A 121,907-nucleotide genomic window follows, 5' to 3' on the forward strand; every position below is an offset into this window, starting at 1 on the left:
ATTAAGAAACTGCCTTAACCTGCGCACTTAAACTCTGACCCACTCAAGTTGCCAGACAAAACAGGAGTAGGTTCTCCTGTTCTGCAGTTTGTCACTCTTCTGCATAAACAGCAAACTAGGAGCACAGGGGACTGGAGCTTCGTGATACAATCAAATGAAACGTAAACAAATTACAGTGTTCTCTGCAGAGAGAAGCCAGGGCTTGAAGCCTAGCTTGGTCAATTTGTAGCTGTGTGAGTTTAGGAAAATTATTTAATGTGTCTGGCCACCACTTTCCCGTCTGTGGAATGGGGCTAGTACATACTACACCAGGCTGTTGTGATGACCAAGGCTGAATAATTGGTGGGGAAGTGCCTAGCTCCAAGCAATGCATACATGTGAGGATTTCAAAAAGTTCACGGACAGTGGAATTTAAAAATCAGGTTTGTTTTGATGCAAAAAAGTGCTTTTTAAAAAATATATATGTATACAAGGGGTCTTCAAAAAGTGCCAATTTTTTTGGAAGTCCATGCATATGAGGGATCTTCAAACAATTCATGAAAATGCATATTAGGAAAAAACAATGCAGGGACTTAAAAAAATTTGCACCAAAAATAATTCACCTTTTAAATTGTATTTTCCATAAATTTTGTAGAGTAGCCACGTGCGTAGTTAGCTGAGTTTGCCCTCTTTGAACTTCTCCATCACGGGTGGCTGAGAAGAACTCGGCCTGGCTCCTCTGCTCTCTGAAGGCAGCACTCCTCACATTTTTCCTGCCTTCTCGGAAGAGTGGGGCTAACCAGGCATCTCCAGCTGCCAGATGTGGGAAAGAGCAAAGAGTGAGTCCTGGCTCTTCTGAGAAGTTTCAACGAAACTACTTTGTAAAGTACAAAAAGGAAACTGCAGATGTTGAGAATCACTCACTGGTTCAGCCAAGAGGTATCGGGCCCCTGCTAGATGCCCTTGATATAAAGAAGTGGGAAGAGAAACTAGAAGATAAAAAAAAAGAGGCCCCTGCAACACCGCAGGAGCTGCTGCCTGCTAGCAAGCTGTGTGTTCTGCGAGACCCAGCGCTGTTTGAAAGGCAGGAGCAGGCTCCCGTTTGTTCACAGGTACGTGAGCGGGGAGGAAGCGGGAAAACAACTTGCAAAGAAGCTTCTAGTACAATGTAGAAGGCAGCTACCGTGCGACCAGCTCAGGCTTTGGCAGGAACTCTTGGAAAGGAGGTCACTCCGCAGACTCCAGCTCTGCTTTGAACCGCACCTGTCCAGCTGTCCCAGCCTGGATCAGCAGGGCCGTGCCACTGGACTTGGTACGGCTGCCCTTGCTTCAGGGGACTGCGGAACAGACCGTCTCATGTTCCTGTTTTAGGGATGGGAGAGGACCACAGGCTGCTGTGGGCAAGGCTGGCAAATCTCCAATTGGCAGCTGGGACACTGCAGCCCCAGGAGGAGGTGTGGCTGCACAGGGTGGGTCCCTCTGCCAGGGAAAAAGACCCAGGTCAGGGGCACCAGAGGGGCACCCCGATGCCCGGGAGGCTCTCTGCTCCTCCAGCTCCTTTCTTGAGAACGCTGTGCTGTGCGGTCTTTCCTGCTTGGTGTGTGCAAGCCCTGCTCTGGAACGGGGAGCTGTCGACGGCTGCCTGCTGTTCAAGTGGAGACAGGGGCGGCTGAGGCTGAGGGCTAGGGCAGCGTTTGCGACCAGAGCCTCACCGGGCAGGACAGAAGCTGGAAGGAAGCGCCACACAGGCATGGGCAGTGAAAGGTGTGGATAAATAACATGCTTGTTCACTCCCAGGAGCTGTCTCAGGGGAGAAATCTGTGTGTCCCAAACCCGTCTGATCAGCGACCTGTTCATGTCAGTCTGCATCACCCACAGCCTCTTCCCTGCTGCCAGCCCGGGGACTGGAGAAAGACTGTTCATTGCTCACCTCCTGAACACGAAGCACAGCAGAGCCTGGGTAAATGATGAGAATTAAACCAACTTCTCTGCCACAGACGCTCCCAGGCTGGATGGGGTGAAAAATGACACACACACAATCATCCCCACATGCATGCGGTCAAGTGCTATGAAAAGGCTTTTAACAAGGATTAGGAAACAGAGGAAGAAGCCTGTGCCGCTGCATAGGAACAAAGGGATGGTCCTCTGCGTCTCCCTGTGTGCTCCCGACACAGACGCGACTCTCAGAGCCAGCAGTGACTGATGGTGCATCAAACACACCCTCGTTCTGTGACTTGTTCATTTGAATTCGTGTGCTGTGGTTCCACACCATTGCAGAACATACAGTCTCAAACTTGGCGTGTTAATCCCAGTTACCCAAATCTGCCCACGATGTACATGAAAAAATCTTTCTACCCAGCACAAGCTTTGTGTCACCGCCTGACACATCTTATACAATGTGCCTTTCATTTGTAAAAGCAATTCATTCACATAAAGGTTCCTACAGAGTGTTAACGCCTTACACTCTGCTCTGGTACATAATTGGAGGAGGAATCAAGTGTATGTTTCCAACAATCCCAACGCATATCTATACAACAGTTGAGATTTCTTATTTTCAAAGAAAATAATAAATTACACTCATCCTCTTTTTAAGAAAAGCATGTTAATCTTATATTATTTTTTTCTATTAAATCAGGCATCCAGTGAGTATGCTTTTCAGGGCTGAGGTCTTTGCAAATGATCCCCGTGACTCAACTTTGCCATGGTCAGGTATTTTAGGGGCTTTTAAAAATATGGAGACATTATTGAGATTAGTCAGAACAAGATCTTGAAAGTCATGCAAACTGAGAGTACCAAAAACTCATTCTAGCTTTTGATGGTTTGAAGAAACCTACTCACCGGCTTCCTAATCCATGAGCATCAAAGTGAAGGAAATTGTGGCGACACGATTTTGCAGTCATAATTTCTGAGACTCAGAAATGCATTCAGCTGAATCAAAGGTACTATTTTTCTTTTAATTTAAAATGGGTAACATATAGATTCATGGCTTTAGAGTCAGAACTAGTTCAGCAGAAAGAACCTTCAAGAAAACTTGTTCCGAATGCATCATTTTATGGCTGAATACCCCCAGAATACCACCCACTTAAACTGGGAAAGCCCCTGACTCCCCAGGGCCAAACATTCTGGTCTGTGAAGTGAGGGGTAGAACTCTGCAGACTCCACCTTAAAAAAAAAAATTCTAGGATTCTAATAAATGGTTGTTGAACGAGTGAAGCTACTGCCCAGACTGTTTAATTTGCCTAAGGCCACATGGTTAGGAACAGATACAAGTTCTTTGATTCCCTGCTATTACTTCCTTTGGAATAGATCCTGAATTAAAAAAATAATAATAAATACATAGACGGGCCAGGGCTATGGTATAGTGGGTTAAGCCATAGCCTGCAGTGCTGGCATCCCATAAGGGTGCTGGTTCAAATCCCTGCTGTTCCACTTCTGATTCAGCTCCCTGCTAATGTGCCTGGAAAACTGCACCCATGTGAGAGATCCAGAAGCTCCTGGCCCCTGGCTTTGGCCTGGCGCAACTCTAGCCACTGCAACCATTTGGGGAGTGAACCAGTAGATGGAAGATCTCTTCCTCTCTGTCTCTCCTTTCTCTCTGTAACTTTACCTTTCAAGTAAATAAATAAATCTTAAAAAATACAGTATTAAAAATACAGTATTAAATTGTATTATTTACAATTATTTTATATTATTTACAATTATTTTGTATTTACAATTTAATAATTTATCCCTTTTAGTATTTTTGTTCTACTTAATACTATTGGTTGAACTCTGTAATTAACCCACAATTATTCTTAGGTGTTTAAATTTAACTGAAAAGTGATCCTTGTTAAATGTAAGAGTGGGAATAAGAGAGGGAGGAGATGTACAATTTGGGACATGCTCAATCGGACTTGCCCCAAATGGTGGAGTTAGAAATTTGCCAGGGGATTCCAGTACAATCCCATCAAGGTTGCATGTATCAATGCCATCTCACTAGTCCAAGTGATCAATTTCAGTTCACGATCCAACATGGGAAGTGGGATACACAGCAGACTCATAGAATGGCAGATGTCCTAAACAGCACTCTGGCCTTAGAATCAGCCCTTAAGGCATTCAGATCTGGCTGAAGAGCCCATGAGAGTATTTTAGGCATGGAAAGCCAAGACACTCTGGAAAAAAAAAAAAAAAGGACCTAAATGAAAGATCTCTGTGAGTGAGATCCCAGTAGAAAGAATGGGCCATCAAAGAAGGAAGTACCTTTCTCTGAAGGGAGGAGAGAACTTCCACTTTGACTATGACTTTGTCTAGATAAGATCAAAGTTGACGAACTCAAAAGGCTTCCATAGCCTTGGCAACTCATGACTAGAGCCTAGAAAAGAAAAAAAAATACATAGAGATTAAGGGACAAAACACATTAAGAGGGCGAAAAAATTTTACCTCTATACTAAAACCAAATCAAACTTCTAAGGAGCACATTTAAATTATTTGTTGAATCATAGACATCAGTTTATGTCCCTGGCATAACCAGGCACACACTGAAGGAAAGTCAACCAGTGTCCTGGTTTCTACTGCTTCACAGCAAACTTCTCCAAATGAAGAGACAACAGCTTATTATTCCCTCTCCTTACGAATGGAATTGCATCCTCCAAAACAATAGGCTGAAGCCCTAACTCTCAGTGCCTGTCAGTGTGTCTTTTTTTTTTTTCTTTTTCTTTTCAGCCCTTAAGGCATTCGGGTCTGATTAAAAAGCCCCTGAGAGTTTCTCAGGCATGGAAAGCCAAGACACTGTGGCAAAAAAAAAAAAAAAAAAAAAAAAAAAAACAACAAACAAACAAAAAAAAACCACACACAAAAAACAAAAACAACAACAACAACAACCTACATGAAAGATCTCTATGAGTGAGATCCCAGCAGAAAGAATGGGCCGTCAAAGAAGGAGGTACCTTTCTCTGAAGGAAGGAGAGAACTTCCACTTTGACTACGGCCTTGTCTAAATAAGATCGGAGTTTGTGAACTCAATGGCTTCCACAGCCTTGGCAGCTCATGACAAGAGCTTTGGGTGATTACCGACATCATAAATAAGAGTGTCAATTGTTAAATCAACAACAGGAGTCACTGTGCACTTACTCCCCATGTAGGATCTCTGTCCTTAATGTGTTGTACTTATGTGAATTAACGGTATAACCAGTACTCAAACAGTACTTTATACTTCGTGTATCTGTGTGGGTGCAAACTGTTGAAATCTTTACTTAGTATATATTAAGTTGATCTTGTGTATATAAAGATAATTGAAAATGAATCTTGATAAAGAATGGGATGGGAGAGGGAGTGGGAGATGGGGTGGTTGTGGGTGGGAGGGAAGTTATGAGGGGAAAAGCCACACTATAATCCAAAAGTTATACTTTGGAAATTTATATTTATTAAATAAAAGTTGAAAAAAAGACTACTTGAGAGGCAGAGTTACAGAGAGAGAGAGGGAGGGACAGAGAGAAAGGTCTTCCATCCTCTGGTTCACTCCCAAAATGGCTACAACAGCTGGAGCTGAGTGAATCCAAAGCCAGAAGCCAGGAGCTTTTCCAGGTCTCCCATGCCAGTGCAGAGGCCCAAGCACTTGGGCCATCCTCCACTGCTTTCCTGGGCCATCGGCAGGGAGCTGGATTGGAAATGGAGCAGCCAGGACTCGAACTGGCAACCATATGGGATGTTGGTGCTGCAGGCAGAGACTTAACCTACTATGCCACAACACCGACCCCCTCAATGTGTCTTTACTTGCGGAATCTGGGGGGAGTATTTATGGGAATTCTTCATATTGTTTTGTGAACATTTTTCTCAACCTAAAACTATTTTCAAAATTGAAAAGCAAAACAAAAAAAATGAGTTTGATATGTGCTATCTAACATTTAAAGTGCTAAGGAGGGGTGGTGGTTGTGGTGGTGTGTGTGTGTGTGTGTGTGCGTGTCTGGGCACATGCAGAGGAACTGTTAGAGGAGAGGAGTGTGCCGAAATACTCAGTAACATCAGCTCCAAGGAAATTGGTGGCCATGCAACCTAATTCTGTACAGTTGTCTCAACCTCTCAAGTGTTTGCAGAGACGATCTTTTTGCCTTTTTAGTCACAAAGAGATATGATTGAATAAAGTAGTACAGAAAAATGAAAGAATTCTCTATTTTCTTTTATACTGATTGAGAAATATGCCTAAGTCTTGGCCCAGGAGGAATTAATTTCACTAACGTAGATGTAAAAATCAGAATTAATAGGACTATAATCCCTTGGGGATCTGCATTTGTTCTGAATACTCTTATCAAATGTTCACGGGGACACAGGACACAATATTATTGTTAAGGTCCTGGAGAGGGGAGGGTAGTAAGGCAGATGGAGGAAAGATACTGGATGTCATGTGCTTGCCTTGCTTGGAGAAAACTGATGAAGAGAGACCGAGATACCAGCTGTAGGGCTTGCACTGCCAAGCTGGGAACCTGACCCTGGGGGCCTCTTCTTGCTATGAATACAAGGATTGAGACAGACGTGGCCAGAGCATGTGGTCCTGATCCGTATCAGCGAACTGGAAGCTTGGAGATGATCCCCTGCCTCAAAGGAAACACAGGGTACTCTTAATTAGTCCACGGCTCAGTAATGTCCGGCACCATCTGCTCCAGCGTGTGGGCCTCACCAGCAAGACAGCTAGGCAGTGGAAGGCTATCGATGCAACAAGTGTTTAGTAAGTGCCCTTTAGTAAGAGGCCCAGTGCAAAATGATGACAACAGAATGGAAACTAAAAGAAATAGGATCGATTCCACCAAGCAACATACAAGCCAGAGACATCTGACCAAGGGTTCTCCGTAGAACTCAGTTTCTCCATCTATAAACAGGGAAACCTACCTCTCTCATACACTAGAACGGTTTGTGGAAAATGGAATTAAACGATTATTTTGGTGCAAAACATTTTTGAAACCTGTACATAACTTTTTCATAATACACATTCTCCATGAACATTTTGAAGTCCCCTTCATACCTAAAGCAAGTGGTTAGCGCTTAGCATATGTTAGGCTCTCCCCTCTTTTTCTGCGGAGGCCTCTCCTGCCTGAACCAATCTTTGGCTGCTCTGACGCCTCACCACTTTGGTCTGTCTTTTCAGAATGGCTCCATGTTGTCAGCTCTTGACCTGTGCTGTTGTCTGAACCGGAGATGTCCTAAGCGCATGCTGACCTGTGTACCACACCCTTGCACCGATACTGCTCTCTCTAGGGCAAACACTGATTTGGGGATGGCCGCCATCAGGTTTCCAGATGTGAATAAATTTGGGCAGTAACAGTGATTTCAATTTGTAGACCTCATCGTGGTTGTGCTATCAAGCAGGGTTGGGGTTTATTAATTTTATATGCATTGGAGTCTTTGAAATTGTTAGTTCATATATATGGAAATAAATTTTCATGAAAGGAACCACAAGTTCTCTTAGATAGGCCATCTTTAATACTAGAGTAAAATAGCTTTTAGATGACTAGAATGGCAGGTTGCCGCTATAAATTTATGAGGAAAAGGGGAAAAAAAGGAGCAGAGATGGAACAATAACACAGAAATGAAGACATTTCTTCAATTACTAGCGAATATGTTCAGGGAGAAAATTTCACCCTCTCTTCTCCTGACTCACACCTGTGACATTTGAGTTTATTTATCTCAATTCTGCTGGTGCTCAGGAATCTTGGGACAGCTGGAGGCGCGGTGCGGACTGACCGAGAGGGAAATGATAAGGCCGAGTAGTAAGGGTTGCCATTGCAGGCAGCCTCCAACAAGCACACACTTTAGATAACTGGACTCAGCCAAGGAGAAAAGAGGGTTTTGCAGCTACTGGGCTGGCAGCTTCGCCCAGACCCTCCTGCAGTGGAAATCGGGCTCTGCTTGTTGATAGGCCCGGCTGCTCTGTGGAGCAAGGGCGGGAGCCTCGTTGTGTGTCAGCTCCACGGCTTGTGGCCTGGGGAGACTGCTGAGGATGCCCACTGCTCTTGTGAGTTAATTCCTGCGTCTGCCCCGACCACAGCCTGATGGAGCATATTTCATAGCTGCTCACAGGATGATTCAGGTCTTCACTAAGACAAAACTCATGCCAAGTTCAGAATCCTGCAGAAGCCAAGAGAAGGAGTCACACGGGCAATGTTTGTTGTTAGAGAAGAAATATGATGTGTTGAACCAGAAGCTTAGATTTTTAAAAAAGCATAAAGCTGGGGCCAGTCTTTGTGGTGCCAGATGTTAAGCTGCCACCTGCAAGCCTGACATCCCATATGAATGCCTGTTCCACTTCTGAGCCGGCTGAAGATGGCCCAAGTGCTTGGGCCTCTGCCACCCACATGGAAGTTCTGGGTGGAGTTCTTGGCTCTGGGAGTCAGCCTGGCTCAGCCCCAGTAGTTGTGGCCATTTAGAGAGTGAACCAGTGGATGGAAGACCTCTCTGTCTCTCTCTGTCTCTCTCTCTCCTTCTGTCTCTTCATATCTCTCTGTAATTCTGCCTTTCACATAAATAAGTATTTTAAGAAATAGAAAAAGTAGCATAAAGTTACACACAATACTGATTTACTAGACTGATAAAGAAGGAAATAAAATTGAAAAACAAATTCTCCCAATCCAGGGAAAAGAAAGAAGAAAATTATCTTTACACTTTCTTCACAATTCTTATTCTATGTTCTTTATTTGCTTTTTCTCTACCTACTAATGAATTGAATTTTAAAAAGATTTATTGATTGATTGATTTGAAAGGAAGAGTGATGGAGAGAAAGGGAGAGAGAGAGACAGATAGACAGACACACACACAGAGAAAGAGGTCTTTCATCTGCTGGTTCACTCTCCAGATGGCCACAACAGTCAGAGCTGGGCCAGGCGGAAGCCAGGAGCCAGGAGCTCATCCAGGTCTCCCATGTAGGGAGCAGAGGCCCAAGTATTTGGGCCGTTATCCACCTCCTTCCCAAGCACATTAGCAGGCAACTGGATTGGAAGTAGAACAGGGACTCGAACAAATATGGGATGCTGCCATCACAAGTGGCACTTTCACCCTCTATGTCACAATGCAAACTCTCCAGAATGAATTTTCAGTCATCATTCTATTACCAGAAATTTGTTTCACATAATTACTGGGTGTGGTTGCGAAGTAGGGATCCTGATTTCTGCATCTCATGATGAAAAATAAATGTTGTTATTTCACAAAGCATATGCAATATTCTGTTCAGCAGATGCGACTTGAGACATTATTAGCAATCTCTGATTTTACTTGCTATAATATGGAGCTTGGACTTAACTGATTTTGTATATTCATATAGTGACATTATCTGATTCCCCCCACTCCCATTTGATGACTCAAAATGAGATTATTGCCAGATTATCCCAGGTTGTAAATTCTTAGTCAGCAGGAGCTAGTCCTGCGCAGTTTCCTCTGTATAATATTTTGCAATGCGATGTTTGACTTTGATAATACTTTGAAATAGAAACTCAGTTTTTAACTGTTGGCCTTTTTGTTTTCAACATGATGACACAGGAAACAGTGAAAATTCCACTTGTTAAATTTTGTCAAGTTCCTTGATGGCAAACTCAATTACAGAGGGCAGGAAAAGACTCAACAACCAACAGACCCACAACGTACCCAGCTTGAAAAAGCAAAACAGAGCCCAGAAGCTATATATGTTAGAGGATCAGCTTGAAAAACTGAGTTGACTTTAGGTAGGACTGCATCTTATAAAATTTCTTAATTTATTTGAAAGGCAGAAAGAAAATGAGAGTGAGAAAGTGAGCATCCCTCCACTAGTTCACTCCTCAAATGCCTGGAACTTCCTGAATTGGGCCACGCTGAAGCTAGGAGCTAAGATCCTAATCTGGGTCTCCCACAGGGGTGGCTCGCAGGGTGCGGATTAGCAGGAAGCTGGGAGGAGAATGGAGCTGGGACTTAAACTCGAGCACTCTGGTATGGGATGTGGGTGTCTCCAGCAGTGGCTTGAATCCCGTGCCAAGTGCTCGCACGTAGGTGGACCACTCTCAATGCAGTCATCCGGTGCTGACTTTCAGGAGCTCGGGGCACTCTCCCAAATTCCCTGTGTGGATATCCTGGGGGAAGGGTTGTATCTGCTGCTTGCTTAACTGTTCAAAAAAATTTCCTAACCCTGCTCCTGCTCCGCCCCCAAAATGGTAACATCACAATTCCATGTTTTCTGTTTTCCTGTTCCCATTAGGATGACTAAACAGGTATTTAAGGGCAGCTTAGGCAACACGAAGATGATGTTTGGCTACCCCAGACTCATTTCCTCTCATTTCTGCTAAAAGAAGCTTGGTTTTGCTCAGGGTGATAGTGTGCCCAGCCTGAGGAGATGATTCATATTTTACCCTAGTCACCCTCTTTCCGTGGGTAAGTGCTTTCTCAGCCACTCCTTCAGCGAGGAGTATTTGTGGGCGTGTGGTGCATTTCTTGCCTGTGAGATGCCGGATGAAGTCTGCAGGGGGGCTTGTGGACAGCGTTTGCTTTCCTGATAATGTGAGAAAGCGGCGGCTGCCTTGGGCCCTTGCCCCTTCTTTCTGCCTCGGATCTTCATGTGATACTTGGAACTACAGCACCCATCCTGTAGCCATGAAGTGACATGCATGGGGATGATAAGCCCATGTGCAACGTGAAACAACAGAACGTCCGAGTCCTTAATGACATTACGAAGTGGGCAGATCAATCCTGACCTGGGTTATCCCTGAGTTTTTTGGAAAGTAAACAGTAAATATCCATGTAGCTTGAGCTCCAGTTAGTAGAGGGGTTCTGCTCTTTGCAGCCAAACTGCTACCAGTTGTGGAGGGGACGGCAGTTGCTGGAGCAAGGAGTTCGCGGGTTCTTTTCCTCAGCTTAGTATAGAAATAAAAAGCCGAGAAACAATTCGCAAAGAGGCAGAAACTTTTATTAGACAGAAGAAAACCTTTTATTTGGCAAGCGACAGAGAAAGCGTCTGGTCTGAGAGGAGATAGGCGGCGTGCCTGCAGGGAACACTGGCTTTGAGGAAGTGTCCGGGTTTTTAAGGCATTACTGTGTTTTTCATTGAGTCATTCTGTGGGGGTGCCCATTGGATGGGGATTCCACATACGGTATGTTGATTGGCTTGGGGCTCATGAAGATAGTGGGGGTCTCCTGGAGACTGTCCATCTCTCTAGAGGCTCAGCCCCTCTTCTCTGCTAGCTCTGGGTGAAAGGTGCAGCCACCCTGGAGGTGTGGTTTAAAGCCTAAGGTCACAGAAGATAGCCTGGATCTCCTGGAACCAGTCTGACTCTCCCCAGGGACCCAGCCCCTTCTCCTGCCAGCTCTGAGTGAAAGATTGCCCCCACCCTGAAGGTGTGGTTTAAAGCCACAAGGTCACACATGCAGCACAAGAAGGTCTTAGTGGGGGAGATGCCAGTTGGTCTGGAAACAGGCTTTCCAGCAGGGGCCCACAGACTCCCAGCCCCACTGGATGGCCTCAGTTAGCTGCATGGATACAGTGAATAATCTTTTAGAGGTTAAAACATAAGCACTGATTGTTAGTTCAAAATAGAACTAGACGGTGGCTAGATGGTGCCTTTTTTTTAACATTTTTATTATTTATTTGAGAGAGAGAGAGAGAGAGAGAGAGTTACAGAGAGAAAGAGAGAGAATTACAGAGAGAAAGAGAGAAACAGAGAGAGAGAGACAGAGAAAGGTCGTCCACCTGCTAGTTCACTCCCCAAATGGCTGCAACGGCCTGAGCTGAGCTGATCTGCAGCCAGGAGCCAGGAGCTTCTTCCAGGTCTTCCATCCTCCACTGTTTTCCCAGGCTGGAGCAGAGAGCTGGATCAGAAGAGAAGCAGCCGGGACTTGAACCGCCGTCCATATGAGATACTAGGCAGAGGCCTAGCACACTACAACACAGCATCGGGCCCTTGATGGTGCTTTTGATAGATGGTGCTAACCCTGTTATTTCATCAACCTTTGGAATTTGCCTGCAGGACAGGTATGGAAAACATCCAGTGTGAAAAGGCTGATTATTTGCATTTAAACATTATTCTTCCTCATAGAAGAGATAGTAGGTTTTACCTTACATCTGGTGAATAATAATTAATCTGAAGAATGTAAATAATTATATAGGCCAGCAGACCACCTCTCACTTCCCGCTGAAGTGGATACTATCTTTTTAAAAAAGATTTATTTATTTTATTTATTTTTTAAACTTTTATTTAATAAATATAAATTTTGAAAGTACAACTTTTGGATTATAGTGGCTTTGCCCCCCCCATAACCTCCCTCCCACCCGCAACTATCCCATCTCCCACTCCCTCTCCATTCATATCATATCAATTCCATTCATATCAAGATTCATTTTCAATTATCTTTATATACACAAGATCAACTTAATATATACTAAGTAAAGATTTCAACAGTTTGCACCCACACAGATACACAAAGTAGAAAGTACTGTTTGAGTACTGGTTATACCGTTAATTCACATAGTACAACACATTAAGGACAGAGATCCTACATGGGGAGTAAGTGCACAGTGACTCCTGTTGTTGATTTAACAATTGACACTCTTATTTATGATGTCAGTAATCACCCGAGGCTCTTGTCATGAGCTGCCAAGGCTGTGGAAGCCTCCTGAGTTCGCCAACTCTGATCTTATTTAGACTAGGCCATAGTCAAAGTGGAAGTTCTCTCCTTCCTTCAGAGAAAGGTACCTCCTTATTTGATGGCCCATTTATTTATTTTATTTGAAAGGCAGAGCTACACTAAGAGAGAAGGAGAAGCAGAGAGAGAGAGAGAGGGAGAGAGAGAGAGAGGTCTTCAATCAGCTGGTTCACTCCCTAATTGGCCGCAACGCCCAGAGCTGTGCCAATCCGAAGCCAGGAGCCAGGAGCTTCTTCCTGGTCTGGCAGGGGCCTAAGGACTTGGGCCATCTTCCACTGCTTTCCCAGGCCACAGCAGAGAGCTGGATTGGAAGAGGAGCAGCCGGCACTACAACCGTTGCCCATATGGGATGCCAGCGCTGCAGGCAGCGGCTTTACCTGCTACGCCACAGCGCTGGCCCCAGTGGATATTATCTGTAAGGTTTTCCTGCCTTTCTGCTCTGAACTTTTATTTTTTTTTTAAAGAATTCATTTTTTAATTAATTAATTTGCAAAACAGAGTTACAGTGAGGGAAAGATATTTTCCATTGGCTTGTTCACTCCCCAAATGGCCTCAATGGCTAAATAGGGCTGGGCCAGGCCAAAGCCAGGGGCCTGGAATTCCATCCAGGTCTCTCAAGTGGGTGGCAAGGGCCAAGGACTTGGCTATCTTCCACTGCTTTCCCAGGCACATTAGCAGGGAGCTGGGTCAGAATTGGAGCAGCTGGGCCTTAAACCGATGTCCATACAGGATGCTGGTGTCACAGGCGGCAGCTTAACCAGCTACACCACAACATCAGCACCTCTGAACATTTCTATTTTGATATTATTTTTAGCCTGTTTCATCATATTGCTTCCATACTGACAAAAAGAAACACATCATTAATCAAGGTTCAAATTTCTTTTTTTTTTTGCTTTATATTTTTGTACACTAAAAAAGTCCATTTTGACATAAAGATCACTTAAAAGTTTTGAGGAAAGAAAAGACCACTGAATTGTTAGTGTATTTCTATGCTATTATGCAATTTCTGTATTATATAATTTATATATGGGTCATAATATAATTTATATATTATTTTATAATTATATAATCCATATATCACTTCACTTATACTTCAGTATATTTTTTGCATTATTATTATTATTATTTAAGAACAGCTTTATCTATAGTACACCAAAGTGACAGGGTTGGAAGTTTATCAGTTAGCCCTTGCTGTGTAACAGATCCCTTCCAAATTTGGGGGTTTAAACAGCAAAGGTGCCATCCCTCCGTGTCTGACAGCTCCTCCGTCTCACCTGGACCTAACAGGATGTGGCTGCACACTGCAGGTCGGCTCCAGGTTGCCTTAATCCCTGAGAATGTGTCTTCCTCATGGCAATGGCAGCAGTGCGAGAGCGGCAGGGGGACTGGCCAGTTGCAGACACATTCAAGCCTTTGCTTGTATCACAGCCGCCGACATGCCGCTGGTCAGGCTGAGTCATATGGCCAAGCCCTGCCTGCATGCACAGGGTGAGGAAATACCCACACGAGGGGCTGGGCCGGACTGCAAGGTCACACAGCCAAAGGGAGGAGAGAAGTGAGAACAATGATACAGTGTAGTAACAGGCCCAGCTTCTGACGTCTTTCAGAGTCATTCTCAGAACTAAAAATTAAAGAAATTATCTTAGGAAAGAGAGATGCCTGATCCTCCTACCACAAAAGATGAAATTCTGGAACATGTTTAGGCAATGCTTAGAAGAATTATCTTGACAATGTTTTTAAAAAGGTCACCACTCACCGCTGCTGTTTGTGTGCCTTTTTAGAGAGAGCCTTGTATGGGATGAAGACAGTTTGTTGAGTCTCTGTTATTGCCTATGTGATGCCAGATTGACAACAATCTCTGGTTGTCCAGAGATTGCATTTCCAAATCCATAATATGTTAGTGACCAATATCTTTACCAATAATACCTTTACAAAAACCATGTTCTTCACATGTATCATGTTAATCTCAGAACAACTCCACAAAGTAGGAATTATTTATTATTCCTATTTTACAGATGAGAAGATCGAGGTTCAGTAGGTTTCTGCTAATAGAGCTAGGAGTTGAATGTGGTTAATCACACTGAGAACTCATATGCTTATAGTAGACAAATGCTTCTTGCGTCTACTATGTGTCAACAATGACATGGTGTTGTTGCTCTGGCCCAACGGGGCACTTGAAACCACTGCAGCCAAACTGGTACCATGAAATACATGTAAGAGAAAATAAATTATGCTTCTTTATAACATTTTTTTTGCAGTGTGATGATATAGAAAACAGCCTATCTAGATTGTTTTTGAGCACTGTACCCTGGGCTTGGGGTTGACTGTTAGTAGAAGAATGCATTTATAAAGCACACGCCAATTTTCTAATACTCTGGGCTCTCATGTTTATAGGGGCCATCAATATCCTGGGCCTCACAGGCCTCATAAACCAGCCTGGCCCTGTGTGATGTGTGCCCACGGTGGACTGACAGCCACAAATCTTGGCCTGAGTGGCCTCCTCTCTCCCTGTTTTGGCAGATCCAAGCTCCCAGGCTCCTTCCCTCTGTGTTCTGAATGATGGTTCAGGAGCCGGTGGGCAGCTCTCATGCCCCCACTGCCCCTGAAAGCTTGTTTTCTTCCTCCTTGATTCCCCACCATGTTCTGCACATTTTTCTCAAGTCTGGTGCTAACTTTGCACATGAAGTGATACATATTTTTTAAAAAATTTATTTATTTATTTGAAAGTCAGAGTTACAAAGGGAGAGGAGAGGCAGAGAGAGAGGTCTTCCATCTGATGGTTCACTCCCCAATTGGCCGCAATGGACGGAGCTGCGCTGATCCAAAGCAAGGAGCCAGGAGCTTCTTCTGGGTCTCCCATGCAGGTGCAGGGGCCTACAGACTTGGGCCATCTTCTATTGCTATTCCAGGCCATAGCAGAGAGCTGGATTGGAAGTGGAGCAGCTAGGTCTCAAACCGGCGGCCATATGGGATGCCGGCGCTTCAGGCCTGGGTGTTAACCTGCTGTGCCACAGCGCTGGCCCCATGAAGTAATATTTTTTAAAGAAACTTCCCAGAATTGAACCTCAGAAGGAGCCTCTTTCTAGACCTGAATTTAGCCCTTCAGCCTTCAGTCACCTTTCCCTCATTAATCTGAACAAAAGTATTCTCTGGACTTTAAAATGTTTTCAACCATCATTTATGACTGTCCTCTTCATTCGTTTTCAGTGTTTTTTTTTTTTTTTTGACAGGCAGAGTGGACAGTGAGAGAGACAGAGAGAAAGGTCTTCCTTTTTTGCCATTCGTTTACCCTCCAATGGCCGCCGCGGCCGGCGCACCGCGCTGATCCGATGGCAGGAGCCAGGTGCTTCTCCTGGTCTCCCATGGGGTGCAGGACCCAAGCACTTGGGCCATCCTCCACTGCACTCCCAGGCCACAGCAGAGAGCTGGCCTGGAAGAGGGGCAACCGGGACAGAATCCGGCACCCCCACCGGGACTAGAACCCGGTGTGCCGGTGCCGCTAGGTGGAGGATTAGCCTAGTGAAGCCACGGCGCCGGCCTTCGTTTTCAGTTTTTAAAATCCATTCCTTTCAAAAGAGTAGTCTTCTGAAGAATGGAATTTTGGGTATGAACTGGAAACAGTGGAGCACATCCTTTAAACCTTAGGAGAGTGGAGCCAGCATTGTGGCACAGCAGTTAGAGCAGTTGCCTGCAGCACCTGCATCCCATATGAGCTCTGGTTCAAGTTCACCTGCTTCACTGCTGATCCAGCTCCCTGCTAAATCGTCAGAGAAAGCAATGGAAGATGACCCAAGTCCTTGGGCTCCTGCCACCCACATGGGAGACCCAGATGAAACTCCTGGCTTCTGGCTCCTGGCTCCCACCTGGTCCAGCCCTGGTGGTTGGGCAGTTGTGGCCATCTGGGGAGTGAATCAGTGGATGGAAAATCTCTGTCTCTCCCTTTCTGTAACTCTGCCTTTCAAATAAGTAAATATATCTTAAAGGAGAGAGAGCGAGCTTTCATGTGAATCACAAGTGGACAGTTACTTGTTCAACTTGCAAGTGCGTTTTGGCTGTTTAACAAGAGTGGCCTAATTTGGGGGGAGGGAGCTTTGGGAACAGCTAATGGAAGTGGGGTGGTCAAGCCCCCTAAGAGAGGTGGAATTAAGATTATTTTTATAACTGATATGGCACAAGCACTGGTCAATTGAAATGAACACAGCCACTCAGAATGGACATTGGTCATAAACAGCGTGTATGGCCATGTTCGTGGCACCCCAACATCAGAGGGAACAAGCTCCCTTTGTTGCCAGCACTGGTACACAGCTCCACCACTACAGCTCTGGCTTCAAACACCTGTTGGGTACTTTCTAAATAAAATCTACTGAAAGGAAAAAAAGAGTGACTATTTAGGAGATTCCGTAGCTGAGTGCAATTACATTTTTTTTAAAGATTTATTTGAAAGTCAGAGTTTCACAGAGAGAGAAGGAGAGGTAGAGGTAGAGGTAGAGGTAGAGGTAGAGGTAGAGAGAGGTCTTCCATCTGTTGGTTCACTCCCTAATTGGCTGCAATGGCTGGAGTTGTGCTGATCCAAAGCCAGGAGCAAGGAGGCTTCTTCTGGGTCTCCCACATGGGTGTAGGGGCCCAAGGACTTGGGCCATCTTCTACTGCTTTCCCAGGTCATAGCAGAGAGCTGGATCGGAAGTGGAGCAGCCGGGACTTGAACCAGCGCCCATATGGGATGCCGGCACTGCAGGCGGTGCTTTACAGCGCTGGCCCCTGAGAGCAATTTCAAAAGGAGGTTTTCAGAGAGATTTTGAGCCCTTAGGGGTGTGAAGAGAACATATAAATTCTGGTATATTTATTCAAGGAAGCACATCGTTACTTTGTCATATTTCCTGGTAATTGGTGTGCTTAGTGGTGTCTTCCGTGAAGTGACTATGGTTTTAATGAAATGTCATCAGGTGACAGATGTCTGACTTAGCAGGAGAACCTTAAGCCCAGAGAGAAAAGGAGGTAATTGTTAGGTCAGAGCCTAGGTAGAGAAGTGTCACACTGTAAAGGAGGCCCCATTGGGTTTGGAAGGAGCACCCAGATATCCCGGTTTGACAGCCAGTGGCGAGGGAACAACCTGTGCTGTCTGGGGTCAGATGTAGTCTGCAAGATGGATGGAGCCCACAGGGACCGCAACAAGTATCCCCAGCAGAACTGTAGGAGCTCGGCCACAGCCCCGTGCTGCTTTCATTCCCCATGCCCATAAATAGTTTTAAAATTTTTATTTAAGGTATACAAATTTCATATACACAGATTTAGGAACATAGTGATACTTCCCACCCTACCCTTGCTCTTGCCCACACTCCCACCGTTCTTCCTCCTTCCTCTCCTATTCCCACTCAATATTTACAAAGCTCTGTTTTCAGTTTCCTTTATACTCATAAGATTGACCCTACACTAAGTAAAGAGCTCAACGAATAGTATGAAGAACAAAACACTGTTCCTGAACAGAAGAGACAAGGGCTGTAACAATCATGAAGCTCAAAATGTCCATTTCATTCCAATACGTTACATTTTAGGTACTCTGTTAGTTACCACAGATCAGAGAAAACATATGGTATCTGCCTTTTTGGGACTGGCTTATTTCACTAAGTATAATGGGTTCTAGTTGCATCCATTTTGTTCCATAATTTTTTTTTTTAAGTTTCTGCCTGCAGTGCCAGCATCCCACATGGGCGTCGGTACTAGTCGCAGGTGCTCCTCTTTTGATCCAGCTCTCTGACGTGGTCTGGGAAAGCAGTGGAGGATGGCCCAAGTGTTTGGGCCCCTGCACCCCTGTGGGAGACCCAGAGGAAGCTCCTGGCTCCTGGCTTGGGATCAGCCCAGCTTCAGCCATTGTGGCCACCTGGGGAGTGAACCAGCAGATGGAAAACCTCCCTGTGTCTCTCCTCCTCTCTCTGTGACTCTGCCTCTCAAATAACTAAATACATTTTTTTAAAAAAAATAGTGGATTTGCATATTAGAAGTACTCTATCAGAATAGAGCCCAGTAAAGAGGACCTGGGAAGTGCGAGGTTGGCTCTGGGGTTTGTGGCTGTAATAGAATTACTCCACCAGGGAGAGGAAGAGAGAGGGTCTCTGGTGATGTTTCTTTCTTAATTATACTTTTCTGTAGTAATTAACTTTTTTAGAATAAATGTGCCTATTGTAATATAAAAAGTGGTGCCTTAAAACATGATGGTGTTAACAATTAATGAAGTACATCATAGTTTCACTTTTTAGAATGAAAGAAGTAGTACAGGAATAGACCCTTCTTGTGAGGGCATCAGGGCCAGCGGTGGGAGCTGCCCCCTCACTGTTCTCGCTCTGCCCTTCTCCCTTTGTGGGAACTTTCCCGCCCTTTTGCGTGCTCTGTGTACATATGCACCTTTACCTCTCTTACACTTACCTAACTGTGATGGCACCACAACACGGTTTTACAGCTCCTTTTTCCATTTCATAGCATGCTTTGGAGATGTCTTAATATCAGTACGTGTTGGTTTACCGCCTACTTTTTATTCAGCAACTTAAACAAGCAGCTCATCCTGTAAGCGGCCTCAGGTGGTCCCTGAAAATGGTTCGCTATTCACTTGACCCAGAAATTCCCACAAAATCATGTAAGCCAGCAGGTTGAGATCTTCCTGTTCCCTTTAAGAACAGCCGAGAAACTGCCCAGGCCGTCAATGTGTGTATATCCAAAAAGCCACCAGGTATCTGAAGGATGTCGCGTTAAAGAGTGTGCCATTCCGTTACCATGGTGGAGTTCATAGGTGTGCCAGAAACAAACAGTGAGTCTGGGCACAGGGTCGGTAGCCCCCAAAGAGTGTTGAATTTCTGTTGTGCATATTTATAAAGGCAGAAGGAATGCTGAACTTCAGGGTTTGGATGTAGATTCTCCAGTTATTAACATATACAGATGAACAACGCACCCGAGATATGCTGCCCTTCCTATAGAGCTCACAGCCCAAGTGATCCAGGCACAAGCTTCTCCTGCCCCGCCATCATGATCCTCACTGAAGAGGAAGAAATTCTTCCTAAACCAAAGGAGGGGGCAGCACAAAGGGGAAAGATGTCGCTGGGGCTGGGGCTGGGGCTGGGGCGCAGTGGGTTAAGCTGCTGCCTATGACACCAGCAACCCATATCGGAGCTCCTGTTTCAGTCCTGGCTGCTCTGCTTCTGATCCAGTCGCTTGCTAATGTGCCTGGGAAAGCAGCAAAGATGGCCCAAGTGCTTGGACCCATACCAATCATGTGGGATACCGAGAAGAAGCTCCTGGTTCCTGGCTTTGGCCTCGCCTAGCCCTGGTTGTTGAAGCTATTTAGGGAGTGAACCAGCAGATGGAAGATCTCTCTGTGTCTCTCCTTCTCTGTTGCTATTTCAAATAAACAAATCTTAAAAAAAGAAAGAAAGAAAAGAGAAAAAGATATCCTAGAAGAAACAAAAAGTTATGGCTCAGAAATAAATTCACCAAAAAATAATATAATAATAAAATAAATAATAATAAAAATAATAAAAGAAAAATAATTTAAAAATAAACTTTACTTATTTAATCTCATCCATTTTAATAGCTACATAGTATTTGTTAAATATATGCAACACATAAAATTTCTGCAATACAGCTATACTATTACATTATAATACAATATAATAATATATTATTATATACATCTAATCTATCATTTAACTATGTTCCGAGTGAGGACCTGCAGCCATTTCCTGTTTTTTTCTTTGATAAGCCACATTTCAGTGACCATCCCTATTTTTATGTGCATGTACCAGAACTTTCCTATGAGAAATGTCTAGCAGTGGTTGCAGAGTACACATATTCAGAATGGCAGATGCTGCCGAAATGCTGTTCTCAAAGACCACGTCGCCCAACCTTCCCTCCGTGGCTGAGCCCTGCTTCCTCCACTCCTAGCATTCTGCTGACATTGTTGCTTGAAAAACACAACATGCATGTCTTCCTTTTATAATGAGAAAAATGTTTAAAAATTACATTGAAAAGTCACTTTTTTTTAAAGATTTTTTAAATTTATTTGACAGGTAGAGTTACAGACAGTGAGAGAGAGACAGAGAGAAAGGTCTTCCTTCCGTTGGTTCACCCCCCAAATGGCCACTGCAGCCGGCGCTGTGCCAATCCGAAGGCAGGAGCCAGGTGCCTCCTCCTGGTCTCCCATGAGGGTGCAGGGGCCCAAGCACTTGGGCCATCCTCCACTGCCTTCCCGGGCCACAGCAGAAAGCTGGACTGGAAGAGGAGCAACTGGGACTAGAACCCGGCGCCCATATGGGATGCCGGCGCTGCAGGCAGAGGATTAGCGAAGTGAGCCACGGCACGGGGCCCATGAAATGTCACTTTTTAAGAAGGAAAGCGAAAGGACCAAAATGATAAAAGTGGATCTCCGTGGGAGATGGGACATAGGCAATTTACATTTCCTTTACAATCTGAAAAAAAACTTAATTGAAAACAGGAATGTCAACATTCAAACATAAATGTTATGGAAAAAATAGTGGTTATAGAAAAAGAGGGAGAGTGAAGGGGAAAGACACCTGAGGCCCTTCTCCACTGAGTCACTGAGCTGGTTTGTTTATTACTGTAAAGCAATGCTGACTCGGGTTTGCAGGACCCAAAAACACTTTTTCAGAATAGACATTAGTGTGTTTGAAAATGCTATTACAAGCCGGCGCCGTGGCTCAATAGGCTAATCCTCCACCTTGCGGCGCCGGCACACCGGGTTCTAGTCCCGGTTGGGGCCCCGGATTCTGTCCCGGTTGCCCCTCTTCCAGGCCAGCTCTCTGCTATGGCCAGGGAGTGCAGTGGAGGATGGCCCAGGTGCTTGGGCCCTGCACCCCATGGGAGACCAGGAAAAGCACCTGGATCCTGGCTCCTGCCATCGGATCAGCGCGGTGCGCCGGCTGCAGCGGCGGCCATTGGAGGGTGAACCAACGGCAAAGGAAGACCTTTCTCTCTGTCTCTCTCTCTCACTGTCCACTCTGCCTGTCAAAAAAAAAAAAAAAAAGCTATTACAATATGTATAATTAATGCAATCTGAAAATAGAAATGATTACATCTCTTAGGAAAAAGTTAATAATCTCATTTTATGCTGGAATTCATCTCACATCAGAAGGACGTTGGCTTGTAAAATAATAGAAGTTGTGTTATAGAAAAAATTAGGGGCAAAAAATGAGTAAGTGTGGGGCTGTCGGGTTAAGCTGCCACTTAGCGATGACAGAATCCCATATGCAGCTGCTTCTCTGCTTCCCATCCAGCTCCCTGCTCATGTGCCTGGAAAAGTAGCAAAGGATAGCCTGGGTGCTTGCAACCCACATGGGTCACCTGGATGGAGTTCCTGGATCCTGGCTTTGGCCTGGCCCAGCCCTAGGGAGTGAACCTGTGGATGGAAGATCGATATTTCTCTCTGTCTCTCCCTGTCCCTGTCCCTCTCTGTCACTCTGCCTTTCAAATAAATATATAAATCTTATTTTAAAAAATGAATAAGTTCATATACTGAGAAGGTTTTGCCATTGTTCATTCATTATTACACTCTAGTTTCTTTTGCAGTAAGAAGATATAAACTATCGAGCAACTGATGATGCTTTTAAAAGTCTCCCAGGATAGTCTTTATATGAGGACATTCAAAAGTGAGCTTGTGAGGTCACTTTCAAGTGTGCTAAGGTCAGTGATTTCTTTTATTCAAAGATTTCACAGGTGAGCTATGCATGCATGACAACACTGCAAATGAATAAGTTCTATCACTTGATACACTGCCTTTAGTTTAAAATGACTGCTTTTGAAAACATATGGTCCCCAGCTGAAGTTTTATCACTGCTGCTGTTTCTTTCCCCCAAAGATTATACACCACTTTGATACATCTTATCAGTAGGAAAATATTTTCTCTTCAAGTTAGGAATGAATTTCTGCAATTGGAAACATTTCTTACGTTTGGAATACTGAATCAGAACAGGCTCTTCTGCTGATAGGAAAAGCCTGTAGTCGGGAATCATTAGAATACGGGAGTTTCGAAGCAGCATGTCAGTGGATTGTCATGAACTTTCACAAAGCTGGAGTCACCTTACTCGTCTGTCCAGCTCCGTGTCCTGTGCCAATGGGACACACATGTCAGTGCTGAGTGTGTGCAATGGCACTCTGCCAGGGGCCCACAGGGAAGGAGGACACAGCTGACAGACGACGTCACAGTGCAAACTCAATGAGTACATTGAAGAATTTGAGGTGAGTGGTGGCATTTGATGCAGCGTTAAAGATACTGGGACACACTCATCCCATATTGGAGTGTCTGGGTTCAAGTCTAGCTCGACTGCCTATTCCAGCTAAGGCACACTTTGGGAGGTAGCAGGTGATGGCACAAGTACTTGGGTCCTTGCCGCTCATCTGGGAGACCTGGATTGAATTCTAGGGTTCTGGCTTTGGCCTGGCCTAACCCTGGCTGTCGAGGGCATTTGGGAAGTGAACCAGCAGATAGAAGATCTCTCTTTCTCTCTACCCTTCAAATTAAATAAGTAATAAATAAATACAAGTTAGAATATAATTTGAGGAGGGAGCACTGCCTTGTACTTAGAACAGTGAGGAGATATTCAGGATATTCGTGGCAGAAAGACCTTGATGCCCACCCACCCCCTCCCATAACTCAGGAATTCCTCTGTTAGAAATCTCCCAGAGCCTGGTCCCGATTGCAGGTCCCACCACACCTGCTGCTTCTGAGATTCTACACAATGACGACTCTAGAGGTAAGGGAATCACCACCACTCCCTCCACCCCAGGCTTGGGGATGGGCTGCTCTGCCTCATCTCCGACCTGGCCACCGTCTGATCTTGGCATTGCTAACTAGTCCCTTCTCCAACCCCACACCCCTTTCTCTTTCCCTCCGTTTACTCTTTCTTGAGGAATCCTTCTCTATATCCCTCACTCCCCACTCTCCCATAGTCCTGATCTGGCACAGGCAGGGTCAAAACAAGTGCTAAATAAATAAATAAAGGTCTTAAATGTTCCAGAAATTAATTTTTATTTATTTGAAAGGCAGAGAGACAGAGAGGAGAGAGAGAAAAAGAGAGAAACATCCTACCTACTGGTTCACCCTCCAAATGTTTGCAGCAGCTGGGGCTGGGCCAGCCCAAAGGTAGAAACTGGTAACTCAATCAAAATCTCCTGTATGGGTGGCAGGAACCCAACTGCCTGGACCATCATTTGTTGCCTCCCAGTGTGTGAATGAGCAGGAAGCTGGAATTGGGAGCAGAGCCAGAACTTGAACCCAGGTACTCCAATATGGCTTCCCAAATGGCATTTTAACCACTATGCCAGACAGTTGCTCTGTAAGTTTCTTTTAAATGAATTAATAAAGGGTCAGGTATGGCTCAGATTTTAAACATTTTCTGTTTGCCTGATTATACTGTATTTTTGGTAATGGGCTCTATAAGTTTGTTACTTACCAAATGAAGTAATTCTTTTTTATAAATTGTTTAATTAACAGGCAGAGAGAGACACAGACAGGTAGACAGACAGAGCTCCTATCTGCTGGTTCACTACCAAAATGCCTGCACTGGCCAGGGCTGGGCAGGGTTGCAGCTGGGAGATGGGAACTAAATCCAAGTCTCCCATGTTGATGGGCAGGAGCCCAGTTGAGACATTACTGCTGCTTCCCAGGGTTTGAATTAACATGAAGCTGGAGTCAGGAGCCAGAGCTGGATATAGATCCCATGTACATCAATGTGGGATGCAATCATCTAACTGCTAGGCTACGTGCTCACCCCTACTTTCTTTGTATTGTTGAGTTCTAAGAGTTCTTTAAATATTCTGAAGAAATTTTTATTATTATTTACTTATTTATTTGAACGGCAGAGAAACACAGAGAAAGCAGAACAGAAATCTTCCATCCACTGGGTCACTCCGCAGATGCTCATAGCAACTGGGGCTGAGCCAGGCTGACACCAGTATCCTGGAACTCGAGCTGGGTCTCCCACATGGTGGCAAGGATCTAAGACCTGAGAAATCATCTGCAGCCTCCCATGGTGTGCTTTCACAGGAAGCTAGATTGGAAGTGGAGCCAGGATTTCAACTCAGGCACTACAATTTGTGATCTTGGCATGCCACACAGTGACTTAATTGCTGTGTCAGATGCCCACCCTGTACCTTTCTTTTTTTTTTTTTTTAAAGATTTATTTATTTGAAAGGCAGAGTTACAGAGAGGTAGAGGGAGAGAGAGAGAGAAAGGCAAAGGGAGAGGGGTGAGAGAGAAAGAGAGAGAGAATTTTCCATCTGATGGTTCATTCCCCAAATAGCTGCAAGGGCAGGAGCTGTGCCGATCCGGAGCCAGGAGCCAGGAGCCAGGAGCCAGGAGCTTCTTCCAGGTCTCCCACATGGGTGCAGGGGCCCAAGCACCCGGGCCATCTTCTACTGCTTTCCCAGGCCATAGCAGAGAGCTGGATTGGAAGTGGAGCAGCTGGGACTCAAACCGACGCCCATATGGGATGCCGGCACTGCAGGCTGTGGCTTTACCTGCTATGCTACGGTGCTGTCCCCCCTCCTTCTTATTAACATTTCTATTTCCCTGTGACTTCTAGGAGATTACACTTCAGTTTTCCTCCTTCCTCATTGTTTACCCGTCTTTGTTACTCTTACTCCTTGTTCTCGCACTGATTTTTTTTTTTTACAAGAGAACAAATCCATTTTTATTTACTTACTTTTCAATAGGTTAAATCCTTGAGGGGTACAGCACCACACGGATGCTGTGTCCAGTGGCCTTCGCAGGAAGGTTCTTCAGAATCTGGCCTAAATCCTGCCACTGTTTCCGTGAGCACAGGTTGCCTTTCCCTGATTACTCTGGTTCTGTTAGGTTTGCCCCCAGGAATCACTGTGCTATTCTTTGCTTTGAACACATAAGCACACCTCTTGCCCACGTAGAATTCAGTTTCAGCCAGAGCATAAGCACCTTCAATTTTAAGAAGCACTATGTGCTTCCTTCGGTTCCGGAGACCTTGCTTAAAGCCAGCAAAAATGGCCTTGCACCACAGTCTCCCAGACATAGTTACCTTCTAGAAGTCCTGTTCCCAGCAGGCCTCCACAGGCTCCATGATGGCTGACACCGCCTCTCTGATTTTTTTTTAAACTTCTTGAAATATAATGCACAAATAGAAACGGTATGCATTCTAAGTGTACAGCTCGATTAAGTTTTCATGATTGAAATATATTTGTTTATGTAGCACTCATATCAGTGAGGAATGAAACATTATCACCACTCTCATCACTACCCTCCTCAATTCTGATTCTACCCACTATTGTTTCATCAAGGACCACTTCTGCTTGTCAAGGAACTTTAAATAAATAGTCATATGATACATTTCTTTTTTTATCTTTCTCCATTTAACATTCTGTTTTTTTTTCAATTCTTTCGTATTGTTGTATGTAACTGTAGGTTAATCATGGGCATTGTTGTAGGATATTCCATTATGTAAATGTATCTTAATTTATTCACTCTACTGTTGATGGGCAACTGGATAGTTTCCAGTTTTAGGCTATTAGGAACAGTGCTCTTATGAATATTCTTTTGGTAAATACATATACACACGTACATAGTCACCTGCTATATTTATATTTTATATAGAATTTTTAATTTATAGCATATTTCATACTTAAGTATAGTAAATATTATCTTTGCAATTTTCCAAAGTGCTTATACCAATTTACACCCCTAATCAGCTGTAAGAATTTTGGTTACCTGGGGCTGGTGATGTGGCGCAGTGAGTTAATACCCTGGCCTGAAGCACCAGCATCACATATGGGCGCTGGTTTGAGTCCTGGCTGCTCCACTTCCAATCCAGCTCTCTGCTATGGCCTGGGAAAGCAGTAGAAGATGGTCAGGGTTCTTGGGCCCCTGCACCCATGTGGGATACCTGGAAGAAGCTCCTGGCTCCTGGCTTCAGATCAGCATAGCTCCAGCCATTGCAGCCATCTGGGGAGTGAACCATCAGATGGAAGAACTTTCTCTCTCTCTGCCTCTCCTCTCTCTGTGTAACTATGACTTTCAAATAAATAAAAAATCTTAAAAAAAAGAACTTTGGTTACTTTACATCTTTGTCAACACTTGGTATTTTTTTTTTCATTTTAGCCATTTGGGGTGTAGTGATATTACATTATGATTTTATTTGCATTTTAGGGTAACTAGTGAAACTGAGTATCTTTTATATACTTATTGGGCATATGTATATCCATCTTTTTGGGTGCCAGTTTCTAATGTTTTTTCCCTTTCCTAATGTTTTGTCCTCTTTTTCAAACTGTTTTGTATGATTTTTTTTTTACACAATGCACAGACATCTTTTGTCAGGTAAGTGTATTGTGGTTTTCTTCTATTTTTTGACCTGCTTTTCAGTATTGTTTAAAGTTTTTTAAAAAATTTATTTGAAAGGCAGAGTTACAGAGTGAGGGATAGATAGATACATAGATAGATAGATAGAGGTCTTTCATCCACTGGTTCACTCCCCTAATGGCCACAACAACCGGGGATAGGCCAGGCCAAAGCCAAGAGCTAGGAGCCAGGAGCTTCTTCAAGGTCTTCTACGTGAATGCAGAGGCCCAAACACTTGGGCCATTTTCCGCTGCTATTCAGGTGCATTAACAGGGAGCTGGATCAGAAGTGGAGCAGCTGGTTTGAGACCCACACCCACATGGGATGTTGGCATTACAAGCGAAGGCTTAACCTGCTATGCCACAATGCTGGCTCTGCTTTTCAGTATTTTAGTAGTGTATTTTGGTTAATAGAAGTTCTTAACGTTAATATAGCCTATTTTTTATGAGTCCTTTAAAAAAATCCTGCTTAAAAACTTTTTGTGTACTCCAAGATCTTGATAATGTTTCTCTGTTTTCTTTCACATTTAGATCATCAGCTCATCTGGTGTGGAGATCAAGATTTTCTTCTCTATAGGAATAGCCAATTGACTTACAACCAATTATTCAGAAGATGACCCTCTCCCTATTGCACTGCAAGGTCGCCTTCATCATGAATCAGGTAACCATTTAGGTATGGGCCTGTTTCTGGACTCTTATTTTGTTTCCCATTGGTCTATTTGTCCATCTTTGTGCCAACATCACTGTTTTAATTATTGTGACTTGAAAAAACTAGGTTTCAATATTTGGTAGTCACAGGTTGCCCACCTTCGCTCTTCTTCAATTATCTTGGTTCTTTTAGGTCTTTTGCATTTCACATTATTATTTTAGAATCAAAATCATGTTATCTTGTCAATTCCCTGCTCCCACCCTCCCCACCACATATTCACCCTGCTGGGATGTTTTATCACTTTTTTAAAAAATATTTATTTATTTATTTGAAAGGCAGAGTTACAGAGAAGCAAAGGTAGAGAGAGAAGTCTTCCATCCACTGGTTCACTCCCCAAATGGCTGCAATGGCTAGAGCTGCACCGATATGAAGCCAGGAGCCAGGAGCTTCTTCCAGATCTCCCACAAGGGTGCAGGGGCCCAAGGACTTGGGCCATCTTATTATTTTATTTGTTGATACTCTTTATTGTTATATGCCAGAATAATGGTAAGATTCTTCAGTTCTCCACTTCCCCAAATCCTCAGCGGTCCTTGGTAAAACAGGTGTTGAATCTGGAAAATGCCATTCTGTCCAGGGGTTTATAACCATATTCTGGCTAAGCACCCCTCAGTTTCATGTTGAATTCCTTTAAAACTGTCAGGTAGTTTCTAGATTGTCTAAATGTTTAAATATATTTCGGTCTTCACTTGTTTTGATCAAATTTTTTTTTTTTTAATTTGACAGGTAGAGTTATAGACAGTGAGAGAGAGAGAGACAGAGAGAAAGGTTGATTCACTCCCCTAATGGCCGCCACGGCTGGCACTGCGCCAATCCGAAGCCAGGCACCAGGAGCTTCTTCCTGGTCTCCCATGTGTGTGCAGGGGCCCAAGCATTTAGGCCATCCTCCACTGCCCTCCTGGGCCACAGCAGAGAGCTGTCTGGAAGAGAAGCAACCGGGACTAGAACTGGCACCCATATGGGATGCCAGCGCTGCAGGTGGAGGATCAACCAAGTGAGCCACAGTGCCAGCCAAAATTTCTTAAGACTCTTATAAGATGGTAACATCTTGTTCAGCTTAGTGGGAAAGTGAATAGTACAATGGGGTGGTGGAAGTTTTAGACAAAGCTGAATTCTTATTCCATAGTAAGGAATGAGATAGGGAGAGAGGGGTACGGGAAGGTTACTGTCTTTTTTTTTTTTTTTAAGATTTTATTTATTTGAGAGAGAGGAATACAGAGAGAGAAGAAGAGACAGAGAGAAAGGTCTTCCATCTGCTGGTTCACTCCCCAAATGGCTGCAACTAAAGCCAGGAACCAAGAGCTTCTTTCACGTCTCCCACATGTGTTGAGGGGCCCAAGCACTTGGGCCTCCTTCCACTACTTTCCCAGGCTATTAGCAGAGAGCTGGATCGGAAGAGGAGTAGCCAGGACATGAACTGGTGCCCTTATGGGATGCTGGCACTGCATGTGGAGGCATAGCCTACTAAGCCACAGCCCTGGCCCTGGTTACAGCCTTTTTGTAACATAATTTCCCAAATGATATCCTATTTCTTTCGTGGCCATATTAGAGGCTTGTGGAAAGTCTAGCCCACACTCAAGGGAGAGAATTACAAAATGGTATGAGCACCAAGAGGTGGCAATATTGGGGGCCAGTGTGGTATAGTTGGTTAAGCCAGGACCTGCAACACTAGCATCCCATATGGGCGCTGGTTTGAGTCTTTGCTGCTTCACCTCTGATCCAGCTCCCTGCTAATGCTCCTGGGAAAGGAGTGGGGTGAGGGGGATGGCCCAAGTGCTTGGGCCCCTGCATCCATGTGGGAGATCTGAGAGAAGCTCCTGGCTTCAGCCTGGTCCTTTTGGGGAGTGAGCCAGTGGATTTTTTTTTTTTTTTTTGACAGGCAGAGTGGACAGTGAGCTGGTTTCCCATGGGGTGCAGGGCCCAAGTACTTGGGCCATCCTCCACTGCACTCCCTGGCTACAGCAGAGAGCTGGCCTGGAAGAGGGGCAACTGGGACAGAATCCGGCGCCCCGACCGGGACTAGAACCCGGTGTGCCGGCGCCGCAGGGTGGAGGATTAGCCTAGTGAGCCGCGGCACTGGCCGAGCCAGTGGATTTAAGACTCTCTTTATTTCTCCCTCTCTCTCTGTAACTATGCCTTTCAAATGAATAAAATAAATCTAAAAAACCAAGGAGGTGATTATATTTGGGAGCATTTTAGAGGATGTTTAACACATGTTCCTTTGGCTTTCTGGAGATGACTATCTCAATCTAATTCTGAAAAGGGTCAGTGATGGGTGTTTGGTTCAGCACTTTAGACTCTGCTTGGGATACCTATACCTCATATCAGAGTGTTTAGGTTTGAGTCCTTGGTTCTGCTCCCAGTTCCACCTTCCTGCTAATGTAACCTCGGAGGTAGAAGGTGATAGCCCAAGTACGTTGGTCCCTGCCATCCACCTGGGAGACCTGGATGAGTCCCTGGTTCCTGGCTTTGGCATGGCCAACCCCAGGATATTGAGGGCATTTGGGGATGAACCAGTGGATGGGAGAGCTCTCTGTATCTCTCTTTCAAATGGATAAAATGAATTTATAAAAATCAAAAGTCACAAATTATTTTTTAAATATTCTTTTATTAAGTTTTCTTTGCATGCTACATATTTTCTTGAATCAGCCTAAGGTGTTTTCCAGTCTGTGATATAACACCACTCTTACGTGTTATAAGGGATCATTCCTTCTCAGACCTTTAATTGATACTACTCTGGTAATCTCAAATCTTTTAACCACACTGTATCATATGACTATTTGTTCTCCAAACAGCTTTAGAATTTCCACTTTTGTATTGTATCCTATATCCCTAAAACTAAATTCATCCTTTTTTTTTTTTTAAAGATTTATTTATTTGAAAGTCAGTTACATAGAGAGAAAAGGAGAGGCAGAGAGAGGTCTTCCATCCACTGGTTCACTCCCCAAATGGCCACAATGGCCAGAGCTGTGCCAATCCAAAGCCAGGAGCCGGGAGTTTCTTCTGGGTCTCCCACGTGGGTGCAGGGTCCCAAGGACTTGGGCCATCCTCCACTGCTTTCCCAGGCCATAGCAGAGAGCTGGATTGGAAGTGGAGGAGCCAGGTCTTGAACTGGTGCCCATATGGGATGCCGGCGCTTCAGGCCAGGGCTTTAATCCACTGTGCCACAGCGCCGGCCCCAATTCATCCATTTTATATTTCTGTTGGGACTGAACAATTATTTTAAGGCAAAAATGGGAGGACTGTCATAAATGCAATGACACAACATAATGGTCTAAACAGCTTTTCACCTTAACTCTACATATTCGTTCCAGCACTACCTGCACTTGGTCAGATGGTTACCAATGTGTATCTGTTGCAATCAGACATACATGTTTCTGCATTTGTGCCCATATATTCTATCTTCTCTTCTTTTCTGGCAAAGACCAAATCCTTTACTCATGCATTGGGACCCATTTCCTTGGCTTCCTGTCCAAGATTTGGAATCCACCTCTTCTGACATACTTAAGGATATTGCTCAAGGAATATTCTTTTCCTGAATCACCAATTTTCCTATTTCCTTTGCTCTTCATCAGATACTAACATGGCTATGTTTTTAAAAAAGATCTTCTTTCTCTGGATCCCACTTATTCCTGCAACTGTATTTTCTTTCCTTTCATTCTCAGCAAAAGTCTTGAGAAAATGGTCTACAATTGCTGCCTCCGATTTTCTTCTCAAATTAACTCTGGAATCCAGTCTAACCTGGTTTTTATCCCCGTCAGTGCACTGAGACCAGTCTTATCAAGGGCATCAATGGCCTCCATATTGCTAAATCCACGCAAGAGTCAAGTCTCAGACATCCTACTCCACCTGTTAGCAGCATGCTATGAAACTCGTTACTCTCTCCTTTGAATCACTTTCTTTTCTCAGCTTCCAGGAGACTGTATTTTGTTACCTGCCTCCCATTTCACTGATGCTTCCTTTCTGTCTTCACTGGTTTCTCATCTCCACAACCTTTTCCAGTTGGAGAACCTTGAACTCTTATCTATTTAAATTTACTCCCTTGGTTTTAGATAGCATTTATTTGCTGATGATCCCAAAGTGATGTTTCCAGTCACAACTCTCCACAACCCTGGACTTCCATAAAGCCAAAGATTACTTAAAAACATGTAGAAATCTTATCTGAACTTCCTCTGTGTGACTAAAGTACATCCTTAGGATAATGAGTTCCCACAAGTGCCCCCCCCCAGGACGTCTTAGCTGACCTTGGGCACAAAGACATTTACCCTCTCACCCCAGATTATGTAAACCAGTTTCCTTGGCGCCTTAAAGCACCTCTTTTATTAAGCTGCTACAGAAACCTTTCCTCCTTTTTGGGAGGTGCTGTCACAAGAGTGCAACCACAAACATAATAAACTTTTTTTTTGGTTACTCTGTCATAAATTTACAGGTTTTCAGCCACTGGAACCTAAACTAGTAGGGGAAAGTTTACTTTCAGTAATGACCACATATTTGACATTTCTACTTGGTTGAAACCATGCATCTCAAACTTTGTCTCAAACTATAGTCACCTCCAAATCTCCATCCCATTTTTTTTTTTTTTAAACAGGCAGAGTGGACAGAGAGAAAGGTCTTCCTTTTGCCGTTGGTTCACCCTCCAATGGCCGCCACGGCTGGCATGCTGCGGCCGGCGCACCGCACTGATCCGAAGGCAGGAGCCAGGTGCTTTTCCTGGTCTCCCATGGGGTGCAGGGCCCAAGCACCTGGGCCATCCTCCACTGCACTCCCTGGCCACAGCACAGAGCTGGCCTGGAAGAGGGGCAACTGGGACAGAATCTGGCGCCCTGACCGGGACTAGAACCCGGTGTGCTGGCGCCACAAGGCGGAGGATTAGCCTAGTGAGCCACGGCACTGGCCTCCATCCCATCTTTTGTTTCTGCAGTTTACACTTACATCAATCTCACCGTTTTGCACCACATATCTAGTTCTGTCAGCAAATCCTATTGCCCAGACTTCGAAAATCTACTTCCTACCAGCTTATAGTTCCCACTTTGGTCTTGGCCACAATCATTTATTGCTTGAGTTTCTACAATAGGCTCAGCACCCTGCTCTCTTGATTTGGTCCCTGTTCTGCTTCAGGTTTCTCTCAGTACAGTAGCTAGAATGATCTTAAGTGATCAAATCACCTTTCTGCTCAAAATCCTCTCAATGAAGTCCTAACCATGGCCCACGAGGCCCTAAAAGATCTATTTGTGCCCCCTCAACTCTTTGACATCCACTCCTGGCTGGCTTCTTGATTCTGTCATATAGCACACCAGCCAACCTCCCACTTCAGGCCCTCTCCACTCTGGAGACACAGAATATCTCTTGTTTCCGGAAGTGCACCCTCACCTCTTTCAGCTTTTCCTTCAAATGCCACCTTCACAATGAGAAATTTCCTATTTTTAAATTACAGAACTTTCACCTAATACTTCCCTCCTTCCATGCTTTTCTCTATCACCATGTCATGTGCTGCACATTTTATTTGCTCCTCTGCACTAGAATCGTGACAGTCAGATGGGCTAATAGGCAGTTGAGTTGGTCCTGGGCTGGAATGAGGAAAGGGGAGTCCCTTCACGAGTGTGCAAAATGCTTGTTTCTCCCCAAAAGTTATCTTCAGCAAGATGAAAGTGCTGGATCACACTGCATGCCTCCTTTGAAAAGCTGCCTTTACCAAGACAAGACTGCCGATGCAACCCTTCCGAGTTTCCAGTTTTATCATGAGCAGGCTAGACAGGATTACAGTTCTGGGCCCTCTGATGGGTTTTGTTCCCTGCCCTTTGATTGTTAATTATCCCCCGAATTATGCAAAAGACTCCATTTCCACCAGTTTCTCCTGTCTTCCTTTCTTGGAGCCTCATTCCTGGCAGATTTCTGACTTAAATAAATCTTGCTTTGCTCATTGCTTTGTCCACATGGAAATTCTTCTAGTGAGATAAGAATTGAGGTCCCCTTCCTTTGTCATGTTACCTGTAACAGAATGAGGTTCATGAGGCAGAGGTTTCTGTTTTGCTTCCATTGTATTCCTAGCACCTGGATCATTGTTGAATACTGAGTGAATAAATGAAAAGTGTGGGAAGTAAACCCCATTCATGGGATTGAAAGGAAAGTTCTTTATAGAACTTTATAGTGAAGGGATGTAAAAGGAAATTCAGTGATGCTAACAGCCTGAACTTTGCATTTAACCTTATCCTGCTTCTCCCCAAAAGTTATCTTCAGCAAGATGAAAGTGCTGGATCCCAGGAAAACCTCGAGGGTATAATGGGCACCAGCAGTGCCAAGCCCTAGGGGTACAGCAGTGAATAATGAAGAATTACTTCATTATTCATGAATATTATACTCATGACTTCAGAGTTTTAACTCTCCACTTTTGGTTTCATCCCATAATTTAGTAGCGTATCTTTAACAGAGAACAGAATGACTTACCAATAGTGTTTTAACTGTATTCTGAGTATTTTTAAACAAAAATACTTTGTGACTTTCACATCTCACATCAATCTGTGTAGCATGGCTTTCTGCTTCATTTAGGTCCCTTTGGTAACCAGCATTCAGACATACACACACTCACACATGGTTGGTATTCATTAAGCACATATTCCTATTGAAATGATCACAAAGATTCATAAAAAGGCCTGCATATTTTCTTGATCTCCTACGATGGAAATCTTCAGATAAATCTTTATAAGAAAAACAAAGTATTTCTTCTCACATCTAACTTTCCTCTATTTGCCAACATATTAAAATAGCCGCAAAATATGCTCTCCAAGATACAATGAAGTCCTTTTGCAATGTTTTAAATTCTTTCTCCCGTCCCCACTGTGACCTACATTATGTTGCTTAACTGGGCAATGTCATTGCTGAACTTAGTATCATGATTCACTGGTCTATCTCCTTGATGTTCCAACTTAGCCTTTGTATTACATGGCAGAGGCCTTCAAAAATGTCATGGAATGTGTATTATGAAAAAAAACTGTCCACGTATTTCAAAATTTCTTAACCAAAAATACTTAACTCTATTTTCCATCCATTTTTAAAAAAGGTTTATTTATTTGAAAGGCAGTTTACAGAGCAAGATCTTCCATCCGCTGATTCATTCCCCAAATGGCTGCAATGGCCGGAGCTGAGCTGATCCGAAATCAGGAGCCAGAAGCTTCTTCTGGGTCACCCACGTGGGTGTAGGGGGCCAAGGACTTGGGCTGCATTCCCAGGCACATTAGCAGGGAGCTGGACTGGAAGTGGAGCCCCTGGGAATTGAACCGATATCCATATGGGATGCTGGTGCTGCAGATAAAAGGTTTAACCCACTGCAACACAGTGCAGGCCCCATAATTTTCTCTTTCTCTCTTTCTTTTTAAAAATTTATTTACTTATTTGAATGGCAGAGTTAGAGAGAGAGAGAGAGAGAGAGAGACAGACAGACATAGGAGACAGAAAGATGGAGCTTCCATCCACTGTTTCACTCCCAAATGGCCACAACAGCTGGGGCTGGGCCAGGCCGAAGCCAGGAGCTTCTTCATGGTCTCCCAGGTGGGTGCAGGGGCCCAAGAAGTGGGGCCATCTTTTGCTGCTTTCCCAGGCGCATTAGCAGGAAACTCAATCAGAAGTGGAGCAGCTGGGAGTCCAACTGGCACTCATATGGGATGCCTGCTTTGCAATCCAGTGGCTTAACCTGTAGTGCCATAGTGCCAGCCCTCCCATAAGTTTATTGGAGCATCCCTATATTTATACCTAAATATACATCATAAACTCATTTTCAAAATATTCAGTGCCATTTTAGCTCCCTCTGTTCTTTTTCCCAAGGTGCACTGTCAGCTCTGTACTTTCAGAATCTATGTTCTTGTGCACCTCGAGAGTCCTCACTGTCCCACCATGCTAGATCTTGTGCTTTTGCAGGAGCTAGTTAAAATTTCCTCTTGAGATTTTTTTGGAAACATCTTGATTCAACATCATTCCTTGATTCTAAATGCCTTAACAACTCATATGACATTTTACTCTTTGTTGCATTCATTTATATATTCCTTCGATTTGCTTTCTGATAGTCCCTAATAAAATTTCGATTTTTCTCTGGGAAAAAAAAAAGCTCCCATGTGGGGCTGGTGTCATGGTATGGTTGGTGAAACCACAGCCTGTGACAACCACAGATCTAGCTTCCTGCTGATGTGACTGGGAATGTGGCAGAGGATGGCTGAGTGTTAGGCCCCTATCATCCCATGAAAGACCAGGATGGAGATCCTGGCTCTTGGCTTCTGTCTGGCCCAGACCTGGCTGTTGCAGCCATTTGGGGAGTGAACCAGCAGATGGAAGATCTCTGTCACTCTGGCTTTCAAATAAATGAATGAATAAATATTTAAATAAGGTTCCCACTGTTTTAATACATATTAAAGGAGAGATAAAATCAATAATTTGATAAGCAATCTAGGTAAAAGTAGTTAATTTTTGAGATTTAAATAGTTAAGTCTAGATGGGAACATTTTACCATGGAAAATGATATGTACTGGTGACATTAACAGAGTTCACTACTTTATAGTCACATTGAAGAGGCATAACATCTACTTCTGGACTCTTTCCAACATTTATTTGTAAGGTAATTTGGCTTTTACGGGGGCACATGATTGCTTTTTTTCTCTTTTGGCTTCCTGTCATATATTTTCCAGCACTTAATTGGTTCAGAATATATGAGGAATTAGATGTTGATTTAGCAAAGATGGGAAAATCATGGGCTAACTTACAAAATTAATTCATAAAACATTTTTTTAGGCTTTTTACCCAACAGTCCATAGTTGACCTTTTAAAAATTCCCAGCCTGATCTCCCAATGTGGGATCCCAGTGAAAAAGGGTATTTTGCCCTACAGATGCATCATATGGAAAACAACTTTGGAATACTTTTAACTTCGTCGCCAGATAAGGCACAGGAGAGATTGTACCCTAAGCAGTTTATCTCTGACGCCTTTGAGGCAGGTTAACACCCCCCCCCCCCATCACTTTCTAACCACCCCAAGACGCTGCCATCGCTTTAATACTCTGCAGAGACGTAGCGTGAGGCACGTGAACCGCACGCAGCCTGAATAAACACATTTTAACGCTGGCACGTGCTTGGAACGACAATCACCAGGAAGGGTCCGAGAGGGGCGCTTTCCACGACAAAGGGGCCCTAACCGTCCGGCCTCTCGGCCCCAGGTTTCTACGGGTAGGCACCGCAGGCTCTGCCGGCTTCAGTCCAGCCGAGTGCGGGCGGGAAAGCGGCCGCCTCAGACCGAAGTAAAAGTGACGGCTCTCCCGGGGGGCGGGCGTGCGGGGCACCCGAGACCGAGGCCGCGCGGCAGGTCCGCCCGTAAACTCGGCGCCGCAACCCCGCTCCGCTCCGCGCGCCGCGCGCGGGGAAATCGGCGCGGCAGTTAAAACCGTTACCGCCCCCGAGTTTTGAATTGGTTCAAACTTGGCTCTCGCCGCCCGCCCCTCCCCCGCCGGGAACTCCACGGCGCCGGTTCCCGCCAAGAGCCGCGAGCGCGTAGCCCCGCCCTCCAGCCGGTTCCCGCCACCCCACCCTTCCCGCCTTCTGCCGGCGGCGGCCTCCGGGCCCCCACAGAGTTGCCCCGTCCCCGCCTTCCGTGCCCACCGCTTTCCCGAGAGGCGCCGAGCGTTCAGCCAAAGAACAAAGAGACGGCGGCGGCGGCGGCGGCGGCAGCGCTTCCACACGGTGAGCCGCGTCCCTCAGGCCGGGCCCCGCCGCTCGCGCGCACGCGCACCCGCGCGCCCGCCGGCCCGCGAGTCCCGAGCGCGCTCTGCGTGGGGCTCGCTCGGCGCCTCCGAGCCCGGCAGGCCCTGTGATTGGACGAGCGCCCGCCTCGCATCCCGCCAATCGGGGCGGCGCTTGATTGGACTGGGGGGGCCAAATAAAAGCGATGGCGATTGGGCTGTCGCGTTTGGCGCTCGGTCCGGTCGCGTCCGACACCCAGTGGGACACAGAAGGCAGTGGAGCCCCGGCGGCGGCGGCGGCGGCGGCGCGCGGGGGCGGTGCGCGGGAGCGGTGCGGGTTGGCGCGCGGGACGAAGGTAACGCGCGCTGTCGGCAGCTCGGCCGGCGGGGTTCCGGGAGTGCGACCCAGGGCGGCGGCGACGCGGGGACCTGCCCGCCGCTTCCTTGCCGGTCCCCGGTATCGTCCGAGCGGGGCTTCCCCGGTCGCCGCTCGCGCGGGCGCGGGGGAGGGGAGAGGGGAGACCCCTCTGGGGGGACCGTGTGAGGGGCGGGCCGGCCCGCGCGACCCCGCGAGCGGGGCAGCGCGGACCCTCCCCGGAGATGCGAGGAGGGAGCCGAGGCGTGCGCGGGGCGGGGGGTTCCCGGCGCCGGGGCTGCCCGCGCCGGGGCGCCGGGGCCGGGGGCGTTCCGGTGCCCGGTCCGGGTGGTCGCCCCGAGCTTCAGGTCTCCTTTGTGTGGCGGGGCCGCGGGAGCGCCCGGGTGGGACGGGACACACACAAGTTGGTGGGAGCGAGCCGCGAGTCCGCACTCAGACAAAGGACGGACTGTGTCTCCGGAGAGCTCGGCGTGAGGGCAGGGCAGGACGCGGGGGTCCCCGGCCGCGGGCGCGTGGGGGCGCGGGGCGCCGCGGGCGCGGGTGGGCAGGGCTCGGTCCCGCCCCGCGCCGGCTCCGGGCAGCGGCCGCGACGTGGGAACTCCGGAGGAGCTGGGCGTCTGACGTCTCCCGGAGACCCCGCGTCCGCCGCAGACCCGGGCTGGGGGCGCCTCCCCGCCGGGCTGCGCGTGAAGTTTGAGGGCAGCGCGGAGCTGGCGTCCGCCCCGCGGGTTTTGTTCGCCCCGAGGCCGTTCTGTGGAGTTCCCGCTTCATTGTGCGACCCCCTCCACTCAGCAGCACGGCTCTGCCGCGGGGTGACTTTTTGGAAATAGGAGGACGCACGAAGCGCGAGATTTCGGAAAACTTGGTGAACGCATAGTGAGTTCCCAGTTTTTAAAGAATCATACTCTTTTTTTTTTTTCCTAAGAAATTACAAGCTGTTTTGACTAACTTGTGTGGTACATCTGGGACTGGCGACAGGTGCTAACGAAGTCAACTGTCATTTAGTCGGCGATTATTTCCCAATCCCGAGGGGTTGAATGAAGATTTGATGGTAGAAATAGGTGATCCAGATAAAATGCCCATTCCGAATATGTGTTTAGGCTCTAGGGTTAGCAGTTTCTTACTAGTTGGTCTTGCTTTCCCTGAACAATAGCTTTGGTGAGTCTGAAAAGACTGGATGCAGAAGTGTTCGTTGCTTGAAAAATTGAATGTATGCTGCCCACAGTTAACCTAAAATTCCTTTGTTTTTCACCCAGGATCTGTGAAATTTAGATTCATTTGGAAATAAGAATCTTTATTTAAAGTGTTTTACTATGAGGTTTACTTTCTAGGTTTCAAGAAGTTAGGTTTAATTTTATGATGTTTTAATGTCACATAACATAGCACTTAAACCTTTAAAAATGACTAATTCTGGAATAGTGGAGTGTTGTCAATACGTGGGTTTTGGAGTTTATTTTCTATTACTCTTTGTTATTGAGCACTTAGAAGAATGCAGAACAAGTATATAGTCTTAACTGGTTTATTTAATTTTATTTGCAAGAAAATAAAAAATATTTAGGGCATATTTTAATTTCCTGTACATAATCCCCTTAAAATTAGGCATACAGGATTCTAGTCTGTTCTACTCTAGATATAAAGAATTCTATTCTCCATTTTTGGAGGTGTGTTGGGGAATGTAATGTTTAGAGAAAATTGCTCTTTTAAATTCTGACTTTTGTAGAAAGTGAATATGTTCCAAGAAAGGAAGTTAGAAAAACATAGGCTATCTTCTGATCACATAGTGTTCTATCTGAAGGTCAAATAAGCATCTACTAACTTGTGGTTTTAGAGACATGGAGACAAATACAGTCTAAAATTTTGTGTTACATCTATTTTGCAGCGTTTTGGACATCACTGAGCAACACATTCCAGGTGCTACTCTAAGGGTTGACATTATGAAATCACATTTACGTCCATGTTATTTGCTGACAATTATGTATTTAAAAATAGTAGTAACCTTGGGTATTTTGTTATGAGCTAGTTGTGCAGATTTTTGGCAGAAATTTTGGTATTTTAGGATAAGAAATTCTAATTTTGCCCTTGTGTATTCTGTATTTGATAATCACTATCTGTACTTGCCATAGATATTTTTTAAAAAAGTCTGAGAAATTGGTTTAAACTTTGTTTTAAATTATTTTTGAAAGCTTTATGAATCTTTTAATTTAGAATTACTTAGTTTAAGTAGCAATATAAAAAGCACTTGTTGATTTAGTGTAGTTAGATAAAACAAAAATACTTTAATATTGGCTTTGCTTGCACGTGTACATATAAATGATGGTCTGTTTTGGCCATTTAAAAATTTTAAGGCAGATTTCTCTAGGTCACACTGGAGTTTTTCCAGGATATCTTTTATCCTTTGAAGTGGCATTCTCAAGGGATGTAAATTTAATTTATTATTAACCTTTAAATGAGCCATGAGTAAGAAAGTTGGCCTGCTTCTTTTAAAAAACTGACAACTCGGTTGATCATACAATGAATTTGGGGGTCACTGAGAAATGATATATGAGTTATCCTTGAAGTCTTTATGCGTGTATTGTTGATGAATACATTTTTTGTAAATGATGACGAATTCTCTATGGATTGGTGAAACCATTAGTTTGAATGAGAGCATAAGTGGAGACAAGCAATTTGTTAAATTCAGAGAATGGTTCCTGATCAGATGATGAACTTTACCTTCCAGAGGCCCTCCCGCAATTTCCAGGCACTCTTGTGTTCTCAGAAGTCTTTGTTCATACTGTTATTACAGTATGTATCAAATTGTATTGTAATCACTTGTTTATGCATTGGGCTCCTTCACTGCATTCTAACTGCCTGGAGGCAGAGGCTCTCTTATTTTTCTTAATATATACCTAGCACTTACGTTGGCAGTTGCTAGAAAACACGGACTTTAATAATTGAACGAATTAAGAGAATATGGAAAATATAGGGAAATCATTTGACAGAGGAACTTGCAAAGCAATCAGGATATATTTGTGTTATAGAGAACTTTGGAAAATATTTTTCCTCCATTTCTGAGAAGCAGTGATTATAAAGAAAAATAATTGTCAAGATAAATTAGTCTTTAAGGTTCTTCCTAGTTATAATTTATGATATTGAAAATTAGAAGTCCTTTAGGTACAATTATTAGTATTCATGTTTGGTGTTTCAGGGAACTAGAGAGAAGCTTGATAAATCATCTGGATGTTTAGCATATAGTAGCTGTTTAATTTGATTTATGTTGATGTTGATGATCCTTGGACAAAAATATAAGGAAGGGAGAGGGTAAGAGAGGGTAGCACATCTTTTAATTCAGAGATGTCTGGTTAGAATTAATGAGTTCTTTATTGAAATAATTTGAGGTAAGTTTTTAAAAAAATTACCAGTTTAAAAGAATTTGAAAGGCAGAGAGGCAGAGACAGAGAGCTCCCATTCTGTTTCACTCCCCAAATGCCTGCAAATAGCTGGGGGTGGGCCAGGCCAGAGCCAGGAGCCCAGAACTTAATCTGAGTCTTCAGTGTGAGTGGTAGGGACTCAAGTACTGGAGCCATCTTCTTCTGTGCCTCCTAGGATATACATTAGGAAGAAGCAGGAGGAGGGCTGGGAGTTGAACCCAGGTACTCTGATATGAAAGATGGCCAGACCAAGGGACATCCTAACTGCTGTGCGAAATGCCTACCCCTGAGGTAGATGTTGGAGCTAAAACTGAAGGGAATAGTGACACTAATTGTGAATCATTATTGGGACACTATTCATTCTTTTAAAATGATACAGATATGGGGCCGGGCATTGTGGTGTAGCAAGTTAAGCCTCTGCCTAGGATGCCAGCATTCTGTGTGGCTGCCATTTCAAGTCTTGGCTGCTCCATTGACTCAGTTCCCTGCTAATGCACCTGGGAAAGCAGCGGAAGATGGCCTAAGCTCTTGGGCCCTTGCACCAACATGGGAGACCTTGAAGAAGCTCCTGGCTTCAGATCAGCCCAGCTCTGGCTGTTGTGGCCATTTGGGGGATGAACCAGCAGATGGAAGATCTGTCTCTCTCTAACTCTGCCTTTCATGTAAATCTTTTTTAAAGAAAACATAGATATGTAAGTCTAGTAATATCTCAACACTGTACCACTACTTGGTACAAAAGTATGACAAGAATGAAATGAAAAAGGAATTAAAATGCCTGCTATTTGCCAGATGTGTTTTCTTTTTTGTTTTTTGCTTTAGTTTTCGTGAAAGTCACTCTGCCTCTATCAACAGATGAATGAATGAAAATATGGTATATACATATAATGAAATATTATTCAGACATAAAAGGAATGGAATTCTGATTCGTGCTGTGTAACATGTATGGACTTTGAAGACATGCAAAGTGAAATAAGTCTTTTGTACAGAAGTCATAAAAACAGTGATTTCATTTACATGCAATAGATATAATAGGCAGTTTTATGGACAATAGAATAAGGGTTACTAGGGGCTGAGGAGAAGGGGAGTGGGGAGTTAATTGTCTAATGAGCACAGAGTGTCTGGAATGATGGAAAAGTTCAAGAGAGGGATGGTGCTAGTGTTTGAGCAATATTTTAAGTATACATAATGTTGCTGAATTATACACTTAAAAAGTGAAACTGGTAAATTTTATGTGTATCTTATCAGAATACAGAACATAGCAACATTCTGGAAACCTTTATGGATAAAGAAATTGTCGTCTAAAGGGGTTAACAATTTGCACAGGATTATTCAGTTGGGGATTTGCTGTCATGATCGACACAAATTCTGTTTGATTCCATATTATCTACTGGCTTCCTTCAAGAAGAATGAGTAAGTCAATCAGAGAATTATATTTAACAGTAGATAATTATAGTTTTATGGGCGGTACAATCTGATATTCTACCCCAGACTAAAAGATGTGTTTGAAGATTTCTTTCACAGCTAGAGCTGTAATAGTACACATTTGAGGGAAAGTATTGTATAGAGTTTTAAGGGTGTATGGTCTTGGGAGGTACATTATTGAGGTCTAATTCTTAAGCTGTCAGTTTGTGCCTCGGATCTAGGGGTTTGCCTATTTGTAAGTTGGTGATGATCATGGTAACATCTGATAAGATGGTTATAGCCCTTAGATTTATACTTGGTACAAAGCGTTTGATAAATGATTTTTAGTTACTTATTGTGCCAGTATTGTTAAGGGTATACTTTCTCATTATTGGGACCTAACACTTCTCAAGTTTAGATATGTGCTTAAGACTTGCAAGTAATGAAAGTGGTGCTACATATGTTTTATCTATTTCTATTTGGAAATGTCTGTTGTTACATAAAAATAAATATAAAATAAAAATAATATGTGCTCAGTTAAAATACTAAATAATTTAGACATTTATAAAATGAAGGCTTTCTTGATTCCTGTAATCTCATTCCTTACCTTAATAGTTTAACTTTTCCCATTGTATTCATAGATGAAAGTCTATTTTCAGATTTATCTCATTACAGTAAGACCAAGTTATTGAGTTCCAACACACCTTTTTAAAAGATCAGTCTAAGATCTGTTTCATTTAAAAGTATTGGGGCTGGCACCATGGCTCACTTGGTTGGTCCTCCGCCTTGCAGCGCCAGCATCCCATATGGGCGCTGGGTTCTGGTCCTGGTTGCTCCTCTTCCAGTCCAGCTCTCTGCTGTAGCCCGGGAAGGCAGTGGAGGATGGCCCAAGTGCTTGGGCCCCTGTGCCTCCTCATTGATTTATTTGAAAGGCAGAGCGACAGAGGAAGGGAAAGAAAGAGATCTTCCATCCACTGGTTCATTCTCCAGATGGCTAACCCTCACTGAAACAAGGAGCCCGAAACTGTCTTGTTGCCGTCATGGGTTCCAGGCACCAAGTACTTAGGGTCGTTTTCCACTGCCTTCCTAGGCACATTAGCAGGGAGCTAGATCTGAAATGGAGCAGCCAAGACTTGAACTGGTACTTGAAAATGGGATGCTGGTGTTGCAAGGAGCAACTTAACCCATTGAGCAACAAAGCCAGCTCCATTCTGCCTTCTCTGGCACATTAGCAAGCAGCTGGTCTAGAAGCGGAGTAGCCAGGATTCAAAACTGCACTCCCGTTTGGAATGCACATGTCAACTCACCTGCTTTGGCACAAGCCTGTTCCCCTACTTTAAATGGAATGTGTAATATTGCAGTTTATGAATGTATCATAATACAGCATATCAATTCTCTGATAAGACACTTTTCTCAAAAGTAGTGAACATCTTTATGTGTCTTTGAACATTTATGTGATAACATTCTATAATGAGAGTTGCCATTTCAAGATTATGCACATTTCAGATTTAATAGGTATTGTCAAATTGCTTTCTAAAAAGTGTTTTTTTAGTTAAAAACAACTTTATTGAAGTATAATTTATGCACAGTAAAATGCACATGTTTGAAAGATACAGTTTGAAGAGTTTTGACATTTGTATACACCTGTAACACCACCTCTATCAAGATAGATGACATTGCCATCATCTTAGTTCTTTCATGCTCCATTATAAGCATTTCCTCTCTACTGCTGATCAGATTTCTCCTGTTCAAGAATTTCATGTAAATGGAATAATAAAATATATATTCTTTTGTGACTGTTTTTTTTTAAAAGATGTACTTATTTATTTGAAAGAGCAACAGAGACGGGGAGAGACAAATCTTCCATCCACTGGTCACTCCCCAAATGACTGCAATGGTTGGGGTGGTCCATACTGAAGTCAGGAAACTGGAATTCCATCTAGATCTACCACACCGGTGGCAGGGACCCAAGCGCTTGGGCCTTTTTGCTGCTTTCCCAAGCGTAGTATCAGGGAGCTGAATCAGAAGTGGAGCAGCCAGGACCTGAACTGGCACTGCGATATGTGATGCCAGCATTGCAAGTGCTGGCTTAACCTGCTGTGCCACAATGCTGGATCCTATGGTAACTAGTTTTTTAAAGTGATATGTAGTAATTTTTTGGAGTATGAGAGAGAGAGAGAACTCCTATCTACTGGTTCACTACACGAATGCCTGCAATGCCTTGTTGGGGGGCGGCGGCCAGGAGCCAGGAACTCAATCTGGGTCTCGTGTGGGTTGCAGGAGCCTAATTACTTGGGCTATCACTGCTGCCTTGTAGCGTGTGCATCAGCAGGAAGCTGGAATCAGGTGCCAGAGCTGGAAATTGCACCCAGGTACTCTGATAAGGGATGAGCTGTTATAGCTGCTAGCCTAACTGCATACGCTTATGTTCTTTAACTTTTCATTTTGAATATTTCAGGCCCTTTCATTTTTTAGTGAGCTAAACCTTAAGTTTTTTTCTTCAAAGGATAGGTGAGAATATTAATGCTAATTTTTAAAGTTAAATTGAAGATAAACTTGATCTTACAATGATAATGTGGTATGTAGATAAGATTGCCAAGCTTGGTCTATATTCTGACAAGTAAATTCTATTATAGACACGGATGGTTTTTCATTATAGTCAAGTATATATACTTGATTTTATGTATTTTATTTCTGCAAAGTACCAATTCTTTTGCTGAATGCTTTGTTTGCACCCATACTAATTTTTAGTTTTTCTTCATTATACAAATTATATAAACTTTCATTCTCCTGCTTTAATTAGGACAAATGAAAGCAAGGCTTTGGGCTTTTCTTGGGTGTCATATACCACTCTAGTTGATCGTGTCATTGCTCAGCTCTGTTGTCCCATGGCTGTGGATTTAAGAAAGAAGCCCCTCAAATGCATTCTAGGTGGTCCGTAGAACAGCAGGAGGTGTCTTTAGTCTTTGTATGTTTCCCTTTCCCCTGCTGATCTCATTCGGTCTTACCAGAACACAGGATGTTTCTTGTGTCTGTGCTTTGTCCTCTTTCTGGAATATTTTTCCTATCATTTTAGCTTCTCATACTGTTTAGCTTGTGTCTCAAAACACTCCCCCTATACCATCAATAGTAGACAGCTTCTCTCCTGCTTAGAAAGTAGTACTGTAAATACATATATTAGTGGTTTTCCTTTCTTCCTCTTATCTTTATTTTTTAAAGGACTTAGTTATTTGAAAGGCAGAATTACTGGTTCACTCCCCAAATAACTGCAACAGGGGTTGTGCTGGGAGAAGTCAGGAGACAGGTGCTTCTGCCAGGTCTCTCTTGTGGATACAGGAACCCAAGGGCCATCTTCTGCTTTCCTAGACCATTAGCAGGGAACTGGATTAGAAGAGCAGCTGGGACTCAAACCTGTGCCCATATAGCATACCAGTATTTCAGGCTGTGGCTTAATCTGTGCCACAATGCTGGCCCCTCACCTTCATTTAAGTTCTTTTGTTACCATCTGTACAGTAAACCTTAGAAAAGGGTCTTTTTTTTTTTTTTTTTTTTTTTTTTTTTTTTTTTTTGGACAGGCAGAGTGGACAGTGAGAGAGAGAGACAGAGAGAAAGGTCTTCCTTTGCCGTTGGTTCACCCTCCAATGGCCGCCGCGGCCGGCGCGCTGCGGCCGGCGCACCGCGCTGATCCGATGGCAGGAGCCAGGAGCCAGGTGCTTTTCCTGGTCTCCCATGGGGTGCAGGGCCCAAGCACCTGGGCCATCCTCCACTGCACTCCCTGGCCACAGCAGAGAGCTGGCCTGGAAGAGGGGCAACCGGGACAGAATCCGGCGCCCCGACCGGGACTAGAACCCGGTGTGCCGGCGCCGCTAGGCGGAGGATTAGGCTAGTGAGCCGCGGTGCCAGCCTAGAAAAGGGTTTTGAATATTGTAGGTACTAATAAAATATTTGTGACATTGTTTTGGGTCAGAACCCTGAAAATCTGGAAGACCTAGCAGCAACTCAATAAATATTTAAATATCTCTACTTACCCTACCTCAATCTGTCAAGTGAGTTTTGTGTGGCTGTACCCTACCATCCAGTGCACTTTGCTAACTGCTGTCATAATACTGATTATTGTAAAAATTTAATTTATTGTGGGGAGCCATTGCACGGCGCCCTAAAGATGGCGCCGGCTCCTTTCCCCCGGAAGGACTGGCGAGAAACAAACATCTCCTAATAAGGAGATGGCTGAGCTCCCTTCCGGCTTCCGCATTGCTGTACCAATCAATGCTTGCCACTTGGCTGCTTTTGATTGGTGCACTGATGGCTATAAGAGGGAGGGGAGAGGAAAGGAGGCGGTAGTAGAAGTTTGAAAGAGGTTCCTGAATAAACTGCTGGAAGAAGAGTTCGGGTCGTGTCTTCCTTGCTGGTCGAGGGACGCGACAATTTATATCCTTAATAGACTTGATTAAAGTCAGAAAGCTGGAGAAACTGATTTAAAAAATTGAATGAGGAGCATGAAATAATTTACAAATTTATACCACCATACTTTCATCCCTTAGGTACGTTCATAGGAGCTAATTTTATTCAAAGTATATCAAGGTGTCTCCAGTAAATTGAAAAGATGTCAAAAAGATACAGCAGTAGGATTATTTTACCCATTTTATTGCTTGTTTATGTGATTGTGAACTCCCATCCACTGGTTTACTGCCACATGCCTAGGATGTTGGAATTGGGCTGAGTTGAGAGTTGGGGCTGGGAACTCAATTCAAGTCTCATTTGTGGTTGTCAGGGACCCTATTACTTGGGTCATTTCTGCTGCCTCCCAGGATCTGTGTTAGCTAGAAGCTAGAGTCAGGAGCTGGAGCCAGTTATTTTATTTTTAAAGATTTATTCTATTTATTTGAAAGGCGAAGGTACAGGAGGGGGAAGGAAGGAGAGAGAGAGGTCTTCCACCCACTAGTTCACTTCCCAAATGGCTGCAGTGGCAGGGTCTGGACCAGGCTGAAGCCAGGAGCCAGGGCCTTCTTCCAGTTCTTCCACGTGGGTTCAGGGGCCCAAGTACTTGGGCCATCTTCCACTGCTTTCTCACGCACATTAGCATGGGAGCTGGATTGGAAGTGGAGCAGCTGGGACTCATGGAGCAATCAGCACCCCCTTGGGCTGTTGACACGGCAAGGCAGAGGCTTAACCTGTGCCACAACGCTGGCCCCTGGAGCCAGTTAGTTAGTAAACCCAAGTTCTCTTGATATGGGACACCGGCAAAGTAACTGATCTTTTAACTGCTAAGCTAAATACTCACCCCAGTGCCTTGGTTTTTGATATTTAAAGACCACTTGTAAGCAGCCCAAAAATCTTAAGAAAATTATGCAGTTGAATTTCTTTAAACAGTGGAAGAGTTCTAGTCATTAAAGCAACTTTCATGTTTTCTGATGTCATAACCTGTTGTAAAATTCTACTATATTTTATTTGTAGGTGTATGAGTATTAATAAATAATGGAATCTTGCCATGTGCCTAATGTATGTGTAGTCCCTAAGTCAAATATTTTCTTTTTTATTGTGTTAAAAACCTGTAACATTAAATTTATTGTCATCACTGTTTTTTAAATGTGTAGTTCAGTAGTGTTAAGTATATTCACATTATTGTGTGATAGATCTCTTTTTATCTTGCAAAAGTGAAATTTTATATTCACTAATCACTAATTCTCACTTTCCCCTCCCACAGTCCTTGGCAAGTACCTTTCTTTTTTCTGTTTCTAAGATTTTGACTACTTAGAGATGCTTAATGTGAGTGGAATCATATGGTGTTTGCCCTTTTGTGATTGGCTTATTTTACTTAACATAATGTCATTGAGATTCATCTGTGTTGCAGCATGTGACAGAATTTCTTTTTTTTTTTTTAAGGCTGTTTACTATTCCATTGTATGTATATACCACATTTTAAAAATCCATCTGGTGATAGGCATTTGGGTTGCTTCTTCCTCATGGTTATTTTGAACAGACTGCAGTGAATGTTGCTGTACAAATATCTTAGATTCCTGCTTTGAAGTGTTTTGTGATTTTTTTTTTTTTCTGACAATTTATTTGAGAGGCAAAATGACAGAGAGAGGAAGAGATAGAAGGAGATCTTCTGCTTGCCAGTTTACTCTCCAAATAACTGCAACAGCCAGGGCTAGACCAGGCCAAAATCAGGAGCCTGAACTCTATCGGGGACTTCAATGTGTTCTTGGTCATCCTCTGATGCTTTCCCAGGAGGGAGCTGCATCAGAAGTGGAGCATTGTGCATCACAGGTGGTGGCTTAATTGACTGTACTGTAACTGTGGCCCCAGTTGTTTTGAACATATGCCCAGAAGTGAAATTTGGGTATCATAATATAGTCCTGTTTTTAATATTTTGAGGAACCTGCATAGTGTTTTCCATGACTGCCCTATTTTATATTTGTACCAACACTTCAGAAAATTTCCAGGGGCCAGTGTTAAGCTGCCACCTGCGAAGCTGGCATCCCATATGAGTGCTGGTTCAAGTCCTGGTCATTCTGCTCTCTGCTAATGTGCTTGGGAGTGCAGTGAAGGATGGCCCAAGTGCTTGGGCCCCTGCACACATGTGGGAGACCTGGAGGAAGCTCCTGGTTTCCACCTGTTTCAGTCCTGGCCATTGTGGCCATTTGGGGAGTGAACTAGTGGATGTCTTGCTCTCTCTCTCTCTCTCTCCCTGTAACTCTGCATTTTAAACAGACAAATGAATCTTTAAAAAAAAAAAATCCAGCTTTTCCATGTCTTTGCTGGTCCCTTGTCGCTCCCCCTCTTCATGGAGGAACGACACAGGACCCTGCGCTGTTCTTTCGTCTGCTCGGCCCTCCCTGGGTTTGCTGCTGGTTCTTCCCGGGTTGGCTACTGTCCCTTCCACCTCCGTGGAAGGGCGGTTCCCCCTGGCCACTTTCCCCACTTCCGCAGGGGAGCGGCACACCGCCGGCCGGCTCTCTCGGGGGCTGCACAGGTGTTCCCCTTAGATGTTCCCCTTAGGTGTTCCTGGTGCATGCCGTCTCTCTCCTCCTTTATAGTCCTCCTCCGCCAATCCTAACTCGGCTGCCCACACGCCGAGTACGCTGCTCTCCTCCAATCAGGAGCAAGTCCTACAGTTTATTGGCTGAACTGGAGGCAGCTGTGTAGAAGCTGTTTTCTTCTCTCCCAGCGCCATATTGTGGGAGAGCAGATGCATAGAATAAGTCTTAATTCCAGTAACTTAGTCTAGTCCGAGTTGCTCCCCACAGTCCCTATTTTCTGTTCTTTTGATAGTGGCCATCCTAGTGGGTATGAAATGCTATCTCATTGTGATTTTGATTGGCGTTAGTGATGTTGAATATCTTTTCATATATATATATATATATATTTATATAGGCTACAAACATTTTACTCTTGAGTTTGTTAAAAAATCTTGCATTTTAATTATTTGAAAGTAAATACCATGCATTATTTGTTAGGAGGAAAGTAGACTCTGTCCTTATGAATATTATAAAAGGTTTTATTGGGGGTCAGTACTGTGGCTCACTTGGTTAATCCTCCACCTGTGGTGCCGGCATCCCATATGGGCGCCGGGTTCTAGTCCCGGCTGCTCCTCTTCCAGTCCAGCCCTCTGCTGCAGTGGAGGAGATGGCCCAAGTGCTTGGGCCCCTGCATCTGTATGGGAGACCAGGAGGAAGCACTTGGCTCCTGGCTTCAGATCGGCGCAGCTCTGGCCGTAGTGGCCATTTGGGGGGTGAACCAACAGGAAGAAGACCTTTCTCTCTGTCTCTCTCTCTCACTGTCTAACTCTGTCAAAGAAATAAAAAAAAAAAAAAGCTTCTATTAAGATGAACTTTGTTAGGGCTGGTGCTGTAGTGGGTAAAGTCGCTATCTGCAGTATGGCATCCTGTATGGGCGCTGGTTCAAGTCCTAGCTGCTCCACTTCTGATCCAGCTCCCTGCTAATGCACCTGGGAAAGCAGCGGAAGGTGGCCCAAGTACTTGGGCCCCTACACCCACGTGTGAGATGAGGATGACGCTCCTTGCTTCAACCTTGCACCACTCTGGCTGTTGTAGCTATTTGAGGAGTCAATCAGCGGATGGAAGATCTTCTTCCCTTCCTCTGTCTCTGCCTTCCAGGTACATAAATTTTTTAAAATTAATCAATTTAGACTTGTAGATGACAGGCATAGAGGGAGGAATTATTGACTTGTCTCATTTCTCCCCTTAAATCATTTTGCCTCTTTGGAAAGCCTTTGAGAGCTAAGGTTGTAAAGATATTTTTGAAGTGCTACTTCCCACCAGTAGCTTGATGTTATGCAAAGAGTGATAGGTTCTAGGTGAGACTCTGCCAAGGCAAGTACCTTTTGTGAATGGAACAACTTTTGGACAGCTTGTTTTTATCTCATATTCACCATATTCCAACAGAGCATTTTGCAGATGAAGAATTGAGGCTTGGTGAAAGTAACTTGCTCAGGTTCTCAAAGCTGGTAAGACCAAAGTCTCTTAAAGAATAGGCTTTTGCTGCCTCTAGAGTTTTTTTTTAAAGGATGCTTTTTAGCTCAAAAATTGTGATTATAGGTATTTGGTTTTTGTTTGCACACTTAGAATTATTTTTCTGGAAAACTGGTGAAACAGTGGTCTTAAATTCACATTACTGTCACATGTGATTGTGATTCTCCTTAGCTTGCATTTAATTGAGTATATAATATAACCATTGCTCCCAAATTCTTTATCAAATTATCAATTCATAAAACATCTATTGATTATAAGCCTATTTTCTCTATTATGTCCCTGCATTTTGGGTGTAATAGCAACTGAAAGGTTTTGCCATAATGGACTATGCTGAATCTGACTAAACTAGCTTTGTAAAGAACAATGAAATCTGAATTGGCAAGTTCATATTAGTTCTCAATTCTTAGTAAAATTTAGCTTTGTAGTTAAAGAAGTAAATTAATTTTAGGGGGCCGACGCCGTGGTGCAGTGGGTTAATCCTCTGCCTGCGGTGCCAGCATCCCATATGGGCGCCGGTTCTAGTCCTGGCTGCCCCTCTTCCAGTCCAGCTCTCTGCTATGGCCTGGGAGGGCAGTAGAAGATGGCCCAAGTGTTTGGGCCCCTGCACCCACGTGGGAGACCAGGAAGAAGCACCTGGCTCCTGGCTTCGGATAGGAGCAGCTCCGGCCATTGAGGCCATTTGGGGAGTGAACCAACGGAGGAAAGACCTTTCTCTGTCTCTGCCTCTCACTGTCTCTCTCAAATAAGTAAAAATCTTTTTTTAAAAAAAAAAGTAAACTAATTTTTTAACAAATTATCTGGTGACATTTGTCTTTTTTTTTTTTTTTTTTTAAAGATTTATTTCTTTTACTTGAAAGTCACAGTTACGCAGAGAGAGGGAGAGAGAGAGAGGTCTTCCATCTGCTGGTTCACTCCCCAGATGGCTGCAATGGCCGGAGCTGTGCTGATCTGAAGCTAGGAGCTTCTTCCGGGTCTCCCATGTGGGTGCAGGGGCCCAAGGACTTGGACCATCTTCTACTAGTTTCCCAGGCCATAGCAGAGAGCTGGATGGGAAGTGGAGCAGCCAGGTCTCTAACCAGCGCCCATATGGGATGCTGGCACTGCAGGCCGCGGCTTTACCCGCTACTCTTCAGTGCCAGCCCCAACATTTGTCTTGTACTCTCATCCTTGTCCTCATTTTCTTTTTTCCCCATATGGAAGTGCTGGGATTGAAAATCTTACTGTTAGTCTGGATATTGCAGGGAGAAAACTGCAGGAGTTAAATAACTAGTTTCCCTGTGGGTGGTCAGTCCCTTATAACTATAGTTTCTGTAGGTATTTGGGGACTCAAAAAATATTTTCTCTGGGCTTCATTATTTTTGAAAAGTGATGTTATAGTAATAAAGTCATTCAACACCAAATATTGTTGTATTTCATTTTGTGCTGCTATGACAGTAGCTGAGGTTGAGTAACTTAAGAAGAATAGAAACTTGTTTCTCATAGTTCTGGAGACTGTGAAGTAGAAGTTCAAGGCACTAACGTTTGGGGCCTCTCACTGTGCTCTTACATGCTGTAAAGTGGAAGGGCAAGTGGAGGGGCCATGAGGGGTGGGATTTCCCTGCCACTCACATAGAAGTCCCACACTGAGTTCTTGGCTACCAGTTTCAGCCTGGCCCAGCTCTGTCTTTTGGCGGGCATTTGCAGTTAACTAGTGGATGGGCGATCTCTCTATGTCTTTCTGCCTCTCAAATAAATAAAATAAAAAATTTCTTAGAGATACATAATTTGAATATCCTGTTCTAGGTTTTCTGCTAGTCAAATGTGAGAGCAGGGTGTTTTGATTGCTGCTGATTCATATGATTTCTGGGTACTTTTATGTCAGCTGTTCTCAAAGCATAGACCCTAAGAGATCTGTGAGATCAAAGTTATTTTTACAATAATACTAAGATGTGATTTGCCTTTTTAAAAAATTTACCATGTTGACATTTGTACCCATGGTGTGAAAACAACTGTGAGTAAAAACAATTGGCATATTAACACTTGAAGTGAAAACAGGTTTTGTTTGAGAATGTCCTTGATGAAGTAGTAAGAATGATTAGTTTTATTAAATCTTGATCCTTGAATACAAGCATTTTTAACATTCTGTGGGGCAAGATGAGAATGTAAAAGTGCTTTTGATGCATATCAAAGTATGATTTTGAGGAAAGGCACTTATGTGAGTTGCAAGCTGCACTAGCTACTTTTTTGACTTAACAGAGGGGCTGATAAACTGTGATTATTCAGAGTTGGGTTTTTGGCAGACATTTTCTCAACAAAGTGAGCCTACTACTAAGGAAAATAGCTGATCCTATTTTTATGGCAAAGAGAACGGTGAACTTTCAAGCAAAAGTTAGAATTTTTGGATAACATATCCTGTGAACTTGAAAGCTTCTCGGTACTTAAATACTTTCTGATGCAATTAATGGATTAGGGGCCAGCACTATTGTGAAGACAAAGTCCTCTCCTGCATCTCATGGGCACTGGTTCAAGTCCTGGCAGCTCCACATCTGATCTAGTTCCCTGCTGATGGCACCTGAAAAAGCAGCAGAGGATGGCCCAAGTGCTTGGGCCCCTATACTCACTTGGGAGACCTGGGGATTAATGGATTTAACAACTATCTTTTTTTTTTTTCCTTTTCTCTAAAAATCAACTCTGGAAAGTGCATACCTAATTGGATCAGTAGTTTTCTTTCCCTTTTTTCTTTTTAAAGATTTATTTATTTGAAACTCAGAGTTATAAGAGAGAGAGAAGAGAGGGAGGGAGGGAGGGAGGAAGGTAGGTGGAGGGGAGAGGTCTTCTGTCTGCTGGTTCACTCCCCAACTGGCTGCAAGATCGGCTGTGCTGATCTGAAGCCAGGAGCTTCCTCTGGGTCTTCCCACGTAGGTGCAGGGGCCCAAGAACTTGGGCCAACTTCCACTGCTTTCCCAGGCCATAGCAGAGAGCAGGATTGGAAGTAGAGCGGCTGGGACTCGAACCGGCCCATATGGGATGCCGGCATTGCAGGCAGTGGCTTTACCTGCTACACCACAGCGCCGGCCTTTGGATCAGTCGTTTTCAAAACGAAGGATGATGAGATAGTATCGTGTAAGTTATATATTTAGAGTGAATAGTCCTATGAATGTTAATATAGGAGAGTAGGAAAAGTTCATTGATACCACTTCAGATTCTACCTTTTAAGTAATAGTATAAGAAAGTACTAATGCTTGCTGAATTGTAGTGTTTGTTTTGAGGAAAAGCCGCTAAAGTTGAAGGAGCCACTGAACTGGTTGAACTAGCGATTTTTTTCGTGGAACAGTTACCTCAAAAGTTCTTCAGGTATTCTTTCTTTGTCTAGCTAAATATCTGAGTTGGAATTTTCTTATTACACTTTAGCCAAAACAACCATTGGAACAGGCTGAATGAAGCAGCAGATTTGAGAATGCAGCCTTCTTCTATTAGAAAGATATTGAAGAAATCGGAAAATGTTGCCATTCACTAATTTTGAAAAAGAAAATGCTTTTTTAAAAAGTAAAGTATGTTATTTTAAAGCATTTACTTTAAAATATTTTATTTTAAAGTAAAACGTACACTCCTGGTTCATTCCCTGAATGCTCACAAGAGCCAAAGCTGAAATTGGGAGCTGGGAACTCAGTTTAGATCTCCCAGGTGAGTAGTAGGAACCCAAATACTTTTTTTTTTTTTTTTTTTTTTTTGACAGGCAGAGTGGACAGTGAGACAGAGAGAAAGGTCTTCCTTTGCCGTTGGTTCAACCTCCAATGGCCGCTGCGGCCGGCGCACTGCGCTCATCCGATGGCAAGAGCCAGGTACTTATCCTGGTCTCCCATGGGGTGCAGGGCCCAAGGGCTTGGGCCATCCTCCACTGCACTCCCTGGCCACAGCAGAGAGCTGGCCTGGAAGAGGGGCAACCGGGACAGAATCCGGCGCCCCGGTATGCCGGCGCTGCAAGGCGGAGGATTAGCCTAGTGAGCTGTGGCGCCGGCCAAGGAACCCAAATACTTGATTCATCATCTCTGCCTCCCAGGGTCTGCATTGGTAGGAAGCTGGAGTGAGGTGCTGGAGCTGAGAATCAAACCCAGGTACTCCAATGTGGGATTTAGGTATCTTAACCACTAGGCTAAATGCCGTCTCCTCTTTCTCATTTTTGATCAATTTTTCTTATATATGGCATTTGGATTTTAATTTTAGGATGTCTCTTGCCATTGATTTTTTTTTTTTTTTGGTCCCATTCCCTCAGCTGTCAATCCAGTTTGGGGCTCTTACTGTTTTTTTTTTTTTTTTTTTCCTGAATTCATTCAACACTTTAGTTTCTTTATAATATGATTTTCAAATAAGGGTTTTGCATGGAGTCTCAGCATTGACTTGACTTTATTTTTATTAATAAAATAAAAATGTACAGATACAAACTCCTTATGTTAAAACCAAAGCAGCTGACACTGAAGCTCACTAGGCTAATCCTCTGCCTGTGGCACCGGCACTCCGGGTTCTAGTCCCGGTGGGGCGCTGGGTTCTCACGGCTGCTCCTCTTCCAGTCCAGCTCTCTGCTGTGGCCCGGGAAGGCAGTGGAGGATGGCCCAAGTGCTTGGGCCCTGTACCGGCATGGGAGACCAGGAGGAAGCACCTAGCTCTTGGCTTTGGATCGGCACAGCGTGCCGGCCGTGGCAGCCATTTGAGGGGTGAACCAATGGAAGGAAGACCTTTCTCTCTCTCACTGTCTAACTCTGCTTGTCAAAAAAAAGAAGGGGTGGGGGCAGATTTACAAGTTAAATATACTTTCCAATTAGCCACAGTGGCCAGAGAGCTGGGCTGATCTGAAGCCAAGAGCCAGGATCTTCTAGGTCTCTCACGTAGGGGTCAGGGCCCAAGCACTTGGGCCATCTTACACTGCTTTCCCAGGCCATAAGCAAAGAGCTGGATTTTTTTTAGAAAATTTGTTTATTTATTTGAAAGAGTTACACAGAGAAGGGAAGGCAGAAAGAGAGAGGTCTTCCATCTGCTGGTTCACTTCCCAGTTGGCTGCAAAGGCTGGAGCTGTGCTGAGCTGAAGCCAGGAGTCAGGAGCTTCTTCTGGGTCTCCCACACGGGTACAGGACCCAGGGATTTGGGTCATCTATGCGTTCCCAGCCCACAGCAGAGAGCTGGATCAGAAGAGGAGCAGCCGGGACTAGAACCGGCACTCACATGGGATGCCGGCACTGCAGGCAGTGGCTTTAACCCGCTGTGGCACAGCGCCGGACCCCGAGAGCTGGATTTTAAGAGGAGCAGGCAGGACACGAACTGGCGATCATAGGCACAGCAGGTGGAGGCTTAGCCTACTATGCCACAATGCCCCTCCATAAATCTTAAAAACAAAAACAAAAACTGTCTCAATTACTGTTTCTTTTCTTTTGTTTTTATTTACCTATTTGAAAGGTAGAATGACAGAGACGAGAAATCCACCTTCCATCTTCTAGTTCACTCCCCAAATGGCAGCGACAGCCAGGGTTGTTGGGCCAGAATGAAGGCAGGAGTCAGGAACTCCAACCAGGTTTCCCACTTGAGCCACAAGTACCTGAGCCATCTTGAGCCATCACCTGCTGCCTTCCAGTAGCCTTAGCAGAAAGCTGGATTGTAAGTAGAATAGGAGGACTTATATGTAGCACTCTGATTGGGTGTGGTGTCCTAAGCAGAGTCTTAACCCACTATGCTAAAATCAATGCTGGCCCCTCTGTTTCTTTTTTTTTTTTTTTAATAAAGATTCCTTTATTTGAAAGCTAGAGTTACACAGAGAGAGGAGGAGAGGCAAAGAGAGAGGAGGAGAGGCAAAGAGAAAGAGAGAGAGGTCTTCCATCCTCTGGTTCACTCTAGTTTGCTACAATAGCCAGAGCTGCACCGATCTGAGACCTCCGGGTCTCCCTCATGGGTGCAGGGGCCCAAAGGCTTGGGCCGTCTTCCACTGCTTTCCCAGGTGATAGCAGAGAGCTGGATCAGAAGTGGAGCAGTCGGATCTCGAACCAGCGCCCAAATGGGATGTTGACACCACTGGTGCGGTGGCTTTATTGGCTACGCCACAGTGCTGGCCCCGACCTCGAGAGTTTCAAAGAGTATTGGTTAGGCATTTTCTAAGAATGTCTTTCAGTTTGGGTTTAACAGATATTCTTATAATTGGAGTGAGATTATTGGTTAGGAAGTTTTAGAGAAGGATGTCACTGAAGGGACGTTCATGTCTCATTACATCACATGAAGAGATACTTGTTAGCAAGATGACTTAATCACTGGTGATCTAAATTTTGATCATCTAGTTATGTTGGTATCTTCTAGGTTTTTCCATTGAAACTCTCGTTTCCCTTTCCAGACTTTATTCTTGGAAATGAGTCACTGAATATAGCTTACGCTCAAGGGAAGGAAACAGTTCTGCCTCCCACAAAGGGGAAGTGTGTACACAGATTATTTGGAATTCCTTGTAAGGAAGATTTATCTCTTTTCCATTTATTTATTTAGTCAATCATTGGCTTATGGATGCTTATTAATTTGGTTATTATATATATATATATATTTGGCTGCTGAAATGATTCCTGCTGTGGTCATTGGGAAGTTCTTCAATTTGGCTTCTGTCTCTTATCCTCTATTTTTTTTTTTTTTTTAAAGATTTTTCCATTCATCTTTTGAGCATTGCTTTTCCTGCTGCTCTAGGCTTACCTTGTATTTCTCCAGTTCTAGCCCCAGGATTAATCGTTTTTGTATTGCCATTTTCCCTTGTATTGGAGAATTAGACAGAAGTTACGGGTTCTGGGTATGCTCTTTGATAATGGAGTGTTGCTACTTCCAGGAACCCTGTGGATAGAGCTTGGAAATACAGGTGTGTCAGCTAATCCATATGTATATTCCTATCTGTTTCTCTTTCTACATATGTTTTAAAAATAAATATGCCTGCAGCGCCGGCATCCTATATGGGTGCTGGGTTGTTGTCCCGGCTGTTCGTCTTCCAGTCCAGCTCTCTGCTGTGGCCCAAGAGGGCAGTGGAGGATGGCCCAAGTGCTTGGGCCCTGCATCCACATGGGAGACCAGGCAGAGGCACCTGGCTCCTGGCTTCGGATCGGTGCAGCACTGGCCGTGGCGGCCATTTGGGGAGTGAACCAATGGAAGGAAGACCTTTCTCTCTGTCTCTCATTGTCTATAACTCTACCTGTCGATAAAAAAAAATCAGTTCATATTGATATTTCTGACTAATCTAGCACCACTTTTTGCTTATTTGTAACTTCTTTTTTCTCTGACATTAAGGAACCTGGCTCATATTAACTACAATTTATTTTGTTTACCCCTAGTAAATATAGAGTACTTTCAGAATTACCAACTGGTAACTGTGTGAGAAACAAATTGACCAACTAGAATATACTGTTTATGTATCACTCTTTTTGTCTTTAGCCTTCCTATATACCAAGGGGTGGGGAACGTCTGTAAAAGGTCTGTGACATGATTTGGTCTGTCCCCTGCCAAGGCAAACCACATTTGGAACTCAAAATTCTTTCAGTCTATAGCAGGCTAATTAGGTTGACAATTTTGTATGGCCTGCCAATGATGTTATAAATATCCAAATGGCCCTTGGCAGGAAGAAGGTTCTCCACCCCTGCATATACAGTTGAAACAGATATTTCAAAGTTAAGTAAGTTAGCTCCTACCCCTGTGCTCTGCACTTCCAATGAGGTTACCTTATAAAATTATAATGCTAAGTTAGATTCATTGTAGTTTGGGTTCTATCCTTATAGCCTCTGACATCTTTTGTTTTATTTTCATATAGTTTATTATTTTTTTAAAGATTTATTTATTTGAAAGAGTTACACAGAGAGAGGAGAGGTAGAGAGAGAGAGAGGTCTTCTATCCGACGGTTCACTCCCCAGTTGGCCACAACGGCCAGAGCTGTGCCAGTCCGAAGCCAGGAGCCAGGAGCTTTTTCCGGGTGTCCCATGTGGGTGCAGGAGCCCAAGGATTTGGGCCATCTTCCTCTACTTTCCCAGGCCATAGCAGAGAGCTGGATTGGAAGTGAAGTGGCCAGGTCTCAAACTGGCGCCCATATGGGATGTTGGTGCTTCAGGCCAGGGCGTTAACCCACTGCGCCACAGCACTGGCCCCTAGTTTATTTTATTTTATTTTATTTTTAAAAAAAACACCTTTTGTTAGGTTGTTATCTATTTAACTTTTTCATAAGATTGTTGTAATTTCTGATCTACTCATCGGTCACTATGTAGTTGATAGTGATTATAGTGTTTATCAACTCTCAGGCTCTGTGTACCTTAACATAAATTTATTTCTCATCACAAGGCTATAAGATAGATTTTCTACACAAGTTAACCTCTTTTGTGAGGTGAGTAAGGCATGAAGCTAGCCTATTTCACATACAGCTGGTTAGTGATAGATTTGGGATATGAACCCAGATAGTCTCAGCTTTGGAGTCTGTGCTCTTGACCTTTTGTTAAAGACTGCATAGGCCTTAGAATTATAGGACTAGGACCAACATTGTGGCATAGCAGGTTAAGCCTCTGCTTGGGCACTGCTTTGAGACCTGGCTGCTCCACTTCTGATCCAGCTTCCCCCTAAAGTGCCTAGGAAAGCAGTGGAGGATGCCAGCACCTATGTGGGAGACTTGGAAGAAGCGACTAGCTCCTGGCTTTGGCCTGGCCCAGCCTCAGCCATTGCGGCCATTTGGGGAGTGAACCAGAGAATGGAAGATGTCTTGTGCTTTCTCTCTCCCCGTCTCTCCTCTCCTTGTAACTCTGCCTTTCAAATAAATAGAAAATAAATTTTAAAAATTACTGCCTTTGAGCTCTCTTCTTCTGTCCTGGCCTCTAGCTAGGAGGGGGCTGGCTGGAGCCCTGCACCTCTAGGGCGCGTGGCCTCTTCCATGTGGCTGGTGCCTGGCACTCGGTATGAACCCAGATTTACCTCTCTCTCTTAAATAAAGCTCTCACTTTCCTATGCGACTTTCTCACTAAATAAAAGCCTAAAATGTAAAAAAAAAAAAATACTGTCTTTGAAACAAAAGAATTAATGACTAAATGCTGTCTTGTTTTTTGTTTGAGCTTAGGTTGGAATGGAATGCAGATAACCCTAGTTTTGCCTCATATATATATATATATATATATATATAATATTTGAAAGTCAGAGTTACACAGAGAGAGGAGAAATAGAGAGAGAGAGGTCTTCCATCCACTGGTTCACTCCCCATATGGCCGCAACGGCCGGAACTGTGCTGATCCGAAGCCAGGAGCCAGGAGCTTCTTCCAGGTATCCCATGTGGGCGCAGAGGCCCAAGGACTTGGGCCATCTTCTACTGCTTTCCCAGGCCATAGCAGAGAGCTGGATTGGAAGTGGAGCAGCCTGGTCTCGAACCGGCGCCTATATGGGATGCCGGCACTTTAGGCCAGGGCATTAGCCCACAGTGCCGGCCCCTCCCTTCCTTCTTTCACCTTTCCCTTCCTCCCTTCCTTCCTGTTTCCTGCTCTTCTCTCCTTCACCCTCTCCTCCACTCTCTGCTTCTCAAATAACTGAAAATTTTAAGAAAATGGAATTGTTAAGTGAGACTAATAGCTGCCATCAAGGCATTTGAACATAAGAGCACTGTTGAAGACTAGTGCTTTTTCAAAATATGCAATTTTATGTCAGACTTGCTGTGAAGTAAAATTTTCTTAGTGAAGAACATAGGGCATTTTACAAATCATATTACTTAAATTATGTTGGGTTTGAATTTTATCTTATTTAGCTTGGTAATCAGTGAAGACATAAAGTTAATGCTATATGTATTTTACTATTAAAGATTTATTTTACTTTCTGACTTTCAAATAGTCAGAATTAGAAAGGGAGAGAGCTTCCATCTGCTGGTTCACTTCCCAGATGGCCGCAGCAGGAGCCAAGAACTTCATCAGGATCTCCCACACACATGCAGGGGCCCAAGGACTTAGGCCATCTTCTACCGCTTTCCCAGGAGCATAAGGAGGGAGCTGGATTGGAAGTGGAGCAGCCAGGACTTGAACCGACACCCATATGGGATGCTAGCACTATGTATGGAAGGTGGCTTAATCTGCTGTGCTACAACGCCAGCCCCACTTGATGCTGTTTTAATGTTAAGAAGGATAAATACTACATGTAGTTTATTATTTCATTTTTCTTCAGGCAAGTAGAAACAAATATTTGGAAAGACTAAATAGATGGTTATTGTCTTGATTTAACAAATTTTAGGACGATGAACTTTTTAAAAAGTATCAAGAGTACTGATGGAGCCTGTGGCACTCCCCTTGCTCCCCTTCAGTTATTAGCAGCTAAGTGAGGAGGGGAAGGAATGTAGTTTGTTTTGTTTTATTCTAAATTGAGAGGTGGAGAGAGCAGAGAACTCCCCATCTGCTGGGTCACTCCTGGGCTGGGCCAGGCTGAAGCTGGAAGCCTCAGTTGAAGTCTCCCATAGTGGGTAGCAGGAATCCAACTACCTGAACCATCACTTGCTGTCTCCCATGTCAGAATTAGCAAGAAGCTGGAATCAGGAGTTAGAGCTGGGATTGAAACGCTCCAGGTTGGGCCAGCGCCATGGCTCACTTGGCTAATCCTCTGCCTGTGGCGCCGGAATCCCATATGGGCGCCAGGTTCTAGCTCCTCTTTCATTCCAGCTCTCTGCTGTGGCCCGGGAAGGCAGTGGAGGATGGCCCAAGTGCTTGGGCTTTGCTAGGAGGAGGCGCCTGGCTCCTGGCTTCGGATCGGTGCAGTGCGCCGGCCGTGGCGGTCATTTGGGGGGTGAACCAACGGAAGGAAGACCTTTCTCTCTCTGTTTCTTCCTCTCTCACTGTCTGTAACTCTACTTGTCAAATAATAATAAAAAAAAACTTAAAAAAAAAAAAAAAAGAGAGAAACCCTCCAGGTTATTATTCGGGATGCAAGCATCTCACCCAGTGACTTAACTGTTAAGAGATCCACCCCAGGAATGGAATGTCTTTTTTCAGGTAAAGACTCCTGACAAGTGGAGTAGGATTGCATCTAACAGAGGAGAAGGCTGATTTCTTCAGCTTTTGTGAGCTGGTCACCTTACAGCTAGAAAGGGCATCATGGCTACTTAATTGGTGCTGCTGCAAAACTTAGAAGTGGAGAAATAGCCTTACTTGATACAGAAGACAATATGACTGTAGTTATCCCCAGCCCCATTGATGATAGTGAAATAGGCTATGAGAACCCATCTTCCACTAATTCACAGATTCTTGTGTATATAATCTCTATTAATTATGTATCCCTGGTACCTTACATATATATATTTTTTAGGATTTATTTATTTATTTGAAAGAGTTACACAGAGAAGGAGAGGCAGAGAGAGAGAGAGAGGTCTTCCATTCCCTGGTTCACTCCCCAATTGGCCACACCGGCCAGAGCTGTGCCGATCCGGAGCCAGGAGCTAGGAGCTTCCTATGGGTCTTCCCATGTGGGTGCAGGGGCCTGAGGACTTGAGCCACCTTCTGCCGCTTTCCCAGGCCATAGCAGAGAGCTGGTTCGGAAGTGGAGCAGCTGGGTCTCAAACCGGTGCCCATATGGGATGCTGGCATTGCAGACAGTGGCTTTACTCACTATGCCACAGCGTCGGCCCTTGTATTTCATATGTTAGAAAACTTTAAATAGCTTAAGAAAAAAGTGGGGAGGGTAATTTTTTACTCACATAACTAAGTAATTCTGGAATTAGTTTGGTGAGGTCTGATTGAGTATTCAAGTGGTGTGACTAGAATCCATTTCTTGGCTTTGAAGTTTATTCCGTTTTTCCTGTTGATGGTAGTCTTTGCAGACTCTTTTCACAGTTAGTTGCAGGATATCTTTCAACAAGTCCTCGGGTACCATTGCCCCAGGTTGAAATTGGAATGGAGAAGAATGAGCCTTGACTGATTCTGGTCATATATCCAACTCTGTGCTGGTCACTGTCCCCAGGGAGATAAGTGATACATTGGTTCTAAGGGTCACAAGCAGCTTGATTCAGCTCTCTGCAGAGTAGGTGGTAGTTCTCAGAGAAGAGTGGGTATGCAGTTCCCAGGGAAGGGTGACTTGATGCCGGAGGATGGGGTGGGAGGGCTGAGGGAAGCATAGTATCTACTTAAGAGGAACAAATATGATTTCAATTTTTTGGACCAGAATGAACTTTTTATTCATGTTTTCCATGAAACTTTTGAAATACCTTCATAACGGCTGATGTTAAAGATTTTTTTGAGTTTGATTTGATTCATAAAATAAACTGGACAATGTGATTTATCTTAATTTTACATGAATGTAAATCTGTGATGTGTCAATACATTTTGTTGAGGTTTTGATGGTCCCTGCCACGTCCTGGCTTGACTTTTGAATTAACAGATTTTGATCTCACTGTTTATAAATAGAATCTTATCTTTTTTTTAAAAAAAGATTTATTTATTTGAAAGCGTTCCAGAGAGAGGTAGAGACAGAGAGAGAGGTCTTCCATCCGATGGTTCACTCCCCAGATGGCCGCAACAGCTGGAGCTGCACTGATCCAAAGCCAGGAGCCAGCAGCTTCTTCCAGGTCTCCCACGTGGGTGCAGGGGCCCAAGGACTTGGGCTATCTTCTACTTTTCCAGGCCATAGCAGAGAGCTGCATTGGAAGAGGAGCAGCCGGGACTCAAACCGGTGCCCATATGGAATGCCAGCGATTCAGGCCAGGGCTTTAACCCGCTGCACCACAGTGTCAACCCCAGATAGAATCTTATCTTAATGAGAGCCATAATCTGTTTTGAATTATAGAAGCTTCATATCCTGAATAAAAATCATACTAGTGAAATTTCACCTATGAAATTAAAAAGTCTTTTGAATGAAAATTTTAAAAACCAGATGTATTCACAGTGTCCCCATCCATTTGGTAGCAAGTCATTTTATTAAAGGTTTCCTTCTGCTAATGCAGAGTGTGAACATTTGGAGTTATATTTTAATACTTAGCAGAGAAGGCATTCCTGAATACTAGTCAAGGAGGGTTCTAGAACTGAGACATGAAATGCTAATTAATGAAGTATCTCTTTACCAAGACATAAAATGTGCATTTTAGAAAGTGAGTAGTAATATAACCATACAGCACATAACTAAAAATTAAATGTTCCTTTCACAGGCTTTATTGCATAGGGTTGCACCACCAAGGACTAAGAATTTGTCAGCTGGCGCCGCGGCTCACTAGGCTAATCCTCTGCCTGCGGCACTGGCACCCCGGGTTCTAGTCCCGGTTGGGGTGCCGGATTCTGTCCCGGTTGCCCCTCTTCCAGGCCAGCTCTCTACTGTGGCCAGGGAGTGCAGTGGAGGATGGCCCAAGTGCTTGGGCCCTGCACCCCATGGGAGACCAGGATAAGTGCCTGGCTCCTGCCTTCGGATGAGCGCGGTGCGCTGGCCACTGCACGCCATCCACGGTGGCCATTGGAGGGTGAACCAACGGCAAAGGAAGACCTTTCTTTCTGTCTCTCACTGTCCACTCTGCCTGTCAAAAAAAACGAAACAAAACAAAAAAAAAAACAAACAAAAAAAAGAATTTGTCAAGGCAGATGGACTAGTTGTGATTAGCCTGAAAGCTAATGAGACTACAGATAATCCCTTTTTTTCCCCCTAGTTTGTAGGCCTTTGAAGTGTTAAGTGATCTGAAAATAATTTGCATGGAATTACTGGAGCTCATCAATTAGCTGACTAGCAGATATGGAAGCAAACAGTTGCCACAAAGTTATTTTTAAAATTGATGCTCTAATTTCTTCCTAACTTTGGTGTTCTTTGGCCTCACTTCACCATCTTCCTTGTACATTTTCTGCTTTACCTCGGAGGCGGGTCCTCTTGTATTTACTTTTCACAATTCTGGTGACTCTCAGCTTTGCTCCTGTAGCAGCCCACAGACAAGGTCACACTGAGAACACTTCTGCTTGAACTGGTTCTATTTCATTCAGCCTTCCAGTTCTGAAATTCTGGCATTCTTACTCTTGACCTTCACGTGTGCTCTGTCCTTTTTTGGACAGGCAGTTAGACAGTGAGAGAAAGAGAGACAGAGAGAAAGGTCTTCCTTCCGTTGGTCCACTCCCCAAGTGGCCGCTATGGCTGGTGTGCTGCGCTGATCCGAAGCCAGGAGCCAGGTGCTTCCTCCTGGTCTCCCATGCGGGTGCAGGGCCCAATGCCTCCCTGGGCCACAGCAGAGAGCTGGCCTGGAAGAGGGGCAACCGGGACAGAATCCGGTGCCCCGACCAGGACTAGAACCCGGGGTTGCTGGCGCCGCAGGCAGAGAATTAGCCTAGTGAGCCGCGGCGCTGTCCTCTTTTGCTTTTTGAAATCCAGCTTAACCTTTTTTTTTTTTTTTTTTTTAAGATTTATTCATTTATTAGAAAGCGTTACACAGAGAGAGAAGGAAGGGCAGAGAGAGAGAGAGAGAGAGAGAGAGTGTCTTCCATTTGGTGGTTCACTCCCTAATTGGCTGCAACGGCCGGGGCTGTGCTGATCCAAAACCAGGAGCCAGGAGCTTCTTCCGGGTCTTCCACATGGGTGCAGGGGCCCAAGTACTCAGGCCATCATGTACTGGTTTCCCAGGCCATAGCAGAGAGCTGGATAGGAAGTGGAGCAGCCGGGACTCGAACTGGTGCCCATATGGGATGCTAGCAGTGCAGGTAGCGGCTTTACCCGCTATGCCACAGCACCAGCCCCACCAGTGTAACCTTTAAGGCTGTTTGTCATCTCTGCTGCCTTCTTTCTGTAGTCCTGCTGTCTTTTTCTTTCTCCAGTCACCTGTCCTTTTTTGTGTGCATGTATTTATCTTTTAATCTGTTTATTCTTCGTTTTTTAGTAGGACATAAAGCTCCATCAGAGCAGTTTTACTCATCTTTGTATGTTCATTTAACTTTGTCCACTCACTGCCTGGTCTATAATGTTTATTGTTCTTGAGAAAATGAATTGCTTTGCCCCTTTCAGCTCTGAATCAGGACCTGTTTTCTGTGCTGTACGTGGTGGTTGAGTGTCCTATAGAAAGGGACCCACTGACTCAGGACTCTTATTCTTCCTCTGAATCTTTTCCTCGGTAGTTTTCTCTATGCCTGAGAGCTTTATGTAAATAGGTAAATGCTACTTAAGAGATTTAGTTATTCAAGCCAGAAAGTTGCCTTCTCCTTCCACTTCCTATATATATTTTTAAAAAGTTTGTATTTATTTGAAAGGTAGAGACGGAGTCAGATATCTTTCATCCATTGCTTCACTCCCTAGATACCCACAACTGCTGGGGCTGGGCCAGTCTGAAGCCATGAACCTGCAACTCAATGCAAGTCTCCTGTTTGACATGGACTCAAGTGTTTGAACTGTCGTCACGTGCTTCCTTCCAGAATGCATTAGCAGGAAGCTTGAATCACAAGCAGCTGGGACTAGAACCCAGGCATCCCATTGTGGATGCAGGTGTCCCAGGAGATCTATAAACTGCTGCACCAAACATCAGTCTTCATTTGCCATATTTAGAGCGTCATTTGGTTAAAGAATTTCCTCAGTAACTCCTGAATTCATTTTCTTTTTCTTCACCAGAGCAGTTTAAAAAGCTGGTCATCTCTTTAGAGAATACACTTCTGTGGATCTAACCTGGTGGCACAGTTGTTATTTTACTCTCCCCACCTCAGCTCTTGTTTCTTTATTGCTCTCAGCTTGGTTTTTTAGAATTGTGAACTGTCTCTCCTTTACTTGAAACACTTAGTGGCTTACCATTACTCCTAAAGAAATGGAAGCAAATTCCTTAGTGTGAGCTATATAGCACTGCATGACCTAACAGAGAAGTGGCCTTTTGAAGAGTATTTTGGGGGCTAACATTGTGATGAAGCAGGTAAAGCTGCTGTCTGTGATGCTGGCATCCCATGTGGGCGCCAGTTCATGTCCTGGCTGCCCCACTATTGATCCAGCTCCCTGCTAATGGCCTGGGAAAAGCAGAGGAAGATGTCCCAAGTGTTAGGCCCCTGCCACTCCCGTGGGAGACCCATATGAAGCCTTTGGCTCCTAGCTTCGGCCTGGCTTAGCTGTCCTTGTTGATGGCCATCTGGGGAGCAAACCAGCAGCTGGAAGATCTCTGTCTCTGTGTGTATATGTGTCTCCTTCTCTCTTTATAGCTCTTAAATAAAAATAAATCTTTTTTTTTTTTTTAAAGTATTCTTTAAGAAGAGGGGCTTGCTGTGGCATGATGGGTAAAGCCGCTGCCTGCAGTGGATGCCGGTTTGAGTCCTGGCTGCTCCACTTCCAATCCAGCTCTCTGTCATGGCCTGGGAAAGCAGTAGAAGATGGCCCAAGTCCTTGGGCCCCTGCACCAGTGTGGGAGACCCTGAAGAAGCTCCACTGTGGCTATGTGGAGACTGAACCAGTGGATGGAAGACCTTTCTCTCCTCCTCACTCCTGCTTCTGCCTCTGTAACTGCCTTTCAAATAAATAAAATAAGTCTTAAAAAAATAATTTAAGAAGAAAGTATTCTAGAAAAGAACTTGTTTAGATAGACTTAGGGTAGAGAATCAGTAGTATGAGCTAGATAACCTGGTAACCTGTAGGCTGTTCCCACATTAAAAAATAATTGGTTCTTAGAGCCTACAACTAAAGATGAGGCAAAAGAATTTACTTTGCATTTGTGGCATTTTTAAAAAAGATTTATTTATTTATTTGAAAGGCAGAGTTTACAGAAATCTTCCATCCACTGGCTCACTTACCCAACTGGCTGCAATGGCCAGAAGGGTTAGTGTGAAGCCAGGAGCTTCTTCCTGATCTCATTTGGGTACAGGGGCCTAAATAATTTGGGCCTTTTTCCTCTGTTTCCCTGGGTACATTAGCAGGGAGCTGGATCGGAAGTGGAGCAGCCAGGACTTTAGCTGGCACCCAAAGAGGATACCAACGCTGCAGGTGGAAGCTTTACCAGCTATACCACAATGCCGGTCCCAGCATTTGTTTTTTGTTAGTAGATACCTGTAATATAAGGAAAGGTGGCACAAAAGGCAAAAATACATTTGTCACAGTGTTCAGTGAGGAGCATGTATAGGGGAGAGTAATTTATAAATTTATTTATGTTGTCTCATGTTTTTTACCTTTAGGACTGAATGCAAATTTTACTTTTATGGATTTACCTTTTTAAATTATAGTTGTCCCTTTATATGTTCTCCCCATCATGGATGCTCTAGTTCCTGATATCAAATGGTGTGTATTTGCATATAACCTACACACATCCTCCTGTATTCTTTAAATCATCTTTAGATTACATATAATACCTAACATAATATAAATGCTATCTAAATAGTTGTTTAGGGAATATGACAAGAAGTCTGCATCTTCAGTACAGAGGCAACCATTATAAGACTGTATAGTTGGCCGGCACCGCGGCTCAATAGGCTAATCCTCCACCTTGCGGCGCCGGCACGCCATGTTCTAGTCCCGGTCGGGGCACCGGATTCTTTCCCAGTCGCCCCTCTTCCAGGTCAGCTCTTTGCTGTGGCCTGGGAAGGCAGTGGAGGATGGCCCAAGTGCTTGGGCCCTGCACCCCATGGGAGACCAGGAGAAGCACCTGGCTCCTGCCTTTGGATCAGCGCGGTGCGCCGGCTGCAGGGCGCCGGCTGTGGCAGCCATTGGAGGGTGAACCAACGGCAAAAGGAAGACCTTTCTCTCTGTCTCTCTCACTATCTACTCTGCCTGTCAAAAAAAAAAAAAAAAAAAGTATAATACATGATATAGGTGCAAGGCAAACAATGCTCCAACAGTAAGTGCTGGGGAAAGGCAGTAAATGCAGAAGGCTACAGCAAGTTGTGCCTATACATTACTTCATTTGAGTGCAATCATTGAAGTGTTTGACATGCAGCAAATTCTAGTCTTGCTTTTTTGATTATTTTTCTGAATATTTTCAATCTGTGAATGGGCCACAACCTGGAGATGTGGAGTACCAACGCTGTATGTCAGATACGTCTTGGTTTCATAACAGCTAATTTAATGCTGAAAAATAGAGAGGGGCCGGCGCTGTGTCGTAGTGGGTAAAGCCACTGCCTGCAGTGGCAGCATCCCATATGGGTGCTGGTTCGAGTCCTGGCTGTTCCACTTCCAATCCAGCTCTCTGCTATGGCCTGGGAAAGCAGTAGAAGATGGCCCAAGTCCTTGGGCCCCTGCACCTCCATGGAAGACCTGGAAGAAGCTCCTGGTTCCTGGCTCCGGATCGGCACGCTGTTTTGGCCAACTGGGGAGTGAGCCAGCGGATGGAAGACCTTTCTCTTTCTCTCTCTGCCTCTCCTCTCTGTGTAACTCTGACTTTCAAATAAATAAATCTTAAAAAAAAAAAAAAAAAGAAAAAAAAGAAAAAAACCAGAGAATGCCTCTACATTTGTTTCCCTACAAATGTTTATCCTGTGGTGTAAAAACTAGCTAGTGGTGAGGAATAATTTAATACCTGCAATGAGATCACATTTCTGTAAGATAGATGTTATTTAGGAATGTAGAGAGAGTTTTTGTAAATAAATTTTTTTTAAAAGAACTTTTTATTTGAAAGGCAGAGTAAAAGAGAGAGAGATCTTAAATCTGCTGGTTCACTCTGCAAATAGCCACAGCAGCTGGAGCTGGGCTGATCTGAAGGCAGGAGCCAGGAGCTTCTTCCTAGTCTTGCCTGTGGGTGCACGGGCCCAAGTGTTTGGGCCATGTTCTGCTGCTTTCCCAGGTGCATTAGCAGGGAAGTGGATTGGAAGTGGAGCAGCTGGGACACAGACTAGTGCCCATATGGGATGCTAACACCATAGGTGCTGACTTTACCCACTATACCACAGTGCTGACCTCTGTAAATAAAAATCTTTCAAAGGTTGTGTTATATAAAAACATATTTTAAACTAAATGCTTTGAGGATTTAACCACATATGGAACACCTTTTTGCAAATATCCAACAGTATAATGTGCAATTTTTTTGTTGTTAGTTTGTTTGCTGGGGATTAAAACTTAGGCAATCATACCTGGACCGATTAGATTAGTGATTTTAATGTGGATCCATTGCTTTTAGAATAAACATGGGCCAGACTGGGAAGAAATCTGACAAGGGACCAGTTTGTTGGCGGAAGCGTGTAAAATCAGAGTACATGCGACTGAGGCAGCTCAAGAGGTTCAGACGAGCTGATGAAGTAAAGGTATAGTTTGTCTTTTGTGCAAATGCATATACAATTAAAGATCTTTTTTTTTTCCTGTAAAGTTAAATATATTTTATTTTGAAATAGTACATTTTCACCCAAGGTTAGATTATAATAAGATCAATGAGGACTTGGAAGCCAAGGTAATTGATCTGTCTTAATTAACATGTAGCATGCACATTAATGATAGTGGAAAGATTTTAATCTAGGCTATCAACCTATTTGGAAATAAGTCTCTTTAGGGTACCTTTATATCGTATATATAAAAGAGGGTGTAAATGCAAAGGAATGGTTTAATTTTATGTTTCTAAAGTCTTTTTTAAAATACAAAATTAATAATGGAAATAATTTTCCTCCCACTCACAATAAAATAATAGGTATGGTGTTTTTGTGTTATGTGAATGTGGGAAACTAGTTTCGTGTAAAATCTGCATTTGTAGAGATGCTCTTGGTATTTGTGAGAAATCACTAGATTTTAATCTGCTTTAGAGATGTTACAAGTTATAATAATGAACAATTTTGTTTTCCTCTTGTTCATTTTTTTAAAGAGTATGTTTAGTTCCAATCGTCAGAAAATTTTGGAAAGAACGGAAATCTTAAACCAAGAGTGGAAACAGCGAAGGATACAGCCTGTGCACATCATGACTTCTGTGAGCTCATTGCGCGGGACTAGGGAGGTTGGTTAACATAACATGTTGTAATTATCAGCACATAATGATCTTTGCTGTTGGAATGTTGGTTGGTTACTGGGAGGAAATCAGTGACTGCAGGATGACCATGTTGTTATTGCTGTTTCTTCTTAATGATTGCCTTAGATCACACTCCTAGCTATTTTTCTGTGTTTAGAATCCCTAGATGAATTCCTAGATTCTATAAGACTGTTGACTTAGTGAACAGCTTTTAAATATAATAATCTTTAATGTTCTCATCAGATCACTACTTAAAGCAAGACTTTTTTTTGTAATTTATTTGAAAGACAGAGTTACAGAGAGAGGTAGAGACAGAAAGAAAGGTTTTCCATCTGCTGGTTGGCTGCAACGGCTGGAGCTACGCTGATCCCGAAGGAGCCAGGAGCCTCTTCCAGGTCTCCCACGTGGATGCAGGGGCCCAAGGACTTGGGCTATCCTCTACTGCTTTCCCAGGCCATAGCAGAGAGCCGGATTGGAAGAGGAGCAGCCGAGACTAGAACCGGTGCCCATATGGGATGCCGGTGCTTCAGGCCAGGGCTTTAACCCACTACACCACAGCACCGGACCTGACTTTTCTTTTTTTAATAAACATCTTTTGATTACCTTTTTTATGAACTTATTAATTAATTAATTTGAAAGGCAGGCAAATAGAGAGGGAGAGACAAAGGGATCTTCCATCCACTGGTTCACTCTGCAAATGGCCACAGACAGGTCAGGGCAAGTTTGAAGCCAAGAGCCAGGAACTCCATCTGGGTCTCTCACGTGGATGGCAGGGGCCCAGGTACTGGGACTGTTTTCCCAGACACATTAACAGGAGGCTGGATCAGAAGCAGAGCAGCCAGGACTCGAATTGACACTCCAATATGGAATCCTGGTGTTGCAAAGGCCTGCCTAACCAACTGTGCCACATATTCATAGACCAAGAAATCTTTTTATTGTGTATTTTGTTTGAAGGCTAAGGCTCTCTATAAGAATATTTAAATTCCAATTTGAGAGATCGGAATTTCCTTTCATATAGCATCTTGATGAGGTAGATCTTAAACGCTGCAGGAGTTCCTATTCTCAAAGAAAGACAGTACATATGTAGTAGAATCTATAATTGAATATCCAATTAAAACACTTGGAACAAGCTGAGATAAAACTGTCAGAAACCAGAGCAGTTTAGAAGTAATCAGTAGGGTTCTAGTTTAGGCATTTCTGTCTAAATGCCTGTGTTACATAGAAAGATATGGTGTAGGATCTCTAAATAGGAGCTGAAGCAAAAAGGGGAAAAAGTGGTTTGGAATTAAGATTACGCTGTGTAGTACATTGTTTAGGAGTTTCTAAACATGGGAAGAATCTAAACAATGGAATTTTTTCTAAAATTTTTTTCATTAGTAATCATTTTCATAAAGCATTACTATAATAATCAAACAATAATGTGCTGTTGTATGAACCTGTCAAGACTGTAGCACGTAGGCTTCAAAGACTTCTTGATGTCTTAGTGGCTCCAGCATGTTCCTATGATTATTTCAGTCGTCTTGATGGTGACACATGACTTGGAATGATTCTTAGTTATTTATGCATTTTTTCAGGTGACAACTCATTAAGGCTCTGACTTACAGTGTATTTAAATGCTTAAATCTTCCTCCTTGTCTGTTGCAGATCAGAGCCTAGAAATTAGAGGCAAACGACTTTTTATTTATATACTGTGTATAAAAAATTCTTTTTTCTGCCAATCAGAACATCCTTAAAAGGGATCGTGACAAAGCTTATAGCTAGTTATTTTGAACATTTTATCTAGTGACCTTTTGGAACTTTAAGCTTACACAAAAAGACAACTTCATTTTTAATTTTTTCTGTGGAGGACTAAATTGTAGCAATTTGGAGAAATACTTTGCCTTTGGGAATCTCAAAATGCTACCAAAAAAAAAAAGCCCAACTTAGATTTATAATAAAATTAACAGCAATAATGGCTTCTGGCGCTGTGCTAGGTATTGTACACATTACCTCATTTAATCTTCAAGGTAGTTGTATTACACCTTTTCCCCCAGGTGAGGAAACTGAGCCTTAGAAGACGTCAGTTAGTTTGCTTACTCAAATGATCTGATGTGGGCCAGGAAGAGTACTTCGCTAAGACAAACTGAAGAGTAGAGCATGTTGATGGTGAACAACGGGACTTGCACATAATATAATTTTTCTTTTTTTTTGTTTTTTAAAGATTTTATTTATTTTGAGAGTTAGAGTTATAGACAGTGAGAGGGATAGTGACAAAGCTCTAGAGACAGAGAGAAAGGTCTTCCTTCCATTGGTTTACTTCCCAAATGGCTGCAATGGCTGGAGCTGTGTCGATTCGAAGCCAGGAGCCACGTACTTCTTCCTGGACTCCCAAGTGGGTGCGGGGGCCCAAGGACTTGGGCCATCTTCTACTACTTTCCCAGGCTGTAGCAGAGAGCTGGACTGGAAGTAGAGCAGCCGGGACTAGAACCAGCACCCATGTGGGATGCCGATGCCACAGGCAGAGGATTAACTGACAGCGCCATGGCACCGGCCCCCCATAATATAATTTTTCATTAAATTTAAGACTATAGTTTTTAACTATTTACTCATTGAGTTTACTTTTAATTTTGTCAAGAGATAAGTTGTTGAACATAAAGATACAGAATTTTTTGTTGAATTTATGTGAGAAATTGAGAACAAATCAACATTTTAATAAAATTGTTTTCTAAACCTAGTATTTCCAGTACCTCACACAGGTTTAGAAGAAACATTTTCCCAAGATACTGGGCGGGGATGGAGGGAAGAAAAATCCCTAGCCTTAGGAATTTAATTTTTTTGAAATAGAGCTCTGACCTGATAAAGATCATTAGTTTTTTACACCACTGTTGATAGCTGGTTTTACTTCAAATGATTCATCTTTTATTTTCCCTCTCCCTTTTTAGAAACCATCATCACCGACTTTTAGAAACTGAGGTTTATACAGTTTATGATAAGCTTCTCGGTATTATATCAATAAATCCAAGTTTTAAGGCTGGAAAGAACTTTAGTGCTCTCATAGTCTAACCTCTTGACTTTTCAGATGAGAATATGTCTCTGCTTATTTTTTCTTTGCTTTGCACTTTTCCATCTGTAATTTCCTTTATTTGTTTTAAAAGTTGGAGTCTGAAGTAGGTCAAGCAGGTGGAGAAAATAGAAGTGACCATCATTTACAGAGGCTTTCCTGGTAGTAGCTTTGGCGGAATTTTAGACTGCAGTGTTGATTGAAACACATAAAGTCAGTAGCATTTAAAATTGAAGTGCTATAGCATTGTTTTCATTAACCATTTGTTTTTATAAGCTAATTGTATATAAGTGCTGACATTCAGCTTAAGTTCTCTGGCAGCATGATGCATCAGTGACAGATCTCAATTCTTCAATCAAGTCTCAATGCTTCACTGCCTTCTGTAGTTGTAGATATACTCAGTATTTATTTTTTTTTAGGATTTATTTTATTTGAAAGGTTGAGTTACAGAGAGAGAGAGAGATCTGTCATCAAATGGTTCACTCTCCAAATGGCCATGACTGCCAGGGCTGGACCACGCCAACGTCAGGAGCTTCTTCTGGGTCTCCTATGTGGGTGCAGGGGCCCAAGCAGTTGGGCCATACTCCACACTGCTTTTCCAGGTGCATTAGCAGGGAACTGAATGGGAAATGAAGCAGCTAGGACTCAAACCGGTACCCATATGTGATGCAAGCACTGCAGGTGGCAGCTTTACCCACTGTACCACAGCACTGACCCTGATATACTCAGTTTAAAATGATTTTCTGTAGATTATTTTGGTAAGGACTGTCTGACAAAAATTTACTTTCTAATCGAATGAGGTGACTACTGGAAGATGCTTACTTTAGATCAAAGAGCTCTACAGTTCAACTGCATCTTTAGTGTATTGTTTTCTTAGTGTGTCTTTAAGATACTTAGTAACTATTTTTTTGTTATTGAGATTATAGAACCTAACCAAAATTTTAATATAGCATATGTTCTTAGTTTTTCTTTTAAAAAATACTTCTAATTTCTTGAAGACAATGACTATATGTTTTACCTTTGCTTTCCAGTTAATCATTTTAAGTTAGAGCACCAGCTTCAAACTGTCATTAAACAAATATATTATTATAAGACAGGATGTAAACCTTTTTGCCAAAATGCGTGGCTGTTTAACAAAAATTTTTTCCTAGGTGACTGTCATTACTTTGCCTTCTGTAACTCTTCAATTTGTAGCCATTTTCCAGTTTTAATGATGGAATCTTTTTGCATTTGTCCATTTCTTGCTAAAAACTGTAAGATACTTTTTCCATTCATTCATTGTATTGGAATTTTTCCTCTTTATGCATATTAGGACTGTGAAAGAGAAGCATGCTTAAACTTGCTCTTTCTAATAATGTTTGAAATGATTCTCAAGTTCATTGTGTATCATTTGGTGTTTGCAAATGATTTGGAGAGGGTTTTAGCAAAATGTAAGTTCTTTTGTATGCTGGCAACTTGAACTTAATATTGTTGAAGAAGAAAAAGTGGCTGGTTTACATGCAATCACTTCATTGCGTTATTTATTGACCTGGTAATGTGCCTTCCTCAGCTAATTATAATTATAGATTTAGTTACTGGTTATAAAGAAAATATTTTAGTGTATCCAGTGAAAATTTAGTAGTCTTTACTCAAATATATTCTTAATTTTCAATAAAGTAACATACTGTCTTTACTTTGTAAATTTAAGAATTAAAAGATCTCTAGGTTTAGATTTTCATGAGCCTGTGAACAAATATGGCATAGAACCTACGTCATTGTTTCCATGTTTTTGAAAATAAATGGATGGTTCTGCAAGTGTTGATTTTAATCTCAGTCTAAATAGGTCCATCATGTCTTGGTGCCTCAAGGACCTAGTCCCTAGCTTTCTGTGATTCTTCCCCTTCCCCTTTTAAAATTTATTTATTTATTTGGTACACACGGAGAGAGAGAGACATCTTCCATGTGCTGGTTCATTTCCCAAATGCCTGTGTCAGCCAGGGCTAGTCCAGGCTGATGCTAGGAACCTGGAACTCAATCCAGGCTTCCCACATGTGTGGCAGGGACCAACTACTTGAGTCATCCTCACCTGCTTCCTCCTGGGATGCACAGTAACAGGAAGCTAGAACTGGGACTGGAACCTAACACCGATAAAGGATGTAGTAATTCCAAGTAGTGGCTTGACTGCTATGCCGCATGCCAATCCCTCCTTGCCTTTCTTAATATTTACTTGATATTAATTCTTAATATTTACTTGGAGAATTGTGTCTGATATTAACTCTTTTAGTCCTTCCCACCTGTATGATCTTTAGGTTGCTTTAGCCTTTATTTTCTTTCTGTCTTTGTTTAGGTTGAGTAGATGAATATCTTTTTTTTTAAAGATTTATTAATTTATTTGAAAGGCAGAGAGAGAGAGAGAGATAGAGATATCTTCCATCCTCTGGTTCATGCTCCAAATGGCCACAGCAGCCGTAGCTGGGCTGATCTGAAGCTAAGAGCCAGGAGCTTCTTGTGGGTCTCCCACATGGGTGCAGGGGCCCAAAGACTTGGGCCATCTTCCACTGCTTTCCCAGGCATCTTAGCAGGGAGTTGGGTCAGAAGTGGAGCAGCTAGGACTTGAACCGACACCCATTTGGGATGTTGGCATTGCAGGCAGTGGCTTTACCCACAGCTGTGCCACAGTGCTGGCCCCAGTGTAACATGATCATAAAGTTTTCTTTTGACAGGAAACTAATAGAAGTGTTTTATGCTTTTAGGAAAGGTCATATTAGGATCAGTTTTGTAAATTTAAGATTAAGGTATCTTAAGTCTAAAAAATTTTTCAAAAATGTCTAAATAACATTTTTGGAGGATTGGCAGATTTCACTATCTACCCTTGACAACTGTTGAGGAAGTTTTTTGTTTGTTTGTTTTTAAGATTTTATTTTGGGGCCGTTGCTATGGCATAGCGGATGAGGCTGCCGCCTGAGGTGCCGGCATCCCATATGGGTGCCAGTTCTGTCCCAGTTGCTACACTTCCAGTCTAGCTCTCTGCTATGGCCTGGGAAGGCAGTAGAAGATGGCCCAAATCCTTGGGCCCCTGCACCCTTGTGGGAAACCCAGAAGAGGCTCCTGGCTCCTGGCTTTGGATCGACACATCTCCCAGCCATTGCAGCCGATTGGGGAGTAAACCAGCAATGGAAGACCTCTGTCTCTCTCTTCTCTGCCTCTCTTTCTCTCTGTGTAACTTCTGACTTTTGAATAAATAAATCTTTAAAAAAAGGTCTTATTTATTTGAGAGGTAGGGTTATAGACAGAGAGAGGGAGAGACAGAGAGGATAGGTCTTCCATCCGCTGGTGCACTTTTCCAAATGGCCGCAACAGCTAGAGCTGGGCTGCTCCAAAGCCAGGAGCCAGGAGCTTCTTCGGGTCTTCTGTGTTCGTGTAGGAATCCAAGCACTGGGGTCATCTTCTACTGCTTTTCCAGGCCATAAATGGAGAGCTTGATCTGAAGTGAGGCAGCCTAGACACAAACTGACGCCCCTATGGGATGCTGGTGCCACTGGCGGAGGCTTGGCCTAAGCCATAAGCCACAGTGCCAGCCCCGAGGAAGTTTTGTAATGGCTGATGTGAATATTGGGTTAGTGAAGCTTGTTCAAGAGTTTTATCTTTTCACTCCAACTAAGAGGTCATTGTAACAGTCAAATCAGAAACATAAAAGGCAAAACTCCCTGTAGTACAACCCTTCTGGGGTTTTATTTTTTTTCAGTTTTTTTTTTTTTTTTTTTTTTTTTTTTTATTTTTCCCGTGGAATACATTAGAAGTGGATAATAACATGCTTTTAGAAATTACTGCACGGGGACCAGCACTGTGGCGTAGTGGGTAAAATTGCTGCTGCAGCATCCACATCCTGTGGGTGCCAGTTGGAGGCCTGGCTGCTCCACTTTAGATCCAGCTCCCTCCCTGCTAGTGTGGCTGGGAAGGCAGCAGAGGGTGGCCCAGCGACTTGGGCCCCTGCACCCACATATGGGAGACCAGGAAGAAGCTCCTGGCTTCTGGCTAGAATGCAATCCTGGTCTCCTGTATAGTCCAGTAGTTGGATGGCAGGAACCCAATCTCTTGGGTCATCACTGCAGCCTCCCAGGGTCTGCAGTAGCAGAAAGCTGGAGTCAGGAGTCTGGGTATTGAATCCAGGCACTGTGGTACAAAAGCACTCTGATTTGTTTTTTAAAGTATCAGAAAGTCATTCTTAGTTCATTATTATGATTTATTCATCCATTTTCCTTTCTGTTCTGTTTTCATTTTTTTTAAAGATTTATTTTATTTGAAAGGCGGCGTTACAAAGAGAGAGGGAAAAAAATATATATAGAGAGAAATTTCATCTGCTGGTTCACTCCTCAAATGGCTGCAAAGGCCAGGACTGGCCAGGCCAAAGCCAGGAGCCATGAGCTTCATCTGGGTTTCCCAGGTGGGTGTCAGGGGCCCAAGGACTTTGGCCATCTTCGACTGCTTTCTCAGGTGCATTAGCAGGGAGCTGGATTAGAAGTGAAGCAGTTGGGGACTCAAACCAGAGCCCGTATGGGATGTTAGCATTGCAGGTAGTGGCTTAACTCATTACACCACAATGCGAGTCCTGTTTAGTGTTATATTGTAATATCCTTTAACCCATCAGGAATTTCCTTTTTTATAAAGAGTGAGGAAGGGGCTAGTTTTGAATTTTTTTCTATTTAGCTTTATGGTTTTTTTTCCCAACACTATTGAGTTGTCAGTGACCAGTTTAGTAATAGTTATGAATCTATGAAGATAACAGAACAGCCCGCCTGATTGGTGATCTCCTGCCCAAGTGTACCGTCTGAGCCAGAATTGGAGCATTGCCCCTTAAAAGACCATGCTTGCGATTGTCTTGTCTGTCTGTTTTTCACTGGCACCTGTACTACTATATAGTATTAAAACTCAAATCTGATTATTTAAGCAGGACTTCTAAATGATTCTGTTGCTCTAACTATGGAAGCCATGGACTTATGTAATACAGTGTCTCATTTCTTAGTTTTTGTCTTTTATCTGCTTCTTCCCTCCTTGTTTTCCATCCCTTTCCTTCTTTCTTCCCTTATTTTTTACTCACAGGCCTGTTTTTTAGTTAGATAGTTGAGTTTGAATGTGATGGATGAACATGACTGATTAGTTGTTTCATGTTCTTTTTTGGGAATTTATTATCTTCATGTCCTGTGCTCTGTGTCTGATCTCTAGCATTTTAGCAAAATTGGAGTTTTTAGCAAAGTTGCAGTTAATGAGGGAATGAGTTATGCTAATACCCCCTTTCAGACCAAATAGCATTGGATTTTAGCCTGGGATTATTTAGGTCTTTTCTGTTTATGATCTCTTTCATTCAGGACCAGGCTCCTGAAGCTGGGATACTGGGAAGAGCTTTAATGGTCTCTAAACTTACTGAAATTATTGTACGTTTATGTTAAATGTTATATATGTCTGCCTTCCCATCTCCCAAGCCCTTGGAAAGAAGTATAACAACTGGCATAAGGATAAAAGTGAGTTCAGAAGTTAGTAGCCTTATGTTGTCAAGGGGAGGTTCTTCACCCATTTTGGAATGGCTCTGTAACATAAATATTTAACAACAAAAATGGAAATAATTTACAACCTGAGACCAGTCACTCTTTTGTTCCTTAACACATCCAATACACTTCATTAGTTGCTTTCATCAAATACATCTGGGTCAAGATATTAACTGTTTTTGTCTGCATTTTTATTTCTGCCTCTCATATTTGAGAGGTTGTCTCCTTCAATCACTTTTTTCCTCCTCTTTTGTCTTTTTTTCCCCTTAGATTTATTTATTTTATTTGAAAGGCAGAGTTACAGAGAAAGAGTGAGCTCTTTCACCCACTGGTACATTCCCCAAATGGCCACAACAGCTGAGGCTGGGCCAGGCCAAAGCCAGGAGCCAGGAGTTTAATCCAAGTCTCCCACATGGATGCAGAGGCTCAAGTACTTGAGCCGTCTTTGCTTTCCCAGGCATATTAGCAGGGAGCTGTATCAAGTGGAGCAGCTGGGATATTGGTGACACAGGTGGTGGCTCAACCAACTATGGCACAATGCAGGTCCCCTCTTTTGTCTTCCAAACATGGTTATGAACTCACTTCCATTTTTTAAAAATTTTAATTATGTTATACAAGTTTTTGGGGCCAGTGCTGTGGCGTGGTGGGTAAAGCCGCTGCCTGCAATGCCAGCATCCCGTGTGGGCGCTGATTCGAGTCCTGGCTGCTCCACTTCCTATCCAGTTCTCTGTTATGGCCTGGGAAAGCAGTAGGAGATGGCCCAAGTCCTTGGACCTCTGCACCCACGTGGGAGACTTGGAAGAAGCTCCTGGCTCCTGGCTTCTGATTGGCGCAGCTCCGGCTGTTGGGGCCAATTGGGGAGTGAACCAATGGATGGAAAATATCTCCTTTCTCTGTGTAACTCTTTCAAATAAATAAATCTTTAAAAAAAGTTTGATGTTTTTCATATTTATGAACTCACTTCTGTTGTTAAGTTTATTCAAATTTTGAATTTAAATTATATATGGTGTCATATTCATCAGACAGGCTAGCTAATTTAAAACTTGTGTGTGTTATCTTTTCTTTCCTCAAATCCTGAGGAATTTAAGATAGTTTCAGAAGTCATCTCTAGCTTTTCTCAAGAGCTGGTGTCAACTGATGCTTTCTGCTCATCCTTTTTCTCCTGGAGGGACAGCTTTCCTGTTTGTACCTCATTGTTCTCAGGTGGAAAGGCTAACAGATAATAGACAATGTGAACAATTATGTCTGACAAATTAATAAACAAGCCAACTGTTATCCAAGAATATTTTTTACTCGAATAATTGTGTGTTTCCTCATACTACGTGGAAGTTGGGCTTAACCCTCCTCATGGTAAAGATTGTTGAGGGGCAGGATGGCCCTAGCTTTTGTCCTCTAGGATAGCCTGCTGTGAAAATGGGGAGTCATACCTACCTCGTAGGGTAGTTGTCAATTCTAAAGAAGTTAACTCTGGTAAATCTCTAGCACAGTGCTGGCACGTAGTAGGGTGTGTTAACTCTGTAAATCTCTAGCATGGTGCTGGCACGTAGTAGGGTGTGTTAATTTCTTTCCCTTCCCTGCAGGCCATTCACCTGCTCTTCCCTCTACGATTTTCCATAACACAGTTTTTACTTGGAACCAGCCTGCCAAGAATCTCAGTTTGGTTGTGTACTCCTACAACTGCTATTTTTGGCTTGACTTCCCTCTCCAGCTCCCAGTGGTCCAGCCACACAGTCGCCTATTGTACCAGCTGGTTGATGTAAGTCTATCCATCCTCAGAGGAACCTGGTTACTTACCAGTAAGCTCCATTTCTCTGAAAATGTGGCATCCTTGATAACTCTTCTAGTCATTTTCTTTATCGTTGATGATAAATCATTTTTCATGATTTCCCTATGTGCTCTTCAAGTTGGAATTAGAATTAGAGAAGTTAATTTGTTGATATATAGGTCTCATAGTTCCTGATTCCAGGACACATGACTCTGATTAGGTAAAATGTTCTGAAGACCCATGAGGTCAAAATTGTTTTCACTACTCTGAGTGATATGATACTAAATTATGTAAACTGTCAAGGGTGATACATTTTCAGAGAAAAAGAAGTTGCTGATAAGTAACTGGGAATTTTGAGTAATTTTCCTTTAAGTCAAATAAGAATTCCCAAACTTGTTTTACCAACAAATGCTTTTGCATTTGAATATGATTTCATGAGTGAAAGGAGTATGGTTATTAAGGTTAACAGTTAAAGCATGGGATACATTTCTAGAGATACTGCAGAGATAGGAGGTAGGGTACACTGTTAGTTTTCTGAAAAGGTGCTCTTACCTTTTAACGGATATTGAAGTTGAAGTCTCCATTAGAGGAAATCAGCAAATGCAGTCTGTTAGTCCAGAAACATTTTTTGAGTGCCTACTTTTTTTTTTTTTTTTTCCGAGACACTGTGCTGAGTATTGTTTCACACTGTTACTTTGCCTCAGCTACTTTTGCCCTCAGAGAGCTTATTTCCTATTCCTGGGTTACTCAAAATTGAGATAATGGGGTTTGGGAGCAGCATACAGATATGAGATTGGAAGTAGTACTTACTGCTTTAGCCTATGCCTTCTTAATTTCTGTGCTTCTCTAAGTTCTTTCTGTTCATGGGAAAACCAGCTGACTTCATTCAGTATACTCAGCCTTTCCTGCATTACCAGAATTAGATGAAGCAAAAACTATCATGTCCTCTTACACAACTGTTGAACCTTATGTGTGACCTTGGGTTTGGTTGTTAAAGCAAGCAAATCAGAATTGGAGAGGCAAACCCCCCTCTAAACTTCAAAGGCAGCTCTTCTGCAGAATTAAAACCACAGAATTAATTTATCCCCTCTCCTGCTTGTAAAGCCAAAATGAGTTTTTCTTTTTAAAATAAATGAAATGGTTGTGGTTTGAAATCACTGTACAGTGTGTAACACTTCATTCGCTAATTATAACCAACCCTCACCCCCAAATTTACCCAGTGAGGAATAAAGAATGAAAGAAGCCTTGGTAGTAATAAGGATAAGAAGAGGAAGCTGGTGGAGGAGTTACTCCTGTAGTGTTGCCAACGTGTCTCTTTCATACAGCAGATGTTGTATGGCTATCTTCATTATTTTACCTTATGAGCATCACTAAGGCAAGAACTATAGCACAGTAATAAGCTCTTGGGTGATGCAGTCAGATTTAGGTTTTAATTCTGATTTTGTGACTAGGCAAATTATTTAATTTTTCTGTACCTCAGTCTCCTCATTTGAAGTTGTGATGTTAAAACTATTTAATGTCATAAAGTTGTAATGAAAAATAAAGATAATGTATATAAGGACTTAGCACAGTGCCTACAACATAGTATGTGCTCAACAAATGTTAACTGCTTTTACTGGATTATTAGATAGATGTATGAAAGATATTATCTGAGGCCAAAGAGTAGAAAAGGGAAAGATTATAGGTTGTAGAGTATAAGTGAACATTCACACCTTATTTACATGAGCTATAAGCTTTCTAGTATTGTTATCTCTATCTTTGCCTATTTGGAAAGTAAATTAATAGATTAATCTTTGTTGGAGTTCTTCCTAAGTACTCTATCCTTTAACCTTTACTTCCACTAAGGAAGGAATTATTATTTTTTAAAATTTTTTGACAGGCAGAGTTAGATAGAGAGAGAGATACAGAGAGAGAGTTATAGACAGTGAGAGAGAGACAGACAGAAAGGTCTTCCTTTTCCGTTGGTTCACTCCCCTAATGGCTGCCACGGCGGATGCTGCGCCAAACTGAAGCCAGGAGCCAGGTGCTTCCTCCTGGTCTCCCATGCGGGTGCAGGGGCCCAAGCACTTGGGCCATCCTCCACTGCCCTCCCGGACCACAGCAGAGAGCTGGACTGGAAGAGGAGCAACCGAGACTAGTACTCGGCACCCAAACCAGGACTAGAACCTGGGGTGCCAGTGCCGCAGGCAGAGGATTAGCCAAGTGAGCCATGGCGCTGGCGCAGGAAGGAATTATTTTTATGCTTCAGTGACCATGATGACTGTGAGATTATGTCACTGGCCTGGTGCAGTGCTTGGGGGCCAGGTATGACCTCTATGCCAAAAATTTCTACTCTAATTTCATTAGATTTAGTCCTGCTATTTTTTCATCTAAATTGAAATTAAACATTTAATATGTTTGTGTGTGTATGAGTGTATATATATATGTATATATACACATACATACATAAAATTCTATGTTTCATCTTACTCAGTTTTTTTGCCCTGTTTTCACTGATTGTAAATCATGAATAGGGTATCCAGGATATTTTTGGGAAGGTTCTGGAGGCCTGATGATTAGATAGTAGTACTCTTTTTTTTTTTTTACAGGCAGAGTTAGACAGTGAGAGAGAGACAGAAAGGAATAGTGGTACTCTTTTAAGAAAAGGTGGGATCCTAGGTAGAACGGAAAGTGCTGTGATTATTCGGGTACAAATTTTTACCATATTTCACAGAATCAAAAGTACAACATTTTTAACATGAAACACGCATAATTAGAATTGTATTATGTCATAGTTTGGCAACATTTTCCTTTGGTGATATGGAAGATAATGGTTTGCCTTGAAATTGGTAACATTGTAGATTGTATGAAGTATGTTATTTGAAGGGATTATATGCCATTAAGCATAGAAATAATGTCATGGCAGGATGTGTAGTGAGTATGAGTAGAGGCTCCAGAGTTAGACTTTCAGGGTTTAGATTCTAGCCTTACCTAATGTGCAACTTTGGCCAAAATAATCACCCTTTCTTTACTGTAGTTTTCTCAACTCTTACATGGGAGCTAAGAATAATGTTAATAATGTTATAATGAGGACTAACTGTAAGACATATAGTGTGTTTAAAGTAGTGTCTAGTACACAGGAAAATAATATTGGCTACTAATTTAAGAGATCTTCAGAATTGATATGAATCCACTTTGTTGTGATTGAAACTCAAATTTGTTATCCTTAATATTTGTGTATCATCGATAACATCAGCAAATGACACTGGTTTTTGAAAGAAGATAAAGGTGAATCCAAGAAGTGTCCTTATTCTAATAAAAATTTAGGTGACATATTTGGTAAATATATTACTATTCTTTGTGATTGAGGTATAAGAAATTAAGAAGGAGCTAGGAAATGTATAGTGAGAATATGGACCAGTTAAGCAGGTTGTTGAGACTAACATAAATATAATCTTTGATTCCTGTTGATCTTGGTAAGTATGGGAAAAGATTGGAGGACTTTGAAATTTTGCAATGTCTGAGGAATTTTTTCACCCTAAGTTAAAGAGAATTTTTATGAACTTTACTGTTCTAGGTAAAGAAGTTTTCTTTCTGTAAGTAGACAGTGTCTCTTTACAATATGATGGCTACAACTTAAGGTTGTCCTTTTGTTCTTAAGAGCAAATTTATTTTTTCTGTTTTAGTGTTCGGTGACCAGTGACTTGGATTTTCCAACTCAAGTCATCCCATTAAAGACTCTGAATGCAGTTGCTTCAGTACCCATAATGTATTCTTGGTCTCCCCTACAGCAGAATTTTATGGTATGTAAATAGTATATCTTCTGCTTATTTGATAGTAACTTATTTTGAATTAAAACCCATAATTTTCTTGTCAAGGTGAATCAAGATAGTATAAATAATGCTATCAAAATGATGACTGTTAGAGAAATTAAAAAAATTTGACTAACACAGTGTTTATTTGATAGGCAGAGTTTCAGAGAAGCAGAGAGAGAGAGGAGAGATCTTCATCTGCTTGTTTATTCCCCAGATGGCTGCAATGGCCAGGGCTGTGCCAGGCCAAAGCCAAGAGCCAGGAGCGTCATCCACCTCTCCCATGTGTATGGCAGGGCCATCTTCTGATGCTTTTCCCAGGCCATGAGCTGAGATGTGGAGCAGCTGGGACATGAACCTATAGGCACCATTTTTGTAGGTGGCTTTACTTGCTATGCTGCAACACTGGACCCTCAATACTTTTTAAAAAAATGCATCTGTAGGCGTAGGTCTCAGGCTTAGCAATTAAGACACTAGTATAGAAAACCATGTCCCATATTCCAGTACCTGGGTTCAGTACCCAACTCTGGTTTCTGATTCCAGCTTTCTACTAACACAGACTCTGGGAGACAACAGTAATGGGTCAAGTAATTGGGCCCTCGTAACCCAGCTGGGAGAACTGGTTTGAATTCTGGCTCCAGCTCTTGCCTGGCTGTCTTGGCTGTTGTGTGCATTTGGGGAGTGAACCAGTGGGTGGAGCTCTCTCTCTTCTCTCTGCTTCTCAGATAATCGATCAAGCAATGCACTTTTAAAAAAATTTGTAGTGTTGTCTTTTCCCACTGTTCTGCAAAGGATAAGCAAAAACCATACACAGGTTTAAACACATTAAAAGCAGCTTGGGTTTTAGTCTAAGTGGAAAAAATAAAATAAGATAAAGACTGAAGTTTACAGTTCTTACCCCTTAGCAGTATCCTATAATCTCAGTCTGATTTGGCATTTTTCTTATTTAAGAGCTTAAAACAATTTTAGGCTGCATGTTATTAAGTGATAATGTACACTAGGAAGCAATATTGGGGCTTCTAAAACACAAGTTAGCAAATTTCCACAGGTTACACGTTTCCAGTAGCTTTTGTAATAAAAAGCTAGTGTTTATTTATTTGAAAGGCAGAGCTACATAGAGGCATAGGCACAGAGAGAGAGGTCTTCTGCTGGATCACTCCTCAGATGGCTGCAATAGCTGGCGAAGCCAGGAGCCAGGTGCTTCTTCCGGGTCTCCCATGTGGGTAGAAGGACCCAATGACTTGGGCCATTTTCTGCTGCTTTCCCAGGCCATAACCGAGAGCTGCATTGGAAGTGGAGCATTCAGGACTCAAACTGGCTCCCATATGGGATACTAGCACTGCAGGTGGCGACTTTACCCGCTACACCACGGCACCGGCCCCAAGTGTTTAATTCTTTATAGAAGTAGAGTGAAGGAGGGTGGAATGAGAGAGCAATTAAAGTGTATATTTTTGACTTCTGTTGTTAAATAATAAATTCATAGTACTTGACTTATAAGGTGGGAAGACCACTAAAATGTTGTATCCTTGGTGAGCCTACTTTGAAGAATTGTTTACTGGTTTAAAAAATGATAGTTTTGATATTGATATTTTTAGTGACTTTTATAACAGTAGGAGATTAAAGGTAGACTTGAGCTACTCTTCTGCAGTTGCATAAATTGTATGTTTAAAGCTTTACTACTCAAAACATTTAGTTTGAGAATCATATCGCTAGACCTTTAGAGGGGGGTCTTATTATTAATCAACTAAAATTCTCAGAGAATTTTTTTTAAAGATTTATTTATTTTTATTTGAAAGAGTTACATAGAGAGAGAAGGAAAGGCAGAGAGAGAGGTCTTCTATCCACTGGTTCACTCCCCAGATGACTGCAATGGCCGTAGCTGCACCGAACTGAAGTTGGGAGCCAGGATTTTCTTCTGGATCTCCCATGTGAATGCAGGACACTTGGGCCATCTTCTGCTGTTTTCCCAGGCTATAGCAGAGAGCAACCGGGACTTGAACCAGCGTCCATATGGAATGCTGGCATTGCAGGCGGTGGCTTTACCTGTTACGCCACAGTGCCAGCCCCAGAATATTGTGTTTAAAGTTGTCAGTAAATATTATTAGGAATTGTTGATGGGTTCTGGTCACTGAGCAAAGCAACTCAGACAGGCTATATTATGGCTAGAATATGTTTTGGGGGGCAAAGGTTATACGGGTACAATTAGGAAGATAAAACAGCCAAATATCATTTAATTTTGTCTTATATCCAAAGAAATGAATTCTGCTAGTTAAATGGTAGTAGTGAAGTGCAATGAGATGAAAACAGGACCATAGTGTGTATGTAAGTTTGCATCTGTATATAGATGCAGGTCACATAAGGTCTATGAAATCATCCAGTCTGGCCCTGCTGAGGCTACAGCAGATGGGAATCAAAATTCAATAAGTCTGTATAGAAGGCTTAATATTTTTTTTTAAAGATCACTTATTTGAAAAGCAGAGTTACAGAGAGAGGGGGCAGACACACACACACGCACACACACAAACACACAGAGATTTCATCTGCTGGTACACTTCCCAAATGGCCCCAATACCCAGGGACTGGACTGGGCTGGACTGGTCCAAGCCAAGAGCTTCATCCCATTCTGCCATGTGGGTGGCAGGGGCCTAAGCATTTGGGCCATCTTTGCTACTTTTCCAGGTGAGTTAATAGGGAGCCTGATTGTAATTGGAGCAGCCAGGAATGGAATCTGTGCTCATGGGATGCAGGCATTTCAGGCAGTAGCTTAACCTGCTGTGCCACAACACTGGCTCCAACAGCAGGCTAATTTTTGAGTTGGTAATTTTTTGAATGATATAAATATACAAATGGCCCTTGGCAGAAAAACGTTGCCACCTTTGGCTGATGAATACATTAAAATCTTAGGTTTTCATTTTATACCTTAAATTTCCCCTTTCTGCCAATTTCCCTCATTTGTCTCAAGAACTGTTACCTTTATGAATGTTCCTGTTGACCTCAGTTTATCTAAGGATTGTTTGAAGGTTTTCCTTTTCCTTCTATTTCCTGTCTGCTGATTCCTGAATGTAACATTTGTCTTAACTGTGTTATCTTCTGTGTCAGTCATTGTCATATTTCTGATTCCAGCCTGCACCATCTCACTTTATTTTTATTTTTTTTAAAAGATTTTATTTATTTGGGCCGGCGCCGCGGCTCACTAGGCTAATCCTCCGCCTAGCGGCGCCGGCACACCGGGTTCTAGTCCCGGTCGGGGCGCCGGATTCTGTCCCGGTTGCCCCTCTTCCAGGCCAGCCCTCTGCTGTGGCTAGGGAGTGCAGTGGAGGATGGCCCAGGTGCTTGGGCCCTGCACCCCATGGGAGACCAGGAAAAGCACCTGGCTCCTGGCTCCTGCCATCGGATCAGCGCGGTGCGCCGGCCGCAGCGCGCCGGCCGCGGCGGCCATTGGAGGGTGAACCAACGGCAAAGGAAGACCTTTCTCTCTGTCTCTCTCTCTCACTGTCCACTCTGCCTGTCAAAAAAAAAAAAAAAAAAAAGATTTTATTTATTTATTTGAAAGGTAGAGTTACAGACAATGAGAGGGAGAGACCGAGAGAAAGGTCTCCCTTCTGTTGGTTCACTCCCCAAATGGCTGCAATGGCTGGAGCTGTGCCGATCTGAAGCCAGGAGCCAGATGCTTCTTCCTGGTCTCCCGTGTGAGCACAGGGGCCCAAGGACGTGGACCATCTTCCACTGCTTTCCCAGGCCACAGCAGAGAGCTGGATTGGAAGAGGAGCAGCCGGGACTAGAACCGGTACCCATATGGGATACTGGCGCCACAGGCAGATGATTAAATTAAACCCACTCTGCCACGGCGCCAGCTGCACCATCTCACTTTTTTTTTTATTTTTTGACATGCAGAGTGGACAGTGAGAGAGAGACAGAAAGGACCATCTCACTTTAAATAGCTGACTCGTCTTCCTAGTCAGTCTTAGCCAGTCTATTCTGTGTATCAGAATTATTTTTCTAAAAGTCTTTTTTAATCATTACTCTGTTCAGAGGCCTCTTTAAGATTTAGATTTAAATTTACTTTGAATTACTCTATTTTCTTTAAACGTGCACTTCAGAACTGTCCAGTCTTCATTTACAATTATTATCTTTTTTATTTATTGAAAATTATCTTCCATGAATGTCAACTTTCGGTCTCTTATATTCTTGAATACTCCATTTTTCCTGAACTTTTCTTTGATTGGCTCTTTCCTGCAAAGCTAGCAACTTTTTCTTCACTGTGGTCTTCTGAACCTTGATATAAGCTAATCTATTGTTACCTTAATAGCACAGTCAGCTTTCATCTCAGTATTAAAATACTTCGTTACCATACAGTGTTCTTTTGCATATAAGCGTGAATCATTTGGAATAATTTTTATAATAGACTATTGATGTTTTATTTTACATCCCTAGAATTTTATTATATTGACTGTCTTACCTAGAGCATTAAGTGAAGTTTAGAAATGTTTACTTATGGTAGTTTTTTTTGGGTTGGGTAGCTATGCATAGTTGATTCTGATAAACTATTTCATCAGTTCTAAGATACTCAGTATCTGAAATAGGAATTTTTAAAAATTGATGATGTCTCCTCGTAGTCTGCAGCATTTTTTCCTTCTTAGAGGCATATGATAGTAATATTGATGATATGTTACACTATGTGAAGTATTTTTTCTTAATTATTTTCTCCGTCAACAGTTTTGTTTTCTCAGGTACAGTTACTGGTGAGAGCTCTTTAATTCCTTTATAGCTTTTCAGAGTTTGCTGTCTGAGTCATATTTAATTTGAAAAGGTTTATTTAGGGGCTGGCTTTGCGGCATAGCCAGTTAAGCTGCTTCCTGCTGCACCAGCATCCTGTGGAGGTGCTGATTTGTGTCCTGGCTCTTCTGCCAGCTGCACTTTTGATCCAGCTCCCTGCTAATGTACCTGGGACAGCAGTGGAGGATGATCCAAGTGCTTGGCCCCTTGCCACCCACTTGGAAAACCTGGAAGAAGCTCTTGAGTTCGACCTGGCTCAACCTTGGCCATTGTGGCCATTTGGGAGTGAACTAGCAGATGTAAGATTTCTCTCTTTCTCTCTGTAACTTTACCTTCCAACTAGATAATTTTTTTTTTAAAAAAGTGAAAAGGTTTATTTACTAACTTTATTTACTTGAAAGGCAGAGAGACAGAGATAGACAGGGGCTGTCCATCTGCTTGTTCATTCTCCAAATGCCTACAACAGTCATGCTGGGCTAGGTTGAAGCCAAGAGCTGGGAACTTCATTTGGATCTCCCACATGGGTGGCAGGGACCCAAGTACTTGAGGCAGCACCTATTATCTCAGAGTGCACATAAGCAGGAAGCTGGATTTTGATGCAGAACTGGTACCTTAATGAAGGTACTCTGATACCGCACAAGTAGCATCTCTATTTATTTATTTTTTAAAAAAAGATCTTTATTTATGTGACAGAGTTACAGGAGAGATGGAGACAAAGATATTCCATCCGCTGGTTTACTCCCCAAACCGAAGGCAACTCCTGGCTGGGCCAATATGAGCTTCTTCTGGATCTCTCTTGTGGGTGCGGGAGCCCAAGCACTTGAGCCATCTTTCACTGCTTTTCCAGGACATAGCAGAGAGCTGTATTGGGAAACTTGACCTGGCACCCATATGGGATACTGGCTCTGCAGGCGGAGGCTTAGCCTACTATATCACACCACTGGCCCCCCAAGTAGCATCTTAATTGCCGTGACAAACATCTGCTCATGACTGATATTTTAATTCTGTACAATGAGTAAAGAAATCTACTTAAGAAAAAAAGTTGTGTTTTAGTTATAGTACCTTGCCATTTTAAAAATATTTTAATAAGATTAAGTCTGGTTTTTAATTTTTTTTTAAACTTTTAGGTGGAAGATGAAACTGTTTTACATAACATTCCTTATATGGGAGATGAAGTTCTAGACCAGGACGGCACTTTCATTGAAGAACTAATAAAAAATTATGATGGAAAAGTACACGGAGATAGAGGTGAGCCATGTTTATTCTCTTGCAAAAATGGCTAAAGAATTGAGAGATAACCTTGTTTTTTTTGTTTTTTTTTTTTTTTTAACATAGGGTATGAAGAATCATTTTTAATAATAAAATTAAAATTTAAACCAAACTCTAAAGGACTGACATAGGCTCAGAAGCCCAATATTTTCAATCTTTTTCCTGTTTTTATAAAACAAAGTTTTAAAGCTTTATTTGAGGTAGAGAGGCGGCGGGGGGGGGGGGGGGAATATGTGAGAGTGTGTCCATCTGCTGGTTCACTGCCCAAATGAGGAAGAGAGAGTGTAAGAGTGAGTGTGTCTGTCTGCTGGCTCACTCCCCAAATGCCCATAACAGCTGGGATTAGGCCAGGCGGAAGCCAGGAGCCAGGAACTAAATCCAGGATTCCCATCTGGATGGCAGCAATCCAAGTACTTGATATCACCTGCTACCTCCCAGGATCTACATCAGCAGGAAGCTGGAATTGGGAGCAGAGTCAGGACTGTAACTAGGTGCTCGGATACAGTATGTGGATATCTTTTTTTTTTTTGACAGGCAGAATGGATAGTGAGAGACAGAGAGAAAGGTCTTCCTTTTGCTGTTGGTTCACCCTCCAATGGCCGCCACGGCTGGCGCGCTGTGGCCAGCGCACCGCGCTGATCCAAAGGCAGGAGCCAGGTGCTTCTCCTGGTCTCCCATCGGATGCAGGGCCCAAGCACTTGGGCCATCCTCCACTGCCTTCCCGGGCCACAGCAGAGAGCTGGCCTGGAAGAGGGGCAACCGGGAAAGAATCCGGTGCCCCGACCGGGACTAGAACCTGGTGTGCCAGTGCCACTAGGTGGAGGATTAGCCTATTGAGCCGCGGCGCCGGCAGTATGTGGATACCTTAACCACCCACTAGACCCAGTATCTGCCCCTTCTTTGTTTTTAATTGGAGGCTCATGTTTGCCACTTAATTATCTGTAGTTGGTTAGCATAAATTATAATGCAGTAACAGGCAAATCAAATAGAAATTGTGTGAGTATCTAGATTTTAAGACTTTTTACTAGTAAAATTAATTAGGGTTGGGGCTCTGCTTTTGTGGCACATGGCCCTACTGTTCAAAAATATCTTCTGCAATAGACTACAGAAGCACCTGAAATTCAGTTAGAATCTGTGTGTGTGTGTATGTGTGTGTTTAGGAGGTTATGCTAAAGTGTCTGAAAGGAGGGTGATATTTGCAATGTCATTTTCATTATTAGTGTAAACCAATACCTGCTATAATCAGTTTAAGGACAGATACATTGTTTGGGAGGGGGCTAAAGCTATAGTTAATTGTAGAGGATTGGGTTAGTGCTAGGCCTTGATTTCAAGAAAAAGTGACAAATATTAAAGATAAATTCTCTTTCCTAACTTTGATTAAGAACAGTCTTGAAACTGATCTTAACTGTTCCCCAAACATCCCAGTTTAATACTAATTTTTATAATACTGATAGGCTATGGCCTTTTCCAAACTAGAAGAGGAATACATAAACTTTTGTCATTGCCGCTTTCCTCTGTTTATTTCTGATATCCCTTAACAAATTTCAGAATGTGGGTTCATAAATGATGAAATTTTTGTGGAGTTGGTGAATGCTCTTGGCCAATACAATGATGATGATGACGACGATGATGGAGATGATCCTGATGACAGAGAAGAGAAACAGAAGGATCTAGAGGACAACCGAGATGGTACGCTTGATTATTAGCTTTTTAGGTAGCCGTTACACTCTTCTTTCAAAATAGTGAAGTAAATGTAGAAATTAATTTCTTCTTTTTCTCACATTGATAGTAGTATCAAAATTTGAATATTATTTGCAACATTTCATCCTGCAGTTGAACATCTTTGTGTGTTTTTGTTGTTGTTAGCAAAAGAAACTAATCTTTTCCGTGAGCATCTGAGCAGTCATCTTAACCATCATTGTAACATAACGTTCTATATGTATATATTGCTTTGTGTGTGTATGCATATGCTATATACCTATCAGTTGTATGCTAATCACTTCATATGCACCACCTTTTTTTTTTTTTTTTTTTTGGTATCGTTTTAATTTTATTGGAAGATTCTCGAGAAAACCACTGTGGATGAACTGCAGCTCCCATTGGTCCATTTCTTGCTCTGATCTCACAAGGCGCCATTATGTGAGGTGAACCCCCAAAAAGTATATATAGCCGCTGCGGGGGCCTAGATTTTTGTCCGCCTTACCCAGAGAGCACTCTTTTGTGATCTGTCATATGCACCATCTTAATCCTAATAAAGACTCCATAAGGTGGATATTATTAGATCCATAAGATCACACTACTGGGGAGAAATGGAGCCTTGAACTCCATGATGATAACCAAAATATATGTGACTTTAGACTTATGCCTTTCTTCCCGAGTCAGCTGCGACTCTCCAAAAAGTAGTCTGTCCCAAGACAGTCTGTGGTTGGTATTTTCTGCTTGGCATGGATCATATTAAAGCAGCATAGAATTCTTTGGGGAAAAATTGCAAAGATGCATAGATTTTTTTTTTTATAATAAAGGGATACCTTAGTGATGATCTAGTTTAAACTCTTTGTTTTACAGGTGAGGAGACAGACCGAAGTAGTTAAGTAAGCAGTCAGGCCCAGTGACAAAATTAGTTAGTAGCATGATTGGCATTAAAACCTAGGGGCCGGTGCTGTGGCTCAGCAGGTTAATGCCCTGGCCTGAAGTGCTGGCATCCCATATGGGTGCCGGTTCTAGTCCCAGCTGCTCCTTTTCCAATCCAGCTCTCTCTTATGGCCTGGAAAAGCAGTGGAAGATGGCCTAAGTCCTTGGGCCCCTTTACCCACATGGGAGACCCAGAGGAGGCTCCTGGTTCCTGGCTTTGGATCAGCGCAGCTCTGGCCATTGCGGCCAGTGGGGGAATGAACCAGGGAATGGAAGACCTCTCCTCTCTCTGTAACTCTGACTTTCAAATGAATAAATAAATCTTTAAAAACCCTTTTTTTTTTTTTTAAGATTTATTTATTTTGCTTGAAAATCAAAGTTACACAGAGAAAGAGAAGAGGCAGAGAGAGAGAGAGAGAGAGAGATCTTCCATCCGCTGGTTCGCTCCCCAGATGGCCGTAACGGCTGGAGCTGTGCCGATCCGGAGCCAGGAGCTTCTTCCGGGTCTCCCACGTGGGTGCAGGGGCCCAAGGACTAGGGCTGTCTTCTGCTTTCCCAGGCCATAGCAGAGAGCTGGATCGGAAGTGGAGCAGCTGGGACTGTTACCATGCCCATATGGGATGCTGGCACTGCAGGTGGCGACTTTACCTGCTATGCCATAGCACTGGCCCCTTCCAGAACTCTGAAAACTTTTTGTATTTGAATTTTGTGTTTGACATATGCGCATTCCATAAATACACATAAAATATGTTAGTGAAACAAAAAGTTCATGATTTCTTAGAAAATCAGCTATGTTATAGAGATACAGTTATGTATAGAAAATGAAAGATTGAAAACTTGTTGACTTCATGTTTTCCCCCTTTCATATTTCCCTAATCAGATAAAGAAATCCACCCACCTCGGAAATTTCCTTCTGATAAAATTTTTGAAGCCATTTCCTCAATGTTTCCAGATAAGGGCACAGCAGAAGAACTAAAGGAAAAGTAAGATTTGCTTTTCTGAGATAGTCTCACTTTGTGTGCTGTGGAAATTCTCCTTTTCGTTTATTTACAAATGCAACAAATATAGCACTTGCTTGTTTATAGTGTGGGCAAGATGTTTGAAGCAATATATTTATCTGTGGTATTCTACACTATAAAACATTATAGTTGAATAAATACCTTTATATATACACTATATATACATGTAAAATTTATAGCAGTCTATTTAGAGGAAAATTTCTCTGGATACTAGCAGAAAGTTCAGTAACATTGATGATTAATTAAAACTAATATCCTTTTTCATGATATACCTGAATCATTTCATTGAATTTGATTCTTGATATCTAATTGCTTCTTTGTCTATAAAGATTGATTTATGTTAGATATATTCCTTTTTGTTTTAGGCAAGATAAACATTAAAATAATACATGGAAACCTTTTAGAAACTTTATTTTGAAAAAGTGATTTTTCTTTTATATTTACTTAAATTTTTCTTGGTTACTGTCAGATACAAAGAACTCACCGAGCAGCAGCTCCCAGGTGCACTTCCTCCTGAATGTACTCCCAATATAGATGGACCAAATGCTAAATCTGTTCAGAGGGAGCAAAGCTTACATTCATTTCATACGCTTTTCTGTAGGCGATGTTTTAAATATGACTGCTTCCTACATCGTAAGTGCAATTATTGTACGTTTTCATTTTCCATCTCTTGTTGTGGAATTATGTTTTAAAGCAACTCAAATAATGTTATTTAATACAACTAGAATTTTCTACTGAATCTTACAGTTAAGATTAAAAAATGTTATGAACTCAGTATTGTTATTTTTATGTTGTTGCTTGAGGATTGTTTTATACACATTTAATTCAGACTTCTGTTTTAAAGAAATTGGCTAAAAAAATGCTATATTAGTTCTTGTCTACTTAGTGTTGAATTTTTTTTTTTTTTTTTGGTCCTCTGGGTAAGTTGCTTTTCTTTTTTTTTTAAAAAAGATTTATTTATTTCAAAGTCAGAGTTACACAGAGGAGAGGAGAGAGGAGAGGCAGAGAGAGAGGTCTTCCATCCAATGGTTTACTCCCCAACTGGCCGCAATGGCCGGAGCTGCACCGATCTGGAGCCAGGAGCCTCCTCCAGGTCTCCCATGTGGGTGCAGGGGCCCAAGGACTTGGGCCATCTTGTACTGCTTTCCCAGGTCATAGCAGAAAGCTGGATCAGAAGTGGAGTGGCCAGGTCTTAAAACCGGTCCCATATGGGATGCCAACCCTTCAGGCCAGGGCGTTAACCTGCTGTACCACAGCGCCGGCCCAGTAAGTTGCTTTTTAAATACCCGTGTTTTGTATACTAGCAAAGCATAAAATATTCTTAATGAATTATGGTACATCCAATAATACTTTTTTTCCCTGATATTTTTAGGAAATGAAGTTTCTTAGTAATTTTCCAGTTAACTGGACCTTATTTTTAAGTACATTTTTAAAAGCATCAACTACTTTTGAGGTATATATTTTGAGAATATATTTCATACTTCCTAATTTTCAGAGTTTACATAATATAGTTCAACTTTTTCCATATTATGTTTTAGGGTGCCTGTTTATGGCATAGTAATACTTCTAGAAGCTTTTGACCCTGCCCTAAATGGCCTTACATTGCTTTGCCTTTTGGGTTTTGTGTCCCTGCTTTTTCTTTTTTCTTTTTTTTTAAAGAAGATTTATTTATTTGAAAGGCAGAGTTACAGAGAGGCAGATTCAGAGAGAGAGAGAGAGAGAGAGAGAGATGTCTTCCATCCACTGGTTTACTTACCAAATGGCTCCAACGGCCAGAGCTGGGCTCATCTGAAGCCAGGAGTCAGGAGCTTCTTCCGGGTCTCCCACGTGGATGCAGGGGCCCAAGGACTGGGACCACCTTATACTGCTTTCCCAGGCCACAGCAGAGATCTGGATTGGAAGGGGAGCAGGCAGGACTTGAACCAGCATCCATATGGGATGCTGGCACCGCTTGCGGTGTTTTGGTGTTTTTTGTGTGTGTGGTGTTTTTTTTTTTTTTTTTTTTTTTTTTTTTTTTTTTTTTTTTTTTTAATGGGTAGTGTTATACAGAGAGAGACAGAGAGAAAGGTCTTCCTTCCGTTGGTTCACTCCCCAAATGGCCGCTATGGCCAGTTCTGCACTGATCTGAAGCTGGGAGCCAGGTGCTTCTTCCTGGTCTCCCATGTGGGTGCAGGGGCCCAAGCACCTGGGCCATCCTGCACTGCCCTCCTGGGCCACAGCAGAGAGCTGGACTGGAAGAGGAGTAACTGGGACTAGAACCCGGTGCCAAATGGGATGCTGGTGCCGCAGGTGGTGAATTAACCAAGTGAGCCACAGCACCGGCTCTGCAGGCGGTGGTTTTACACGATAAGTTACAGCACCAGCCCCCCGCCCCCCCCTTTTCTTTTTTTTTTTTAAACATTTATGCTCTATACTCTTAAACTAGTTTAAATTTATGATATGGTAGTATAATCTGTAGTATATCTTCCATTTTTTTGCTTTAGGCATTGGACGATTATCAAATGTTTGGTCTTAAACTGTTATTTTCACACAGCCCTTGAAATGATCGTCTTGAATTGCATTTTAATTCCTCTTTATACACCACCATTTTGTTAATATTGTAAATTGCATGTAGATGTCATAAGAAAAGAATTGGAGGGAGCTCTGTTTTTGAGTCATTGAAAAGTTCTTTCCAATTTGTTTATAGCTATAGCATTTAATGTATCTTTTGTACACATGAACCAGCAAAATAAGGTACGCCTTATTATTAGAGTTATTTCATTGTGCTCTTCAGAGATGAGTAATTTTGATGAACCTTGAACATGTTAATGATCTCATTCAAGCTGGAGAGAAGAGAAATACTTCACTTTAATAAAGGTGGCCTTTGTGGGACAGTAGACTGCCACCTGCAGCAACTACCAGGTGCAGCTTCCCTTCATCTTCCTCTTCATTTTTTTAAATATATTTATTCATTTATTTGATACAGAGAGGGAAGGAGGGAGGTCTTCCATCTGCTGGTTCACTCCTCAAATGGCTGCAATGGCCAGGGCTGAAGCCAGGAGTCAGGAGCTTCTTCCACGTCTCCCACGTGGGTGCAGGGACCCAAGCACTTGGGCCATCTTCTGCTGCTTTCCCAGGCACCTTAGCAGGGAGCTGGATCAGAAGTAGAACAGTCCCAATGCTTGCAGTGCAGGCTTAACCTTCTACGCTGCAGCATTGGCCGTTCCCCTCACCTTCCCTTCTTGTACTAGAGCCATTTTCTTTATAATTGAGCCTAAACAAATTCTTAAGGTATTTTATTGCCTTACATGAATTTTGACTACAAACCATGTATTTTTTTATATAAAATAAGTTATTAAAATAAATGTTAAACATAACATTTTGTGCTTGAGGTAGTTTTTTATCTCTGAATTAATGTGTGTGAAATAGTTGAAATACCTGGCTTCTATTAGCTATTGTTATTTTTTAATAGGTCATCATTCATATTATTTACATTTCAACAGAGAATTAAAATGCATACTGTGAGGTCTCCCTAACACTTTTTCCTGGTTTCCCAAGTTGGAGCAGAGGCCCAAGCACTTGGGCCATTCTCTACTGCTTTCCCAAGCCATTAGCAGGGAGCTGGATCAGAAGTGGAGCAGCCATATGGGATGTAGGCAGAGGCATAGCCTACTGTGGCACAGCACCGGCCCTCCTAACACTTCTGCCCGTTGAGTTTTTCAGCTCTCTTGCATTTAACCACTTTTATGGTTCTTTTACATCTTCACTGGGCACTGTTAATATATTCTTTATCCTGTCATATTCAAATGGTGCCATGGTGTTCTGACTTTACCCTTTTCTGACTTTATATTATACATTATTAGGCCTGTCTATACAACTGCATAGTAGTACTGCATTATGACAGGCTTTCTAACTTACTGAATTGGCCCCTAAACATGAATATTTGGATTTTTTTTTTTTTAGCCTTTTGCCATAATGGTGCTGCAGTGAATAACGTTGCACGTGCCTGTACTCATTTCTCGCAAATTCCAGTTTAAGTGATAAACTTTATTTAGCTATATGGGGATATACCAGTTTAAAGACATACCAGCAAAATAAGAATGTCTGTTTCCTCTGATCCCTGCCAATGAAATGTGTTGTCAAAGTAGTTTTGATGTTTTCATTTTGATTTTGTAAGCGAAAGTGTTATTTTTAACATAGTTTTAATTTGCATCTTTATTCTTTTTGAATGACAGTGAGGATCTTCCTTTAACTTGAAGAGATTTATATTTTACTTGCTGTAAACTGATTTTATTCTCTGGCATATTGATCTTTTGATACTAAAAGGAACTCCTTATATGGCCCCCTAAGTGGTTGGAGAAGTTGCTATAGGACCCAAAGCTGATCCTTTTGCCAGATGAACAGCAAGACAGTCTTGGTAGAAGAAAGGAAGTGTTTATTGCAAGAGAGCAGGAATTTATCACAAACAGAGCAAGAAGCTTTGTAGCTATTGCTTAATTCCCAGACTCCCTGAGGGGTCAGGAGTTACGGTTCTTACAGATTGAAATTGAGACTGAAAGGAGCATGCTGGCTCCTGTCCAAGTTCCCATTCGGTGTGCAATGCTCCTGATCCGCTTATTGGTCAACAGTATGTCCTTCAGGGAAGTTTGACGATGGCTAGAGTGGGCTCCAGTCAGTCTGTGGGATGGGTGCAGGTGGTAGTTGCGTTTTGCTTGGGGCCCAGGGTTACTAGGAAAAAAAATCCCCCTTCTCCCACAAAGCAAGCCAGTACATATAGGGGAAATAAATTACCCCAGTAGTCCTGTGATTAGGGACCTTGTAGAGCAGGTTGCACCAATCCCTCAATTCAGCCAGCTGATTTTAGTAAGAGATTGATTTGCAGTCATAAAAGTGGGACTGTGAAGGGAGGGAGGGAGGTGGAGAGACTAAGTGACTGGGATTTGGGGGGGTGTCTGCACCTGAGGCACATGGAAGTTCTTGTTTTCTTTCGTTTATATATAAAGGGAACAGATTTCCTGGTCTCCCATGTGGGTGGCAGGGTCCCGGTACTTGGGCCATCTTTGGCTGCTTTTCCCAGGACATTTTTTTTTTTTTTTTTTTTTTAGGAGTTATTTATTTATTTGAAAGGCAGAGTTATAGAGAGGCAGAGGCAGAGAATCAATCTTCCATCTGCTGGTTCACTTCCTAGATGGCTGCAATGGCCAGTGCTGCACAGGAGCAAGGACCAAGCACTTAGGCCATCTTCCACAGCTTTCCCAGGCCATAGCAGAGAGCTGAATTGAAAGTGGAGCAGCCAGGACTCAAACCCTTGCCCATATGGGATGCTGGCACTGCAGATGGCGGCTTTACCTGCTACACCACAGCCCTGGCCCCCCAAAACACATTCTTGTCAAAAATATGTAGCTATGAGCCGGCGCCGCGGCTCACTAGGCTAATCCTCCGCCTAGCGGCGCCGGCACACCGGGTTCTAGTCCCGGTCGGGGCGCCGGATTCTGTCCCGGTTGCCCCTCTTCCAGGCCAGCCCTCTGCTGTGGCCAGGGAGTGCAGTGGAGGATGGCCCAGGTGCTTGGGCCCTGCACCCGCATGGGAGACCAGGAAAAGCACCTGGCTCCTGGCTCCTGCCATCGGATCAGCGCGGTGTGCCGGTCGCAGCGCGCCGGCCGCAGCGGCCATTGGAGGGTGAACCAACGGCAAAGGAAAACCTTTCTCTCTGTCTCTCTCTCTCACTGTCCACTCTGCCTGTCAAAATAAAAAAAAAAAAAAAAATAAAAAAAAAATATGTAGCTATGTATGTACTGCTAGGTCTAGCTTGGTTTTTGTATTAGGGGTCCTCAGCTGGTCAAAATGTAAGCCAGTGCTAAATTAGGCATAAGGTGTTAGGCTCTCTTTCTAGGAGAAACAAGCTCACTCACATGAAACAAAATTTTAGCCTTGACTTTTACTTTAAAAACGTTATAATTTTACCTTTTGTCCCCTTCTTTCCCGTATAGTCTACCTTTAGTTCCCCTGTCTTTTCCGTGGAACTTTAGTTTTAATATCCTTTCATAAATATTTAGAAATGATTTGTGAATATGTCACTTTTTAATTCAAATTGAAATAATTTTCATCTTGTAGTTCTGAATAAGCTATTTCTAACATTTGTACAGGAAAAAGCAAGCTTTCACAATGAATTCTCTAAAGTTCATACTATTACAGCATGCACATTGACATTATTTTCATGTACCAGTGTGCCATTACTTTAATGTTATCACATTTGAGAACTTCTTTTCTCTCTGGAATTTTAAAAAAAATTTTGATAGACATACAAGTGTACATATTCATGGGGTACTATGTGCTGTTTTATTATATGTATACATTGTATAATGCCCAACCATGGCAAATATTTTACCCTTTCAAGCATTTTATATTTCTCTATAGAGAAAGCATCCAAAATCCTATCTTCTTTTTTTAAAATAATTTTTAAATTATATAAGGTGAACAAATTTTATATGTTTCATATATACAGATTCAGGTGCATAGTGATACTTCCCACCCTACCCTGTCTCTTACCCTCCTTCCTCCTTTCTTACTCTTAATTTTTATGACATACATTCAGTTTATTTTATAATCATTTATAATCATAAGCTTAACTCTCTGCTAAGTAAAGAATTCAACAAATAGTAGAAAAAAATATTTCCTCAATAGTAGAGACAAGGGCTGATAATTTTAAGTTTCACACACTTACATCTTTATAAAGTCTTTTATCTGATCTTCGTATTTTCCTCTAAAGGGACAGGCTCTCCCTAGGTTCTTTCTTTCTTTTTTTTCCCCGAAGAATTATTTATTTATTTGAAAGACAGATGAAGAGGTACAGCCAGAGAGAGAGAGAGGTTTTCTATCCTCTATTCACTTCCCAAATGGCTGCCGTGGCCAAAGCTGAGCTGATCCAAAGCCAGGAGCCAGGAGCTTATTCCAGGTCTCCCATATGGGTACAGGGGACCAAGGACCTGGGTCATCGTTTACTGCTTCAGGCCATAGCAGAGAGCTGGATAGGAAGTGGAACAGCTGGGACTTGAACCAACACCCATATGGGATGCTGGTGTCCCAAGTGGCAACTTTACCTGTTAAAGCACAGTGCTAGTACCTGTCCTCTTTACCTTTAAAAATGAATTTTGGGGCTGGCGCTGTGGTGTAGCAGGTAAAGCCACTGCCTACAGCACCAGCATCCCATATGTGTGCCAATTCGAGACCCGGCTGCTCCACTTCCAATCCAACTCTCCACGAGGGCCTGGGAAAGCAGTAGAAGATGGCCTGACTGCTTGGGCCCCTGCACGCACATGGGAGACCTGGAAGAAGCTCCTGGTTCTGGGCTTTAGATTGGCGCAGCTCCAGCTACTGGGGCCATCTGTGGAGTGAACCAGTAGATGAAGACCTCTCTATCTGCTTCTGCCTCTCCGTAACTCTGCCTTTCAAATAAATAAATAAATCTTTAAAAAAATGAGTTTTAATAAGTGGTATTGTGTTTTACTCTCCATTTGATAATTTATTGCTGAAATCAAGAAATTGTAGGTGTCAGAATTTTGTTGATAAAATAGTAATCTGATTTTATTTTGGGAATATCAGCTGCTCATATGGAGAATAGTAAAGACTTAATTGAAATATGTTTATAGTTTACATGCATCAATTCTGTTTGCAAGGAAAAGAGAAATTACTAATCATTCTAGAACTTACTGTGTTGCCTTCCTGCTTAGGGTTGGAGGAGGAGAAGGAGCAACAGCAGAGAATACATTGTAATAGCTCAATGAGAACTTGAAGGAAAGTTGTATAAAGTAATGTAAACCACATTAGGAAGGTTACAGTTTATTATAATTAGTTTTCCCAGGAGAGTTAAAAAAAAAAGTGACAGTATTTCACAGTTGTAATGGGTACTTGATGTTGATGTTTAATTTATTTTGCAGCTTTTCATGCAACACCCAATACTTACAAGCGGAAGAACACAGAAACAGCTCTAGACAATAAACCTTGTGGACCACAGTGTTATCAGCATTTGGTAAGATTTAGTGCTTTATTATTCCAGAGGGTATTTGAGAAGCCTTAACTTTGAACTTCGGTGGAGGTGATAAAGTCAGTGTTAACATTGTCTGTACCCATACTTTTATTGGCCATATAATAGGTAGATTTTCTTACCCATGTTATTTCTTTCATAGCCCGTGTACCACACATTTTAGTCCTTCATTAATTTTTTTATTATCTTTTGTTTATCTGTGTTATCTCTTCAGCAACATTTCAAGGTCTTTAGGATCAAGGACTCATACCTTCCACAAAGTTTGTGAGAATGTGAAGTACAGGTAGCCCACTTCGAAACCAGAAACTCAGTAATCTTATGCTGTAGTTCCTAAGTCTTTCTCATAGCCATATTCTTTCTTGAGTTTCTTTAGAAGCACTGTAGTTTGAGCTATATTAGATCCCAATTTTTTTTTTTTTTGTTATTTTTTTTAAGTGATGGAGACAAGGTAAGGGGTTAGGAAAATATGAGGTAGGAAAGTTGTTTTTTACGGGTACTATCTTATTTTTACCATTTCCCCTCTTTGAACCAAGCCACTCCTACCTAGGAACTAAATGGGTATAAATTGCCTGTTGGATTTTGGACAGAAGATTCATTGAATGGCACCTGCAGAAGGTATCCTATTTTTAAGCAATTTGGTTTGTGTAGAATGAAGTATAAAACTGTTGGCTACTCTCAAACTTCTCCCTTCTATTTCCACTAAAAAAACAGAATTCTTGAGCATATTTTGTAATATTCTATATAAGGCAGAATTGTATTTGGCTCATCTAAAATGTTTCTGTGATCTCTATATAAACCATGCTCTTACCATTGTTTTATACTTTCTGAGACTGGATTGTTGTACCTCATAATGCGAACTGTAACCCTCAGGCAGTCTTGTTCCTGAAGTTCCTTTCATGTCTTCCTGTGGCAGCTTATCCCTCACAGGAAGAAAGAATCTGATGTTTTTATAGTATGGCAGGAAGTGATAAGTCAAGCTTGTGTACGTGTGTTGTATTCTTTAAGTAAACACCACCATAAAGGGCTATGCATTACCTTAACTCCTGAAGCAGGAATCTGACCTAATGTACATTAGACATGTTACTGTTTTTGTAAAGATGTTCCTTTAAATATGTATAAATATAAATGTAAATATAGAAATAACTACCTTTATATATACATAATTTATTTTATGGTCTAACTTAATTATAATCAGTTTATATTTCACAAATCCACTACACATAACGGTCTTGCCTGACAATATATTAAACCCATATTAATCTAAAATTTTCAAATTATCAAAAGCAGATCAAAACAAAGCATATACAAATGTTTATTTGTGACAAATGGATATTATGATAGATGTCTTGACTAATTTGTCTTATGCAGTCTTTATTTTTTGCTCTTCCACCAAAATGATTTTTGAACTTTACCCTGATGTCTGCCTTTTTCATTTTGTAGGAGGGAGCAAAGGAGTTTGCTGCTGCCCTCACTGCTGAGCGGATAAAGACCCCCCCAAAACGCCCAGGGGGTCGCAGACGAGGACGGCTCCCTAATAACAGTAGCAGACCCAGCACCCCCACCATCAATGTGCTGGAGTCGAAGGACACGGACAGTGATAGGGAGGCGGGAACTGAAACAGGGGGAGAAAACAATGATAAAGAGGAAGAAGAGAAAAAAGATGAAACTTCTAGTTCTTCTGGTAAGGCACATCTAATAACTGGGTTTTACCATTGCTTTCAAAGCTTCATATTGGGAAGATTAAGGATGTATTGGATACTTTTCTTAGTTGGTTAGTTTTCAATATAACCAGAAGTCCAAGACCACAGAACATCATTCAGGGATGTGAAGCTGAACCGTTACTGCTGTCTTCTGCCCCCAACTCCTACTCTGGACTGTGGGTTGTTGAAAGGTTGATAATGCAGCTTATTCTTTCTCTTTGTGCTATGTGCTTTCTCACCTTTCTCAGACAGGGCATCGTGAAATTCAGATCATGTGGTTTAGTGTTCTTGAAGTTCTTTGATTTGTTTTGGTTAGAGAGAAAACTAGTACTGATGAGTTAGTATTTTACTGATTAGATTTTAGTTACTGATACTATTATTTCTAGACTTAGTTCATTGAAAATATGATTATTTCCTGCTTTTTTTTTTTTTAAGATTTATTTATTTGAAAGGCAGAGAGTTAACAGGCAGAGAGAGAGAAAGTCTTCGATCTGCTGGTTTATTCCCCAAATAGCTGCAGTGGCCAGAGCTGGGTTGATCCAAAGCCAGGAGCTTCTTCTGGGTCTCCACAGCACCCAAGGATTGGGCCATGTGCTGCTGCTTTCCCAAGCCATAACAGGGAGCTGGATCAGAAGTAGAGCAGCTGGGACATGAACCAGTGCCCATAAGGGATGCCAGCACTGCAGGCAGCAGCTTTACCTGTTGTGCTACATGCTGGTCCCTATTTCCTGCTTTTTTTTCTTGAGTGCATCCTGAGTTTTACTTGATACTATTTCTAATTACTAATTTTTTTCAACTTTTATTTAATAAATATAAATTTCCAAAGTACAACTTTTGGATTATCGCGGCTTTTTCCCCCCATAACCTCCCTCCCACCCGCAACCATCCCATCTCCCACTCCCTCTCCAATTCCATTCTTTCATCAAGATTCATTTTCAGTTCTCTTTATATACAGATCAACTTGGTATATACTAAGATTTCAACAGTTTGCACCCACACAGATACACAAAGTATAAAGTACTGTTTGAGTAGTAGTTTTACCGTTAATTTGCATAGTACAACACATTAAGGACAGAGATCCTACATGGGGAATAGGTGCACAGTGACTCCCGTTGTTGATTTCACAATTGACACTCTTATTTATGGCGTCAGTAATCACCCGAGGCTGTTGTCATGAACTTCCAAGGCTATGGAAGCCTCTCAAGTTCGCAAACTCTGACCTTAGACAAGGTCATAATCAAAGTGGGAGCGCTCTCCTCCCTTCAGAGAAAGGTGCGTCCTTCTTTGACGGCCCGTTCTTTCCACTGGGATCTCACTCACAGAAACCTTTCATTTAGTTTTTTTTCGTTTGTTTGCTTGTTTGTTTTTGCCACAATGTCTTGGCTTTCCATGCCTGAGCAACTCTCATGGGCTTTTTAGCTGGATCCGAATGCCTTAAGGGCTGATTCCAAGGCCAGAGTGTTGTTTAGGGCATCTGCCATTCTACGAGTCTGCTGTGTTTCCTGCTTCCTATGTTGGATCATTTTCTCCTTTTTAATTCTATCAGTTATTATTAGCAAACACTAGTCTTGTTTCTGTGATCCCTTTGACACTTAGTCCTATTATTATGATCAATTATGAACTTAGACTGATCACTTTGACTAATGAGATGGCATTATTACATGCCACCTTGATGGGATTAATTTGGAATCCCCTGGTATGTTTCTAACTCTACCAATAGGAGTAAGTCTGAGTGAGCATGTGCCGAACTGTACATCTCCCTCTCTTATTCCCACTCTTATATTTAACAGGGATCACTTTTCAGTTAAATTTAAACACCTAAGAACAATTGTGTGTTAATTAAAGAGTTCAACCAATGGTATTAAGTAGAACAAAAAAATACTAAAAGGAATAAAATAGTAAGTTGTTCCTCAACAGTCAGGACAAGGGCTGATCAAGTCACTGTTTCTCATAGTGTCCATTTCACTTCTACAGGTTTCCTTTTAGGTGTTCAGGTAGTTGTCACCGATCAGGGACAACATAAGATATTTTCCCTTTGGGACTGGCTTATTTCACTCCACATGATGTTTTCCAGATTACTCCATTTTGTTGCAAATGACCGGATTTCATTTTTTTTTTTTTTACTGCTGTTTAGTATTCTATAGAGTACATATCCCATAATTTCTTTATCCAGTCTACTGTTGAGGACATTAAGGTTGATTCCATGTCTTAGCTATTATGAATTAAGCAGCAATAAACATTGAGGTGCAGACGGCTCTTTTATTTGCCAATTTAATTTCCTTTGGGTAAATTCCAAGGAGTGGGATGGCTGGGTTGTGTGATAGGGCTATATTCAGGTTTCTGAGGAATCTCCAAACTGACTTCCATAGTGGCTTGACCAGTTTGCATTCCCACCAACAGTGGATTAGTGTCCCTTTTTCCCCACATCCTCGCCAGCATCTGTTGTTAGTTGATTTCTGTATGTGAGCCATTCTACCCAGGGTGAGGTGATACCTCTTTGAATCACTATTTTTTGACCATTGTTTACATTTGATTTTGTAGAAGCAAATTCTAGATGTCAGACACCAATAAAGATGAAGCCAAATATTGAACCTCCAGAGAACGTGGAGTGGAGTGGTGCTGAAGCCTCGATGTTTAGAGTCCTCATTGGCACTTACTATGATAATTTCTGTGCCATTGCTAGGTTAATTGGGACCAAAACATGTAGACAGGTAAGCATAACTGTTCAATATTATTACAAGAGCTCCAAATATAGATATAAGTATGTACTGATCCAAAAGGCATAGTGACAGAGAGGGAGAAACAGAGAGCTCTTCAGTCCACAGGTTCACTCCCCAAATGCCGACAACACTGGGGTTGATCCAGGCTGAACGCAGGAGTTGGAACTCCATGTGGGTGACAAGGACCCAAGTTCTTGGGCTGTTATCCCATGCCTTCCCAGGCATATTAGCAGAAGCTGGATTGGAAGTGGAACAGCCGGGTCTCAAACCAGGCACTCTGATAGGGGATGTGGACATCCCAAGTGGTGGCTTAATTTGCTACGCCACAGTGTTCACCCCAGCATCACTACACTTGACCAGAAAATAATTGCAGCTACTCTCTACTTCCTGAAGGTAGGGACAATTATTTCTCCTGTATCCCTAGCATTTAGCAGTGTCAAGAAGAGAGAAGTCTTTTTGGTATGAATGAGTATAAAAATGATTTGCTTCAAAAACTATTCTCATGACTGTGACTGCCTCTTGTCAGGTGTATGAGTTTAGAGTCAAAGAATCTAGTATCATAGCTCCAGCTCCCGCTGAGGATGTCGATACCCCTCCAAGAAAGAAGAAAAGGAAACACCGGTAAGTCTGCTGTGAGGCTGTTTAGAGAAGTCAAAATAGGTGTTGCAGGCAAGGCACTTTATAAAGGCAGTGATCAGTTTCTACTTGGGCTGTTATACAACAACTTCAGACTGTCTTCAAAAACATATTTGTGAAATCGTGTTTCCACTCGCAATTGCTGTTTTTCTGTAAGAATACAACAGCCATCAGTACATGTGGAATGATCATAAAAGTTCTGGTTACCATGTGTATTGGTTATCAAAAACATAAATGATTTAGTAGTTGTTTTTTTTTTTCCAGTAAAGGCTACATAAATAGTCCCGTTTTAGCATTTTTTTTGACAGGCAGAGTGGACAGTGAGAGAGAGAGAGACAGAGAGAAAGGTCTTCCTTTTCCGTTGGTTCACCCCCCAATGGCCGCTGCGGCTGGCACACTGTGGCTAGCGCACTGTGCTGATCCAAAGCCAGGAGCCAGGTGCTTCTCCTGGTCTCCCATGGGGTGCAGGGCCAAGCACTTGGGCCATCCTCTACTGCACTCCCGGGCCACAGCAGAGAGCTGGACTGGAAGATGAGCAGCCGGGACAGAATCCGGTGCCCTGACTGGGACTAGAACCCGGGGTGCCGTTGCCGCAGGCGTAGGATTACCCTATTGAGCCGCGGCGCCGGCCCCTTTTTAGCATTTTTTTAGGAAATGTTTTGATAGGTGTTTCTACTGTGAGCTCCAGGTTAGTTTTAGGGAGTGTATCTTTTTTTTTTTTAATTAATTTTATTTGAGAGGCAGAGAAAGAGACAGATGGCTCCCATCTTGTGGTTCATTCCCCAAATGACCTACAACAGCAGGGAATTTGCCAGGCCAAAGCAAGAAGCTGGGAACTCAATCCTGGTCTCCCACATGACTGGCAGAAACCCAACTACTTGAGCCATCACTGCTGCTCTGTTGGCAGGAAACTAGAATCAGGCGCACAGATATGGTACAAAAGCATCTTAACCACTAGGCCAAATGCTTGCCTCCTTTAAAAGAGAAGCATAGTTGAGTGGCTAAGGAAACACATACATATGCCTAAAAACTACAGATAGGCTCTTTGTGTATTTCTTTAATAAAGGTCAAGTCATCCTAATTGAGAACTTAAATTGTAAGATTTTCTCACAGGAATTTAGGTTTTAGTAGATTTTTCTGAAGTTTTGGTTGAATTTCTGACCGTGTAGCTCAGCTAGATTATTAATGATGCTTGAAATAAGAGATAGTATCAGCATAATTCACATCAGAATAAATCTGTAGATACAGACACTTGCTGCTACACAAAGTATATCTGCTTATAAGTCCTGAGCAGGTGATGTGGATGAGCATAGAAAGGGATGCCACCAGCCTGGCTTCTCCGCACACCTTAGGCAGCCTGAGTGATGAGGCTGTTTCGGAGTTGCTCTGAACTGATGGCAAATAGTAGCTGGATAGTGTGTGCCTTTTCGGTTGTAACCTGGCTTTAAAGCACTGCTGTGTTAATGGCACAGATTGAGCCATCGAAGCAGCTGTCTGTTGGATTTGTAGCTGTGACCCTGTGCCCTAGCTTTATGTGAAGTTTGTATTTTTTTTCTTTGTGTGTGTGTGTGTTGTTTTTGTTTTTGTTTTTGTTTTTTTTTGCAGGTTGTGGGCAGCACACTGCAGAAAGATACAACTGAAAAAGGGTTAGCATCTTTCCTTCACCTTCATTATTAGCTTTAAATGTCTGTTCTCATTTGACTTAGAATAGTGACTGCATTAGAGTTGGGGTTGCTGTGATAGAATTCATTTTTGTACATCAAACCTGTATAAATGGAGGGTGTCTCTTGATGAATGGCCAAGCAGTGCTCTTTGTAAAGAGACAGCTGATTGGATGGAGTGAGTCACTTAATTGGTTAAAGGAGAAGCAGTTTGGAAAAGATGCACTTTGAGACTTAGTGGCAAAGCTCCTGAGCACTTTGGGGTGGGAGGTTGCTTTTGCCATCATTTTTAAACAGGACTGTGTGTAACATTGTAAATACAGTACAGCTCCAAAGGTGGTAGGGAAGAGTGTACTCTTGTTCATTGTGTGTGATCCTTTCCCCTCTTCCTGGATTAATGGGCCTGCCTGCTGTTATCTTTATTCAGATGGCTCCTCTAACCATGTTTACAACTATCAACCATGTGATCATCCACGGCAGCCTTGTGACAGTTCGTGCCCTTGTGTGATAGCACAAAATTTTTGTGAAAAGTTTTGTCAGTGTAGTTCAGAGTGTAAGTATTTGTTGCTTTGATGCAATTGCATGAGAACTAAGGAGACCTTTGGCCAGCAATTAAAAATAGTGATTTAAATCAGAACCAAAGGACACGGGAGTGGCTCCCTTGTTGTTTACTTAGGAAATCTTATCTTACAGTCATTTATTGAGTGTCATACCTGGCACTGTGCTGGTGTCCATTCATTCTCCTGGGTAACGTGTATGTGTGTGTGCAGGACAGACCAAATTGCATTAAAGGAACTTAATCTTTCTTTTGTCTCTGATCATTTATATTAAATCATAATAAAGTTGGCACAGAATGAAAGGGGAATCTAGTAGTTACCAAATAATTTTGAGGCACCAGAGATTGTTAGGAGGATTTCAGTTTTCAGTAAAGAAATACAGCATAAGGCTAATACCTTTTTATAATTGTTTAATGAAGCTGCACACAAAGCTGGGATGTTAAGGAAGTGATTAGAACTGTGAGCTTTTAGAATGGTCGTGGACCATGGATATTTTGTAGTCTCAACCCTTCTTTCATACCTATTTTATAATCATAGAACCTTATATACCATTTACCAATACAAACTGGAGAAACAAGAACTCAGTGATGATCTTTTTTGGTACGGACTGCTTATACTTTGCTGTTACTTCAGTTGTTTCATCTGTACTGTGGGATGGATAGTAAGGTGGTGGTTGTGAGGGCTACATGTATCAGTTGGGTACCCAACCCAACTGTGATACTTCCCTTTATGCCCTTTTTTGCATGTGATGATGATGATTATGATGATGATGATGATGAACATCTCTCTAAGGTCAAAACCGCTTTCCTGGATGCCGTTGCAAAGCGCAGTGCAATACCAAGCAGTGCCCGTGCTATCTGGCTGTCCGAGAGTGTGACCCTGACCTCTGTCTTACTTGTGGAGCTGCTGACCATTGGGACAGTAAAAATGTGTCCTGCAAAAACTGTAGTATTCAGCGGGGTTCCAAAAAGGTAACTGTCAACTTCAAGAAGGTCTTTTTGGTAGACTATGTGAGGTCAGGATAGTCCTAGATCATTCAGCTGGGAGCAAAAAAGTAAACATGATCATTGAATGGCACAGCAGACGAGAAACCAAAAATGGTTTTTCTTTGAATAATGCACTTGGATTTTTCCAAGTAATGCAATCTCCTTCTTAAGTTTTCCATAGAATACCTTACTTAAGTGTTATGATAAGCCAGTAAAAAATTTTTTGAAGATTTATTTATTTATTTGAAAGAGTGAGAGAAAGGAGAGGCAGAGAGAGAAAGAGAGGTCTTCCATCTGCTGGTTCACTCCCCAGATGGCCGCAATGGCTGGAGCTACGCTGATCTGTAGCCAAGAACCAGGAGCTTCTTCCAGGTCTCCCACGTGGGTGCCGGGGGCCAAGGACTTGGGCCATCTTCTGCTTTCCCAGGCCACAGCAGAGAGCTGGATCGGAAGTGGAGCAGCCAGGACTCGAACCAGCGCCCATATGAGATGCTGGCATTACAGGCAGTGGCTTTACCCGCTGTGCCACAGCACTGGCCCCAAGCCAGTAAATTCTGAGAAATGACCGTTGATGGTTTCAGGCATTTTACTAGTTGCTTAATAGATGACTTGAGTTCCTTTTTAATGTTAGGTAATAGAAATAGTAGTTCATCTTTAGTCTCCTTAATGGAAATAAGGTAAATAAGGTAATAAGGTAAAGTGGTTGATGATTTCTTTCAGAATATAGAGACTCATTCTAATCAAATAGTATTTTGGGGGCTGGTGTTGTGGTGCAGAGGGTTAAGCCCCTGCCAGCACCACTGGCATCCCATATGGGTGCTGGTTCAGGTCCCAGCTTCTCCACTTCCAATCTGGCTCCCTGCTGATACATCTGGGAGAAGCAGTGGAAGATGGCCTAGGTGTCTGGGCCCCTTCCCACCTGTGGGGGAAACTTGGAAGAAGCTCCTGGCTCAGCCATTGCAGCCATCTGGGGAGTGAACCAGTGAGTGGAAGATCCCTCTCTTATTGTAGCTCTTTCAAATAATCTTTATTAAAAAATCGTATTTTTAATACTTTGAAGCCTAAGAATTGCATGTAGGTGATTTTAATCATAGCAGTCAGCAAGTAAATATTGAACAAAAGAAATTTTAACAACAGAGTGCTGGAGAAATTCACAATCTTTAGTTGTTTTTATAGTAATAATAGCTTTTCTTTTTTTTTAAATTATATAATACATTGCAGGTACTGTTCTAAGTGCTTTGTGTATTCATTAATCCTCATAACTCAGTGGGCTAGGAATAGTCAATTTCACTTTACAGATTAGGAAACCCAAGTTACATGATTTTTAAATAGCAGAAAATCGAATCTGGGCATTTGGCCCTAAGCTCCCTGATGTTATTACTCCAGTATTGTCTACCTGTTCTTTTGTTCGTGTGTGTTTGGTAGGCAAACATCTTAGGTTGCTGAACTGTTATATGAGATCCCACTATTGTTAGTAGTGCCCTTGTACCAGGAATTCTGTTCAGGCATCACACAGAACTCTTGTGTTTTGTCTCCTTGTTTCTTTGAACCAAAGTCTGTATGGCAGATTTGATAGTCTGGGTCAGCTATGCAGGGTGGTGGTTTTTGTTTCTGTAAGTCATTTGGATAGTTTAACTCTATCTGGCTATATATGCATTTAGGTCATTGGATCACATTGGTGCTTGTTTAGTTTCCCGTGGCATCTTCAGACCTAAAAATTTTATAATTTCTCCCCCTCATACTATACTTGCCATTGTATGATAGATCTACCCTTCTCTGTTCAGAAAATGGGCCATACTGTTCTCAGAATACTATGTGGTTACTTTTTTTTTTTTTTTTAAGATTTATTTTTATTTGAAAGTCAGAGTTACACAGAGAGAAGAGAGACAGAGAGGTCTTCCATATGATGGTTCACTCCCCAATTGGCTGCCATGGCCAGAGCTGCACCCATCAGAAGCCAGGAGCCTCTTCTGGGTCTCCCACATGGGTGCAGGGGCCCAAGGACTTGGGCCATCTTCCATTGCTTTCCCAGGCCATAGCAGAGAGCTGGATTGGAAGTGGAGCAGCCAGGACTGGAACCGATGCTTCAGGTCAGGCTGTTAACCCGCTGTGCCACCACAGCGCTGGCCCCTATGTGGTTACTTTTCACCAATTGGATTTAATTTCTTCATAATATTTAGCTTATTTTATTTCTGATGAGGAGGGGATTTGGGACACTCATCAAATGAAGGCAGGATGGACTAGAATAGGGCGAGATTGGAAGCCTGGGTGATCAGGGAACCTTTTGACATGTCATGGGTTTTGAATGAAAGCATAATCATAAGCCCTGATGAAAAGACTATGGGGATGAATCCCTAACTGTCTAATTGACACTGGTGGTGATCTTGGCATCTGCTACCACCAGAATGCTAGACTGAGGGGAGAAGTGGCAGGACTGCAAGAGGACGGAAAGCCAGGCAAGTGCTGGGAGGATGTAGGGGCAGGGCTGGGGAGGGCTTGAACTGAAAACGGAGTAGCTGGGAGTGGAGGGAAAAGGTGTGGAGAAGGGGCAATGATTGGGTGTATCCTCATTAAAGTCAAATTGAAAGTAATTACTCAAGGAATTCAAGGACTAGTGGGATAGGGAAGTAAAAGTGCACAGTCCTAAAAGACCTTACTAAATGATAACTGGAAGGGACTAGTAACACCAGAAGTTGTATTTTCTGTAAGAGTTAATTATCCTGTATGTATTTTTTAAAGATTTATTTATTTTAAAGAGTTAGAGAGATGGGGAGAGGCAGAAGCAGATAGAGAGATCTTCCATCTGCTGGTTCACTCCACAGATGGCCCCAGTGGCTGGAGCTGCACCGACCCGAAGCCAGGAGCTTCTTCTGGGTCTCCCCCGTGGGTGCAGGGGTTCAAAGACTTGGGCCATTTTCTGCTGCTTTCCCAGGCCATAGCAGAGAGCTGGATTGGAAGTGGAGCATCTGGGACTCGAACCAGTGCCCATATGGGATACCAGAACTGCAGACGGCAGCTTTACCCACTATGCCACAGCACCGGCCTCCTGTATGTTTTCTTTATGAAAGATCCAAATGGCTACAAACATCTGGGGCTGGACCAGGCTGAAGCCAGGAGTCAGGATTCATTGGAGTTTTCCAGGAGGTGGCAAGGACCCAAGTACTTGGGCCATTAGCTGCTGCCTTCCAGGTGCATTAGCAGGGAGCTGGATCAGAAGTGGAGGTTGGACTCAATCCTAGGCACTCTAATAGGGAATGCGAGCGAGTGGCGGCTGAACCTGCTGTGCCACAATGTCCGCCTGTGTTTGGTTAAAAAACAGAAACACAACGGTGTTTTCAGTTTGCCAGCTATCCTCAGCAGCTTTCAGATGACCCAGTCTACAGTGTATTGAATTGCATTGAAACAGGTCTATCTTTGCTTTCCAAATATGATTACATAGTTGCTTTTTGTTCTCTAGCATTTGTTGCTGGCACCATCTGATGTGGCAGGCTGGGGAATTTTTATTAAAGACCCTGTACAGAAAAATGAATTCATCTCTGAATACTGTGGAGAGGTAAGGCACACTAATTGCATATTCTCATATTCATTGGGCAAGTCCATTGGGTTTGATTAGAAATGAATAAAATGTCTTTCCAGCTTGACTTGGGCTTGTGGGTTTTGGTTTGGCTTAGTAACTGGAATGCTTCAGTTTTAGCCACATGTAGCTTTTAGGATTTGGGGAAAGGGGGAGCATGGGAGCTTGTATGTCTGTCCTGCTTAAATTCACAGCCTAGCGGAAGAGGACCTAGAAATGCTCTTAGGGTTAGTTGTAGGTTAAGGGAAACAATCACAGGCCTAGCTTCAGTTTGTATTGAAGCTGCAGGCCGTGGCTTTTACTCAGCAGAAACACTTTCGTTAGCCATTTCCTCCAAGCATAATCACTTGATCCATCTTTGAGCTGGAGTCCTGAAAATGTCACTGCTCTTCTTGACCAGTGAACAGGCCAAATGGGAAAGAGAGGCTGTAGTGTTCCTTTGCTTAGTAGTCTCCCTAAGACTAAATCCTCTTGAGCTTTTTGTGTGCTCTACCAGGCTGTATCACCTGCCCCAAAACACTTTATTCTTATGTCTTTCCTTTTAGATAATTTCTCAAGATGAAGCAGACAGAAGAGGAAAAGTATATGATAAATACATGTGCAGCTTTTTGTTCAACTTGAACAATGGTATGTTTGAACTAGAACTTGTTTAGTTCCTCTGGGTTGCACGTAGGAGCCTTCTGCTGAGTGCTTGGAGATGGCGTTAGAATTCCACGAGGTGACTAGGAGGACCTCCAAAGGACAGCTTGTTTCCTGAGAACCTGGGTGCTGTGTAAGCTTGGCACCCTTCGAGTCTGTCTGACCTGGGAAGGACATGGAGTGTTGCATGTGAAAGCATCGTCCAACACTTGATCTGGGTGTTACCCAAGGACTGTGAACAGGAAGCTGCTGCTGTTCCAGTCACGTGCAGGTGTTCTCAGGAACGCAATCGGAACAAGTAGTTTTTCTGTGATTGCTACATAGACAGTATAGTGAAAAAACATTAATAGAATTTTACATGTGAAAATGGATGTTTTTGTGTTAGGAATTTAGATTCCTTTTTTAGAAAGGTTTTGCTCAGCAGTGCATAGTTGATAAGTAATAGCATGAGATAGACAACCATCCTGAGTTACCAGTGATTAGTTTTAACTTAGAACAGCATTTTCTCCCAAGTATCATTTAGAACTGAATGAAGTTGACTGCATGATCTTTTTGCTTTTGAATTCAAACCCTGAAGAACTATACCCAGTTGTATTTCCAGAATAACTGTTTATTGATTGACAACAAATTATTCAGTGTATTTTTTTTTTTTTTTTTAGATTTTGTAGTTGATGCAACCCGCAAGGGTAACAAAATTCGTTTTGCAAATCATTCAGTGAATCCAAACTGCTATGCAAAAGGTGGGTACTTAAGAAGTCAGAACTGTAGCTTGATAACATGGACTCCCTTTCTTATACAGTGATGGGGGCTTGAGTAGTTCTGGGACAGCTGTATGAAGTTCCCGAGTCAGGGAACCACCTTGTGGCCTGTCTTAACGCTACCTGCTCTGACACCAGTGTATCTTTCTTTCCAGTTATGATGGTTAATGGAGATCACAGGATAGGTATTTTTGCTAAAAGAGCCATCCAGACTGGTGAAGAGCTGTTTTTTGATTACAGGTTGGTAAAAGTACATTTCTAATGTGATCTGGGGGCTTTGCCTGCCTACATGTGAACTGTAGACAAGGGCTGTTTTTCAGTTCTTTGCGAGATCGGCTGTCATTGGGCATGACTGGGCATTGTCTGCCATCGGTGTCGGTGCGGCATTGCAGCCTGCCATCACAGTAATGTCGTTTTCCACTCATCATTTTAAAAATAAGCATTACCTACACAATTAGATTAAAACCTATGCAGAAAGCCCCACTTCTCAGCCTGCCGAGAGCTGTGTGAGTCCTAGTCCTCCTGTCCTGGTGCACGCATCAAGCCTGCTTGTGGCACCTGTCTGAAGACAGTGTGATCACATCATATTTACATAGATTACTCGGCCACCTGCTTTGACTTGCCAGTATGCTACACAGAACTTTAGTTCTACACTTACATCTACTTCATCTTTTTAGTTGCTGGAAATACCCCACACCACATTATTATTTAAAAAGTCAGCACTGTTGGTAACTACCTGCCTCTGGGCTCTTTCTGGGGAGGAAAACCACTGGGATGCTGGGAGGCCTTAGGCTGGCAGTTTATACAGCTTATCAAGTTCTGTGGACTAAATTCAATGCGCTTATATATTTAACATCCAATCAGATGCAGTCAGGTGACTGTCTAATAAAGGAATCCTGTTGCCGAATATGAATCCCACGCAGAAGCTGTTTAAGAGTTGTTGCAAACCAGGGCTTAATGACTACCACCACACAGTTGACGGAGAGAACTGAGATTGTCGGGTCAGAGAGGGGGTCCTTCTCGGGGCATGGTCGTCTCTGCTTCAGTCCAGTGTGCTCTGAACAGAGAGGCAGGTGCGCCTGGGGTTGAGGGTGCCTGGAGGCTGCACCCAGTGGTCGGGGCCTCACACTTCTCTGTCTGTCCCCTCACCTTTTCACCCGTGTGCAGCTGCTCTTTGGTGGCTCAGATCACTGTTTCCAAATCACGATTACCTTTTTGTTCTACTTTCCCAGTGTTAGGCCTGTACGTCATGATGTAGACGTGCCCTCCTGGGGCAGGCTGCTGCAGTGGCGTAGGGGAATGCTTATAATGAAACAGGTTTCTCAGTTCAGAACCTGGCGACTTCTTAACTAGGCTACCAGTGACACAGAATGTGTCGCCTTCCATGAATGTACCTCAATGCCTGTAGCTGTGTAAGTGGGTGTATGTACTTATCTTTTTAAGATACTGTAAGAAGCAGGGTTGGTTGTGTGCAGTCTCACCGCATGTTGGAAAGGTGACGATTGTTTTTTCATGTTGTTCCAGATACAGCCAGGCTGATGCCCTGAAGTACGTGGGCATCGAAAGAGAAATGGAAATCCCTTGACATCTGCTACCTCCTCCTCCCCTTCCTCTCGGAAACAGCTGCCTTAGCTTCAGGAACCTCGAGTACTGTGGGCGATTTAGAAAAAGAAAATGCAGTTTGAAATTCTGAATTTGCAGAGTACTGTAAGAATAATTTATAGTGATGTTTTAAAATCAACTTTTTATTGCCTTCTCACCAGCTGCAAAAGTGTTTTGTACCAGTGAATTTTTGCAATAATGCAGTATGGTACATTTTTCAACTTTGAATAAAGAATACTTGAACTTCTCCTTGTTTGTTGAGTCAACTATCATCAAGCTTCATTAACTGATTTTAGAAAAGGACAGAAAATGTGTTCCTGTTAGATACTAATAACTGATTGTATTATAATGTGGCAAATTCTAGGAATGGTTGTAGTGCCTGTCAGTATACAGAAGACATATGTATGTAAGTGAATGACACCGGGTTGCCGAGAAAGGAGCTTGGTCTTGTAGACAGGAGACCAGGGCGGCTACATTCTAATCTGTCCTCTTTCCTAAGAGCCTATCTACCTCTAAATTCCATTAGTCTGGGTCTAATTCTTAGAATAGTATAAGCAGGAATTCCTAACATACCTACAAACTAGGTACAAATCTACCTTGGGGAGGTAGGGAAAAACATGCTCTCAAAATATCAAGAAAATGGGGGGGTGCTTGTACCTTGTACTCTGCATGACAACAGTTTGTCTCAGAGTAGCCCCCGACCAAGAGGGATTTTTCAGCTACCAGGTACCCTCCTCCTGATAGCTGTCAGTCAGTCTACTGCAGTGGGGGTATTACAGTCTGTGCTCCGCAGTTCCTAGTTACTTGCTAGCAAGTTGCCTTCTCTGCAAAGAATGCTGATTGCAGGGATAAGGATTTGATGGCCTGGCCTGCGACTCCGGTCTCCTGTGTGTTGTCCTAGACTCTGCAGTTTTCTGGTGTTAGTGCGGATGTATTTTATGGCTCTAACTATTCCCACTTTCCACCTAGGAAACCCTTGCTTGCCTCTTGTTCTTCCCTTGGCACTCTGTGTCCCTGGGCAAAATGGCCAGCCATTTAGCCTATAAGGAGGTAATTTTGTTACTTTGGTTGGTTGGGTCATTTCTCCTTTTCCTACTCTAAATGGAGCCACTCTTCATGATTGCCAAGTGGGCCTGTTCAGATGAGACTTGGGCCCAGCAGTAACACAGTGCATCCCGGGATGTAAGTAGCTGAGAGGTGGCGCCTTTATGTCAAGCCAGCTGCTGCTCAGTGGTTTTGAGCACTATCTGGTGGTTTTTTTAATTTGTTTTTTTTCAAGTAGATGAAAAGTTCTCCCAGTCTGCAGGTTGACTCCCCAAATGTGTGCAGCAGCTAAGGCCAGGCTGAACCAAGGAGCCCCAGAACTCTGTCCAGATCTCCTTTGTGGGTGGCAGTTACCATCTGCTGCCTCCTAGGGTGCATCAGTGGGAAGCTGGATCAGAAGTGGAGGTACCAGGATTCAAACTGACACTGGTATGGAGTGTGGGTGTCTCACCTGGCAGCTTAACCCTCTGTGCCACAGTGCTTACCCCACTGTATTCTTAACCTACAAGCAAGCTTTTTATACCATGATTAGAAATGGCACTTTAGGCGCTGGTGCTGTGGCCTAGCTGGTGGGGCATTCCCATACGGGCGTGGGTTCTAGTCCCAGCTGCTTCACTTCCCATCCGGCTCTCTGGTACAGCCTGGGAAAGCAGTGGAGGAAGGATGGCCCAAGTCTTTGGGCCCCTGCACCTGTGAGGGAGACCTGGAAGAAACAACTGGCTCCAGCCGTTGCGGCCATCTGGGGAGTGATCCAGCAGATGGAAGTCATCTCTGTGCCTCTGCCTTTCAAATAAAGAAATGGCATTCTAAATGCCCTCTGCAGTGGCTTCCATGAACATGAAGGTTTTCTGAGCAGAAGTGATGGGTACACCTCGGCCAGTGAGATCCTAGATAATAAAGGCCATCTAAGTCAGGGCTGTCAGCTGGACACTTTGGTTTGTGTGGGGGGAAGCAGCAGAGCTTGCCATCCAAGAGTAGGTGCTCGGCTTCCAGCTTGTGCAGAGGTTAAAAGCACCATAAAAGAGCATTGCTTTGCTTGTTAGAATTCTTTTCAATCTAGAACATCTTCTATAAGTACTTTGAAACAGAAAGTAGACTTAAACGATGTTTACTTTAATGCAAATTTTTGTAAAATTTGACAGAGAAAGGTCTTCCTTCCGTTGGTTCACTCCCCAAATGGCCGCTATGGCCAGTTCTGCGCCAGGTACTTCCTCCTGGTCTCCCATGGGGTGCAGGGCCCAAGCACCTGGGCCATCCTCCACTGCACTCCCGGGCCACAGCAGAGAGCTGGACTGGAAGATGGGCAACCGGGACTAGTACCTGGCACCCATGGGGGATTCTGGCGCCATAGGCGGAGGATTAGCCAAGTGAGCCATGGCACTGGCCATGCAACTTTTTTTTTCAATACTTGCATATGAAATCACCAAAAGCTCATGGAAAATGTGTATTATGGAAAAGCTGCTTGGATTTTACTTTTTTCTGTAATCTTTTAATTCTGATTTCTATAAACTGAAATACCCATTTATTTATGAGAAATCAGTTACAGCCATTCACCTAAAGCTGCTGTTTATTTTCAACATTGGACTGTCCTGTAGATCAGAAGTCAGCTGCACTCACCTGTTAGGACAAAGCTGTGTGGTCTGCCATGGGACAGGCACGTGCACTGGATGGCAAGATGACACGAAGGTATACACAGCCGCTCGACCGATTCCTGAAGACAAAAACCGCTCACCACCTATGCAGCAAAGGGTCAGATCCTCAGAACATGTTGGAGCTTTCTTGGGGTTCAGTCAAGTCTAGAAAACTGAAGTACTGACGTTGGCAATTAACAAACACTTTAAAATGCCCAAAAGATTTAAAATTCCAGGGGCCTGCAAGTCCTGTTCTGTCATCCAGTCCTCAGGGCAAGCCTTCAAATAAACTCCCATGGGTTAATCTGCCCGGCTGCTTTCTCACACAGGCAACACCAAAGATGCTTGCCAGCAGCCACTGGGGGTGGGGGTCTGCCGCCCTCAGGGCGTGGAGGTGACCGCCCCCTTGCCTGGTCTCCCCGAGCTAAGAGGAAACTTCCCTCAGGGCACCCGCTTACCCTGCTCATCTGGGCTGAGGGAGCCAAAGTCCAGCTCTGATTAGGCCACGGGGATTCTGAAAGTCGAGTCGATGAAGATGCACTCTTGGCTGCTGGCATCCTGTTCCCACTTCTTTGGCCACATTCTAAAAACCAAGGATTGGCAAGCAGGGGTGATGCACGTGGTGCCGGCTCCTCCTGGGGGATTGAGCAGCGCGCATCTCTGCCCTGGGTTCCGGTGGCTGCAGAGGTGGGCACTGCTGCGGTGATCAAGATCCCGCTTGGGACGGCGTCGTCCCCTCTCAGAGCCTGGATTTGGCCCCGGCTCTGCTTCCAACTCCGGCTTCCTGCTGATGCACACCCCGGGTGGCAGCAGTGGTGGCTCGGTGAGTACAGGGCTCCTGGCGTCGGGCTGCCCAGCCTCAGCGCGGCGGCTATTTGGGGGAATGAGCAGTGGGTGAAGATCTTCCTCTGGTTTTCAAATAAAAGTGAAAATAAATTTTAGGAAAGGGTAAAGGCGACAGTGATATGGTGGGCCATTCTGGGACTTGAGGATTAGGCCAGAGATACTAGGCTTGGCTAATTTATTTTAAAAGCTTGGACCCGTAATAGTGTCCTACATTTTTATAGGGTGCGCTGCGGCGCTGCTACACACGCATGCACCCAGCGGTTCACAAGTACACGTGGTGGTAACTCAGCAGAAGGCCCCAGTGCATTTGCAACATCATGGCACCATCCAGATGTGCTGCGTCCAAGTAGTAAGAGGGCGGGGTGGGGCGGGGGAGGGTCTCCTTGAAGGGCAAACTCCTGGATGTTCATGGTTTCTCCTCTGGGCGGGCAGGATTCCCATAGGGACTGCACACACAGGGGTTTTGGGACACTGGGCCTCTGCCTCCAAGCAGCTACAGAGCTGTCATGAAAAGTGAATTCCTCACACAAGGTTTTGTTTCGCATTTCTTGCTAGAGAAGTGCAGCGAGTGACACTTGGCCTCTGTCCACATCCACCGACCTGACATTTGTCTCACGCGAAGGGAGCAGGGACGAGGCGTTCAGCTGCAAGACTGCGGGGGACTGGGCCCCGCGCCCACCTGGGCTGCCGGTGCCAGTTCCCACTGGGGCAGGACCCCTACCCGGAGAGGAGCCGGCACGGCGGCAGGACCTCACGGCGTTACTGCGCTACTGCGCGGGGGTCCTGGAGTCGGAGGGCGTCCAGGCGCCGGCGGGCGCG

At 43.1% G+C, this 121,907-nt stretch overlaps 1 protein-coding gene, 1 long non-coding RNA gene and 1 pseudogene across 24 annotated transcripts; 1 reads left to right on the plus strand and 2 right to left on the minus strand.

The window, feature by feature from the left end:
• Positions 1 to 10,858: 10,858 nt before the first annotated feature.
• On the minus strand, positions 10,859 to 14,448 carry LOC138849075 (uncharacterized). The gene is made up of 2 exons (XR_011387483.1): positions 13,881 to 14,448; positions 10,859 to 11,924 (listed from the first exon to the last, which is right to left on the minus strand). It is a non-coding gene; the product is annotated as an uncharacterized lncRNA (long non-coding RNA).
• Positions 14,449 to 23,292: 8,844 nt separating this feature from the next.
• Positions 23,293 to 37,427, minus strand: LOC127491671 (large ribosomal subunit protein eL33-like; annotated as a pseudogene).
• EZH2 (enhancer of zeste 2 polycomb repressive complex 2 subunit) lies at positions 37,186 to 117,814 on the plus strand. 23 transcript variants are annotated; one of them, XM_070071353.1, is made up of 22 exons: positions 37,633 to 37,747; positions 42,423 to 42,587; positions 54,322 to 54,406; positions 70,086 to 70,209; positions 70,758 to 70,886; positions 84,891 to 85,007; positions 90,920 to 91,040; positions 92,610 to 92,750; positions 94,573 to 94,675; positions 95,181 to 95,359; positions 102,628 to 102,719; positions 104,175 to 104,415; positions 106,976 to 107,145; positions 107,681 to 107,775; positions 109,396 to 109,436; positions 109,879 to 110,004; positions 110,801 to 110,979; positions 114,452 to 114,547; positions 115,114 to 115,195; positions 115,867 to 115,947; positions 116,121 to 116,205; positions 117,490 to 117,814. In XM_070071353.1, the coding sequence occupies exons 2-22, from the start codon at positions 42,584 to 42,586 to the stop codon at positions 117,548 to 117,550; spliced, it is 2,352 nt and encodes a 783-aa protein (XP_069927454.1). In that variant the 5' UTR covers positions 37,633 to 37,747; positions 42,423 to 42,583; the 3' UTR covers positions 117,551 to 117,814. The 23 variants fall into 23 exon arrangements, with proteins under 23 accessions (XP_008256284.1, XP_069927459.1, XP_069927456.1 ...); XM_070071352.1 differs by lacking the exon at positions 37,633 to 37,747 and adding an exon at positions 38,314 to 38,643; XM_008258070.4 differs by lacking the exon at positions 54,322 to 54,406.
• Positions 117,815 to 121,907: the final 4,093 nt, after the last annotated feature.

This window comes from Oryctolagus cuniculus, chromosome 3 (genome assembly GCF_964237555.1).
Source record: "Oryctolagus cuniculus chromosome 3, mOryCun1.1, whole genome shotgun sequence".
NCBI lineage: Eukaryota > Metazoa > Chordata > Mammalia > Lagomorpha > Leporidae > Oryctolagus > Oryctolagus cuniculus.

What these genes read in the sequence shown, in the direction of transcription:
- EZH2 (XM_008258064.4), top strand. Translation starts at nt 37,598, where the DNA reads ATGGCGATTGGGCTGTCGCGTTTGGCGCTCGGTCCGGTCGCGTCCGAC. An exon ending in AAAGATACAACTGAAAAAGG is followed by an intron (nt 109,437 to 109,878) that starts GTTAGCATCTTT and finishes ATCTTTATTCAG; the next exon opens with ATGGCTCCTCTAACCATGTT. An exon ending in TTTGTTCAACTTGAACAATG is followed by an intron (nt 115,196 to 115,866) that starts GTATGTTTGAAC and finishes TTTTTTTTTTAG; the next exon opens with ATTTTGTAGTTGATGCAACC.